Source organism: Carcharodon carcharias, chromosome 17, assembly GCF_017639515.1.
Source record: "Carcharodon carcharias isolate sCarCar2 chromosome 17, sCarCar2.pri, whole genome shotgun sequence".
In the NCBI taxonomy this organism is placed as follows: domain Eukaryota; kingdom Metazoa; phylum Chordata; class Chondrichthyes; order Lamniformes; family Lamnidae; genus Carcharodon; species Carcharodon carcharias.
In genome coordinates this window covers 60,488,368-60,629,619 of record NC_054483.1, presented here as the reverse complement: position 1 = coordinate 60,629,619, position 141,252 = coordinate 60,488,368, and the positions used below count along the sequence as shown (strand labels likewise).

The 141,252-nt window shown below is 46.9% G+C and overlaps 5 protein-coding genes and 1 pseudogene across 11 annotated transcripts; 2 read left to right on the top strand and 4 right to left on the bottom strand.

Annotated features, from left to right (window-relative positions):
- Positions 1-22,276: 22,276 nt before the first annotated feature.
- LOC121289645 lies at positions 22,277-26,273 on the bottom strand (annotated as a pseudogene).
- A 13,591-nt stretch (positions 26,274-39,864) lies between these two features.
- Positions 39,865-54,129, bottom strand: LOC121289797 (interferon-induced protein with tetratricopeptide repeats 5-like). 4 transcript variants are annotated; one of them, XM_041209619.1, is made up of 4 exons: positions 53,723-54,129; positions 46,669-46,920; positions 45,250-45,445; positions 39,865-42,702 (listed from the first exon to the last, which is right to left on the bottom strand). In XM_041209619.1, exons 3-4 carry the CDS (start codon positions 45,252-45,254, stop codon positions 41,211-41,213), a joined length of 1,497 nt encoding a protein of 498 aa, XP_041065553.1. In that variant the 5' UTR covers positions 45,255-45,445; positions 46,669-46,920; positions 53,723-54,129; the 3' UTR covers positions 39,865-41,210. The 4 variants fall into 4 exon arrangements, with proteins under 4 accessions (XP_041065553.1, XP_041065554.1, XP_041065555.1 ...); XM_041209620.1 differs by lacking the exon at positions 46,669-46,920; XM_041209621.1 differs by lacking the exon at positions 45,250-45,445 and having other exon boundaries at positions 53,723-54,128.
- LOC121289644 (late histone H2B.L4-like) lies at positions 53,900-54,666 on the top strand. The gene is made up of 2 exons (XM_041209271.1): positions 53,900-53,985; positions 54,357-54,666. Exons 1-2 carry the CDS (start codon positions 53,900-53,902, stop codon positions 54,664-54,666), a joined length of 396 nt encoding a protein of 131 aa, XP_041065205.1.
- Positions 54,667-79,781: 25,115 nt separating this feature from the next.
- On the bottom strand, positions 79,782-96,083 carry LOC121290127 (interferon-induced protein with tetratricopeptide repeats 5-like). 3 transcript variants are annotated; one of them, XM_041210328.1, is made up of 3 exons: positions 96,029-96,083; positions 86,797-86,923; positions 79,782-81,512 (listed from the first exon to the last, which is right to left on the bottom strand). In XM_041210328.1, exons 2-3 carry the CDS (start codon positions 86,799-86,801, stop codon positions 80,066-80,068), a joined length of 1,452 nt encoding a protein of 483 aa, XP_041066262.1. In that variant the 5' UTR covers positions 86,802-86,923; positions 96,029-96,083; the 3' UTR covers positions 79,782-80,065. The 3 variants fall into 3 exon arrangements, with proteins under 3 accessions (XP_041066262.1, XP_041066260.1, XP_041066261.1); XM_041210326.1 differs by lacking the exon at positions 96,029-96,083 and adding an exon at positions 95,411-95,503 and having other exon boundaries at positions 86,797-86,920; XM_041210327.1 differs by lacking the exon at positions 96,029-96,083 and adding an exon at positions 86,468-86,590 and having other exon boundaries at positions 86,797-86,932.
- Positions 96,084-101,949: 5,866 nt separating this feature from the next.
- LOC121289838 (interferon-induced protein with tetratricopeptide repeats 5-like) lies at positions 101,950-106,837 on the bottom strand. Of its 2 annotated transcripts, XM_041209728.1 has the most exons (3): positions 106,230-106,325; positions 105,898-106,021; positions 101,950-103,642 (listed from the first exon to the last, which is right to left on the bottom strand). In XM_041209728.1, exons 2-3 carry the CDS (start codon positions 105,990-105,992, stop codon positions 102,196-102,198), a joined length of 1,542 nt encoding a protein of 513 aa, XP_041065662.1. In that variant the 5' UTR covers positions 105,993-106,021; positions 106,230-106,325; the 3' UTR covers positions 101,950-102,195. The 2 variants fall into 2 exon arrangements, with proteins under 2 accessions (XP_041065662.1, XP_041065661.1); XM_041209727.1 differs by lacking the exon at positions 105,898-106,021 and having other exon boundaries at positions 106,230-106,837.
- On the top strand, positions 106,727-107,269 carry LOC121289643 (histone H2B type 1-A-like). Its single transcript, XM_041209269.1, has one exon. It carries the CDS (start codon positions 106,727-106,729, stop codon positions 107,147-107,149), a length of 423 nt encoding a protein of 140 aa, XP_041065203.1. The 3' UTR covers positions 107,150-107,269.
- The last annotated feature ends 33,983 nt before the right edge of the window (positions 107,270-141,252 follow it).

The following is a 141,252-nucleotide window of genomic DNA, read 5'->3' as shown; positions in this document are numbered from 1 at the left end:
CTACTATGATCTGTTCCTTTGCTAGCTACTGCTGTGGGCTGTTCCTGCTCATGCTGCGGCTGTGTGCTGTTCCAGTGCTAGCCACTGCTGTGAGCTGTTCCTGCTCTTGTTGCTGCAGGCTTTTCCGGCTCTACCTGCTAGTGTGGTTGCTGCTCTAGCTGCTGCTGCGGGCTGTTACTGTGCTAGCTGCTGCAGGCTGTTCCTGCGCATGCTGCTGCTGTGTGCTGTTCCTGCACTAGCTGCTGCTGTGGGCTGTTCCTGCTCTAGTTGCTGCAGGCTGTTCCTGCTCTAACTGCTGCTGTGGTCTGTTGCTTCTCTAGCTAATGGCGTGCGTTGTTCCTGCTCTTGCTGCAGCAGTGTGCTGTTCCTGCTCTAGGTGCTGCAGTGGGCTGTTCCTGTGCTATCTGCTGCTGTGGAGGGTCCTGCGCTATCTGCTGCTATGGGCTTCGCCTGCGTTAGCTACTGCTGTGAGTTGTTCCTGCTCTAGCTGCTGCTGTAGGCTGTTCCCTTTGTAGCTGCTGCTGTGTGTTGTTCCTGTGCTATCTTCTGCTGTGGGCCATTCTTGCGTTAGTTGCTGTGGGCTGTTCCTACTCTAGCTGCTGCTGTGGTCTGTTTCTGCTGTAGCTACTGCTGTGGGTTGTTCCTGCGCTGGCTGCAACTGTGGGGATTCCTGCCCTACTTGCTGCAACGGCTTTTCCTACCACAGCTGTTGCTGTGGTCTGTTCCTTTGCTAGCTGCTGTTGGATGTTCCTGCACTAGTGCTGTGGCCTGTTCCTGTACTAAGTGCTGCTGTGAGTTGTTCCTGCTTAAGCAGCTGCGTTGTTCTGTTCTTGCACAACTGCTGCTGCTGTTGGTTGCAGCTGCTGTGGTGGCTGCTGTGGTCTGTTCCTGCTCTAGTTGCTGCTGTGCGCTGTGCCTGCTCTAGGTGCTGCTATGGTGTGTTCCCGCTCGAGCTTCTGCTTTAGTCTGTTGCTGCTCCTGCTGCTGCTGTGGGCTGTTCCTGCACTAGCTGCTGCTGTGGAGGTTCCTGCGCTATGTGCTACTGTGCGCTTCTCCTGTGATAGCTGCAGCTGTGGGTTGTTCCTGCACTAGCTGCTGCTGTGGGTTGTTGCTGCTCTAGCTGCTGCTTTAGGCTATTCCTTTTGTAGCTGCTGCTGTGGGTTGCTCCTGCTGTGTCTCCTGCTGTGTTGTATTCCTGCGCTAGCTGCTGCTGTGGAGGTTCCTGCACTAGCTGCTGCTGTGGGCTGTTCCTGCTCAAGCTGTTGTTGTGGGTTCTTCCTGCACTAGCTGCTGCAGCGAGCTGTTCCTCTTCTTGGTGCTCCGGTGGGCTATTCCTGCACTAGCTGCTGCTGTGGAGGTTACTGTGCTAGCAGCTGCTGCAGTCTCTTCCTGCTCTAGCTGCTGCTGTGGGCTATTCCTGCTCTAGTTACTGCAGCCTGTTCCTGCTCTAACTGCTGTTGTGGTCTGTTCCTGCTCTAGCTGCTGCTGTGTTCTGTTCATGCTCTAGCCGCTGCTGTTGGTTGTGGCTGCTGTAGCAGCTGCGGTGGTCTGTTCCTATTCTAGTTGATGCTGTGCGCTGTGCCTCCTCTAGATGCTACTATGGTGTGTTCCCGCTAGAGTGTCTGCTTTAGTCTGTTCCTGCTCAAGCTGCTGCTGTGGAGTGTTCCTGCACTAGTTGCTGCAGACTGTACCTTCTCTAGCTGCTGGAGTAGTCTCTAACAGCTCTAGCTACTGCTGTGGGGTGTTCCTGCTCTAGCTGCGGCAGGGGGGTGTTCCTACTCTAGGTGCTACTGCGGGCTGTTCCTGCTCTAGCTGCTGCAGGCTGTTCCTGCACATGCTGCTTCTGTGTGCTGTTCCTGCACTAGCTGCTGCTGCGGGCTGTTACTGTGCTAGCTGCTGCAGGCTGTTCCTGCACATGCTGCTGATGTGTTCTGTTCCTGCACTAGATGCTGCTGTGGGCTGTTCCTGCTCCAGTTGCTGCAGGCTGTTCCTGCTCTAACTGCTGCTGTGGTCTGTTGCTGCTCTAGCTAATGGTGTGCGTTGTTACTGCTCTAGCTGCAGCAGTGGGCTGTTCCTGCTCTAGGTGCTGCAGTGGGCTGTTCCTGTGCTAGCTGCTGCTGTGGAGGGTCCTGCGCTATCTGCTGCTATGGGCTTCTCCTGCGTTAGCGACTGCTCTGAGTTGTTCCTGCTCTAGCTGCTGCTGTAGGCTGTTCCCTTTGTAGCTGCTGCTGTGTGCTGCTCCTGCGCTAGCTTCTGCTGTGGGCCATTCCTGCGTTAGTTGCTGTGGGCTGTTCCTATGCTAGCTGCTGCTGTGGTCTGTTTCTGCTGTAGCTACTGCTGTGGTCTGTTCCTTTGCTAGCTGCTGTTGGATGTTCCTGCCCTAGCTGCTGTGGCCTGTTCCTGTACTAAGTGCTGCTGTGAGTTGTTCCTGCTTTAGCAGCTGCGGTGTTCTGTTCCTGCTCCAGCTGCTGCTGTTGGTTGCGGCTGCTGTGGCGGCTGCTGTGGTCTGTTCCTGCTCTAGTTGCTGCTGTGCGCTGTGCCTACTCTAGGTGCTGTTATGGTGTGTTCCTGCTCAAGCTTCTGCTTTAGTCTGTTGCTGCTCCAGCTGCTGCTGTGGGCTGTTCCTGCACTAGCTGCTGCTGTGGAGGTTCCTGCGCTATGTGCTACTGTGCGCTTCTCCTGTGATAGCTGCAGCTGTGGGTTGTTCCTGCTCTAGCTTCTGCTGTGGGTTCTTCCTGCTTTAGCTGCTGCTTTAGATTCTTCCTTTTGTAGCTGCTGCTGTGGGTTGCTCCTGCTGTGTCTCCTGCTGTGTTGTATTCCTGCGCTAGCTGCTGCTGTGGAGGTTCCTGCGCAAGCTGCTGCTGTGGGCTGTTCCTGCTCAAGCTGTTGCTGTGGATTGTTCCTGCTCTAGCTGCTGCAGTGGGCTGTTCCTCTTCTAGGTGCTGCGGTGGGCTATTCCTGCACTAGCTGCTGCTGTGGAGGTTACTGTGCTAGCAGCTGCTGCGGTCTCTTCCTGCTCTAGCTGCTGCTGTGGGCTGATACTGCGCTAGATGCTGTGAGCTGTTACTGCTCATGCTGATGCTGAGTACTGTTCCTGTGCTAGCTGCTACTGTGGGCTGTTCCTGCTCTAGTTGCTGCAGCCTGTTCCTACTCTAGCTGCTGCTGTGGTCTTTTCCTGCTCTAGCTGCTGCTGTGGTCTGTTGCTGCTCTAGCTACTGCTGTAGTTTGTTCCTGCTATAGCTGCTGCAATGGGCTGTTCCTGCCCTAGGTTCTGCAGTGGGCTGTTCCTGCGCTTGCTGCTGCTGTATAAGTAACTACGGTATCGGCTGCTGTGGGCTTCTTCTGTGTTAACTGCTCCTGTGGGTTGTTCCTGCTCTAGCTGCTGCTGTAGGCTGTTCCTTTTGTAGCTGCTGCTGTGGGCTGCTCCTGCTTTGTCTGCCGCTGAGTTCTATTCTCGCGCTAGCTGCTGCTGTGGAGGTTCCTGCGCTAGCTGCTGCTGTGGGCTGTTCCTGCTCAATTGCTGTTGGGGGCTGTTCCTGCGCTAGCTGCTGCTGTGGGCTGTTCCTGCACTATCTGATGCTCTGGGCTGTTCCTGATCTAGCTGCTGCATGCTGTTCCTGCTCTAGCTGCTGCTTTGGCTGTGCCTGCTCTAGCTCCAGCTGTGGTCTGTTTCTGTGCCAGCTGCTGCTGTGGAGGCTCCTGCGCTATCTGCTTCTGTGGGCTTCTCCTGCGCTAGATGCTGCTGTTGGTTGTTCCTGTGCTAGCTGCGGCAGTGGGCTGTTCCTGCTCTTGGTTCTGCGGTGGGCCATTCCTTCCCTTGCTGATGCTGTAGAGAATCCTGCGCTAGCAGCTGCTGTGGTCTGTTCCTGCACTGGTTGCTGCTGTGGGCTTTTCCTGCTCTAGGTGCTACTATGACCTGTTCCTGCTCTAGCTACTGCTGTGGGCTGTTCCTGCTCATGCTGCTGCTGTGTGCTGTTCCAGTGCTAGCCGCTGCTGTGAGCTGTTCATGCTCTTGTTGCTGCAGACTTTTCCTGCTCTACCTGCTACTGTGGTCTGTTGCTGCTATAGCTACTGCTGTGGGTTGTTCCTGCTCTAGGTGCTGTGGTGGGCTGTTCTTGCACTAGCTGCTGCTGTGGAGATTCCTCCGCTATCTGCTGCTGTGGGCTTCTCTTGTGCTAGCTGCTGCTGTGGGTTGTTTCTGCTCTAGCTGCTGCTGTAGGCTGTTCCTTTTGTAGCTGCTGCTGTGGGCTGCTCCTGCTTTGTCTGCCGCTGAGTTCTATTCTCGCGCTAGCTGCTGCTGTGGAGGTTCCTGCGCTAGCTGCTGCTGTGGGCTGTTCCTGCTCAATTGCTGTTGTGGGCTGTTCCTGCGCTAGCTGCTGCTGTGGGCTGTTCCTGCACTAGCTGATGCTCTGGGCTGTTCCTGATCTAGCTGCTGCATGCTGTTCCTGCTCTAGCTGCTGCTTTGGCTGTGCCTGCTCTAGCTCCAGCTGTGGTCTGTTTCTGTGCCAGCTGCTGCTGTGGAGGCTCCTGCGCTATCTGCTTCTGTGGGCTTCTCCTGCGCTAGATGCTGCTGTTGGTTGTTCCTGTGCTAGCTGCGGCAGTGGGCTGTTCCTGCTCTTGGTTCTGCGGTGGGCCATTCCTTCCCTTGCTGATGCTGTAGAGAATCCTGCGCTAGCAGCTGCTGTGGTCTGTTCCTGCACTGGTTGCTGCTGTGGGCTTTTCCTGCTCTAGGTGCTACTATGACCTGTTCCTGCTCTAGCTACTGCTGTGGGCTGTTCCTGCTCATGCTGCTGCTGTGTGCTGTTCCAGTGCTAGCCGCTGCTGTGAGCTGTTCATGCTCTTGTTGCTGCAGGCTTTTCCTGCTCTACCTGCTACTGTGGTCTGTTGCTGCTATAGCTACTGCTGTGGGTTGTTCCTGCTCTAGGTGCTGTGGTGGGCTGTTCTTGCACTAGCTGCTGCTGTGGAGATTCCTCCGCTATCTGCTGCTGTGGGCTTCTCTTGTGCTAGCTGCTGCTGTGGGTTGTTTCTGCTCTAGCTGCTGCTGTAGGCTGTCCCTTTCATAGCTGCTGCTGTGGGCTGCTCCTGCTGTACCTGCTGCTGTGTTCTATTCCTGCACTAACTGCTGCTGTGGTGGTTCCTGCGCAAGCTGCTGCTGTGGGTTGTTCCTGCTCTAGTTGCTGTTCTGGGCTATTCCTGCACTAGCTGCTGCTGTGGAGGTTCCTGCGCAAGCTGCAACTGCAGATTGGTCCAGCTCTAGCTGCTGCTGTGGTCTGTTGGAGCTCTTGCTACTGCTGTGGGTTGTTCCTGCTCCAGCTGCGTCAATGGGGTTTTCCTGGTCTAGGTGCTGCAGTGGGTTATTCCTGCACTAGCTGCTGCTGTCGATGTTCCTGTGCTAGTGGCTGCCGTGGTCTGTTCTTACTCTAGCTGCTGCTGCGTGCTTTTACTGTGTTAGCTGCTGTGGTCTGTTCCTGCGCATGATGCCATCTGTGTGATGTTCCTGCACTAGCTGCTGCTGTGGGCTGTTCCTGCTCTAGTTGCTGCAGGCTGTTCCTGCTCTAGCTGCTGCTGTGGTATATTACTGCTCTAGCTAATGGTGTGCGTTGTTCCTGCTCTAGCTGCGGCAGTGGGCTGTTCCTGCTCTAGGTGCTGCGGTGGGCTGTTCCTGTGCTAACTGCTGCTGCGGATGTTCCTGCGCTTTCTGCTGCTGTAGGCTTCTTCTGCATTAGCTGCTGCTGTGAGTTGTTCCTGCTCTAGCTGCTGCTGTAGGCTGTTCCAATTGTAGCTGCTGCTGTGTGCTGTTCCTGCGCAAGCTTCTGCTGTGGGGTTTCCTGCTCTAGCTGCTGCAACGGCTGTTCCTACTATAGCTATTGCTGTGGTCTGTTCCTTTGCTAGCTGCTGTTGGATGTTCCTGCGCTAGCTGCTGTGGTCTGTTCCTGTACTAAGTGCTGCTGTGGGATGTTCCTGCTTTAGCAGCTGCAGTGTTCTGTTCCTGCTCTAGCTGCTGCTGTTTGTTGTGGCTGCTGTAGCGGCTGCTGTGGTGTGTTCGTGCTCTAGTTGCTGCCATGCGATGTGCCTGCTGTAGGTGTTGCTATGGTGTGTTACCGCTCGAGCTTCTGCTTTAGTCTGTTGCTGCTCCAGCTGCTGCTGTGGGCTGTTCCTGCACTAGCTGCTGCTGTGGAGGTTCCTGCGCTATGTGCTACTGTGCGCTTCTCCTGTGATAGCTGCTGCTATGCGTTGTTCCTGCATTAGTTGCTGCAGGCTGTTCCTGCTCTAGCTGCCGGTGTGGCCTCTTGCAGCTCTAGCTACTGCTGTGTGTTGTTCCTGCTCTAGCTGAGGCAGGGGGCTGTTCCTGCTCTAGGTGCTGCGGTGGGCTGTTCCTGTGCTAGCTGCTGCTGTGGAGGTTCCTGCAGTAGTTGCTGCAGGCTGTTGCTGCTACAGCTGCTGCTGTGGGCTTTTCCTGTTCTAGCTGCTGCTGTGGGCTGTTAATGCTCTGGCTGCTGTTTGTGGGCTGTTCCTGCTCTAGCTGCAGCTGGGTGCTGTTCCTGCTCTAGGTGCTCTAGTGGGCTCTTCCTGCGCTAGCTGCTGCTGTGTGCTGTTCCTTTTGTAGCTGCTGATATTGGCTGTTCCTACTGTAGCTGTTGCTGTGGTCTGTTTCTTTGCTAGCTGCTGTGGGATGTTCCTGTGCGAGCTGCTGTGGGCTGTTCCTGCACTTATTGCTGCTGTGGGCTGTTCCTGCTTTAGCTGCTGCAGTTCATTCCTGCTCTAGCTGCTGTTGTGTACTGTTCCTGCTCTAGCTGCTGCTGTTGGTTGTGGCTGTTGTAGCGGGTGCTGTGGTCTGTTCCTGCTCTAGTTGATGCTGTGCATTGTGCCTGCTCTAGGTGCTGCTATGGTGTGTTCCCGCTCAACCATCTGCTTTAGTCTGTTGCTGCTCCAGCTGCTGCTGTGGGCTGTTCCTGCACTAGCTCCTTCTGTGGCCTGTTCCTGCGCTAGCTATTGCTGTGGTCTGTTCCTGCGCCAGCTGCTGCTGTGGGCTGTTCAAGCTCTAACAGCTGCTGTGGGCTGTTCTGGCTCTAGCTGCTGCTATCAGCTGTCACTACTGTAGCTGTTGCTGTGGTCTGTTGCTTTGCTAGCTGCTGTGGGATGTTCCTGCACTAGCTGACGTGGGCTGTTCCTGCAATTACTGCTGCTGTGGGCTGTTCCTGCTTTTTCTGCTACTGTGTTTTGTTCCTGCTCTACCGCTGTTTTGTTCTGTTCCTGCTCTAGCTGCTGCTTTGGTCTGTTCCTGCGCTACCTCCTGCGGTGTGCTGTTCCTGCACTAGCTGATGCTCTGGGCTGTTCCTGATCTAGCTGCTGCTGTAGGCTGTTCGTTCTGTAGCTGCTGCTGTGGGCTGCTTCTGTTGTGTCTGCTGCTGTGTTCTATTCTCGTGCTAGCTGCTGCTGTGGAGGTTCCTGCACTAGCTGCTGCGGTGGCCTGTTCCTGCACTAGCTGATGCTCTGGGCTGTTCCTGATCTAGCTGCTGCTGTAGGTTGTTCGTTTTGTAACTGCTGCTGTGGGCTGCTTCTGCTGTGTCTGCTGCTGTGTTCTATTCTCGTGCTAGCTGCTGCTGTGGAGGTTCCTGTGCTAGCTGCTGCTGTGGGCTGTTTTTGCTCTAGCCGCTGCAGTGGACTGTTCCTGCTCTAGGTGCTGCAGTGGGCTGTTCCTGCGCTAGCTGCTGCTGTGTTCTGTTCCTGCTCTAGCCGCTGCTGTTGGTTGTGGCTGCTGTAGCAGCTGCTGTGGTCTGTTCCTACTCTAGTTGATGCTCTGTGGTGTGCCTCCTCTAGGTGCTACAATGGTGTGTTCCCACTAGAGTGTCTGCTTTAGTCTGTTCCTGCTCAAGCTGCTGTTGTGGAGTGTTCCTGCACTAGTTGCTGCAGGCTGTTCCTGCTCTAGATGCCGGTTTGGTCTCTGGCAGCTCTCGCTACTGCTGTGGGTTGTTCCTGCTCTAGCTGCAGCTGGGGGCTGTTCCTGCTCTAGGTGCTGCTGTGGGCTGTTAATGCTCTGGCTGCTGCTGCACAGTGTTCCTTCTCTAGCTGCAGCTGGGTGCTGTCCCTGTTCTAGCGGCTGCTGTGGGCTGTTAATGCTCTGGCTGCTGCTGTGGGCTGTTCTTGCTCTAGCTGCAGCTGGGTGCTGTTCCTGCTCTAGGTGCTGTAGTGGGCTGTTCCTGCGCTAGCTGCTGCTGTGGGCTGTTCCTTTTGTAGCTGCTGCTGTGGGTTGCTCCTGCTGTGTCTGCTGCTGTCTTGTATTCCTGCGTTAACTGCTGCTGTGGAGGTTCCTGCGCAAGCTGTGGCTGTGGGCTGTTCCTGCTCTAGCTGCTGCTGTGGGTTGTTCCTGCTCTAGGTGCTGCGGTGGGCTATTCCTGCACTAGCAGCTGCTGTGGAGGTGCCTGTGCTAGCAGCTGCTGTGCTCTGTTCCTGCTCTAGCTGCTGCTGTGTGCTGATACTGCGCTAGATGCTGTGGGCTGTTCCTGCTCATGCTGCTGCTGTGTGCTGTTCCTGCGCTAGCTGCTACTGTGGGCTGTTCCTGTTCTAGTTGCTGTAGCCTGTTCCAGCTCTAGCTGCTGCTGTGGTCTGTTGCTGCTCTAGCTGCTGCTGTGGCTTGTTCCTGCTCTAGCTGCTGCAATTAGCTGTTCCTGCTCTAGGTGCTGCGGTGGGCTGTTCCTGTGCTAGCTACTGCTGTGGAGGTACCTGCGGTATCGGCTGCTGTGGGCTTCTCCTGCGTTTACTTCTCCTGTGGATTGTTCCTGATCTAGCTGCTGCTGTACGCTGTTCGTTTTGTCGCTGCTGCTGTGGGCTGCTTCTGTTGTGTCTGCTGCTGTGTTCTATTCTCGTGCTAGCTGCTGCTGTGGAGGCTCCTGCGCTAGCTGCTGCAGTGGGCAGTTCCTGCGCATGCTGCTACTGTGGGCTGTTCCTTTTGTAGCTGCTGCTGTTGTCTGTTCCTACTCTAGTTGATGCTGTGCGTTGTGACTCCTGTAGGTGCTAATATGGTGTGTTCCCGCTAGAGTGTCCGCTTTAGTCTGTTCCTGCTCAAGCTGCTGCTGTGGCGTGTTCCTGCACTAGTTGCTGCAGGCTGTTCCTGCTCTAGCTGCCAGTATGGTCTCTTGCAGCTGTGGCTACTGCTGTTTGTTGTTCCTGCTCTAGGTGCTGCGGTGGGCTGTTCCTGCGCTAGCTGCTGCTGTGGAGGTTCCTGAAGTAGTTGCTGTAGCTGTTGCTGCTACAGCTGCTGCTGTGGGCTGTTCCTGTTCTAGCTGCTGCGGGCTGTTAATGATCTGGCTGCTGCTGGGGGCTGTTCTTGCTCTAGCTGCAGCTGGGTGCTGTTCCTGCTCTAGGTGCTCTAGTGGGCTCTTCCTGCGCTAGCTGCTGCTGTGGGCTCTTCCTTTTGTAGCTGCTGATATTGGCTGTTCCTACTGTAGCTGTTGCTGTGGTCTGTTCCTTTGCTAGCTTCTGTGGGATGTTCCTGTGCAAGCTGCTGTGGGCTGTTCCTGCACTTACTGCTGCTGTGGGCTGCTCCTGCTTTAGCTGCTGCGGTTCATTCCTGCTCTAGCTGCTGTTGTGTACTGTTCCTGCTCTAGCTGCTGCTGTTGGTTGTGGCTGCTTTAGCTGCTGCTGTGGTCTGTTCCTGCTCTAGTTGATGCTGTGTGCTATGCCTGCTCTAGGTGCTGCTATGGTGTGTTCCCACTCAAGCATCTGCTTTAGTCTGTTGCTGCTCCAGCTGCTGCTGTGGGCTGTTACTGCGCTAGCTGCTGTGGACTGTTACTGCTCAAGCTGCTGCTGTGGGCTGTTGGTGCTCAAACTACTACTGTGTGTTGTTACTGCCCTAGCTGCTGCTGTGGTCTGTTGCTGCTCTAGCTACTGCTGTGGGCTGTTCCTGCTCTAGGTGCTGCAGCGGGCTGTTCCTGTACTAGCTGCTGCTGTGGAGGTTCCTGCGCTATCTGCTGCTGTGGGCTTCTCCTGCGCTAGATGCTGCTGTTGGTTGTTCCTGCGCTAGCTGCGGCAGTGGGCTGTTCCTGCTCTTGGTGCTGCGGTGGTCTATCCTTTCCCTTGCTGCTTCTCTAGAGAATCCTGCAATAACGGCTGCTGTGGTCTGTTCCTGTACTAGTTGCTGCTGTGGGCTGATCCTGCACTAGTTGCTGCAGATTGTTCCGGCTCTGGCTGCTGCTGTGGTCTGTTGCAGCTCTTGCTATCGGTGTGGGTTGTTCCTGCACTAGCTGCGTCAGTGGGGTGTTCCTGGTCCAGGTGCTGTGGTGGGTTATTCCTGCACTAGCTGCTGCTGTGGATGTTCCTGTGCTAGTGGCTGCGGTGGTCTGTTCCTGCTCTAGCTGCTGCTGCAGGCTGTAACTGTGCTAGCTTCTGCAGGCTGTTCCTGCGCATGCTGCTGCTGTGTACTGTTCCTGCACTAGCTGCTGCTGTGAGCTGTTCTTGCTCTAGTTGCTGCAGGCTGTTCCTGCTCCAGCTGCTGCTGTGGTCTGTTGCTGCTCTAGCTAATGGTGTGCGTTGTTCCTGCTCTAGCTGCGGCAGTGAGCTATTCCTGCTCTAGGTGCTGCGGTGGGCTGTTCCTGTACTAGATGCTGCTTTGAGTTGTTCCTGCTGTAGCTGCTTCTGTAGGCTGTTCCTTTTGTAGCTGCTGCTGTGTGGTTTCCTTGTGCTAGCTTCTGCTGTGGGCCATTCCTGCATTAGTTGCTGCGGGCTGGTCCTACTCTAGCTGCTGCTGTGGTCTGTTTCTGCTGTAGCTAATGCTGTGGGTTGTTCCTGCGCTGACAGCTGCTGTGGGGTTTCCTGCTCTAGCTGCTGCAACGGCTGTTCCTAGTATAGCTGTTGCTTTGGTCTGTTCCTTTGCTAGCTGCTGTTTGATGTTCCTGCACTAGCTGCTGTGGTCTGTTCCTGTACTAAGTACTGCTGTGGGATATACTGGCTTTAGCAGCTGCAGTATTCTGTTCCAACTCTAGCTGCTGCTGTTGGTTGTGGCTGCTGTAACAGCTGCTGTGGACTGTTCTTCCTCTAGTTGCTGCTGTGCGCTGTGCATGCTCTAGGTGCTGCTATGGTGTGTTCCCGCTCGAAGTTCTGCTTTAGTCTGTTGCTGCTCCAACTGCTGCTGTGGGCTGTTCCTGCACTAGCTGCTGCTGTGGAGGTTCCTGCGCTATGTGCTACTGTGCGCTTCTCCTGTGATAGCTGCTGCTATGCGTTGTTCCTGCACTAGTTGCTGCAGGCTGTTCCTGCTCTAGCTGCCGGTGTGGCCTCTTGCAGCTCTAACTACTGCTGTGGTTTGTTCCTGCTCTAGCTGCGGCAGGGGGCTGTTCCTGCTCTAGGTGCTGCGGTGGGCTGTTCCTGTGCTAGCTGCTGCTGTGGAGGTTCCTGCAGTAGTTGCTGCAGGCTGTTGCTGCTACAGCTGCTGCTGTGGGCTTTTCCTGTTCCAGCTGCTGCTGTGGGCTGTTAATGCTCTGACTGCTGTTTGTGGGCTGTTCTTGCTCTAGCTGCAGCTGGGTGCTGTTCCTGCTCTAGGTGCTCTAGTGGGCTCTTCCTGCGCTAGCTGCTGCTGTGGGCTGTTCCTTTTGTAGCTGCTGATATTGGCTGTTCCTACTGTAGCTGTTGCTGTGGTCTGTTCCTGTGCTAGCTGCTGTGGGATGTTCCTGTGCGAGCTGCTGTGGGCTGTTCCTGCACTTACTGCAGCTGTGGGCTGTTCCTGCTTTAGCTGCTGCGGTTTGTTCCTGCTCTAGCTGTTGTTGTGTACTGTTCCTGCTCTAGCTGCTGCTGTTGGTTGTGGCTGTTGTAGCGGGTGCTGTGGTCTGTTCCTGCTCTAGTTGATGCTGCGCACTGTGCCTGCTCTAGGTGCTGCTATGGTGTGTTCCCGCTCAAGCATCTGCTTTAGTTTGTTGCTGCTCCAACTGCTGCTGTGGGCTGCTCCTGCACTAGCTCCTTCTGTGGCCTGCTCCTGCGCTAGCTGCTGCTGTGGTCTGTTCCTGCTGTATCTGCTGCTGTGGTCTGTTCCTGCTCCAGCTGCTGCTGTGGGCTGTTCAATCTCTAGCAGCTGCTGTGGGCTGTTCTGGCTCTAGCTGCTGCTATCAGCTGTTCCTACTGTAGCTGTTGCTGTGGTCTGTTGCTTTGCTAGCTGCTGTGTGATGTTCCTGCACTAGCTGACGTGGGCTGTTCCTGCAATTACTGCTGCTGTGGGCTGTTCCTGCTTTTTCTGCTACTGTGTTTTGTTCCTGCTCTACCGCTGTTTTGTTCTGTTCCTGCTCTAGCTGCTGCTTTGGTCTGTTCCTGCGCTACCTGCTGCGGTGTGCTGTTCCTGCACTAGCTGATGCTCTGGGCTGTTCCTGATCTAGCTGCTGCTGTAGGCTGTTCGTTCTGTAGCTGCTGCTGTGGGCTGCTTCTGTTGTGTCTGCTGCTGTGTTCTATTCTCGTGCTAGCTGCTGCTGTGGAGGTTCCTGCACTAGCTGCTGCGGTGGCCTGTTCCTGCACTAGCTGATGCTCTGGGCTGTTCCTGATCTAGCTGCTGCTGTAGGTTGTTCGTTTTGTAACTGCTGCTGTGGGCTGCTTCTGCTGTGTCTGCTGCTGTGTTCTATTCTCGTGCTAGCTGCTGCTGTGGAGGTTCCTGTGCTAGCTGCTGCTGTGGGCTGTTTTTGCTCTAGCCGCTGCAGTGGACTGTTCCTGCTCTAGGTGCTGCAGTGGGCTGTTCCTGCGCTAGCTGCTGCTGTGTTCTGTTCCTGCTCTAGCCGCTGCTGTTGGTTGTGGCTGCTGTAGCAGCTGCTGTGGTCTGTTCCTACTCTAGTTGATGCTCTGCGGTGTGCCTCCTCTAGGTGCTACAATGGTGTGTTCCCACTAGAGTGTCTGCTTTAGTCTGTTCCTGCTCAAGCTGCTGTTGTGGAGTGTTCCTGCACTAGTTGCTGCAGGCTGTTCCTGCTCTAGATGCCGGTTTGGTCTCTTGCAGCTCTCGCTACTGCTGTGGGTTGTTCCTGCTCTAGCTGCAGCTGGGGGCTGTTCCTGCTCTAGGTGCTGCTGTGGGCTGTTAATGCTCTGGCTGCTGCTGCATGCTGTTCCTGCTCTAGCTGCAGCTGGGTGCTGTCCCTGTTCTAGCGGCTGCTGTGAGCTGTTCTTGCTCTAGCTGCAGCTGGGTGCTGTTCCTGCTCTAGGTGCTCTAGTGGGCTCTTCCTGCGCTAGCTGCTGCTGTGGGCTGTTCCTTTTGTAGCTGCTGATATTGGCTGTTCCTACTGTAGCTGTTGCTGTGGTCTGTTCCTGTGCTAGCTGCTGTGGGATGTTCCTGTGCGAGCTGCTGTGGGCTGTTCCTGCACTTACTGCTGCTGTGGGCTGTTCCTGCTTTAGCTGCTGCAGTTCGTTCCTGCTCTAGCTGTTGTTGTGTACTGTTCCTGCTCTAGCTGCTGCTGTTGGTTGTGGCTGCTCTAACGGCTGCTGTGGTCTGTTCCTGCTCTAGTTGATGCTGTGCACTGTGCCTGCTCTAGGTGCTGCTATGGTGTGTTCCCGCTCGAGCATCTGCTTTAGTCTGTTGCTGCTCCAGCTGCTGCTGTGGGCTGTTACTGCTCAAGCTGCTGCTGTGGGCTGTTGGTGCTCAAACTACTACTGTGTGTTGTTCCTGCTCTAGCTGATGCTGTGGTCTGTTGCTGCTCTAGCTACTGCTGTGGGCTGTTCCTGCTCTAGGCGCTGCGGCATGCTTTTCCTGCACTAGCTGCTGCTGTGGAGGTTCCTGCGCTATCTGCTGCTGTGGGCTTCTCCTGCGCTAGATGCTGCTGTTAGTTGTTCCTGCGCTAGCTGCAGCAGTGGGCTGTTCCTGCATTTGGTGCTGAGGTGGACTATTCTGTCCCTTGCTGCTGCTGTAAAGAATCCTGCGCTAGTGGCTGCTGTGTTCTATTCCTGCACTAGATGCTGCTGTGGAGGTTCCTGCGCAAGCTGCTGCTGTGAGCTATTCCTGCTCTTGTTGCTGCAGGCTTTTCTTGCTTTACCTGATACTGTGGTTTTTTGCTGCTCTAGCTACTGCTGTGGGCTGTTCCTGCTCTAGGTGTTACGGCGGACTGTTCCTGCACTAGCTGCTGCTGTGGAGGTTCCTGCGCTATATGCTGCTGTGGGCTTCTCCTGCTCTAGCTGCTGCTGTAGGCTGTTCCTTTCATAGCTGCTGCTGAGGGCTGCTCCTGCTGTGTCTGCTGCTGTGTTCTATTCCTGCACTAGCTGCTGCTGTGGAGGTTCCTGCGCAAGCCGCTGCTGTGGGCTGTTCCTGCTCTAGTTGCTGTTCTGGGCTGTTCCTGCGCTAGCTGCTGCTGTGGTCTGTTCCTGCACTAGTTGCTGCAGATTGTTCCGGCTCTAGCTGCTGTTGTGGACTGTTGCAGCTCTTGCTACTGCTGTGGGTTTTTCCAGCTCTAGCTGCGTCAGTGGGGTGTTCCTGGTCTATGTGCTGCGGTGGGCTATTCCTGCGCTAGCTGCTGCTGTGGATGTTCCTGTGCTAGTGGCTGCTGTGGTCTGTTCCTGCTCTAGCTGCTGCTGCGGGCTTTTACTGTGCTAGCTGCTGTGTATTGTTCCTGCTCTAGCTGCTGCTGTGGTCTGTTGCTTCTCTAGTTACTGCTGTGGGCTGTTCCTGCAGTATCTGCAGCTGTGGTCTGTTCCTGCACCAGCTGCTGCTGTGGAGGCTCCTGCGCTAGCTGCTGCTGAAGGCTGGTCCAGCTCTAGCTGTTGCTGTGGGCTGTTGCTGCTCTAGCTGCTGCAACAGCTGTTCCTACTAAAGCTGTTGCTTTGGTCTGTTCCTGCGCTAGCTGCTGTGGCCTGTTCCTGTACTAAGTGCTACTGTGGGATGTTCCTGCTTTAGCAGCTGCGGTGTTCTGTTCCTGCTCTAGCTGCTGCTGTTGGTTGTGGCTGCTGTAGCGGCTGCTATGGTCTGTTCCTACTCTAGTTGCTGCTGTGTGCTGTGCCTGCTCTAGGTGCTTCTATGGTGTGTTCCCACTCGAGCTTCTTCTTTAGTCCATTGCTGCTCCAGCTGCTGCTGTGGGCTGTTCCTGCGCTATCTGCTGCTGCGGAGGTTCCTGTGCTATGTGCTACTGTGCGCTTCTCCTGTACTTGCTGCTGCTGTGGGTTGTTCCTGCTCTAGCTACTGCTGTAGGCTGTTCCTTTTGTAGCTGCTGCTTTGGGTTGCTCCTGCTGTGTCTGCTGCTGTGTTGTATTCCTGCTCTAGCTGCTGCTGTGGATGTTCCTGCGCAAGCTGCTGCTGTAGGCTGTTCCTGCTCTAGCTGCTGCAGTGGGCTGTTCCTGCTCTAGGTGCTGCGGTGGTCTATTCCTGCGCTAGCTGCTGCTGTGGAGGTTCCTGCACTAGCTGATGCTGTGGGTTGTTTCTGCTCTAGCTGCTGCTGTAGGCTGTTCCTGTCATAGCTGCTGCTGTGGGCTGCTCCTGCTGTTTCTGCTGCTGTGTTCTATTCCTGCACTAGCTGCTGCTGTGGAGGTTCCTGCGCAAGCTGCTGCTGTGGGCATTACCTGCTCTAGTTGCTGTTTTGGGCTGTTCCTGCACTAGTTGCTGCAGATTGTTCCGGCTCTCATTGCTGCTGTGGTCTGTTGCAGCTCTTGCTACTGCTGTGGGTTGTTCCTGCTCTAGCTGCATCAGTGGTGTGTTCCTGGTCCAAGTGCTACGGTGGGCTATTCCTGCGCTAGCCATTGCGGGCTGTTTCTGCTAAAGCTGCTGCTGTGGGCTGTTGGTGCTCAAGCTAATGCTGTGTATTGTTCCTGCTCTAGCTGCTGCTGTGGTCTGTTGCTTCTCTAGTTACTGCTGTGGGCTGTTCCTGCAGTATCTGCAGCTGTGGTCTGTTCCTGCACCAGCTGCTGCTGTGGAGGCTCCTGCGCTAGCTGCTGCTGAAGGCTGGTCCAGCTCTAGCTGTTGCTGTGGGCTGTTGCTGCTCTAGCTGCTGCAACAGCTGTTCCTACTAAAGCTGTTGCTTTGGTCTGTTCCTGCGCTAGCTGCTGTGGCCTGTTCCTGTACTAAGTGCTACTGTGGGATGTTCCTGCTTTAGCAGCTGCGGTGTTCTGTTCCTGCTCTAGCTGCTGCTGTTGGTTGTGGCTGCTGTAGCGGCTGCTGTGGTCTGTTCCTACTCTAGTTGCTGCTGTGTGCTGTGCCTGCTCTAGGTGCTTCTATGGTGTGGGTTGTTCCTGCTCTAGCTGTTTCAGTGGGGTGTTCCTGGTCCAAGTGCTACGGTGGGCTATTCCTGCGCTAGCTGCTGCTGCGGGCTGTTACTGTGCTAGCTGCTGTGGGCTGTTCCTGCGCATGCTGCTGCTGTGGGCTGTTCCTGCGCTAGCTGCTGCGGGCTGTTTCTGCTAAAGCTGCTGCTGTGGGCTGTTGGTGCTCAAGCTAATGCTGTGTATTGTTCCTGCTCTAGCTGCTGCTGTGGTCTGTTGCTTCTCTAGTTACTGCTGTGGGCTGTTCCTGCTCAATGCTGTGGCGGGCTGTTCCTGTGCTTGTTGCTGCTGTGGAGGTTCCTGCGCTATCGGCTGCTGTGGGCTTCTCCTGTGCTAGATGCTGCTGTTGGTTGTTCGTGCACTAGCTGCGGCAGTGGGCTGTTCCTGCTCTTGGTGCTGCGGTGGGCTATTCCTTCCCTTGCTGCTGCTGCTGTAGAGAATCCTGCGCTAGCGGCTGCTGTGGTCTGTTCCTGCACTGGCTGCTGATGTGTGCTGTTCCAGAACTAGCCGCTGCTGTGAGCTGTTCCTGCACTTATTGCTGCAGGCTTTTCCTGCTCTACCTGCTACTGTGGTCTGTTGCTGCTCTAGCTACTGCTGTGGGCCATTCCTGCATTAGTTGCTGTGGGCTGTTCCTACTCTAGCAGCTGCTGTGGTCTGTTTCTGCTCTATCTACTGCTGTGAGTTGTTCCTGCGCTGGCTACTGCTGTGGGATTTCCTGCTCTAGCAGCTGCATTTGGCTGTTCCTACTATAGCTGTTGCTTTGGTCTGTTCCTTTGCTAGCTGCTGTTGGATGTTCCTGCACTAGCTGCTGTGGCCTGTTCCTGTACTAAGTGCTACTGTGGGATGTTCCTGCTTTAGCAGCTGCGATGTTCTGTTCCTGCTCTAGCTGCTGCTGTTGGTTGTGGCTGCTGTAGCGGCTGCTGTGGTCTGTTCCTGCTCTAGTTGCTGCTGTGTGCTGTGCCTGCTGTAGGTGCTGCTATGGTGTGTTCCCACTCGAGCTTCTGCTTTAGTCTGTTGCTGCTCCAGCAGCTGCTGTGGGCTGTTCCTGCACTAGCTGCTGCTGTGGAGCTTCCTGTGCTATGTGCTACTGAGCGTTTCTCCTGCGCTAGCTGCTGCTGTAGGTTGTTTCTGCTCTAGCTGCTGCTGTAGGCTGTTCCTTTTGTAGCTGCTGCTGTGGTTCCTCCTGCTGTGTCTGCTGCTGTCTTGTATTCCTGCGCTAGCTGCTGCTGTGGAGGTTCCTGCACAAGCTGCTGCTGTGGGCTGTTCCTGCTCTAGCTGCTGCTGTGGGTTGTTCCTGCTCTAGGTGCTGTGGTGGGCTATTCCTGCACTAGCTGCTGCTGTGGAGGTTCCTGTGCTAGCTGCTGTGGTCTGTTCCTGCTCTAGCTGCTGCTGTGGGTTGATACTGCGCTAGATGCTGTGGGCTGTTCCTGCTCATGCTGCTGCTTTGTGCTGTTCCTGCGCTAGCTGCTACTGTGGCCTGTTCCTGATCTAGTTGCTGCAGCCTGTTCCTGCTCTAGCTGCTGCTGTGGTCTGTTGCTGCTCTAGCTACTGCTGTGGTTTGTTCCTGCTCTAGGTGCTGCGGTGGGCTGTTCCTGCGCTAGCTGCGGCCGTGGAGGTACCTGCGGTATCGGCTGCTGTGGGCTTCTCCTGCGTTGGCTGCTACTGTGGGTTGTTCCTGCTCTAGCTGCTGCTGTAGGCTGTTCATTTTGTAGCTGCTGCTGTGGGCTGTTCTGCTGTGTCTGCTGCTGTGTTCTATTCTTGCACTAGCTGCTGCTGTGGATGTTCCTGCGCTAGCTGCTGATGTGGGCTGTTCCTCCTCTAGCTGCTGCTGTTGGCTGTTCCTCAGCTAGCTGCTACTGTGGGTTGCTTATGCTGTAGCTGCTGCTGTGGGCAGTTCCTGTGCTAGCTTCTTCTGTGGGCTGTTCCTGCGCTAGATGCTGCAGGCTGTTCCTGCTCTAGCTGCTGCTGTGGTCTGTTGCTGCTCAAGCTACTGCCGTGGGTTGTTCCTGCTCTAGCTGTGGCAGTGGGCTTTTCCTGCTCTAGGTGCTGTGATGGGCTGTTCCTGCGCTAGCTGCTGCTGTGTAGGTTCTTGCGCTATCTGCTGCTGTGGGCTTCTCCTGCGTTAGCTGCTGCTGTGAGTTGTTCCTTCTCTAGTTGCTGCTGTGGGCTGTTCATTTTGTAGCTGCTGCTGTGGGCTGCTTCTGCTGTGCCTGCTACTGTTTTCCAATCCCGCTCCAGCTGCTGCTGTGGAGGTTCCTTTGCTAGCTGCTGCTGTGGGCTGTTCCTGCACAGCTGCTCCTGTGCGCTGTTCCTGCACTAGATGATGCTCTGGGCTGTTCCTGATCTAGCTGCTGCATGCTGTTCCTGCTCTAACTGCTGCTGTGGGCTGTTCCTGTACTAGCTGATGCTGTGGGCTGTTCCTGCTCTAGCTGCTGCTGTTGGCTGTTCCTGTGCTAACTGCTGCTGTGGGCTTTCCTGCTCTAGCTGCTGCTGTTGGCTGTTCTTGTGCTAGCTTCTTCTGTGGGCTGTTCCTGCACTTTTTGCTGCTGTGGGCTGTTCCTGCTCTAGCTGCTGCTGTGGGCTGTTCCTGTACTAGCTGATGCTGTGGGCTGTTCCTGCTCTAGCTGCTGCTGTTGGCTGTTCCTGTGCTAACTGCTGCTGTGGGCTTTCCTGCTCTAGCTGCTGCTGTTGGCTGTTCTTGTGCTAGCTTCTTCTGTGGGCTGTTCCTGCGCTTTTTGCTGCTGTGGACTGTTCCTGCTCTAGCTGCTGCTGTGGGCTGTTCCTGCAGTATCTGCAGCAGTGGTCTGTTCCTTCGCCAGCTGCTGCTGTGGAAGCTCCTGCACTAGCTGCTGCTGAGGGCTGGTCCGGCTCTAGCTGCTGCTGTGGGCTGTTCATGCGCTAGCTGCTGCTGTGGGCTGTTCCTACCCTAGTTGCTGCAGTGGGCTGTTCCCGCACTAGCTGCTGCGGGCTGTTCCTGCTCTAGCTGCTTCTGTGGACTTCTACTGTGCTAGCTGCTGTGGGCGGTTCCTGCTCAATCTCCTGTTGTGTGCTGTCCCTGTGCTTGCTTCTGCTGTAGGCCATTCCTGTGCTAGTTGATCCTGCTCTAGCTGCTGCTTTGGCTGTGCCTGCTCTAGCTGCTGCTGTGGGTTGCTGCTGCACTAGCTGCTGCTGTTGGCTGTTCCTGCTCTAGCTGCTGCTTTGGCTGTGCCTGCTCTAGCTGCTGCTGTGGGTTGCTGCTGCACTAGCTGCTGCTGTTGGCTGTTCCTGCGCTAGCTGCTGCTGTGGGCTGTTCCTGCTCTAGTTGCTGCTGTGGGATGTTCCTGCACTAGCTGATGCTCTGGGCTGTTCCTGATCTAGCTGCTGCTTTGGCTGTGCCTGCTTAGCTGCTGCTGTGGGATATTCCTGCGCTACCTGCTGCTGTGGGCTGTTCCTGCTCTAGCTGCTGCTGTGGGCTGTTCCTGCTCTAGTTGCTGCTGTTGGCTGTTCCTGCGCCAGCTTCTTCTGTGGGCTGTTCCTGCATTTTTTGCTGCTGTGGCTGTTCCTGCTCTAGCTGCTGCTGTGGGCTGTTCCTGCAGTATCTGCAGCTGTGGTCTGTTTCTGCGCCAGCTGCTGCTGTGGAGGCTCCTGCGCTAGCTGCTGCTGAGGGCTGTTCCTGCTCTAGCTGCTGCTGTGGGCTGTTCCTCCTCTAGCTGCTTCTGTGGACTTCTACTGTGCTAGCTGCTGTGGATCGTTCCTGCTCAATCTGCTATTGTGTGCTGTTCCTGTGCTAGCTTCTGCTGTGAGCCATTCCTGCACTAGTTGCTGCGGGCTGCTCCTGCTCTTGCTGCTGCTGTGGGCTGTTCCTGCTCTAGCTGCTGCTGTGGTCTGTTCCTGTGCCAAATGCTGCCGTGGAGGTTCCTGCGCTAGCTGCTGCTGCGGGATGTTCCTGCTTTAGGTGCTGTTGTTAGCTGTTCCTGCTCTAGCTGCTGTTGTAAGCTGTTGCTGCTGTAACTGTTAGTGTGCTCTGTTCCAGCACTAGCTGCTGCTATGGGATGTTCCTGTGCTAGCTGTTGTGGGCTGTTCATGCACTATCTGCTGTGGGCTGTTCCTGCTCTAGCTGCTGGTGTGGCATGTTCCTGCTCTAGCTGCTACTGTGGTTTGTTCCTGCTGTAGCTGCTGCTGTGGGCTCTGGCTGCTGAAGTGGCTGCTGTGGTCTTTTCCTACTCTAGTTGCTGCTGTGGTCCATTCCTGCTCTAGATGATGCTATCGTCTGTTCCTGCTCATGCTGCTGCTGTGTGCTGTTTCTGCGCTAGCTGCTGCTCTGGGCTGTTCCTGCGCTAGATGCTGCAGGCTGTTCCTGCTCTAGCTGCTGCTGTGGTCTTTTGCTGCTCTAGCTACTGCCATGGGTTGTTCCTGCCCTAGCTGCGGCCGTGGGCTGTTCCTGCTCTAGGTGCTGCGGTGGGCTGTTCCTGCGCTAGCTGCTGCTGTGGAGGTTCCTGCGCTATCTGCTGCTGTGGGTTGCTCCTGCGCTAGCTGCTGCTGTGGATTGTTCCTGCTCTAGCTGCTGCTGTGGGCTGTTCCTTTTGTAGCTGCTGCTGTGGGCTGCTCCTGCTGTGTCTGCTGCTGTGTTCTATTCCTGTACTGGCTGCTGCTTTGGAGGTTCCTGCGCTAGCTGCTGCTGTGGACTTTTCCTGATCTAGCTACTGCTGTGCGCTCTTCCTGCTCTAGCTGCTGCTTTGGCTGTTCCTGCTCTAGCTGCTGCTGTGGGCTGTTCCTGCACTAGCTGCTGCTGTTGGCTGTTACTGCTCTTGCTGCTGCTGTTGGCTGTTCCTGAGCTAGCTGCTCCTGTGGGCTGTTCCTGCGGTAGCTGCTGCTGTGGGCAGTTCCTGCGCTAGCTTCTTCTGTGGGCTGTTCCTGCACTAGCTGCTGCTGTGGGCTGTTCCGGGTGAATTGATTGAAGTATATAAGATCCTGAATGGCAGTGACAAGGTGGACTTGGAGAGGATGTTTCCTCTTGTCGGTAAATCCAGAATCCAGATCCTGAGGATGTTGACTTATTAGTGGTACAGTCCCATTGGGACCAGACATCCTCCAATATGTTTAAAGCAGTTTCCAATACTGCACATAATAGAAGCAAAACCTCCAGAGAAAGACTGACCTCTTCCAGGTGCTGCTTTTCCAGTACGACTCAAAAGGACATAATGCCTCTCTAAATGTTAGCTTATTCCAGCACCCAAATCCTCTGGTCCTTCCCAACCATTCCTCTCTCAATCTTCCCCTAATAGGACTATTACGATATCAAGCAGGCCGGGTGCCATGGTTCACCCCACAAACAACAGCTGTTAAATTTATTGCCTGTGTTAAAGGTTGGTCTGAACATTCCGTACACAGCTGATGCAGTTGACCAGACTGTGAAGATCATTGTCAGCAGTAGCACAGATCAATGACAGAAATAAAATTGCAACTGCATTTTCGTTTTTTTGCTTATTTAATATTCAGTCTCTGATATTACAGCAAATTAACATTTCCTGCTGAAAAATCTCTAACTGCAACTAGAAGCCTTTACTTTTTGACCATTTTAATCCATTTTTCTCTACTTTAACTGTAAGCCACGCAATGGAATTTAAGCGCTCATGTTGAAGAGGCTGAAAATCAGGGAGCGGCAGGCAGTTTGTTACTGAGAAAAAGACAGAAAATTATCTTTCATGCGTTATTTCGGCCAACGAGTATGGAGGGAAAAGTGCATTCATATAAATGGGGCTGTAATGTGCGTGGGAGCTGCACTCATGAATCTTCGTGCATTGACAAAATGATTGATTAGAATGAAAGCATTAACAGTTTATATTAAATAAGCCAGATGAGCAACTGCCAATCTTGTTCATGGATCATGTAGACTTTTTTCGTCATTTTCACTGATTTTAAAACAGATTTCTCACAGGTGAAGAACTTGACTCTATTGAAATGCTTAATTTTCCCGATAAACCCATTTTCGCTGTAGTAATGAAATGTATTAGGTTATCACTCTTCAATTATTTGTTATGCAAAAGAATAAAAGGCGATTCCATTTTATTACACCGACTCAATACATTGGTTACCGCAATACTTCATGTTTGCAATTATGCAACACAGTTTAGCAATAACTTGAACTGTAATCTAATCAGCAGAATTTCAAGCATCATTATACCAAAGTTCCTGATTGCACTGTGTTTAGCTGTAGCTGGGAACATCATTGTTGAGCTAGAAAGAAAGAAGTAATTCACAAAGACCACTTCGATATTCTTCATTGTCACAATCAATCTGTAAGGCTTTTTCTAAACATTCAATAGCTTCACACTTCTCCCCATCCAGCTGGTGTATGAATCCAAGAAGACCAAAGCCCTTGCTGTTTTCTGGATTCCTGTCAATTTGTTTCGTTGCAATCTTTCTCAAGTTTATGCGACATATATGCCATTCCCTTGAGCCATTTTTGATTTTAAGTCCTTCCCGAAAATGGGTGCTGACATTTGATTCCGATCTTTTGTGATGCAGTTCAAATAACCCAAACTGTGAATGTATTGCCTGTTTATTATCAGGATGAATACCCTCTAATTCCAGTTGTTTGATGTAAATATCCTCTGCTTTGCGATATTCTCCATTTATTGAGCAGATGGCTGCAAAATCTAGCTGTGCAATAACAAATGTTAATGGGCGAAGCTCAAATGCCTTTTCAAAATGGTACTTGCATTGATTAATCAATTCAGCTTTCTGTTGAAAAGCAGGATTGCGAGAGTTTCTGCTGCGTGGAATCTTGATCAGTGACATCAGCTTGATTTTGTAACACAAACCGACTTGGTGGTACAAGAAGGCAGAATTGGGGGGTAATTTCCAATGCTTTCTTCAACAGTTCCAAAGATTTTTCCACAGCTCCTTCCCTTCTCAACAATTTTGCTGCATAACGAATCACATATGGGAGATCGGGGACTTCTGCAATGCTTGTTCAACTAATGTTAAGGCTTCCTTCTTTTGCTTGAACTCTTGGAGTTTTAGAGCCAACAGCACCATGGCAACAGAGTCATTGGGGTCAAGCTCCAGCATACGTCTCAACAGCTTCATTGATTGACTGGAATCAGCATTCTTTGGAGCATCAGAAAACCCCTCCAGACGAAACAGGACAATTGCATAGCCAGCATTCCATTCAATGTCATCAGGGTCTTCCTCCAGAGCCTTTTCAAAACATTCCTTTGCCTCATCATAATACTTCCTGGTTGATATCAGCAGTGCGCAACCCTTCTCTCCATATACTTCAGGGATCATTGCTGCATAACGAGAGGCATTGTGAAATATTTTACAAATCCTCTCCAGCTTGTCGAGGTAGGACTGAGCCTCTGTCAGTTGTCTCATGTGATAATATACCCAGGCATCGTTTCCTAGATGATGATGCTTCTTTTTTCAAATTCATCTTCATGATTCTCCCTCAGAAATCTTTCAGCTTCATCTAAGTTTTGAATTGCTTCTTCATAGTTTCCTTGCAGTTTACAAAAGCGAGTTGATTATAGGACCTGGCTTGATACTTCACAGCAGTCTGTATTAAATCTTCTAATCTTTGCTTCATATCATCCAGGTCAATGTTTTCTTTCTGTGGAGTCCACGTGAACTGACATTGAAGCTGACTGAGTTTTGATTTCAAGGAATCCTTCTTGCTGCAAGAAAACACAAAACAAAATCTATTTTTTGCATATATCGCTCTGACATTGTTGGTGTTGCAATATCAGTGTTGCAATGGTGGCAAAGCCTGAACAGCTGAGTAGGTGTGCGGGTCAGAGCAGGTGGATATGGAACAATTCCATTGCAGTCTAACCTGCCCCACATCCCTCAGATAGAGGGAAAAACCATTGGATTGCAGTAATGCTCCAAGAGGCAAGCGAAAATTAACAACTGGCTGATGAGTGCTCGCTGAAATCTGAGATCACCCCTTAATAGGAACATAGACAAGAACATGTCCTACTATTTAATTAGATAACGGCTGATTCTTATCTCAACTCCACTACCCCTTGGTTCCATAACTCTTCATATCCCCGCCTAATAAATGTCTATCAATCTCACTTTTGAAATTTTCAATTGAACTTCCCTGGGTGCCAATGTTCTAGATTTCCATTACTCTTTTTGTAAAGAACATATGTATTACTTCGAGCTTTAAGCAACTGTAGCATAACTTGTACCCTTTTTGCACTAGCCCCACTGAGATAAAGGCCAATAATGCATTAACATCTCTGATTATTTATTCCATTTGTCCACCAAATTTAGCAACCGTGTACATATAACTATTCAGACAATATTCTGATGGTTCTTAGCTTCAAAACGCATAACCTCATATTTCCTCACACTGAACTCTATCTGCCACTTACTTAATCTATCATCGTCCCTTACCGTTTTCTAATCCTATCTGCACTATTTACTGTGCCACCTATCAAAGTGCCGTTAACAATCTTGGACACATAGCCTACTTCTACTCCTTGATCAAGTCATGGATATATAATTATAATGACAATCTGAGCCTCGGCACTGATCTCTGAGTGTACCGCTAATCATTTCCTGCCAATTAGAGTACACACCCATTACCCCAACTCTCTGTCTCCCACCTGCTAACCAATTAATTATCCTAGAAAGCTCCAAGATTTGCCTCAAGGCATTACCAGATCCTGGGATCCTACGTTCATTGCTTCCATACCCTATGAATTAACCCACGCCCCATTTCTCCCAGCGTTCTGAGCTGCCAGAAACTTAAGCTTCCTCTTCTCACATGAAATTAGATTGACATGACTATCATAAATCAGTTCTCCTTCACGCCCACACCCCCCAAAAATTATGCATATCATTGTAAGACAGCATTCACTTGAAGATTCATGAATGTGACTTTTATAAAAACATACACCCCATTTGGACAGTAATGACCTGTGCAACTAATAGCCCCACAATGCCACCCCCTGGAACTTAGCTGGGACTGCTGCATGCATTCTCACTGGGAGGGAGGGCTGTTCCCTGTTGGTGACAGAATGGGAAGAAAGGGCAGGATTTTCAATTGCCCATGGGGGAGAGAGAGGTGTTGTTTAGGTGTGCATTGAGAATCACCTTTGAGGGGTGTGACTGGAATCTGGCGCCTCTGGAATGCAAAATGATTTTCCAAGAGCGGCTGAGAGAGTGGGGGCTGGGGCAGGAGGAAAAGCCTCCAATGTGCCCGACTGAACCTGTTTATAGATCAGGGGCGTCAATGCAGTTTCAAAATGTGTTTGGTTTTATTTGGGAAAATCATTTTTGTCCTCGATGGAAAGGCGTAATTCACAAAGAGCACTTAGATATTCTTCATTGTCAGGATCAAACTCCAAGGACTTTACAAAGCATTTAATAGCTTCACATCTCTCACCATCCAGCTGGTGCAGGAACCCAAGAACACTAAGGGCCTTGCTGTCTCTTAGGTTCCAGCGAAGCCGTCTTGCTATCATCTCCAAGTTTTCTCGACACATTTGCTGATGTACTGAGTCATAATTGACTTTCATTCCTTCCAGAAAATGGGTGATGGCACTTGATTCGGATTCTTTGTGATTGAGTTCAAATAAACCCGCCTGTACACATATTTCCTGCTTACTTTCTGGACGAATACCTTCCAATTTCAGTAGATGGTTGTAGATCTCGTTTGCTTTGAGATATTCTTCATTTATTGAATAGATTTTTGCCAAATCCGGGTGGGGCTTTAATAGATGTTAGTGGTCGGTTCTCAATTGCCTTTTGAAAATTGTACCTGCATTGTTTGATCAATTCAACTTTCTGTTGAAAAGCAGGATTGTGAGGATCTTTACTGCCTCGATATTTCATCAGTGGATTTAGTTTGCTTCTGTAGCACAGACCCATTTGATGTTGCAAGAAGGTAGAGTGTGGGCTAATTTCTAATCCTTTCTTCAACAGCTCCACAGCTTTTTCCGTATCTCCTTCCCTTCTGTAAAATATTGCTGCATTACGAAGCACTTGGAGAAGATCAGGGACTTATACAATGCTTGTTCAACTAATTTGAGTGCTTCATCTTTTTGACGCAACTTTTGCAGTTTTAGTGCCAACTGCACCATGACGAATGTGTGATCAGGATCAAGCTCCAGCACACATCTCCACTGCTTCATAGATTCAAAAGACTCAAAACTCTGTGAGGTCCAATGAAACTCCTCCAGACGAGTCAGAACAATCGCATAACCGAAATTCCATTCAATGTTATCCGGACCTTGCTCCAAAGACTTTTAAAAACATTCCATTGCCTCTTCATAATATTGAGCAGCAGTTGTCAACAGTGCCCAACCCTTCTCCCCATATACTTCAGGAATCATTGCTGTATAACGAGAGGCATCAGGAAATTGTTTACAGATCTCCTCCAGCTTGTCGAGGTAGGACTGAGCCTCTGTCAGTTGTCCCATGTGATAATATATCCAGGCATAGTTTCCATGGGTGTTGATGCTTCTTTTCTCAAATTCATCTTCATGATTCTCCCTCAGAAATCTTTCAGCTTCCTGTAAGTTTTGAATGGCCTCTTCATAGATTCCTTGCAGACAGTTTACAAAAGCGAGTTGGCTATACACTATGGCTTAATATTTCACATCAGTCTGTATTAAGTCTTCTAATCTTTTCATAACATTGAGGTCAATATTTTCTTTCTGTGGAGCCCATGTGAAGTGACATTGAAGCTGATCGAGCTCCACTTTCAACAAATCTTTCTGTGCGTTACTGTGAGAAAAAAAATCATCAAAGTCCATCTCAGACTAATTGAAGCACTTCCTCTCCACTCCAGCAATTTTTTTCATATAACAGCTGCTCCTGACTCCTGAACTCAATGACCAGGAAACCTCTCGTGACAGAAAGATGATCTCTGCACACAGGCTTTCACAATGAAATGATACTTGCATTGTTTGTTCAATTTAGCTTTCAGTTAAAATTTCGAGGACCTTTGCTGCCTGGATAATTCATCTGTTGATTTGATTTGGTTCTGTAACACTAACCTATTGATGGTATATGAAGGTAGAATGTGGACAAATTTCTAATCCTTTCTCTGACAACTCCACAGCTTTTTCCACATCCCCTTTAGTTCTGTAAGGTTTGGCTCCACAATGAAGTACATATGGAAGATCAGGGGGCTTCTGCAAGTCTTGTTCAACTAATTCAAGTGTTTCTTCCTGTTGACTGCAAAAGGACTACAAAACCTTTGCTCAACTTATACTAGTGTCCTCAGTGCTGGTTTATTACTTGCTCCTGGCCAGTTAGTTTTCTCACCTGGTTCACAGTATACCTCAACCACTCCCACTCCCACTGATATTGAAGAGGAGCACTGGTTGAAGTACTCAATCTGCCTGTTGGATTTGTCCAGTATATCTCCTCTCATTCCTGCATTCCATTCTGAAATAGGAGTCTCCCCAATAAATTGTGAGTACTAATTCTGAAATGCTTCCTTCTCATATTGACAGCCCGAGTAACTCTCCACCAAACAGGATTACTATACTACTCCTTCACAGGGTCCATGTTGGCTTTGAGCCAGGTCATTCCCCACCCAACATATTCGTAAAGCAGAACAGAAGGACCGTCACTCAGATATCCTCAAACTTCTAAAGGGCCATGCATTGAATTTTTTACTCATGTGACTGACCAGGAGTTGTTGGGTGTTGGTGGTGTGTCCTGAATGCACAGGAAACCTGGAAGTCAGGATTTCCCCATATGCCGTGATCGTATATCTGAAAAGAGGGCGTGGAGTATCACTAATCGATTTCCTGATTGATGGTTTTGGCTTCCGGGTGGGGAAAACGGTTGACGAATCTAAGGGACTAGAATAGTCCATGTTAGAGTCGGAGAAAGAGAGTAATCGGGGTGAGGAGGTGGCCAATCACAGGGATTTGGGAGACTCAGGCAAAGCGTCTTGATTGTTGGAGAATGGATTCCCTAAAGGACAATTCTGGAAAACAATAATGGCATAGTGAACATAAACACAGTTGCATAGTACAAAGTCTAGATTGGTATATGGAATATAGAAGCTGTGCACTATTTTCATGCTCTGTCTGACAAAACAACCCTGCCTCTTGCATTATCAACATAGGTAATCATGGTGCAGACACCTTTAAATGTTCACAGAAATCTTGTGCCAACTTCATACACAAATCAGTTATAAGCTAATAGTCAATGTACTTGATTTTGCCCCAGTTCAGAATTTGTGAATATTTCACAATGTCAAGTGGAACTGCTGAAGTTGAATTGTCTCTTTCTCTAACTTTACTGGAAAATAAGACTGTGATATAAACTGTAAGAAACCTAATATTTTATTATAATAAATATTAATCTTTAATTATATTTAAGCATCTTTAAGCAAATTCAATTTCAGGACAAAATACATTTTTAAATGTAGAAGATGATTAAAATGAAAACAGTTTTAAATTTCTAACTTGTTATTTAAATTACAAGGTATACATTTGAACTCCAGTAACATCTTTTGATGGTTGTTGATCATTATTCATTAAACAAATCTGCTTCAGAAAACATGGGTCGTTACCAGAATGCCAATCCTTGCGCCCTGAAGAATTGAATTTTGATGGGGGTCGTTCTCCTCACTGAGGATTTGCAATTTGACTTGTGAGATCACTGCAGGAGTTCTTCAGGGCATTGTCCCAGGCTAAGTGTCCTACTTCATCACTGACCTTTCCTCCATCAAAAGGTCAGAAATGGGTATGTTCCCTGATTATTGCACAGTGTTCAGTTACATTTGCAACTCCTCAGATAATGAAGCAGATCCTTCCCACATTCAGCAAGACCTGGACAACATTCTTGCTTGGAACTAATAAATAGCAATTAATGTTTGCATCACCCAAGTGCCAGGCAATGATCTTTTCTGACAAAAGAGATTCTAACTATCTCTCCTTGACATTCAATGGTGTTATCATCACTGAATCTTCCACCAAGAGAATCTTGGTGGCTATCATTGACCAGAAACTGAACTTGACCAGCTACGTTAACACTGTGACTAACGAGGGCAGGTCAGAGGATGGGTTATCTTCAGTGAGTAATTTGGCTTTTGAGAATGAAGCTATGTGTCAGGAGAAAGGTATTGGAAGATCAAACAGGAGTGTGAGAAGCCTCCAGTATTTGTGCATTCAGCCAGCTGCCTATAGAAACTGAAGCTGGGAAAGCCGCTTTGAATTCTACTGTCCAAGCTATTGTGTTAACTTGCTGGATGTGTTTAAAATCTATTTTTTTAGCCATTGCCTTAATGGGGGTATAACTAGAAGCTAGATTAATTAGGGGTTTTAAGAGTTATTATAGCAGTAATTTGTAGACCTATGTATGTGCTTGAAATATTTTCTTCTGTTAATAAATGTTTAATTTAGTTGTTTAAAAATCTCTGAAGTCTTTGTGGATTTATTACTTCTAATTCAGGGCACACATCTTGAAATAAATACAAATTGCAAAACCATTGTGATAACATGACCAAGTTTCCCTCGTGATTTGATCCACCTGGCACACATCATCTGCCACATGTTAACAATAATATATTCCACGTTACATTCACTCTTGTCCATCTCAGTTGATGCTGTGTTCTCCCTTTGATGTATTGTTCTGATTGCTTTAGTTTATACATATTTAAGTGCTAAGAGACAACATTTTCCATTAGTAAATCCTTTCTAGATTACAATGGGCCAGAAAGTTTTTTTCTCTTCAGAAAGTACAAACGACCTGAGGGCATTGACAGAATACAAATATCAAATGCAAATTTAATTTTGTACATCCATGAAGTCCAATTGGAAACATTTTAATTTGAATTTGAATTGTTACATAATATAAAGAATGAACAGACCTGTTTCTGACCATTACCAATCTTAGTCAGCACCTCACCCTCTCTCTGTAAACAAATCATTCCAGCTTTGTGTAGGGCCCATAAGGGACCAAGGGGGCAATCTATGGGTGTCGCCAGAAGACATCGCTAGAGTGTTGAATGAATACTTCACGTCCGTCTTCACCCAAGAGAATGAGGATGAAGGTATCAAACTCAGGGAGAGAGACTGCGATGTTCTTAAGCAAATTGATATAGGGAGTGACAAGGTATTGGAGGTGTTGGCAGGCTTAAAAGTGGACAAATCTCCAGGTCCGGATGATTTGTGTCCCAGGCTGCTGAGGGAGGGAAGGGAGGAGATCGCAGGGGCTCTGACCCACATTTTTAATTCCTCTCTGGCCACAGGGGAGGTGCCAGAGGACTGGAGAACAGCTAATGTGGTTCCGACATTTAAGAAGGGTTGTAGAGATAAGCCAGGGAACTACAGGCCAGTGAGTCTCACATCAGTGGTAGGGAAACTATTGGAGCAAGTTCTGAAGGAGAGTATCTATCTCCACTTGGAGAGGCAAGGTTTGCTCAGGAATAGTCAGCATGGCTTTGTCAGAGGGAGGTTATGCCTAGTAAATTTTATTGAATTTTTTGAGGAGGTGACCAGGTGGGTAGATGAGGGTAGTGCAGTTGAAGTAGTTTATATGGATTTCAGCAAAGCCTTTGACAAGGTCCCACATGGGAGACTTATAAAGAAGGCAAATGCACAAGGGATACAGGGTAATTTGATAAGGTGGATTCAAAATTGGCTTAGTTGTAGGAGGCAGAGGGTGATGACAGAAGGATGCTTTAGTGACTGGAAGCCAGTGTCCAGTGGCGTACCACAGGGATCTGTGCTGGGTCCCCTATTATTTGTCATTTATATAAATGACATAGATACCTACGTGAGGGGTAGGATGAATAAGTTTGCGGATGACACAAAGATTGGCAGGGTGGTTAACAGTGAGGCTGAGTGTCTTGGGCTACAGGAAGATATAGATGGGTTGGTCACATGGGCAGATAAGTGGCAGATAGAATTTAACCCTGAGAAGTGTGAGGTAATACACTTTGGAAGGAGTAATTTGACAAGGAAGTATTCAATGAATGGCATAGCACTAGGAAGTTCTGAGGAACAAAGGGACTTTGGCGTGTGTGTCCATAGATCTCTGAAGGTGGAGGGGCATGTTAGTGGGGTGGTGAAAAAGGCATTTGGGACACTTGCCTTTATCAATCAAGGCTTGATTGATAAAGATTACAAAAGTAGGGAGGTCATGTTGGAGTTGTATAGAACCTTGGTGAGGCCACAGCTGGAGTACTGTGTGCATTCTGGTCGCCACATTATAGGAAGGATGTGATTGCACTGGAGGGGATGCAGAGGAGATTCACCAGGATGTTGCCTGGGATGAAACATTTAAGTTATGAAGAGAGGTTGGATAGACTTGGGTTGTTTTCATTGGAGCAGAAAAGACTGAGGGGTGACCTGATTGAGGTGTACGAGATTATGAGGGGCATGGATAGGGTGGATAGGGAACAGCTGTTCCTCTTAGTTGAAGGGTCAGTCACAAGGGGGCATAAGTTCAAGGTGAGGGGCAGGAGGTTTAGGGGGGATGTGAGGAAAACCTTTTTACCCAGAGGGTGGTGACGGTGTGGAATGCACTGCCTGGGAGGTTGGTGGAGGCGGGTTGCCTTACATCCTTTAAAAAGTACCTGGATGAGCACTTGGCACATCATAACATTCAAGGCTATGGGCCAAGTGCTGGTAAATGGGATTAGGTAGGTAGGTCAGGTGTTTCTCACGTGTCGGTGCAGACTCGACGGGCCGAAGGGCCTCTTCTGCATCGTGATTCTGTGATGAGTTTTAAATGCTTTGTAATTTATGCTAATTTCTTTCTGAAAACAACTCCTTGTTCAATCTTCCACAAGCAAATTTCATTACTAAAAAAATTCCAGTTATCTTTACGTTATAATGCTGATCAGATGGAAAATGTATCCTTTTCTCAGCTTCAAGTCTACTTGTAATGGTGAGCTGATCAAGAAGAATATTTGGTTTGTTGTTTTTCAGTTCATTTATTAGCCCCGTGATGTATCGTTTGAAGTCATTTCCTGAATGTGAATCGAAACTAAACTGAGGAGATGAAACTCAAAAATGAAAACCTATCCGGGAAAGCGTGATGTCCACACAGTGCCCATTGTGTTAACTCTATGGAGCCTTTCCTTAACCAAAAGGAAAACATCACTTGGTTCAACAGCCAAAATTTTTTGTTGATCACAGCTCTGCCTCCTCTGACAGTCACCTTGAGTTGTTTTTTGAACACACTAATACTATTTGCTTCAATGGAGAGCTCTCTGATGCTGCCCTGTGATATCATCCCACTCATGCTTGAGGCGGACTGCTCCATTGTGTCTACTGTATGTTCAGAAAGCCTGTTAGTGTATTATACATTCTCTGCTGTTCCTCAATATGTTGCTGTTACATTGATAGCTCCGAGGTTGCTTGGTGACTTGGATACAGCTTCCCAATGAGTCTTTAACTGCAACAGTTTTAACTTCCCATCCCCTTCCAAACCCTTGGGCTCCTCCTAGTTAAAATTCCTCTTTTGTGCCTGCAGCTATGAAGTTTTATTAAGTTTAACCAATTTTATGCCATTTAGCCTTCCTCCACCTTCCACATATTCCTTCACTGAGCGAATGGCGATCTTTAGAACACACCTGGGTATTGTTCAACCTGCCCTGTGTTGACCATCGAGGCACTCAGAGGAGCTGGTGAAGCGGCCTTCTAATCATATTATTTGCTTCCAATTAAACTACAAGATGCTGAAAATACTCAGCAGCTCAGGCAGCATCTGTGGGGAGAGAAACAGATCTAACATTGTAAGCCAGTGATATTTTTTTAGAGCTGGAAGAAGTTAGAGATATATCAGTGTTTGAGCAATGACAGCAAGAGAGAAAGGGAGAGTGAAAGTCAAAAAGGAAAGATCTGTGGAAGGCAGGAGAGATTAAATAACAAAAGTGATGCTGATGGAAGACAAAAAGAGGGTTATGGTAATCAAGACGTGAAAATGAGTATAGCGGAATCATGTGCTGGAAGCAGTTCAGAGGAGGTTTACCAGACTAATATTTGGAATGGGCGGGTTGTCTTATGAGGAAAGGTTGGACAGACTAGGCTTGTGTCCACTGGAGTTTAGAAGAGTAAGAGATAACTTTAATGAAACATATAAGATCCTGAGAGGACTTGAAAGGGTGTATGTGGGAGAATCTAGAACTTGGCGTCACCGTTTAAAAATAAGGGGTCACCCATTTAAAATGGAAATGAGGTGAAATTTTTTCCTTCAGAGGGTCATGAATCTTTGGAACTCTCTTCTTGAAAAGGTGGTGGAAGCAGAGTCTTTGAATATTTTTAAGGCAAAAGTGGATAGATTTTTGGTAAGCAAGGGGGTGATAGGTTATTGGGCGTAGGCAGGAAGCAGATTTGAGGTTACTATCAGATCAGCCATGATCTTATTAAATGGCAGAGCAGGCTTGAGGGGCTGAATGGCCTTATTTGTATGTTCATATGAATGTGGATGTTGGTAGGTGGTAGGGTGAGAGGTGAGGACAAGGGGGACACTATCGTGCTTCTGTCTGGGAGGGAAAGGGTGAGAGCAAACGTGAAGGAAAAAGAACAAATATGGTTGTCAAGCATGGAGGTGAGTTGAGAATAAAGCACCTCAGGAACATTGATATGGAAGGTCGGATCACCAGAATAGATGTAAAGGAGATGGAGAAACTGGGAGAATATGGAATAGAATTCTTATAGGAAGTGGTGTTGGAGGAAATGTAGTCAAGGAAGCTGAAGGAGTCAGCGGGCTTATAGTGAATATTGGTTGATAACTGGCTTAGATTTTAGATTTTATTCTAATAAAATATATGTAACCTGCAAAGTAGGAAAATGGTCAAGTCACCATTTTGTACTGATATTTGAACAGAAACAAAGCCGTTTTGATGTTGCCAACCTTTTAACAAACTAATCTAATATAGTACTGGGAGGTAGTCACTGAATAGCAGCAGATGATTTCATTAGGAGGAAATGTAGAGTAAAAGTTTAACTCTAACGTGACTCTATAATAGCCACTGTGCATGTATCCAAGGAGGTTTCAGGGTCCTTTGTTGTCACAGACTGATCATCTCCATTGGCCAGAGCCTAGCCTTCGAAATGTAAATGGTTTTTGTACAACTCCTTGGGATTTGATCTTTGCAGTCACAGGGGCATTAGCACCTCTTTTGAGGTTGCTGTTCTGAAGGCCAAAAATTCATTCCATTTTTAAACATACCCCAGGTCCCCCATTGGACCTGGCGCCCAATGTGTTCCCACCCCCGTGCATGTAAAACTCATTAAGCAGTTTCGTTTCATGCTGGGTGGGCCCTAATTAGGCACCCAGCGCAAGGTCGTGTCACAGCGCAAACTCGGCAGGGAGCGGGTATTACATCCGCTTCTGGCCACACGGACTTCAGGCCCACCCCGAGAGTAGAATTCAGGCCATGGTGTGGATTAGAGACCAGCAGTGAGTACGTACTGCAGAAGAAAAGTTATAACAACTGAGTTCATATCTGGTCCGGACAAAAGCAGTATTGTCTGAAGAAAAAGGAATAGTTTGATTTCAATGAAGAGGAAACCATTAACAGAATGAGTTGCATACCCAAAGCCCAGGAGAACCCCATGCCAACTGAACCACCAATGAGGGAAACAAGGAGTGACAACCCTTAGGGAATGACTTCAGAAAGCTAGATCCTCAGCAACCTCCAAAAGAACTCTGCACATGTTCAGGAAGTTTTTAAGGAGACTATCTCTTTAAAATCAAAGACTTTGGGGGAGGTGTAGAAGGATGTGTGTATAATAATATTGAAGTAAAGACTTGGGGGGAGATATAGAGCAAAGGATTAACTCTAACACTACTCTAATAACAGCTACTGGGCATGTATGGAAGGAGATATGAGATAAGTGTGAGAAGAGTTGAAGAGGGGGACTGTCACTCTGTCTTTATGTGCTGTAACTTTGTATATAGTTAATTATGTAAATAAATGTACTTCAAAGGAAAGGCCTTTGTCTCCTGCCAGATCTCCTCTTAGCATAAAACACTCAGGATAGAACTTCAACATGAGATTGTATAGCTTCTAGCTTGAAAATGAACAGCAGAGGGAGGACAGGTTGTGCTGCTAACTCCAACACCCGTGGATACTAGAGGAGGTTTCTCATACATGAGACATTAAACCAAGGGCCTGGTTGTTGTAAAGGGTCCCATAGCTCTATTTCAGTGAAGAGCAGGTCCAGGCCAAGAATAAAGGTTGGCACTAAAGATAAACAGTCTTCACTTGAAAATGGTTCCCATATGAAAGACATGGCTATCTTTCATCTTTAACCCGTTGCCCAGCATCCTTTCCCCAACAGGCCACTTGTGCCACACTTAAATGCCTTCTTCTGGAAGTGTATTCCCCACCCCCCACCCCACCAACCCCACCCAGCTGCCACATGAGCTCCAGTGCTAAAGTCCCGTTGAATTCTCATGAACCCTGGCACTTAAGCCAGTTTCCATAGTTTAAACTCAAGGAATCTTTTGTCTTAACAAATTCTTGATCAGCAGAACGCTACCCATCTCCTAGGCAGCATGTTTCTGATCTGTCATATCAAATTGAGTTCTAATACAAAACTGCTCAACCACAAATAAGGGAACTGATACATGATAGAATTGAACTCTTGCTCTGTAGAGTGCAGATAGTAGCAGTAACAGTGAACAGTACCATTCGCATACAATCTGTGATTTAATTGGCATTATTCTGATGATTTCACTGCAGGAAATCTATTACTGGAAGGAATCAAAAGTTTCAATGAATCTCACTTTGGCCAGAATTTTCCAATCCCATTGGCATTGGGTGTCGATATGATGAGAAGGCCGAAAAACCAGCTTGTAATCATCCGCTCCACCCGTTAATGGCAGGCTGTGTTTCCCACCACTGCACATTGGTAACCTAATTTCAATGCTTTAGCATCTCACTATAAGCCCTGCTCGCTAGGTACATCATCTGAGCAAACTGTACAGAAGTGGCGTGCACTTGTGAGCTGCACCTCGCTTGGGACTTTGAGCCCTCCTGGTAATATATTCCCTGCTGCTGATGAGAAAACATGTTATAAAATGTGAAATAATCATTACTTCCCAAATAGAGGAATTTGTAATAAAATTGGACAAATGTGCCTTCCGTTTTATTCAACATATTAAAAGAAAATCCAATCACTGCCCTCATTAAATAAACCCAAACCACTGGAAAATGTGTCAAGTTGTCAAAAATATTTCGGAGTTCTCAACTTTTGCATTAGGTTTTGAAAGTTTTAGTGAGTTTTTACTAGTTATCTCAGTTTGTCAAACATGGGGAGTTCATGTGGTTGGCTGTTGAAGGACAGGTCTGAACATTGTTTGACTTCATTGCTTCGGGCAGCGCTGGCAGTCATCAGTGCCAGGCTTCGCTGACAGCACCACATCACTTTTTGGGGTGGGGAGGGAGCGGGGGGTGGGGTTGCTCACAGGCAGGTCCCTACCTACCAGACCAATTGAAAGGTGGGGGTGGCTTTTCAATGGCTGCAGTGCTAGGGCTTGCTTAGGGAAGGGGGTGAAGTGGCCTCAGGCAAGGGAAGAGGCTACAGGACAAGGGTTGTACTGGGGAAGGTGGGGGGTGGGGGGGGTGGTGGTGGTAGCCTGGAATGTTAGGGCATATGTTGATCTGTGCAAGTGGCCTCAAGATGGTGAGGGCTGAGGAGGCAGTCTCCAGAGGAGATGAGGCCAGATGGAGATGTGAAGCTGTGTGAGAGAATGAGTGGTCCCTTGAGCTGGCAGTGAGTGAGATGCCAGTGAATGTGTGATGACCTTTTGAGTGTGTGAGCTTAAGAATGATGATATGGTTGCCTTACCTTGGCTGCACAGGTGAGATCATTCATCTTCTTTCCGCATTGGATGGCCAACCTCTTCTGGACAGTGTTGGCACTGACCACCAGTTCCATCACCTCCCAAGATGGAGTGGTGAGATTGCTGGACCTTCGCTGTCCAGAGCGGGGCCGGAGGACATCACGGCGGGCCTTCAAAAGGCATTCCAGTGACAGGTCACTGAACTCTTCTTGGCTTTCAGGGCCATGTCTTCACTGATGCAGTCCTGGGCTGCAAACATTGAGAAATGTGTGCACAGCTGCGGTTTAGATTTGGCAGCTGGAGTGATGTAACAGTGTGGCGGTGATTCAGAGGTCAGCAAGACAGTGTGTTTCCTGTTTCTGCCTAATTAATGAGTTGGGATGCAGATGATACAGCACAAAAAACCATCCATTGTGGCCGGTGGGTAAAAGGTCACTTTTCACGCCCACCACCACACTTAAGAGCATAAGAAATAGGACCAGGAGTAGGTCATTTAGCCCCTCAAGACTGCCCCGCCATTCACTAAGATCATGGCTGATCTGCCCCAGGCCTCAACTCCTCTTTCGTGCCAACTCACCAATATGTCAAAAATCTATCTACCTCCTCTTTAAACACTTTGTGATCTAGCCTCCACAACTCTCTGGGGAACAAAATTCCAGACATTCACTACCCTCTGAGAGAAGAAATTCCTTCGCATCTCAGTTTAAAATTAATGTCCCCTTATTCTGTAACTATGTCCCATAGTTCGAGATTCCCCCACCAATGGTAACATCTTCTCAACATCTACCGTCAAGCCCCCTCAGAATCTTGTACATTTCAATAAGATCACCCCTCATTCTTCCAAACTCTAATGAATAAAACCTAACCTGTTTAGCTGTTCTTGATAAGTCAACCGCTTCATCCCAGGAATCAGCTTAGTGAACAGTCTCCAATGCCAGTATATCCTTTCTTAAACTGTACACATTACTCCAGGCCTCACCAACACCCTATGCCATCCTATACAGTTGTAACAAGATTTCCCTATTTTTAAACTCCAACCCACTAGCAATACTGGCCAAAGTTCCATTTGCCTTCTTAATTACTTGCTGCACCTGCATGCCAACTTTCTGTGTTTCATGCATAAGAACACCCAGATCCCTCTGTGCTGCACTTTTTTGGAGTCTCTCTCCATCTAAATAATAGTCTGCCTTTTGATTCTTCCTACCAAAGTGCATGTCCTCATATTTTCCTACCTTAAACTCCATCTGCCAAGCTTTTGCTTGCCCATTCACTCAATGTTTCTATATCCCCTTGCAGATTCCTACATCCTCATCACAACATGGCTTCCCACCTATTTTTGCATCATCAGCAAATTTGGATACATTACACTCTGCCCCCTCCTCCAAGTCATTAATATAGATAGTAAATAATTGAGGCCCTAGGACTGATCCTTGTGGCACTCCATTAGTCATGTTTTTCCAACCTGAAAAAGACACATTAATCCCGACTCTCTGTCTTCGGTGTTAACCAATTCTTGCTTAATAATGGACTCTAGCATTTTGCCAATGACAGATGTTAGGCTGACTGGCCTATAGTTTCCTGTTTTTTGTCTCCCTCCCTTCTTGGACAGGGGCATCATATTAGCGGTTTTCCAATCCGCTGGGACCCTCCCGGAATCCAGTGAGTTCTGGAATATTTTGACTAATGCCTCCACTATCTCTGCAGCCACTTCGCTCAGTGAAATTCTGGAATGATTCTGCCAATTGCCTTTAAAAAATTATCAAAGAGACAAATGGAGATTGGAAACCATCCTCACTGGCAGAGAACCATTGCAGTCTGAGTTCCAGGAGGCAAGTATTATCGACATGTGTGACTTCTGTTGATAGAATCTGTGTTTGTATTGATAAAGTTTTAATTGCTTTTCACCTCGCTTTCATCTTAGCGTTCATCTCTTTACAGTGTCTAACTTTAGCCGAGAGGCTAAATCTCAATATCCAAATGCCAATCTCAAAATGGAATTTTGTAACTTGTGCCCAAGTTGCTATGTGTTGACCTGAATGAAATGTGTGAAATGTCGTTCATAAAAATCTTTTGTTTTTGTTCATTCATGGGATTTTGGTGTCGCTGGATAGGCCAGCATTTATTGCCCAACCCTAGTTGTCCTTGAGAAGGTGATGGTGAGCTGCCTTCTTGAACTGCTGCAGTCCATGTGGTGTAGGTACACCTACAGTGCTGTTAGGGTGGGAATTCCAGGATTTTGACCCAGCGACAGTGAGGAATGGTGATATATTTCTAAGTCAGGATGGTGTGTGGCTTGAGGGGGATCTGCCAAGTGGTGGTGCTTCCATTTATCTGCTCCATTCTGATGGTGCTTTATGGTGCTGATTTTAAACCTACCCACTTGCTGGAAACTGGGCTAAACTGCTCACCCAAAGTGGGCGGGGTCCTCGTTAACGTGTGCAGATTGGGGTCTGGTGACATCATTGCGCCCCGACTGCACTGCCAGCTCTGTCCTGGACCTGGACCCGGTATGTACAGAAACCAGTGAGTTTCCAGATCCCCTCACCACTTACCCAAAACTCATCTGGAGTTAAAATAATTCCTTATCCTTCTGGGTGGGAGAAGTTGTGGGTTTGGAAAGTGTTGTCAAAGCAGCCTTGGTGAATTCCTGCAGTGCATCTTGCAGATGGTACACACTGCTGCTACTGTGCATCGGTGGTGGAGGGAGTGAATGTTTGTGATTTGGGTACCAATCAAGTGGGCTGCTTTGTCCTGGACACTATCAAGCTTCATGAGTGTTGTGGGGCCTGCATTCATGTAGACCATAAACATTACTGTCAGAAATTAGCGTGCAGATCTTATCCCCATCATATTCTGTACCACACAAACCATTCTCATTCACTGAAATCAGCATCACAGAAAAAATCTTAGCCATGGCTTCATTTTATTGGTTATTTTCTATTCAATCTCTGATTATACAATTACAACTGAAACCTCTGTTTAGAGAATTGGTACCTGTAGCTATTGCATTTTATTCTTTTTCACTGAATTTAATCATTTTTTATATCCTTTATCCTTCCCTTGTTCACTGCTTTTTCCTTCACTGAGATGGTGACAGACTGTAGAAAATGGTCTTTTCTGGGTGTTGTCCAAGCTGCTCTGTATTGGCCAATGAGGGACTCGGATGGTTTGATGAAGAGTTGGTGAAGCTGACAAGTTACCGGACAGGGAGACTCCTAGTGACAGAGGCCGAGATCTGAATGAAAGCTCTGGGTGGGAATCCGTTCATTTCTCAACAAATCCTCCAAGCAACAGAATCAAGCTGTTGATTTATTTTAAGGGTCTGCAGTGATTGTTGGTCCTTTCCCAGCTGTCACATATGGAAAGCCTTTAACCCAATGGGAACTTTTCTGCGAAGAGGCAGCAAGTGAAAGATAGGGTAGCAGACTGGTTTTATTATACCGTCTACAGGCTGCATTGGATATTGTTATCACCATAAAAAGAGTATAAGTCATATGGTCAAAGTGCACTGAAGCTTATTGTAACTCCAGCTATAATGTTTTCCGACTAAAATCATTAACCAGGTGATGATCCAAACAAAACACATTTTTCATCTATATTTGGACACCAGTGTACATATTTCTACCCAGTTATCTAGGTTACATTAGAACTTGATGGTGCTGATTTTAAATCTACCCACTTGCTGGAAACTGGGCTAAACTGCTCACCCAAAGTGGGCGGGGTCCTCGTTAACGTGTGCAGACTGGGGTCTGGTGACATCATTGGGCCCCGACTGCACTGCCAGCTCTGTCCTGGACCTGGACCCGGTATGTACAGAAACCAGTGAGTTTCCAGATCCCCTCACCACTTACCCAAAATGCATCTGGAGTTAAAATCAGGCCCATGTTAAGTTTATTATTGTCTTACACAAGTTCATATAATTCATAAAGAATTATTGTGGCTCTGTCCACTTAGCTCAATTATCTCTAAATCCCCAAATCCTATCTCATTTTGTTTCTTTCCCGCTCAGCAAAAGCTCTTATGATACAGAAATAAATGCTATTTGGTGAGTTCACCCATATGGTTAATAATCCTGAATGAAGCACAAGGATTTAGAATAATTACAATAAGATTATGGTTTGAAAATTAAGCAAACATGAGTGAAATGCTCATTTGAATAAAGTTGCCAATAGAATATAAATGAAAATGTGTCCCACTGAACCTGTTTATAGATCAGTGTCGTTAATGCAGTTTTCAAAATGTGTTTAGTTTTAGTTGGGAAAGTCATTGTTGTCTTCGATGGAAAGGCTTAATTCACAAAGAGCATTTAGATATTCTTTATTGTCAGGATCAAACTCCAAGGCCTTTTCAAAGCATTTAATAGCTTCACATCTCTCACCATCCAGCTGGTGCAGGAACCCAAAAACACCAAAGGCCTTGCTTTCTCTTGGGTTCCTGCGAAGCCATCTTGCTGCTATCATCTCCAAGTTTTCTCGACACCTTTTCTGATGTATTGAGTCATAATTGACTTTCATTCCTTCCAGAAAATGGGTGATGGCATTTGATTCAGAATGTTTGTAATTTAGTTCAAATAAGCCCGCCTGTAAACATATTGCCTGCTTATTTTCTGGACGAATGCCTTCCAATTTCAGTAACTGGTTGTAGATCTCCTTTGCTTTGAGATATTCTTCATTTAATAAACATATTCCTGCAAAATCCAGTTGGGCTTTTATAGCTGTTAGTGGTCGGTTCTTAAAAGCCTTTTGAAAATGATACTTGCATTGGTTGATCAATTTGTCTTTCTGTTGAAAAGCAGGATTGTGAGGATCTTTACTGCCTCGATATTTCATCAGTGGATTCAGTTTGGTTCTGTAGCACTGACCTATTTGATGGTGTAAGAAGGTAGAATGTGGAGTAATTTCTAATGCTTTCTTCAGCATCTCCACAGCTTTTTCCACATCTCCTTTCGTTCTGTAAAATTTTGCTGCATAACGAAGCACATACGGAAGATCAGGGGACTTATGCAATGCTTGTTTGACTAATTGAAGTGCTTCCTCCATTTTATTGAACTGTTGTAGTTTTAGAGCCAACAGCACCATGGCTACAGTGTGATCTGGATCAAGCTCCAGCACACGCCTCAACTGTTTTATTGATTCACTGGGCCCTTGACTCTCTGGAGTACCAGGAAACCATTCCAGGCGAAACAGAACAGTCGCATAGCCAATATTCCATTCCGTGTTCTCCGGATCTTCCTCCAGGGCCTTTTTAAAACATTCCATTGCCTCTTCATAATATTGACTAGTACAACTCAACAGTGCCCAACCCTTCTCTCCATATACTTCAGGAATCATTGCTGTATACTGAGAGCCATCAGGAAATTGTTTACAGATCTCCTCCAGCTTGTCGAGGTAGTACTGAGCCTCTGTCAGTTGTCCCATGTAATAATATACCCAGGCATAGTTTCCATAGCTGATGATGTTTTTTTTTTCAAATTCATCTTCATGATTCTCCCTAAGAAATCTTTCAGCTTCCTTTAAGTTTTGAATGGCCTCTTCATAGTTTCCTTGCAGACAGTTTACAAAAGCAAGTTGGTTGTAAGACCTGGCTTGATATTGCATATCAAGCTGTATTGAATCTTCTAATCTTTGCTTCATATCATCCAAGTCAATGTTTTCTTTCTGTGGAACCCACGTGAAGTGACATTGAAGCCAATCGAGCTTCACTTTCAACAAATCCTTCTGTACGTTACTGCACACAGACATGCTAAACGAAAAGGTTATGATTACAAAACTTTTGCTCTGTTTATTCTTGGTTGTCATGCTAGCTATTGTATTAGATCCTGGCCAGTTAGTCACCACATAGTAATGCTACAACCACCTCCACTCTTAATGAACAGGAGCACTAATTGAATTACTTAATCTGTTTGGTGCATTTATACAATACATCTCAGTGTTATTCTTTCAATCCATTATGAAATAGGAGCCTCCTCACTCAATTGTGAGCACTAATTCTAAAGCACCCCCCCTCTCATTTCCAGTCAGATGAGCAATCTAAAGACCAGAAAGTCTCCTTTGTAGTCAGCAGGGGGCAAATCAGGTTTGTGGGCTGGGTGGTGGAAGGTGTGGAGGGTGGTTGATCCCAGAAAGGGGAGAAATTTAGGACAAGAGGCTTGATTATTTGGAAAAGTGTTACTGCAAAGCAAGATTAATTAGCGATGAAAGACAACTTATTAACACAATACAGAGACCCCTTGAATTTATGTACAAGCAGACAGTTCAAAGTGTAGATTGGTGTATGTATATAGTTTGTCCAGAAGCTGTGTGCCATTTATATGCTCTATCTGGTCAAAAAGATCATTGTTCGTCCTTCGTGGGTGGGGGTGTCCTGTGTGCATGAGAGGCATGCCCCCCAAGATGGTACCTCCCCGTTTGTCCCTCCCCTGACCCCCAAAAGCTGACCCCTTCCCACTCCTCCCTAGGGTGCCCCATTCCTCTACGCCCAAAAAGCCTGGAATCACCTCACTCCAGAATACAGATTGGCAGCAGCTCCCAGAAGAGTCAAAGACTCACTTCCATCTTGTTAAGTCCACCCGCTGTGTAATTGTGCTGAGGGCTACCTTTTTTAAAGTTGGTCATTTTGTGACTGACTTGTCTACTGGGTGGGTGGGGAAATGTGTGGGGGGAGGGCAAGAAACACTGTCCCCACAAAATCCAGCTCACAAGAGCAGGTGGCAAGTAACTTGCCTGTTAATTCTTTAAAGTCCATCTCCAAGGCACAGGTCAGGAGCATGATGGAATACTGTCGACTTGTCTAGATAAGTGCAGCACTAACAACACTAAAAAAACTCAAAACATCCAGGACAAAGCAGCCCACTTGATTGCAACCCAACTAGCCCCCACCCAACTCCTTCTGCATGCACCACTTTAAACATTCAGCCATACAGTGGCAGCAGTGTGTACCACCTACTAGATGCATCACAGCAACTCACCAAGGCTCCTTTGACAGCACCTTCTAAAACCTATACCTCTACCATTTAAAAGGACATGGGAACATAACACCTGCATGTGGCCTTCAAAGTCGCAAACCATCCTAACTTGGAACTATATCGTTTTCCTGAATTGTGGCTGGGTCAAAGTCCCAAAGTCTTTACCTTGCCTTAAGTCACAGCACTGGGGGTGGACGAGCAGCTCAAGAGGCAGGTCACCACTACTGATGTCCATATGCCAAAAGACACAAATGTGTTGTACAGCATTTCCCCTTAAGTTAACTGAGTAAAGTGGGAAAGGACTCTAGAGGGAGGGATAGAGGCAATAGTCGCTGAATGCTGCAGGACCAAGTAAGCCCACCACAAGCTGAGGCAGTGGGTGGGACCTCGGTGGGCTGTGGAGTATCAGTTTGGGGAGGGTTGATTGGAGTGGGGGAAGGGGGAGGGGCAGGGAACTGCCACATTACCTACAAACTACATTTCAAAATAATTCATTGATTGTGAGACACTTTGGGACATTCCTGTGAGGTGTGATAAGGTGTTACATTGACACAATTCTTTCTTGCTTCCTTCCTGTTCAATTCCCGTAGACTCACTTCATCCCCCAGCCATCCCAGTTCATTCTCTACTCCAACTGCCTCTTGTTCATTTAAACACTCTTCTCCCTTCCCCCCTCAACCCTCGCTGCCTTTCTTACCCCTTCACCCAGTTCATCGTGGCTTTCTGCTATTATTTCAAACTATCAGACCTATCTTTTCATCTTCCCCACACTCATTCTCAATTTCAGCAGGCACTTTCCCTTCTCCTACCCACTTTGAGCTGGAACTCTTCTGTATATTCCATACTACATTCGCCCCTGTCCATCCCAGTTCATGCTATACTCTCCTTTTGATTTATATTTCTAATTGCTTTCATTTATACCCCTGTAAATGCTGAATATCACCATTTTACATGAGTAAAACTCTTATAGATTGCCAATGGAACACAGCTTCACTTCTTGAAAGTCTACATATAACCTGAGGATGTTTACTGGATGCAATTATAAATATTAAAATTTAACTTTATATGCTTAATGAAGTCTGATTGGACAGTAAGTTTAATTTTAATTTGAATTATTAACCAATATAAATTTTAAAAAGATCTGCCCACTGCCTCATTTTCTGATGATCACCAGTCTTGGTTAGCACCACACCCTCCCCACTGTGACCAACTCTACACATTTTCACTGCTTTGAAATGTACGCTAGTTTCTTCCCGAAAAACAAACTCCTTGTTCAATATTCTGCACACAAATTTCAATACTAGAGAAATTCCAATGATCTTTACCTCATATTTCTGATCAGGTGGAAAATGCGTTGGATTCTCGTTTCAACTTCAACTCGACTTGTAATGGTAAGCTGATCGCGAAGAGTGTTTGGTGTGTTACATTTTACAGCTATTTATCAACTCCGTCATTAATTGCTTTAAGATGATTTCATGAATGTGAATCGGAACTAAAACTGTTGCAGTGAAACCAAGGTTTCTACCCAGAAGCGAAAAGGAAACTGAATATCAATGTTTTTATTTATAGACACCAACTTTGTTTTATCAAAGAACTCCATGGAGCCAATAAAGATCATGGGCAAATGGCCCAAACTTTTTTGTTGACTTCAACCCTGCCTCCTCAGTCAGCTACTTCCAGAATTGTCTTTTGAACACAATTATTCAATTTGCTTCAATGGAAAGTATTTGTTAGCCCTGGTTGATGCATCCTCTAACACTCTCAGAACCTTCACTCGCATCTTTCCCTTTCATATTCTCTCTCACAATCTGGGTCTGAGAAGAATACTCACTTCTGAAAAACAAAACCTTTAAAAAATCACCCATTACTTTCCTCAAAATCACTATTCTAACTGATATTGCTTGACACAAGAGCTGCAACAAGTCTACAAGGACATGTCACTTGAAGGAGCAATGTACCTCCATATCTTATCATGGGATGCATGCATTCATATTGGGGAAAGTATATGCACCATTCACAGGTCCTCAACACTATGAGATATACAGAGAGAAAGAAATGAGCTGTGGGAGAAGGGGAAGATCCTGAGCACACATGAAGAGGAGATCCCTTATACCCTGTGCAGGTGACTGAAGAATCTGTGCAAAAGGTTGAAATGGAACTACAAAGACAACAGAAGGCTAGTAAAAGATGGGAAATGTTAAGCATAGGTAACCTCAGCTTTATGTCCTTTCTCAAAGAATCACCACACACTTAGCAATTATTACTCTAAGGGGAATGTCACCAGGCATGAGGTTAAATAAAAGCAAAATATTGCGGATGCTGGAAATCGGAAACAGAAACAAAAATAGCTGGAAAAACTCAGCAGGTATCACCACCATCAACACCCCTTTGTCCTTTTGTCTATATAATCTTTGGCAATCTCTTCTTTGCGTCCACCTATCACTGGCCCTCTATCCAGCTCTACCTGTCCCACCCCCCTCAACCAGCTTATATTTCACCTCATTTCTATTTTTCTTTAGTTCTGATGAAGAGTTATACGGATTCGAAACATTAACTGTATTTCTCTCTGCAGATGCTGTCAAACCTGCTGAGTTTTTCCAGCTATTTTTGTTTTTGTATGAGGTTAAATAAGCTCTGCTTTGTTTAAAATCCCAGGGAATGTCTTCAGGCAAGAAGCTAATCATGATAATAATCAGCCGGGAAATTCTATTAGGGTACTTGTGGTAAAGTGCAGTGCTATATACCTTTAAGAGAATGTAGTTACTTGACCATGTGACTGTATTGACCAATCGCTACACAATGCAGGTACTTGGGTAAGTGTAAGTCTAGAGCTGGAAGTGATTGAAGAAACACACATGGTGTTCGTGCTCTGTTCTTAGTTCCAATAAACCACCAGTATTTGTTCAGTTAATCAGTCTGTCTGCCTGTGTTGTTTCAAGCACCAACTAATGTGTTAATATCAGGGGTGCAGCTAGTGTTCGCCGGACAAAATGAACCTGAAAAACCAAAAACAAGAACTGGTGACAAGGATAAACCAGATCAATTGACGGCAATCAAGAAAGCCGCGGTAAGCCAGCTACGTTACTTTGCCACTACATTGAAAGCGGTTTGAAATTGCAGTCTCCTTCGTCATCGAGCATGCTGCGGATTGGGCATCTTGAACCATTTGACCCCGTTTCTGATGACTGGTCTCATTATGTCGAATGCCCAGCATTCTTCTTTACCGCTAACAACATCGCAGGGGAGGACAAGAAGAGGGTGATTCTTTTGTCCACATGCAATGGCAAAACATATGGGCTGATCTGCAGCCTCACGTCACCTAACACCCCCAACTTGTAGACTTTCGACAAGTTAGTAAACATTGTAAAAAATCACCTGAAGCCAAAGCCCTCAGTCACTGTGCAGTGTTTTAAATTCAATTTGAGGAATGGGCTTCCAGGAGAGGCAATTGCTGGCTTTTTAGGGGCTTTAAAGTGATTAACGGAATATTGTGAGTTCAAAACTTCAATAATGACATGTTGAGAGACTGATTGATATGTGGAAATGAGAATGTTGCTATTCAAAAGTGATTGCTATCTGAAACTAATCTAGAATTCAGTAAAGTATGACTTTCTTTTATTCATTCACGGGATGTGGCTTCGCTGGCTGGGCCAGCATTCATTGCCCATCCCTAGTTGCCCGTGAGAAGGTGGTGGTGAGCTGCCTTCTTGCAGTCCATGTGGTGTAGGTACACCCACAATGCTGTTAGGGAGTTCCATGATTTTGACCTAGCAACACTGAAGGAACGGCGATATATTTCCAAGTCAGGATGGTGAGTGACTTGGAGGGGAACTTCCAGATGGTGGTGTTCCCATCTATCTGTTCCCCTTGTTCTTCTAGATGGTAGTGGTCATGGGTTTGGAAGGTGCTGTCGGAGGAGCCTTGGTGAATTCCTGCAGTGTATCTTGTAGATGGTACACACTGCTGCTACTGTGCGTCAGTGGTGGAGGGAGTGAATGTTTGTGGATGTGGTGCCAATCAAGTGGACTGCTTTGTCCTGGACGGTGTCCAGCTTCTGGAGCGTTGTGGAAGCTGCGCTCATCCAGGCAATTGGGGAGTATTCCATTACACTCCTGACTTGTGCCTTGTAGATGGTGGACAGGCTTTGGGGAGTCAGGAGGTGAGTTACTCGTTGCACGATTCCTAGCCTCTGATCTGCTCTTGTAGCCACAGTATTTATATGGCTAGTCCAGTTCAGTTTTTGGTCAATGGTAACCCCCAGGATGTTGATAGCGGGGGATTCAGTGATGGTAATGCCATTGAACATCAAGGCAATGGTTGGATTCCCTCTTGTTGGAGATGGTCATTGGCTGACACTTGTGTGGCACGAATCCACTTGTCAGCCCAAGCCTGAATATTGTCCAGGACTTTCTGCATTTGAACTTGGACTGCTTCAGTATCTGAGGAGTCGCGAATGGTGCTGAACATTGTGCAATAATCAGCGAACATCCCCACTTCTGACTTGATGATAGAAGGAAGTTCATTGATGAAGCAGCTGAAGATGATTGGGCCCAGGACACTACCCTGAGGAACTCCTGCAGTGATGTCCTGGAGCTGAGATGACTGACCTTCAATAACCACAACCATCTTCCTTTGAGCTAGGTATGACTCCAACCAGTGTAGAGTTTTCGCCCTGATTCCCATTTACTCCAGTTATGCTAGGGCTCCTTAATGCCACACTCGGTCCAATGCTACCTTGATATCAAATGCAGTCACTCTCACCTCACCTCGGGAGTTCTCTTTTGTCCATGTTTGAACCAAAGCTGTAATGAGGTCAGGAGCTGAGTGGCCCTGGCATACCCCAAATTGGGCACCAGTGAGCAGGTTATTGCTAAGCAAGTGCCGCTTGATAGCACTGTTGATGACCCCTTCCATTACTTTACTGATGATGGAGAGTAGACTGATGGGGCAGTAATTGCCCGGGTTGGATTTGTCCTACTTTTTGAGCACAGGACATACCTGGGCAATTTTCTACACAGCCGGGTAGATGCCAGTGTTGTCGCTGTACTGGAACAGCTTGGCTACGGGCATGGCAGGTTCTGGAACACAAGTCTTCAGTACTATTGCTGGAATATTGTCAGGGCCCATAGACTTTGCAGTATCCTGTGCCTTCAGCCGTTTCTTGATATCATGTGGAATGAATCAAATTGGCTGAAGGCTGGCATCTGTGATGCTGGGGACCACTGGAGGAGACCGAGATAGATCATCCACTCGGCACTTCTGGCTGAAGATTGTTGCGAATGCTTCAGCCATATCTTTTGCACTGCTGTGCTGGGCTCCTCCATCATTGAGGATGGGGATATTTTAGGTGCCTCTTCCTCCAGACAGTAGTTTGATTGTCTACTACAATTCACGACTGGATGTGGCAGGACTGCAGAGCTTAGATCTGATCCATTGGTTGTGGGATTGCTTAGTTCTGTCTGTCACTTGCTGCTTATGCTGTTTGGTACGTAAGTAGTCCTGTGTTATAACTTCACCAGGTTGACACCTCATTTTTAGGTATGCCTGGTGCTGCTCCTGGCATACCCTCTTGCACTCTTCATTGAACCAGGGTTGATCTCCTAGCTTGATGGTAATGGTAGAGTGGGGGATTTGCTGGGCCATGAGGTTACAAATTGTGTTTGAGTACAATTCTGCTCCTGCTAATGGCCCACAGTGCCTCATGGATGCCCAGTCTTGAGTTGCTAAACCTGTTCAAAATCTATCCCAATTAGTATGGTGGTTGTGCCACACAGCACGATGGAGGATACCCTCAGTGTGAAGATGGGACTTTGTCTCCACAATGAATGTGTGGTGGTCACTCCTACTGATACTGTCATGGACAGTTGCATCTGCGGCAGGCAGGTTGGTGAGGATGAGATCAAGTATGTTTTTCCCTCTTGTTGGTTCCACAGACCCAGTCTAACAGCTATCTTATTTAGGACTCAGCCAACTCAGTCAGTAGTGGTGCTACCGAGCCACTCTTGGTTTTGGACATTGAAGTCACCCACCCAGAGTACATTCTGCACCCTTGCCACTCTCAGTGCTTCCTATGAGTCTAAGTGATGTTTAACATGAAGGAGCACTGATTCATCAGCTGAGGGAGGGCGATGCATGGTAATCAGCAGGAATTTTCCTTGCCCATGTCTGACCTGATGTATGAGACTTTATGGGATCCGGAGTTGATGTTGAGGACGCCCTGGGCAACTCCCTTCCACCTCCCGACTGTATACTACTGTGCCGCTATCTCTGCTGGATCTGTCCTGCTGGTGGGATGGTGATGGTGGTGTCTGGGACATTATCTGTAAGGTATGATTCCATGAGGATGACTATGTCAGGCTGTTATGAAAGCAAAAAGCTGCAGATACTGGAAATCCAAAACAAAAATAAAAATACCTGGAAAAACTCAGCAGGTCTCACAGCATGTACAGAGAGGAACACAGTTAATGTTTTGAGTCCATATGACTCTTCAACGGAACTAAGAAAAATAGAAAAGATGTGAAATATAAGCTGGTTTAAGGTGGTGGGGGGTGGGGGGGGGAGGGACAGGTGGAGATCGATAGAGGGCCGGTGATAGGTGAAGTTAACCAAAAGATGTCATAGACAAAAGGACAAAGAGGTGTTGAAGGTGGTGATATTATCTAAGAAATGTGCTAATAGGTGATATTAAGGGTAGAAAGCAGGACGCGCAAGGTACAAATAGCCCTAAGCTTGGTCTAAATAGCCAAGTGGTTATGGTACTGGGTTTGTAACCCCAAGATCAAGAGTTCAAATCTCACAATGGGAAACAATGTAACTTCATCTGAAACAGATGAAAACGGGCTTGTACTCGAAAGAATTACAGATAGCCCTAGTGGGGCTGGGGTGGGGGGAAGGGATCAAAATAGGCTAAAAGGTAGAGTTAAAACAATGGATGGAAATACATTTAAAAATAATGGAAATAGGTGGGAAATGAAAAATCTGTATAAATTATTGGAAAAAAGGGGGGATCGGAAAGGGGGTGGGGATGAAGGAGAGAGTTCGTGATCTAAAATTGTTGAACACAATATTCAGTCCAGAAGGCTGTAAAGTGCCTAGTCGGAAGATGAGGTGCTGTTCCTCCACTTTGCGTTGAACTTCACTGGAACATTGCAGCAGGCCAAGGACAGACATGTGGGCATGAGAGCAGGGTGGAGTGTTGAAATGGCAAGCGACAGGGAGCTCTGGGTCATGCTTGCAGACAGACCGAAGTTGTTCCGCAAAAGCGGTCATCCAGTCCGCGTTTGGTCTCTCTAATGTAGAGGAAACCCCATTGGGAGCAGCGAATGCAGTAGACTAAATTGAGGGAAGTGCAAGTGAAATGCTGCTTCACTTGAAAAGAGTTTTGGGCCCTTGGATGGTGAGGAGAGGGGAAGTAAAGGGGCAGGTATTGCACCTTCTGCGGTTGCATGGGAAGGTGCCGTGGGAGGGGGTTGAGGTGTAGGGGGTGATGGAGGAGTAGACCAGGGTGTCCCGGAGGGAACGATCCTTGCAGAATGTCGCCAGGGGTGGGGGGAGGTGAAGGGAAAATGTGTTTGGTGGTGACATCATGCTGGAGTTGGCGGAAATGGTGGAGGATGATCCTTTGAATGCGGAGGCTGTGCTGTGATAAATGAGGACAAGGGGGATCCTATCATGGTTCTAGAAGAGATAGGAAGGTGTGAGGGCGGATGCGTGGGAGATGGGCCGGACACGGTTGAGGGCCCTATCAACCACAATGGGTGGAAAACCTCGGTTAAGGAAGAAGGAAGACATGTCAGAGAAACTGTTTTGGAAAGTAACATCATCAGAACAGATGCGACGGAGGTGAAGGAGCTGAGAGAATGGGATGGAGTCCTTACAGGAAGCGGGGTGTGAGGAGCTGTAGTCGAGGTAGCTGTGGGAGTCGGTAAGCTTGTAATGAATCTTGGTGGACAGTCTATCACCTATACAGCCGCTCTGTTCACGCTCCTTATACAGCCGCTCCACTCCCACTCCCACTCTTTATACAGTCATTCAACTCTCACTTTTTTTTGTTATTTCACATTTATTATTTATTTAATGTCCCCCTATCCTTAAGTTACTAATCTAATAATAATCAATAAATGATAATTACTCAGCTGCTAATTAAAACTAAAAGAAAGCTAAAAGCTGAAATACTCACCAGCCAATTACCTGCCTGCTCTCCTGTGATGTCACTTTTTTTTAGTGTTGGTTTGATTCACTGTTTGGGGGTCTCTGTCCCTCTCCCCCACTCTTAATTCACTCTCCACACTGTTATCACCCAGGGCAAGCATGACCCAGACATCCCTGTCGCTTGCCATTTCAACTCCACCCTGCACTCATGCCCAAATGTCCGTCCTTGGCCTGCTGCATTGTTCCAGTGAAGCTTCCTGAAGAGTGACTCTTATAAAAACGTACACCGAATTTGGACAGTAATGACCCGTGCAACTAATAGCTCCACACTACCACCTCTTGGAACCTAGCCGGGACTGCTGCATGCATTCTCACTGGGAGGGAGGACTGTTCCCTGTTGGAGATAGATTGGGGAGAAAGTGTTGGATGTTCCATTGCCCATGGGGGAGAGGTGGTGTGCAGGTGTACATTGAGAATCACGTTTGAGGGGTCTGACTGGAGTCTGGCGCCTCTGGAATTCAATGTGATCTTCCAAGGGAGGCTGGGGGAGTGGGGGCTGGGGGAGCAGCAAGAGCCTCCAATTAACTGGTTGTCGGAGCTCATTTTAGAGCTTATTTAGAGGTTTCTGACCAGCAGAATTTTTAACGGCGAGGAACATGCAGTGTCTGGGACATATCAGGGAGTCATGGGGGTTAATGGTCAACATATTTAAGAAAGAGGAAATATTGCTCAGCTGCTCAGACAGTAACACAGAGTTGGCATTGCTGGTGCTGACAGGGTTGCAATTGTGAACAGTGAGTGCCGACACTTGTGCGAGGGATGTAGGGAAGCTGGCATCACCTGGGGAGCTGACATTGGCAAAGGAAGCCGTAAGGAACCAGTGCAGGCATAGAGGGCATTGGGCTTGGTCACCAGTGATGGATTCCTTCAGGTCCAGGGGATCATCAGTTGGATCCACAGAGGCACCTGGGCACCAACAGACCAGCTAGCCAGATTCCTGTATAGAAAAGGCTTCCACTCGAGACTGAGTGTCCTGTTGGTCTGTGATCACAGGAAGCACATCTTGCCAGTTTGTGCTGGTTCCCAGGCAGCTACATTGTTGGTTTTAGCATTGGAGGAATGTCAAGTGCTGAATCTCTTCAGGACCCTGTGAGTGGTTACTGGGAGATAACGGTTATTCTCAACAAAGCACAGCCGCGAAGACAAGAGGGGCTGGAGTAACAAGCGCTGCTCGGAGGATTCCAAAGGCATCCAGAGGCGCCTCATTAGACCTGCCTGCAGGCTTTGTCTTCCTGCAGTCCATAATTTGGTGTGTACCTCTTCCAACGCAATGTAGCGAAGTGCAAACCTGCTCCCCTATTGCCCGTATGTGAACTGGCTCTTTAAATAGTCACGGTGAAACCCCGCCAATGAGTCCGCTTCACTCCCATCTAACAGGCGCTGAAAATATGAAACTCGGAAGTAAAATGACGAGGAATCCCTGTAGACATCAGTCATTCTCACATCCACTATAGTGTGTCATGACCCGCTGTCCCCCACCTTGCCCCCCAAGTCCTGTCTCCCCATTAATATTGGGACATTACTGTAACGATTATTTAACCAGCCAAGGCATGTAATCATGCTGTGTAAAGTGTTGCGATCACTAACCTCATGATGTTGATCTGGGTTGTACCGAGTTTGATTGCAGTGGAACACTGGATAAAACTTGGCTCCTCAGATATTTTTATAGCTTCGCGAATCACATGATTTCGAGGAATTGCTGCTTGAAAGTGAAAGTGGAAATTGAAACTGGAAAGTGAATCTTGACCACAGCCTTTTCGTCAAATGATTATAGAAGCCGCCCATTCCTCAAAACTGGGAGATAAAATGGTGACGGGGGAGTTTGGGCGCGGCAGGAGGGAATTGCAGCGGTTTGTGCCTGGTTGTCAGTGAAGAACATTCCTGCTTGTGCTCAGGGTTAAAATTAGAGCTTAGAATAGTTTCCCAAGCATCCTGGAATGACTGGGAACTGAGAGAATTGAGAGTTTCTGCCCTGGGAGCAAAGCCTCCAGCAGCCGGCAAATCATTTCAATTTCCCCTAGCGATGTATCCAGCGACACCGTAAACTCACCCCGAGCTGACTTGAGTTGGTCTAAGGCCAGTGGAATGCCTGTGGTGTGGGTTGCGCGTTAGGGCGGCGCGTTCCACAAGGCGTTAACACAGTCACTGACTAAAGTCACCAAGAAGCTGCCCAAGAAGGGAGGGACTCTCGCAAGCAGAGCTATTCCTCTTACGTGTACAGGCTGCTGATCCAGGACCACACTTCCACCAGGATCTCGTCCAAGGCCATAAGTGTCATGAATTCCTCCGTTGTTCACATTTTCGAGCGCATCACCTCCGAGCCCTTGCACCTCATTCACTACAACCAGCGCCACACCATCTCGGCCAGGGAGATCCAGATCACCGTCCACTTCATGCTGCCAGGGGAATTGGCCAAATTCGCCATCTCCGAGGGCACTAAAGCAGTCACCAATACACCAACTCCGCTTCGATCGATCATTCTAAAGAGTATAAACTCTCCGCCTGATGCTCAGTGGCTTCTCCAGTATTGACTATCGCCACAGACAGCAGCCACTGTGTGGAACTGTTGTTTATCAGGAGGCCAGAATTGTGGGAGCTCTGAAATCGAGGAATGGGGCGCTTCTCAAATGGGGGAGGGGGGCGTCTCTATGAAATCCGGTGGTCTCTGATATTGTGGTGATGCTGAGGTTAAGGGGGCATGACTGGGGAATCAGAACTCGAGGAGAATAGAGGCTTAGGAGGAGTGATAGGAATGAGGGCTTGGGTGAGAGGCAGACTGGAGACTCGGGAGAGATGGAGATTGGGGAATGGTGGAGAGAGGGTGATCCGTCTCTTCCCCTATGGAAACCTGCCCTCTTCTCTTAACCTCTTGGGCCATGGCCTCCAGAGAACCTTCCCAGAAGGAAAAAAATAGTTTGGACCAGAACTCTTATTTCACAGTTTTACTCGTGTTCTATGTTAAGGTAAACAAGAGTGGTTCAGAGCAGCATTCTTATTCCCCAGGTTTTGCTGTTTATTTCTTTCTGAGTTGGAGTGCTATCTCTCTCTCTCTGTGTCAGAGTGACACTCAGAATCACAGAATCACACAGCACAGAAGAGGCCCTTTGGCCCATCGAGTCTGCACCAATACATGAGAAACACCTGACCTACCTACCTAATCCCATTTACCAACATTTGGCCCATAGCCTTGAATGTTATGATGTGCCAAGTGATCATCTAGGTACTTTTTAAAGGATGTGAGGCAACCTGCCTCCACCACCCTCCCAGGCAGAGCATTCCAGACTGTCACCACCCTCTGGTTAAATAGGTTTTTCCTCACATTCCCCCTAAACCTCCTGCCCCTCATCTTGTATTTGTGTCACCTTGTGAGGAATTACAAATTTGGGTTAGTGCCCCTGTGATCTCTTCCCTTGCCTCCTCAGCAGTCTGGGACACAAATCATCCGGACCTGGAGATTTGACAACTTTTAAACCTGCCCACACATCCAATACCATGTCACTACCTATATCAATTTGCTCAAGAACCTCGCAGTCTCTCTCCTCGAGTTCCATACCTTCATCGTCATTTTCCTGGGTGATGATGGATATGAAATATTCATTCAACACTCTACCGAAGTCCTCTGGCTCCACCCATTGATTGTCCCCTTGGTCCCTAATGGGGCCTACTCTTTCCTTGGTTATACTCTTCCCATTTGTATACTTATAGAATATCTTGGGATTTCCCCTGCTTTCACAAGCCCAAGTTTTCTCATTTCCCCTCTTTGCTTTATTAAGCTGCACCCTACACTTTCTGTACTCCACTAATGCCTCTGCTGATTTGCTCCCCTTCTACCTGCTAAAGGCCTCTCTTTTCCTTCCTATCGTATCCTGAATATCTCTGGCAATCCATGGTTCTCTGGGCTTGTTACTCCTTTCTATCACCCAAGAGGGAACAGGTTGAGCCTGTACCCTCCACATTTCCTTTTTGAATGCCCCCCACTGCACTTCTGTAAATTTCCCCACAAGTAGCTGTTCCCAGTCTACCTTGGCCAGATCCGGCTTATTTTACTGAAATACGCTCTCCCCCATTCCAAAACATTTTTTTTGCAACCTGTCTATTTCTTTGTCCATGACAAGCTTAAATTGTGCCATGTTGTGGTCGCTATCACTAAAATGCTCCCCCACCATCACCTCAGCCACCGGTCCAGCTTCATTCCCCATAATTAGATCCAGCACTGCACCGTCCCTTCTTGGACCCTTTCATCTTGACCTAAAACGTTCACCTGTACACGTTTCAGTGAAATCCACACTATCCAAGCCCTTAACACTATGTCTATCCAAATAAAGGTTAGGAAAGTTGAAATCACCTCATATAATTATACTATTGTTAAAGTTTTTATGCATCTGCGCGGACTGTGCACATATTCGCTCCTCAATTTGCCACTGTCTACCTGGGGGTCTATAATAAACAGCTAACAATGTGCCCCTTTTTTATTCCTAAGGTCTACCCGCAAAGCTTCATTCAATGCCCCCTCCAAGATATCATCTCTTTTCCTGCAGTAACTGACTCCTTAACTAATAATGCAATGCCTCCTCCTCTTTTACCACCTCCCCTGTCATGCCTGAAGATTCTATATCCTGGAATGTTGAGCTGCCAACCCTCAACCACGTCTCTGTGATGGCTACTATATCACAATTCCACGTGTCAATCCTCAGCCTCAACTCACCCATTTTACCTGTAATACTCCTGGCAATAAAGTAGAGGCCATCCACCCTTGCCTTGCTCCCTTGAAACTTAATGCATCTGTATTCCCTCTGACTTGATTGTTTTACTGTATTATGATGTGTCCCAATTGATGGGTCTTCTTCTCTGTGGCAAAGAATTTCAGATTCTATCCCACCCGCAGCTGCAGTCTGAGGACACCTCCCCTGTTAAGCAGAGCATGGTAGCTGTACAGTGTTTTACCCAGGTGATCCTGGCTTTCAGCTTGTGCAGTTTCAGGGGATTTGTGTACTGTTTTCAGGTTGAATATCACCAGATTATAGGATTATTATTTGTTACAGGGTATTGGGGCATTATACCGACTATTAGCAGTTGTAAATGGACTATCATGGAGCTGTTGTATTATATTGGTAAATATGAGGGAAATCAGAGTGTTGTCAGTATTGCTATTGCCATTTTAGCGAGTTATGATTGTTTGAATCAAAGTTCCTTCGACATATGGGGCCATTTTTCCCAAGGATTCAGAGGTGGGGGATGGTGGCTGGAAAAATTGCAGAGAAGGATGCCATGCTGTCTCCCCACAGTTCTGCTTTGTCCTTGAAGGAGGCTTCTTGCTGGTGGAAAGCCAATAAAAGCTCATCAACAACCAATTAACAGGAAACTTCCAGAGTAAATCCCTCGGTTCCCAATTTTCCCTCACTTAGTTCCCCATCTCCCCTCCCTCAGTTCTCGCTATTCCCCTCCCTCAGTTCTCCTCTTTTCTGGTTCCACCTCTTCCCTCTCTTGGCTTTCCCTTCCTTGGTTTCCATTTTTTGCTAACCTCATTCCTCCTCTTCTCAGTTGTGTCCTGAGCTGAGGGAGGGCGGTGCGTGGTAATCAGCAGGAGGTCTCCCTGCCAATGTTTGACCTGATGCCATGAGACTTCATGGGGTCAGGAGTTGATGTTGAGGACTCCCTGGGCAATTCCCTCCCACCTCCCAACTGTATAAAAATGTGCCGCTATCTCTGCTGTGTCTGTCCTGCTGATGGGATGGTGATGGTGGTGCCTGGGACATTATCTGTAAGGTATGATTCCATGAGGATGACTATGTCAGGCTGATAAAAAAGCAAAAAACTGCAGATGCTGGAAATCCAAAACAAAAATAAAAATACCTGGAAAAACTCAGCAGGTCTGACAGCATCTGCGGAGAGGAACACAATTAATGTTTTGAGTCCATATGACTCTTCAACGGAACTAAGAAAAATAGAAAAGAGGTGAAATATAAGCGGGTTTAAGGGTGGGGGGGTGGGACAGGTGGAGCTGGATCGGTGGAGTTAACCAAAAGATGTCATAGACAAAAGGACAAAGAGGTGTTGTTGGTGGTGATATTACCTAAGGAATGTGCTAATATGTGACATTAAGGGTAGAAAGCAGGACGAGCAAGGCACAGATAAACCTAGTGGGGTAGGGTGGGGGGAAGGGATCGAAATAGGCTTAAAGGTGGAGTTAAAACAATGGATGGAAATATATTTAAAAATAATGGAAATAGGTGGAAAAAGAAAAATCTATATAAATTATTGGAAAAAAAGGTGATCGGAAAGGGGGTGGGAATGGAGGAGAGAGTTCATGATCTAAAATTGTTGAACTCAATATTCAGTCCAGAATGCTGTAAAGTGCCTAGTCGGAAGATGAGGTGCTGTTCCTCCAGTTTGTGTTGAGCTTCACTGGAACGTTGTAGCAGGCCAAGGACGGACATGTGGGCATGAGAGCAGGGTGGAGTGTTGAAATGGCAAGCAACAGGGATGTCTGGGTCATGCTTGCGGACAGACCGAAGGTGTTCTGCAAAGCGGTCATCCAGTCTGCGTTTGGTCTCTCCAATGTAGAGGAAACCACTTTGGGAGCAGCGAATGCAGTGGACTAAATTGAGGGAAGTGTTTGGGCCCTTGGATGGTGAGGAGAGGGGAAGTAAAGGGGCAGGTGTTGCACCTTCTGCGGTTGCATGGGAAGGTGCCGTGGGAGGGGGTTGAGGTGTAGGGGGTGACGGAGGAGTGGACCAGAGTGTCCCGGAGGGAATGATCCCTGCAGAATGCCGCCATGGGTGAGGGTGGTGAAGGGAAGATGTGTTTGGTGGTGACATCATGCTGAAGTTGGCGGAAATGGCGGAGGATGATCCTTTGAATGCGGAGGCTGGTGGTGTAATAAGTGAGGACAAAGGGGACCCTATCATGGTTCTGGAAGGGAGAGGAAGGTGTGAGGGCGGATGCGCGGGAGATGGGCCAGAGACGGTTGAGGGCCCTGTCAACCACCATGGGTGGAAAACCTCTTATAAGGAAGAAGGAAGACATGTCAGAGGAACTGTTTTGGAAAGTGACATCATCAGAACAGATGCGACGGAGGCGAAGGAACTGAGAGAAGGGGCTGGAGTCCTTACAGGAAGCGGGGTGTGAGGAGCTGTAGCCAAGGTAGCTGTGGGAGTCGGTTGGCTTGTAATGAATGTTGGTGGACAGTCTGTCACCTATACAGCCGCTCTGTTCACACTGTTTATACAGCCGCTCCACTCCTTTACAGATAAACTCCTGCTCCTTATACAGCTGCTCCACTCCCACTCTTTATACAGCCCCTCCACTCTCACTTTTTTTTGTTGTTTCACCTTCATTATTTATTTAATGTCCCCCTATCTTTAATTTACTAATTTAATAATAATCAACAAGTGATAATTACTTAGCTGCTAATTTAAATCTAAAACAGAGCTAAAAGCTGAAATACTCACCAGCCAATTACCTGCCTGCTCTACTGTGATGTCACTGTTTTTTTAGTGTTGGTTCTATTCACTGTTTGGGGGCCTCTGTCCCTCTCCGCCACTCTTAATTCACTCTCCGCACTGTTATCACCCAGGACAAGCATGACCCAGACTCCCTGTCGCTTTCCGTATCAACACTCTCATATCAACACCCTGCTCTCATGCCCACATGTCCATCCTTGGCCTGCTGCATTGTTCCAGTGAACCTCAACGCAAACTGGAGGAACAGCACCTCATTTTCCAACTAGGCAATTTACAGACTTCTGGACTGAATATTGAGTTCAACAATTTTATATCATGATCACTCTCCTCCATCCCCACCCCTTTCCAATCCCCCTTTTTCCCAATAATTTATATAGATTTTTCTTTTCCCACCTATTTTCATTATTTTTAAATGTATTTCCATCCATTGTTTTACCTCTACCTTTTAGCCTATTTTGATCCCTTTTCCCCCACCCCACCCCCACTAGAGCTATCTGTACCTTGCTTTCTACCTTTAATATCATGTACTAGCACATTCCTTAGATAATACCACCATCTTGACCACCTCTTTGTCCTTTTGTCTATCTCCATCTATCACTGACCCTCTATCCAACCCTACCTGTCCCACCACCTACCCCCCCCCCCACCCCTAAACCAGCTTATGTTTCACCTCTTCTCTGTTTTTCCTTAGTTCTGTTGAAGGGTCATACAGACTTGAAACGTTAACTGTGTTCCTGTCTGCCGATGCTGTCAGACCTGCTGAATTTTTCCAGGTATTTTTATTTTTATATCAGGCTGTTGCTTGACTAGTCTGTGAGATAGCCCTCCCAATGTTGGCACTTACCCCATGATGTTAGTAAGACGGACTTTGCAGGGTCGACAAGGCTTCGAATGCCATTGTCGTTCCCGATGCCTAGGTCGATGCTAGGTGGCCCACAGCAGGTCTGGTTTAATTCCTTTGTGGTGGTTTGTTACAACTCAGTGGCTTGCTAGGCCATTTCAGAGTGCTTTTAAGAGTCAACCACATTGCTGTGGATCTGGAGTCACATGTAGGCCAGACCAGATAAGGATAGCAGATTTCCTTCCTTAAAGGACATTAGTGAACCAGATGGGTTTTTACATCAATCGACAATGGTTTCATCATTAGACTTTTAATCAAATTCAATTTCCACTATCTGCCATGGTGGGATTTGAACCCAGGTCTCCAGAGCATTACTCCGGTTCTCTGGATTACTATTACAGCAATGATACCACTACTCCCCCTAGAATTGGCAACAGCCATGGAGAGCACTGTTAGAGACTCAAAGGCAATAAAAGATATACAAAATGGCATTGTCCATCTTTTAGGGCGACAAGGGCCGGTAACAACAGTACTGCAGTGAAAACCCATGATATTAATGAGAGAAATGCACCCAGACAGCCTGCAGGCAATCGACAGTTCATAAATATCGAATGCTTTTTCTGCCACCGCAAAGGTCACATAATACGGCATTGTCAGGATAGGCTGACAGCATTTTAAAAACAAAGGTAGAAATTGCGGAATCTGTCTCATCAAAGAACCAGAAGAAGCAGAATCCGACATCTATTCATTATACAATCTAAAAGTGGGTAGAACTGAGCCAATCCAGGTAGTCATTAGAGTCAATGAACAACCCATCAAGATGGAGGTCAATACTGGGGCATCAATGTCTGTCATATTAGAATATACGCTCAGACACTTGAATAAAGGAGTCTATCCTTTAAGTTTGGAAGAATCAGATACTAAATTAAAAATATATATAGGTGAACAAATAAGAGTGAAAGGGATATGTCAAGTCCTGGTGCAGTATGGGGATCAGTCTGCAAATTTACCCTTTATAGTAGAAGCTGGGGCAGGCCCCGTTTAACTGGTCGCCACTGGCTCAAAAAGATTAAATTGCAATGGGCTGAGATTTTTCAAATCAGAACAAGAAATTTACAGGAATTGTTACAAATGTACGCTTCAATTTTCAGTGACGAGCTAGGAAGGACCGGTGTAATTTTCTGATTGGGGGCACCCATAGCCCCCGTACCGAAGGTAGATCAAAGTGTTCATTTGTGTGGTGACGATGAGTTAACTGTAAACAGAGTGGCCAAACGGGATAGACACCTGATACCGAAGGTTAACAAGTTATACTTGAAATTGGCAGGAGACATCATATATTCAAAACTCAACATGAGCCAGGCCTACCAGCAGGTAAAGTTGGAAGAAGTTTCTAGGGACTTTGTTACCATCAATACACATCGAGGATTGTATCAATATACTCGACTACCCTTTGGGATCACATCGGCGTGTGCTATTTTCCAGCGTACCATGGAAAATCTGCTTCAGGGACTGCTCTGTGTCATTGTTTATCACTTAACCACTGGACGAACTGACGAAGAACACTTAGCTAATTTGGAGGGGGGGCTGAAATGCTTCTCACAAGTTGGAGTACACTTGAATCGAGTAAAATGTCTTTTCCAAGCCAAAGAGGTAGTTTCCTTGGGCCATAAGGTCGAACCCTTTAAAGAAAAGGTCAAGGCTATTCATGAGGCACCTGCAACGAGAAACACAACCAGATTGAAGGCCTCCTTAGGCATGATAAACTTCAATGGGCGATTTCTCCCCAATCTATCAATCGTACTGGCTCCGTCTTACGCATTGCTTAAGGGAAACCTTAAATGGATTTGGCAAGCTCCGCACCAGGAAGCATTTCTGAAAGTTAAACAATTGTTAAGATCACTGGCCCCACTAGTCTATTTGACCGAAACGAAGAATTGATTTTAATTTGCGACGCATCCCCTTATGGAGTAGGGATTGTACTTTCACATCAGATAGTGGATGGTTCCAAACAACCCATTGGTTACACATCTCGCACGCTCAGAACTGCAGAGTGATAATATTCTCAATTTGAGGAGGAGGGCTTGTCTGTTGTGTTTGGTGTTCGGAAATTCCATCAATACCTCCACGGTTGCCATTTTCACATTATATCTGACCACAAGCCTCTGCTGGAATTATTTGGAAAGGATAAGGTGATACCCAACCCCCATCACATCGGGATGGGAGCGGACATCAAAACCTTACTCAAAAGTTGCCTTCAATGCCAGCAGGTACAAAAGCTTTTAGCTCCATGGGCTCTGGGGCGGCCATGGGTGCCCCTCCATGTCGATTACATGGGACCCTTCTTGGACACAATGTTCCTTTTACTAATAGACACCATCTCCAGGTGAGTGGACATCTATGAAGGCTGGTCACACATATCTGCTGTCAGCATAGACCGTTTGCGACAGAGTATTGCAGTGCACGGGTGACCAGAGGAGCTTGTGTTATTAACGGGACTGCATTTACCAGCGGAGAGTTCCACACGTTTATAACTGTCAATGAAATAGCTCATATCTTATGCCCACTATCAGCATCATGAGCCAGAGCGGCACTGAGTGAAAATAGTGCAGAGAGAGAGTGAATAAAGAGTGGGGGAGAGAGGCAGAGGCACCACCAGCAGTGCCAGGAGCGAGAGTGGCCCTGGGTGATAACAGTGCGGAGAGTGAATTAAGAGCTGGGGAGAGGGACAGAGGCACCACTATGAGCGATTCAAACCAACACTGAAAAAACAAACAGTGATATCACAGGAGAGCCGGCAGGTAATTGGCTGGTGAGTATTTCAGCTTTTAGCTTTGTTAGATTTAAATTAGCAGCTCAGTAATTATCACTTGTTGATTATTATTAAATTAGTAACTTAAGGACATTAAATAAATAATAAAGGTGAAACAACAAAAACAAAGCGAGTGGAGCGGCTGTATAAAGAGTGGGAGTGGAGCAGCTTTATAAGGAGCAGGTGTTTACCTGTAAGGGAGTGGAGCGGCTGTATAAGGACCGTGAACAGAACGGCTGTATTGGTGATAGACTGTCCACCAATATCCATTATAAGCCTACCGACTCCCACAGCTACCTCGACTACAGCTACCTCACACCCCGCTTCCTGTAAGGACTCCATCCCATTCTCTCAGTTCCTTTGCCTCCGTCACATCTGTTCTGATGATGCCACTTTCAAAAACAGTTCCTCTGACATGTCTTCCTTCTTCCATAACCGAGGGTGTTTGACAGGGCCCTCAACAGTGTCCGGCCCATCTCCTGCGCGTCCGCCCTCACACCTTCCTCTCCATCCCAGAAACATGATAGGGTCCCCCTTGTCCTCACTTATCACACCACCAGCCTCCGCATTCAAAGGAACATCCTCTGCCATTTCCGCCAACTCTAGCATGATGCCACCATCAAACACATCTTCCCTTCACGCCCCTGGTGTCATTCCGCAGGGATCGTTCCCTCCGGGACACCCTGGTCCACTCCTCCATCACCCCGTACACCTCAACCCCCTCCCATGGCACCTTCCCATGCAACCGCGGAAGTTGCAACACCTGCCCCTTTACTTCACCTCTCCTCACTGTCCAAGGGCCCAAACACTCCTTTCACGTATAGAAGCATTTCACTTGCACTTCCCTCAACATAGTCTACTGCATTCGTTGCTCCCAATGCGGTTTCCTCTACATTGGAGAGACCAAACGCAGACTGGGTGACCGCTTTGCAGAACACCTTCGGTCTGTTCGCAAGCAAGACCCAAACCTCCCTGTCGCTTGCCATTTCAACGCACCACCCTGCTCTCATGCCCACATATCTTTCCTTGGCCTGCTGCAACGTTCCAGTGAAGCTCAACGCAAACTGGAGGAACAGCACCTCACCTTTCGCCTAGGCACTTTTTAGCCTTCCGGACTGAATATTGAGTTCAACAATTTTAGATCATGAAATCTCTCCTCCACGCCCACCCCCTTTCCCATCCCCCTTTATTCCAATAATTTATATAGATTTTACTTTTCCCACCTAATTCCATTATTTTTAAATGTATTTCCATCCATTGTTTTATCTCTACCTTTTAGCCTATTTTGATCCCTTCCCCCCACCCCACTCCCACCAGGGCTATCTGTACCTTGCTCGTCCTGCTTTCTACACTTAATGTCACCTATTGGCACATTGCTTGGCTAACATCACCACCTTCAGCACCTTTTTGTCCCTTTGTCTATGGCATCTTTCAGTTATCTCCACCTATCACTGGCCCTCTATCCAGCTCTACTTGTCCCAGCGCCCCTTAAACCAGCTTATATTTCACCTCTCTTCTATTTTTCCTTAGTTCTGATGAAGAGTCATACAGACTCGAAACGTTAACCGTGTTCCTCTCCACAGATGCTGTCAGACCTGCTGAGTTTTTCCAGGTGTTTTTATTGCTGTTTTTGTATAAGGAGTTTACCTGTGAGGGAGTGGAGCGGCTGTATAAAGAGTGGAGCGGAGTTTACCTGTGAGGGAATGGAGCGTCTGTATAAAGAGCGGAGCGGAGTTTACCTGTGAGGGAGTGGAGCGACTGTATAAAGAGCGGAGCGGAGTTTACCTATGAGGGAGTAGAGCGGCTGTATAAAGAGTGGAGCGGAGTTTACCTGTGAGGGAGTGGAGCGACTGTATAAAGAGCGGAGCGGAGTTTACCTGTGAGGGAGTGGAGCGACTGTATACAGCGTGGAGCAGAGTTTACCTGTGAGGGAGTGGAGCGGCTGTATAAAGAGCGGAATACAGTTTACCTGTGAGGCCGTGGAGTGGCTGTATAAAGAGTGGAGCGGAGTTTACCCGTGAGGGAGCGGAGAGGCTGTATAAAGAATGGAGCGGAGTTTACCTGTGAGGGAGTGGAGCAGCTGTATAAAGAGCGTAGCGGAGATTACCTGTGAGGGAGTGGAGCATCTATATAAAGAGCGGAGCGGAGTTTACCTGTGAGGGAGTAGAGCGGCTGTATAAAGAGCGGAGCGGAGTTTACCTGTGAGGGAGTAGAGCGGCTGTATAAAGAGTGGAGCGGAGTTTACCTGTGAGGGAGTGGAGCGACTGTATACAGCGTGGAGCAGAGTTTACCTGTGAGGGAGTGGAGCGGCTGTATAAAGAGCGGAGTGGAGTTTACCTGTGAGGGAGTGGATCGGCTGTATAAAGTACGGAGCGGAGTTTACCTGTGAGGGAGTGGAGCGGCTTTATAAAGAGCGGAGTGGAGTTTACCTGTGAGGGAGTGGATCGGCTGTATAAAGTACGGAGCGGAGTTTACCTGTGAGGGAGTGGAGTGCAGCCTCAGCAGTTGTTACCCCCTCACCAGCTGCATTATGCAGCCTGATGACAGCAGCACCAGAACAGACACACTGACTGGGCAGAAAATAGTTGATGAGTCAGGGAGGATGGCACTTGCTGAAGCTGTTGCATGGGGAGGAAGCATTTGGACAGAAGGAATTTCCATGGTGAGAGGAGGGAGGAGTAAACAGCACAGCAGGCCTGGATTCCTGATCCTTTGTGACTTTCTCAGTACAGCTGTGTTCAAAAATATAATAGGAAGAAAACATTCCAACATCACACAGCATGGAGTCTGGGCAGTAAGAGATCCCTGTGAAAACATGTGTAATCTCCTACCAGTGACGCTGAGGTGGCAATGGAACCTGGATTAAGAGTGGCTCCTCTACTGGGAGATAAAAGATCTAACCAGTCATCCACTGATGGTTCCATTCCCCACAGAATAATCAGATCACTCAAACAGGAATAATGGTATGAGTCACATGATCAATGGCCCAAAGAGATTGATAGAAGAGTAGCTGAGCTGTGGGTCAGGTAATTCTGATAGGCCAATCAGATCTCTGGAAGTTAACACTGAGAAGGACCCAAAGATGCACAATTTTAATGGAATAACAGGCAAAGGCTAGAAAAATGAGAGAAGTGCTCTGATTCTGACTGAACAAGTGGGTTACAGATATCAGTGGTTTTCAAACTGGGGTCCATGGACCCCTAGGGTCTGCAACCCAGTGACAGGTGGCAGATGTAGGCAACTGCCTAAGAAGCTATGGGCAAGAGAACATAAGCAAATGGTAGTCTCTTGTTGTTCTGCTCTTCCCTCTGCACTTACAGTGCTCTGGCTAGACTCCTGCTCTCTGTGCTTTGCTCCCATAGTGCTGCTACACTTCCTCTCCTAGATTTTGACATCATTTTCAATCAACAGCATTCAACAGGGATCATATGAACTCATTTGTGATCATCTGTGTTCAAAAGTGATCATTTAGCCATCGTTTGACATTATCTGCACTCAGAAGTGATCATTTAGCTATAATTTAACATCCCAGTAGAGATCAACTAACATCATTAGTCATCAATTGACATCAAATGGAATCACACAGCCCTCAAACAACAACATTTGTGATAACTTAGCATCATTTAATTGGCTTCAAAGTGCACAGAAGCATTGAATTGACATCAGAAGTAACCATAGAGCTTGTTCATGAAGGATAAAACCTAAGTTCCAGCAATCATGGCAAAATTTGATGAAATTTTAGACATCAGTTGATATCAACAATATCATGCCTTGGATGGAGAATGGGGAGGGGATGAGTGAGTGAGGTCTGAGTGAGGATGGGAGATGTAAGCTGGACTAGGTTTTAAAATTTATTTTAGTAGGCTTTAGTCAGCTTGCTCAACTTGGCTATTTTATACTAATATCACTTGAACAGGAAAAGAAGCCATGCTGAAGCTGTTATCCTTTTGCAACAAACTAACCCAAAACAGTAGTATGAAGCAGTCACTGACAAGCAACAGATGATTTCCTTGAAAGAAAGTACCTCAATTACTCTTTAATTGAATGATAAGTAATTAAAAATCAGCTTTTCATTAGAAGTTGTTTTATGTGGTTTCTGTATTTCTCCATTAGCATTTCTTATGAGAGAATTAAAGTGCTGTAGCAACTGGGAGAGAAATAGCATTAGCCTTGGACTCTCTATCAGTAACACATACTGCCCTTGACTGTTGATTCTACCTTAATGAATGGGACTCTTGCAAAGGTAGCAAGATAAGAGACATAGCTTAAAGGAAGGCATTCTAAGTTTAAGACAATGGGCAGAATCGCCCCGATTTGCACTAAGTGCGGTAGCGGGCAGGTAAAATGATGTTTTACCCATCGGCCGCAATGCCGGGTTTTCACGCTGTATCATCCCAAACCCGCCACATTACTTATGCATTCCTGGGAAACACCCCGTTTCCATGGTGAGTAGGGTCTCATTTGCCCACCACGCCATCACCTCGCTGCTTCATCACGCCAGGCATCACGTTTAAAAGACAGCCATGCTCAGTCCTTCCAGACCAGGACTGCAGCACAGAAGAAATGGCTCCTAAAGGCAAGAAAACTGCAGCCCTCAAGAACTTTTAGGACACCACGGAGGCCCATTGTGATGTCCTATATCCCTGCTTTGGCCACAGGAGGGGCAGCTACATTACCACTCAGTCTTGGTAGGTGATGGCAGTGGTGATCAGTGTCAATGATGCACAGAAGAGGTTGGCCATCCAATGCAGATAGAAGATGAATGGCCTCATCCATGCTGCCAGGGAATGGCAACCATCTCATCACTCTACACTCACACACTTAAACTCATCACACATTCACTGGCATGTCACTCACTGCCAGCTCAAGAGACATCACCACCCATTCTCACACACATACCCACAAGTCTCCACCTCATCACCTCTGGAGACTTTCTCCTCAGCCCCCAACATCTTGAGGCCACTAGCACAGATCAGCATATGCCCCCACACACCCTGGGATACCCTCCTTCCCCAGTACAGCCCTCATCCAGTAGCCTCTTCCTTTGCCTGAGGCCACTTCACCCCCTTCACAAAGTAACCCCAGCCCTGCAGCCACTGAAAAGCCACCCCCCGGCTAATTGCTAATCTGGTAGGTAGAGAGCTGCTGTGAGCAGCTTCCGCCTGACCACCCCCTCGACTAAAAGTGATGTGGTGCTGTCTGTGAAGCCTGGCGCTGATGACTGCGAGTACTGACTGAAGCAAGGTAGGCAAACAAACCTCGAAGTCCAGAGCGTAGTACAGCCCTCCAGGTGCACGTCGCTGATGTGCTGTTGTGAAACACGTTGGCGTGTTTTCCCATTGATGTGGGCAGACAATTCAGCGGTGGTGGGGGGGTGGGGAGCGATTCTGTGGCGGGCATGCTTATACTGAAATGCTGATTTATGACAATGAGGTTGCTGATGTCAGATTGCGGGAAACATGGCCCACCATTGACGGGCTGAGAGGATGATCAGTAGCAGATTCCCTGCCAGTAGAAATCCCAGGAAGGTGTCATGCTTCTCGGAGGCAGTGACAGTTCCTCAGCCGGTGTGAGGAGTTGAAGTTGTTGTCCGCTTCTCTTGGATTGACTACCCAATTGAAAGCGTGGAATTGGTAGAGTTTCATTGATAAGTAAACTTTTCCTATATTCTTCCTCTTTTAGTTAGTTGATGAGCTTCTAAAATTTGTTTATAATCAATTAACTTCGATAGCATTTACTAATTTGGTGTCTGAGTATTTGCCTGACGGTTATATCTCTGTCGAACTCAAACAGTATAAAAGGGCAATTTCAGTTCCAGAATTAGACCATACACAGCTAAATTAAAATAAGTTTGAAATATCAAAAGACCCCTTTTAAAACTTAGAGTAAGTGAGTGGGGCTGAGTGGGGAAGAAGGACATGACTAAGTGAGTTGAGATGGGAGGGCACGGGTGAGTAAGGGGGCGTGGGAGGTGGAATGATCGCTTTTGCTGCCTGATGATCATTTTTGATGCCTGATGATTGCTTTTGATTTCAGAGATATCTTTGAGCATGTTTCGATGGCTGATGTAAAACTTCTTCCAAATTACACCTTTTGAGTCAAATGAGTACTGTCACAAGGGTATATATTTTTTGAGGTAATCCCTGAATGCTGCCACATTTAAAATGAAGTGCTGATGAGGGAGTGGAGACCCCCTCACAATAGACCTGGAGGACAAGAGGAACAGTGAGGATGAATTGGAGTTAGAAGTATATGAGACCCACATTGAACCCCCTACTGCCCAGCTAGCAAACACAGAGCTTCTAGCAAAATTAAACACCATATTTACAAACCTAAATACAGAACAACAAGGATCCTGACAAGGCTGCTTACTGCATTTAAAAGCACCTGTAGGGACAAGTCAGGCTGCACTACTTTAGCTCCACATGATGTGGATGTGGGAGAGGCTTCTCCCATAAGGCAATATCCCTATTGTCTAGGACCAGAAAAGCTAGCCCAGGCTCAGGAGATTAACTGCATGCTGGAGCACAAACTAATAGAACCTAGCAGCAGTAGCTGGAGCTGCCCAGTTGTGCTCATGTCCAAGTCGCATGACTCCACAAGGCTTTGTATTGAATACCGAACGGTTAATGTACTGAGCAAAGCAAATTCCCACCCAATACTCCACCTAGAAGACCGCATAGATAGGGTAGGTAATGCAGCTTAAATTACAAATGTAGATTTACTCAAGAGACACTGGCAGGTTCCCTTGATCCCCGCGTGAAGCAAATCTCTGCCTTCATAAATCTGGATGGGTTATACCAGAGTTGAGTCATGCCATTTGGACTCAGAAATACCTCAGCCACATTCCAAAGGCTGATGAACCAGGTAGTGGGGGGCTTACCCAATTGTGTCATGTTCCTAGCTGACCTCCTAGTGTACAGTGACTCCTGGGAAACTCACTTAGAACAACTGGAAGCCCTCTTCCAGAAATTGCAGTCAGCTGATCTAGTGTTCAATCAGGCAAAGAGTACATTTGCTAAGGCCCAGGTGACATACCTAGGACACGTGGTGGATCAAGGACAAGTACTACCCAGAGCTACAAAGGCACAAGCAGCAGTACAGTTTCCCATTCCCTCAATGAAATGGGAAATCATGAGATTTTTAGGGGTGCATGGGTTCCACGGCAGGTTCATCCTAAACTTCAGCATGGTAGCTGCCCAATTGAAATACGTACCAGAGAAAAAAAGTAACAGTAGTATCGATCTAAAAATGCCAGGCAGCTTTCGAGGAGCTGAAAGCTATTTTAATTAATGAACCAGTGTGAGCAGCTCCAAATTTTAACCAAGCATTTAAAGCAACCATCAATGTTAGTGACCTCGGGGTCCAGGAGGACAGATGAGGAACAGAGAGACCAACTGGGTATTTCTCCAAAAATCTAAACAAACATTAAAACATATTCCACAGTAGAATTGGAAGCTCTGAGTTTATTACTGGTGTCAAACATTTTGAGATATGTGTTTGAAATGGATACAAATAGACCACAGTCTATACCGACCATTACCCTTTGACCTCTGCAGAGAAATTCAAATTCAGAATGCAAGGTTATTTTATTGAGATTTGTTTCTCCAACCATATCCCCTAAAAATCACTCACATTGAAGGGAAATTGACTGTGATTGTGGACTCTCCAGAACATGAGAGTCAGTTAGAACTGTTGGGATAATTCAAACCAAGGCTATGAGAGTGAATGGATGAGAGTGTGGTTTTTGTGTGTTTTGTGCTTTTATATCTTGTAATAAAATGAAAGTGAATCTCATTTCATTTTTTGTGATGGGGAGGTGTCACGAGACTGTGTCCTTTTATATTTTGAAAATCTGATTTTCAATTTTTGACTGATTAAACATTATGCAATCTGAACTGACACAGCAAACTACTTAAAAATGCAAGGCCACATTCCAAATTGAAGGTGAGAAACAAATACTTCAACCTCAGGGGATTGTGAAGGGAGAGACATGTCCTCTAATGCAAACAATCATTGAAACTCACAACGTCTAAGGAAGAGATATTAATAATGCAAATTACTGGATAATGAAAGTATAACCACAACAGACTGATACGACCAAAACCTCTTGGGAATACGCGATGGGTGAAGTATTTCAAGGCAAGGCTGTCCAGCCACTAGAGAGAGATTGCAAGTGATACAGGTGTTGTGAAGAAAGACTTCAGCAGAGGAAACAGGCTGAAGACTGCTTTCTCTCCCCTCCTCTCTTTTGGAATAAGAGTGTGACCTGGTTTGAGAAGCGAACTCTACTAAAAACCTACCAGTGAACTGAGATCTTGGAATAATTGCAACATCTTCTACATCTGACCCATCCATGAATCCAGCCAACCCTGGCCGCGGTGTTTAGAACCTATGCTTCAAGGACACTCAAATGACACTTAACCGTATAGTCTATTACCCTTTTTTTTATTGTACTCCAACTACCCTTATTTCTAGTAAGTGTGTGTCTGTGTGTGTGTGTCTGTTGGAATGCCTGCACGAGAGCTGTATGCTTGATGTCACATTTTTATTATTTTTCTATGTTTAATAAATTTGCTGTTCCTTTGACAGAAAAATATTGTTTGATTGGCTCCTTATTGCTCACAGCTTAAATAGTTAAATATGTTCTGATCTGTAAAAGGCATTTCCTTCTGAAAAGGAAATTTAAAAATTTGTTGAAACCAACTGAGGAGGTGGAATTGAGAGAAGAAAGTCCACACATTCTCACATTAGTGATTCCTTTTGAATGCATCTGAAAGCAAACCTTATTAAAATTTTCTGGTAAGACTGCTCACTTAATGCTATATCCATGCTCCTGCTTTCTTTAGGCTCCAGCACTCTACAAGCTCCTGCTCTATTTGTGCTCCTGCTCTCCCTCTGTACTCCTGCTCTCCCCATGCTCTTTCTCTCTCCGTGCTCCCACATTCTCCATGCTCCTGCTCTCTCGGGGCTCCTGCTCGCTCTATGCTCCTGCTCTTTCTGCATGCTCCAGCTCTCTCTCTGTGCTCCTGGTTGCCCCATGTGCCTGCTTTCCCCATGCTCCTACTCTCCTTGTGCTCCTGCTCTCTCCTACCTCCTGCTTTCTCTGTGCTCCAGTTCTCACCAGGCTCCTGCTCTCTCTCTGTGCTACTGATTTCTCAGTTCTTCAGCTCTCTCTCCATGCTCCAGCTCTCTCTCGCTGTGCAACTGCTCTCTTTGTGCTCCTGCTCTCACCGTGCTCCTGCTCTCTCGGTAACCTTGTTCTCTCCATGCTCCTTCTCTCTCACCGTGGTCCTGCTCTCCCTTTGCTTCTGCTGTCTCGGGGCTCCTGCTCTCCCAATATGCTTCTCTCCATGCTCCTGTTCTCCCCATGCTCCTACTCTCCCTGCACACCTTGTCTCCCTGTGATTTTGCTCTCTCCCAGCTCATGTTCTCTCCATTCTCCTGCCCTCTTTCTGTGCTCTGGCTCTCTCACTGTGCTCAATCTCTCTCTGTGCTCCTAATCTTTCCATGCTCCTGCTTTCTCCATGTCCCTGCTCTCTCTGTCCTCCTACTCTGTCTCTGTGCTCCTGCTCTGTCCCACCTCCTGCTCTTTCTCAATGCACCAGCTCTGTCTCTGTCCACCAGCTCTCTCCATGCTCATGCCCTCCCTCTGCTCCTGCTCTCGCCATGCTCCTGCTCTCTCCATGCTTGGGCTCTTTCCATGCTCCTGCTCTGCACTTGCTCCTGCTCTCCCTGTGCTCCTGCTCTCTCCCACCTCCAGATCTCCAAGCTCCTGCTCTCACCGTGCTCCTACTCTCTCTCTCTGTGCTACTGATCTCGCAGTTCACCTGCTCTCTCTCCATGCTCCAGCTTTCTCTCTGTGCACCTGCTTTTTCTGAGCTCCTGCTCTCTCTGTGTTCCTGCTCTCTCTCTCTGTGCTCATGCACTCCCCCGCTCCTGCTCTCTCCATGCTCCTGCTATATCTGTGCTCCTGGTGTTTCTCTGTACTCCTGCTTTCCCCGTGCTCTTGCTCTCTCTATGCTCCTGCTCTCTGTGCATTCACCAGTTGTCTCTCCATTCTCCTGCTCTCCCTGTCCTCCTGCTCTCTCCCACCTCCTGCTCTCTCAGTGCTCCTGCTCTCCACATACTCCTGCTCTCTCTGTACTGCTGCTGTCTCACTGCTTCTGCCCTCTCCATGTTCCTGCTCTTTCTCCATGTTTCTGCTCTCTCCTTGCTCCTGCTCTCTCCATGCTCCTGCTCTCCCCCACCAGCTGCTCTCTCTGTGCTCATGCTCTCACCATGCTCCTGCACTTTCTCTGTGCTATTGATCTCTCAGTTCTCCTGTTTTCTCTCCGTACTCCTGCTGTCCCCGTGCTCTTGCACTCTACGTGCTCCAGCTCTCTCCACGCTCCTGCTTTCTCTGTGCTCCTGGTCTCTCTCTGTGCTCCTGATCTCCCCATACTCCTCAACTCTCTGTGCTCCTGCCCTCTCTGAGTTCTGGCTCTCTCCATGCTCCTACTCACTCTGTGCTCCTTCTCATTCTGTGCTTGGCTGTCCCTGTTCTCCTGCTCTCTCCATGCACATGCTTTTTCACTGTGATCCTGCTCTCTCCATACTCCTGTTCTCTCTGTACCCCTGCTCTCTCCCTACTCCTGCTCTTTCTGTTCCCCTGCTCTCGCTGTGTTCCTGCTCTCTCTCTCTGTGTTTCTGCTGTCTCTGTGTTCCTGCTGTCTCTCTGTGTTTCTGCTCTCTCCATATTCCTGCTCTCTCCACACTCCTGCTCTCTCAGTGCTCTTGCTCTCTCTATACTCCTGTTCTCCCTGTGCTTCTGTTCTCTCTCTGTATTCCTGCTCTGTCTTTGTGCTCCTGCACTCCCTGTGCCCCTGCTCTCCCTGTTCTCCTGCTCTCTTCATTTTCTTGCCTTCCAACCTCCTGCTCTCTCTGTACTCTTGCTCTCTTAATGCTCCCCCTCTCTCTCCATGCTCCTGCTCTCTTTCTCTGCTCCTGCTCCCTCTCCGTGCTTTTGATCTCTCTGTGCTCCACCACCCTCAGTTTTCCTGCTCTCTCTAAGTTCCTGATCTCTCTATGTCCCTGCTCTTTCTCTGTGCTCATGCCCTCCCACTGCCCCTGCACTCTCCGTGCTCCTGCTTTCTCCCTGCTTCTGCTTTCTACTGTGCCCCTGCTCTCTTGTGCTTCTGCTCACTCTCTGTTCTGCTGCTCTTCCCGTGTCCCTGCACTCTCTGTGCTCCTGCTCTTCTCATTCTCCTGCTCTCTCCATGCTCTTGCCCTCCCCATGCTCCTGCTTTCGTCATTCATTTTCTATCTCTTTGCTGCTGCCTGCCCCATCCTCCTGCTCTCTCCATGCTTCTGCTCTCGCTGTTCTCTTGCTTACTCTGTGCCCCTGCTCTCTCTATGCTTCTGCTCACCCAGTGCTCCTGCTCTCTCTGTACTCCTGCTCTCTTAATGCTCCCCCTCTCTCTCCATGTTCCTGCTCTCTTTCTCTGCTCCTGCTCCCTCTCCGTGCTTTTGATCTCTCTGTGCTCCACCTCTCTCGGTTCTCCTGCTCTCTCTGTGTTCCTGCTCTCTCTATGTCCCTGCTCTTTCTCTGTGCTCATGTCCTCCCCCTGCCCCTGCACTCTCAGTGCTCCTGCTTTCTCCCTGCTTCTGCTTTCTACTGTGCCCCTGCTCTCTCGTGCTTCTGCTCACTCTATGTTCTACTGCTCTCCCCGTGTCCCTGCACTCTCTGTGCTCCTGCTCTTCTCATTTTCCTGCTCCCTCCATGTTCCTGCCCTCCCCATGCTCCAGCTTTCACCGTTCATTTTCTCTCTGCTGCTGCCTGCCCCATCCTCCTGCTCTCTCCATGCTTCTGCTCTCACTGTTCTCTTGCTCACTCTGTGCCCCTGCTCTCTCTATGCTTCTGCTCACCCAGTGCTCCTGCTCTCTCGGTGCTCCTGTTCTTGCTATGCACAGAGAAAGCAGAGATAGCTCCATGCTGCTCTCTCTGTTCTGCTGCTCTTCCAATGCTCCTGCTCTCTCCGTGCATCTGCTTTCCCCATGCTCCTGCTCCCTCTGTGCTCCTGCTCTCTCTCTGTGCTCCTGCTCTCTCCGTGCTCCTGCTGTCTCTGTGCTCCTGTTCACTCTGTTCCGCTGCTCTATCTGTGCTTCTGCTCTCCCTGTGCTCCTGCTTTCTCCATGCTTCTGGCTTTCTCTCTATGCTCCAGCTCTCTCCGTGCTCCTGCTCTCTTTCCATGCTCCTACTCTCCCATGCCCATGCTGTCTCCATTCTCCTGCTATCTCTCTATGCTCCTGCCCTCTCTCGTACTTCTGCTCTCTCTCCATGCTCCTGCTCTCTCTCCATGTGCCTGCTTTCTCTCCGTGCTCCAGCTCTTTCTCCCTACTCCTGCAGTCTCCATGCTTCTGCTCTCCCTCTGTGCTCCTGCTTTCTCAATGCTCCTGCGCTCTCTTTGCTCCTGCTCTCTCCTTACTGCTGCTCTCTCACTGTGCTCCTGCTCTCTCCCATAATCCTGCTCTTCCTCCATGCTCCTGCTCTCTTTCTGTGCTCCTGTTCTCTTTCAATACACCTGTTCTCTCTTTAACCTCATGCTCTTTCCATGCTCCTGCTCACTCTCTGTGCTCCTGCTCTCTCTGTGGTCCTGTTACCTCCATGCCCGTGATCTCTCCCTGTGATCCTGCTCTTGCCGTGCTCCTGCTCTCTCAATGCTCCTGCTCTCTCTATGCTCCTGCTGTCTCTGTATTCCTGCTCACTCCCTGCTCCTGCTCCCTCTTGCTCCGCTGCTGCTTTTGCTCTGTGACCCTGACCTATCTGTGCTCCTTTCCGCTCTGTTCCCCTGCTTTCTCTGCACTTCTGCTCTCTCTGTACTCCTGCTTGCTCTATGATTCTGGCTTTCTCTCTGTGCTCCTGGTCTCTCCATGCTCCTGCTTTCTTTCCATGCTCCTACTCTCCCATGCCCATGCTGCCTCCATTCTCCTCCTATCTCTCCATGCTGATTCTCTTGCCCGCACTTCTCTTCTCTCTCCATGCTCCTGCACTCTCTCTGTGTTCTTGGTCTCTCCCTGTGCTCCTGCTCTCTCTCTCTCCATGCTCCTGCTCTTTCTCCGTGCTCCTGCTCTTTCTCCCTACTCCTGCACTCTCAATATTCTGCTCTCCTTCTGTGCTCCTGCTATCTCCATGCTCCTACTCACTCTCTTTGGTCCTGCTCATTCTTTGCTGCTGCTCTCTCCCTGTGCTCCTGCTCTCTCTCCATGATCCTGCTCTCCTTCCATGCTCCCGATATCTTTCTGTGCTCCTGTTCTCTCCCCATGCACCTGTTCTCTCTCTATCCTCCTGCTCTCTCCATGCTCCTGCTCACTCTCTGTGCTCCCGCTCTGTCCATGGTCCTGTTATCTCCATGCTCCTGATCACTCCCTGTGGTCCTGCTCTTGCCATGCTCGTGCTCTCTCTTTCTCTGCTCCTGCACTTGCTCTGTGATCCTGACCTATCTGTGCGCCTGTTCCCTCTGTTCCCCTGCACTTCTGCTCTCCCTGTGCTCCTGCTTTCTCCATGCTTCTGGCTTTTTCACTGTGCTCCTGATCTCTCCATGCTCCTGCTCTCTTTCTGTGCTCCTACCCTGCCATGCCCATGCTGTTTCCATTCTCCTGCTATCGCTCCATGCTCATGCCCTCTCTCTGCACTTCTCTTCTCTCTCCATGCTGCTGCACTCTCTCTGTGTTCCTGCAAACTCCATGCTCCTGCTCTCTCCCCGTCCTCTTGCTGTCTCTCCATGCTCCTGCTCTTTCTCCCTATTCCTGCACTCTCCCTGCTCCTGCTCTCTCTTTGCTGCTGCTCTCTCCTTATGCTCCTTCTCTCTCCCCATGATCCTGTTCTCTCGCCATGCTCCTGTTATCTTTCTGTGCTCCCGTTCTCTCTCCATGCACCTGTTCTCTCTCTATCCTCCTGCTCTCTCCATGCTTCTGGTCTCTCTGTGCTCCTGGTCTCTCTGTGCTCCTGGTCTCTCCAGCTGCTGCTTGCTCCATGCTCCTGCTCTCTCCATGCTCCTGCTCCCTCTCTCTCTGCTCCTGCTTTTGCTCTGTGCTCCTGCTCTCTCTGTGCTCCTGCTCTCTCCATGCTCTTGCTCTCCATCCATGCTCCTAATCTCTCTCCTAGCTTCTGCTCTACCCATGCTCCTGCTCACTTCCTGTGGTCCTGCTCCCTCTCTGTGCTTCTGCTCTCTTTCCATGCACCCGTTCTCTTTCCATACTCTTGCTCTCTCCATGCACCAGCTCTGTCTCCATGCTTCTGCTCTTTCTCCCTGCTCCTGCTCTCACCATGCTTCTGCCCTCCCTCTCTGCTTCTGCTCTCTCTCTCTGTACCTCTGTTCTCTCCATGCTCGGGCTGTATCCTTGATCCAGTTCTCTCTGTATTCCTGACCTTCATGTGCTGCTGCTCTTTCAGAGCTGCTACATTCTCCCAGTGATCCTGCTCTCCCTCCATGATCCTGCTCACTCTCCATGATCCGGCAATCTCTCCATGCTCCTAGCCTCTCTCCATGCTCCTGCTCTCTCTCCATGCTATTGCTCTCTCTTTGCTCCTGTGCTGTCTCTACCCTTGCTCGCTCTCCAGGATCCTGGTCTCTCTTTGCTCCTGCTCTCTCCATGTTTCCAGCAGATAAACAGGAACATCATGACCTGAAGGTCTCCTCGAAGCCACTAACCATCCTGACTTGGAAATATATTACGATTCCTTGATTATTGCTGGGACAAAATCCTGACACTCTCTCCCTAACAGCACTGTAAGTGTACCTGCACCACATGGACTGCAGCGGTTCATCAATGTGGCTCACCACCACCTCCTCAAGCGCATTTAGGGATGGGCATTAAAAATGCTGGCCTACCTGGTGATGCCCATGTCCTGTGAAAGAATAAAATAAAATTGGGCATTGTGATGATAGCAGCATTCTACCCTAATATTCTGGCCCTTCCGAGTTGCCAGCTGACACCAATATATCCTGGCAATTCAGACCTTTGTATCTGCAACTTAATGTTTTAGTATTTTGAATCTATTTCAATTATTTTTATATCCTTTATCCTTCCATGCTCTGTTACTTTTCCCTTCACTGAGGTGGTGACATTCTCCTTAAAACATTCTTTCCTGGGTGTTGTCCAAGCTGCTCTGTATTGGCCAATGAGGGACTCAGATGGTTTGATGAAGAGTTGGTGAAGCTGACAAGTGCGGGGACAGGGAGACTCCCAGTGACAGAGGCTGAGATCTGGATGAAAGCTCTGGATGGGAGTGCAATCATCGCTCAGCAAATCCTCAGAGCAACAGAATCAAGCTGTTGATCCATTTGAATGTTTTGCAGGGTTTACAGGCCAGTGGGGAGACCACATCTTGAACATTGTGAGCAGTTTTGCTCTCCTTATTTAAGGAAGGTTATAAATGCATTGGAGGCAGTTCAGAGGAGGTTTATTAGATTAATACCTGGAATGAGCAGGTTGTCTTATGAGGAAAGGTTAGACAGACTGAACTTGTTCCCACTGGAGTTTAGAAAAGTGAGGGCTGAATTGATTGAAGTATATCAGATCCTGAATGGTAGTGACAAGCTGGACTTGGAGAGGATGTTTCCTCTTGTCGGTGAATCCAGAATCCAGATGCTGAAGATGTTGACTTATTAGTGGTACAGTCCCATAGGGACCAGACATCCTCCAATATGTTTAAAGCAGCTTCCAACACTGCACATGAAAGAAGCAAAACCTCCAGAGAAACACTGACCTCTTCCAGTAGGACTAAATAGGACATAATGCATCTCCCAATGTTAGCTTCTTCCAGCACCCATAACCTCTGGTCCTTCCCAACCATTCCTCTCTCAATCTTCCCTTAATAAGACTATGCTGATGTCTAGCAGGCCGAGTGCCATGGTTCACCCCACAAACAACAGCTGTTCAATTTATTGCCAGTGTTAAAGGTTGGTCTGAACATCCTGTACAGTTCTGATGCAGTTGACCAGACTGTGAAGATCATTGTCAGCAGTACCACAGATCAATGACAGAAATAAAATTGTAACGGCATTTTCATTTTTTTGGTTATTTAATATTCAGTCTCTGATATTACAGCAAATTAACATTTCCAGCTGAAAAATCTCTAACTGCAACTAGATGCCTTTAATTTTTGACCATTTTAATCTATTTTTCTATACTTTAACTGTAAGCCACGCAGTGGAATTTAAGCGCTCACATTGAAGAGGCTGAAAATCAGGGAGCGGCAGGCAGTTTGTTACTGAGAAGAAGAGAGAAAATTATCTTTCATGCGTTATTTCGGCCAACGAATATGGAGGGAAAATTGCATTCATATAAATGGGGCTGTAATGTGCATGGGAGCTGCACTCATGAATCTTCGTGCATTGACAAAATGATTGATTAGAATGAAAGGATTAACAGTTTATATTAAATAAGCCAGATGAGCAACTGCCAAACTTGTTCATAGATCGTGTAGATTTTTTTCATAGTTTTCACTAATTTTAAAACAGATTTCTCACAGGTGAAGAACCTGACTCTATGGATATGTTTATTTTTCATGATAAACCCATTTTTGCTGGAGTAATAAAATGTTATCACTCTTCAATGTATCACTGATTATTTGTTATGCAAAAGAACAAAACACAATTCTATTTATTACACTGACTCAATATATTGGTTACTGGAATACTTTGTGTTTACAATTATGCAACACAGCTTAGCAATAACTTGAACTGTAATCTAATCAGCAGAATTTCAAGCATCATTATGCAAAGTTCCTAACTGGGACTTTTGCTTCAGCTGGGAACATCATTGTTGAGCTAGATAGAAAGACGTAATTCACAAAGAGCGCTTAGATATTCTTCATTGTCACAATCAATCTGTAAGGCTTTTTCAAAACATTCAATAGCTTCACACTTCTCCCCATCCAACTGGTGCATGAATCCAAGAAGACCAAAGGCCTTGCTGTTTTCTGGATTCCTGTCAATTTGTTTCGTTGCAATCTTTCTCAAGTTTATGCAACATATATGCCATGCCCTTGACCCATTTTTGATCTTAAGTCCTTCCCAGAAATGTGTGATGGCATTTGATTCCGATCTTTTGTGATGCAGTTCAAATAACCCAAACTGTGAATGTATTGCCTGTTTATTATCAGGATGAATACCCTCTATTTCCAGTAGTTTGCTGTAAATTTCCTCTGCTTCATGATATTCTTCATTTAGTGAGCAGATGGTTGCAAAATCTAGCCGTGCAATAACAAATGTTAATGGGCGAAGCTCAAATGCCTTTTCAAAATGGTACTTGCATTGATTAATCAATTCAGCTTTCTGTTGAAAAGCAGGATTGTGAGAGTTTCTGCTGCGTGGATTTTTGATCAGTGACATCAGCTTGATTTTGTAACACAAACCGACTTGGTGGTACAAGAAGGCAGAGTTGGGGGTAATTTCCAATGCTTTCTTCAACAGCTCCAAAGATCTTTCCACAGATCCTTCCCTTCTCAAAAATTTTGCTGCATAACGAATCACATATGGGAGATCGGGGGACTTCTGCAATGCTTGTTCAACTAATGTGAAGGCTTCCTCCTTTTGCTTGAACTCTTGGAGTTTTAGAGCCAACAGCACCATGGCAACAGAGTCATTGGGATCAAGCTCCAGCACACGTCTCAACTGCTTCATTGATTGACTGGAATCAGCATTCTTTGGAGCACCAGAAAACACCTCCAGACGAAACAGGACAATTGCATAGCCAGCATTCCATTCAGTGTCATCAGGGTCTTCCTCCAGAGCCTTTTCAAAACATTCCTTTGCCTCGTCATAATACTTCCTGGTTGATATCAACAGTGCCCAGCCCTTCTCTCCATATACTTCAGGGATCATTGCTGTATAATGAGAGGCATTATGAAATATTTTACAAATCTTCTCCAGCTTGTCGAGGTAGGACTGAGCCTCTGTCAGTTGTCCCATGTGATAATATACCCAGGCATAGTTTCCATAGGTGATGATGCTTCTTTTTTCAAATTCATCTTCATGATTTTCCCTCAGAACTCTTTCAGCTTCCTGTAAGTTTTGAACGGCCTCTTCATAGTTTCCTTGCAGACAGTTTACAAAAGCAAGTTGATTATAGGACCTGGCTTGATACTTCACAGTGGTCTGTATTAAATCTTCTAATCTTTGCTTCATATCATCCAAGTCAATGTTTTCTTTCTGTGGAGCCCACGTGAAGTGACATTGAAGCTGACTGAGTTTTGCTTTCAAGGAGTCCTTCTTGCTGAAAGAAAACACAAAACAAGACCTATTTTATGCATATATCGCTCTGACATTGTTAGTGTTGCAATATCAGTGTTGCAATGGTGGCAAAGCCTGAACAGCTGAGTAGGTGTGCGGGTCAGAGCAGGTGGATATGGAACAATTCCATTGCAGTTTAACCTGCCCCACATCCCTCAGATAGAGGAAAAACCTTTGGAATGCAGTAATGCTACAAAAGGCAAGCGGAAATTAACAACTGGCTCATGAGTGCTCGCTGAAATCTGAGATCAGCTCTTAATAGGAACATAGACAATAACTATCCCACTATTCAATGAAATTACGGCTGATCCTTATCTCAACTCCACTACCCCTTGGTTCCATAACTTTTCATATTCCTGCCTAACAAATGTCTATCAATCTCACTTTTGAAATTTTCATTGGGAGAGAATGTTCTAGATTTCCATTCATCTTTGCCTAAAGAACATATGTATTACCTCGAGCTTTAAGCAACTGTAGCATAACTTGTATCCTTTGTATACTAGCCCCACTGAGATAAAGGCCAATAATGCATTAACATCTCTGATTATTTATTCTATTTGTCCACCAAATTTAGCAACTGTATACATATAACCATTCAGACAATATTCTGATGGTTCTTAGCTTCAAAACGCATAACCTCATATTTCCTCACACTGAACTCTATCTGCCACTCACTTAATCCAGCATAGAACCATAGAAAAATTACAGCACAGAAGGAGGCCATTTGGCCCATTTTGTCCATACCAGACCGAGGACACCCAGGTACCCTTTCTAATCCCACCTTCCTGCACCCAGCCCTTAGCCCTGCAGCTTACAGCACTTCAGGTGCAGATCCAGGTACTTTTTAAAAGAGTTTAAAGTTTCTGCCTCTACCACCAACTTGGGCAGTGCATTCCTGACACCCACTACCCTCTGCGAAAAAAAGTTCTTCCTCATGTTCCCCCTACACCTTCTGCCACTTATCTTGAATCTATGTCCCCTGGTTCTAGAATTCTCCATCAAGGGAAACAATTTCATCCTGCCCAATCTATCTATTCCCCTCATAATTTTGTGCAACTCAATACCATCACCTCTCAGCCTCCTTTATTCTAAGGAAAATAACCCCAACCTATTCAATTTCTTCTCATAGCTACTCTTTTCTAACCCTGCAAAAATTCTTGTAAACCTCCTCTGCACTCTCTTCAGAGCTATTACGTCCTTCCTGTAATGTGGTCACCAGAACTGCACACAATACTCCAGTTGTGGCTTCACCAATGTTTTATACAATTCCAATATTATATCCTTACTTTTATATTCTATACCTCTGCCAATGAGGGAGAGCATTCCATATACCTTCTTTACAACCTTGTCTACTTGAACTGCTGCCTTCAGGGACCTGTGAACTTGTATGCCAAGATCTCTCACTTCATCTAACCCTCTTAGTAAATTCCCATTTATTTTGTAATCACTGTAATTGTTTGACCTCCCTAAATGTATGACATCACACTTCTCTATGTTAAAATCCATCTGCCACTTTACCGCCCACTCCACCAACCCCATCTATATCATTTTGGAGATAATGGTTATCCTCTACACTATCACTACTTGGCCAATCTTTGTGTCATCTGCAAATTTCCCAATCGTGCCCCCCACGTTCACGTCCAAATCGGTAACATATAACACAAACAGCAAGGGTCCCAACACCGAGACCTGTGGAACACCACTTGAGACAACTTTCCATACGCAAGGGCATCCATCGACCATTATCTTTTGTGTCCTGTTACAAAGCCAACCTTTTATCCAGTTTGCCACGTTACCCTGAATCCCATGGGCTTTTACTTTCCTGACCAATTTGCCATGAGGGACCTTGTCAAATGCCTTGCTAAAATCCATGTACACAACATCTACTGCACTACCTTCATCAACCCTTCTTGTCACTTCCTCAAAGAATTCAATCAAATTTGTGAGGCAAGATCTTCCTTTAACAAATCCATGCTGACCATCCCTGACTAGTCCATGCCTTTCCACATGACAGTTAATGCTATCTCTCAGGGTTGATTCTACTAATTTGCTCACCACCAATGTAAGACTAACTGGCCTATAATTGTTTGGCATTTCCTTTGATCCCTTTTTAAATAATGGAACTACAATTGCATTTCTCCAGTCCCCCGGTACCTTCCCTGTATCTAGTGAAAATTGGAAAATCATCCTCAGAGCATCTGCTAACTCCTCCCTGACTTCCTTCAGCAGCCTCAGAAACAATCCATCTGACCCTGGTGACTTATCAACTTTCAAGGGTTTCAACCCTTCGAGTAGTTCCTCTCTCTTTATGACTATCCCATCCAATATCTCACAGTGTTCCTCCTGGACCACTATATCTACATCCTCCCTTTCCGTTGTAAACACGGAGACAAAATATTCATTCAAAACCCTTCCCACAGCCTCTGCACCTACACACAATTTTCCATCTTCGTCTTGGATAGGTTCCATTTTTTCCTTAACTAACCTTTTAGCATTAATGTATTGGTAAAACATCTTTGGGTTATCTTTAACTTTACTTGCTAATCTTTTTTCATGCCCGCTCTTTGAACTCCTTATTTCCTTTTTTACTTTGTCCCTGCACTTCCTATATTTGTCTAGGCTGTCTGCAGTGCTTAGTTCTTTGTGCCTATCATACGCTTTCTTCTTCTGTTTGGTCTTCCCCTGTATTCTTCTAGACAACCAGGGAGGTCTTGATTTGGCAGCACCACTCTTATTTTTGTAGGTGATGTGTCTACTTTGTACAATTAGGATCTCGCTTTTTAGTGCTTCCCACTGGTTTTCCACTGTTTTATCTTCCAGCAGTTCTGTCCAGTGCACCTCAGCCAAGTCCCTTCTCATTTCTGCAAAATTTGCCTTCCCCCAGTTCAAGGCTTTTACTCCTGCCTTATCTCTGTCCTTTTCTATGGTAATGCTAAATCCAACTGAACTGTTATCACTGTCCCCGATATGGTCGCCAACTGTCACTTCACCCACTTGCCCTTCTTCATTCCCCAAGACTTGGTCTAGAATTGTATCTCCTCTCGTTGGGTTTGTCACTAATTGGTTGAAATATTTTCCTGGACACACTACATGAATTTTTCTCCTTCAGTGCCCCTTATATTGTTTGAATCCCAGTTGATATAGGACAGTTGAAGTCTCCTACTAATTTTGCCCTCTTGTTCTTACAAGCAGAAATTTGCCGACATATTTATTCTTCTACCTCCCTTTCACTATTTGGGAGTCTGTAATATACTCCCAGTTGTGTGACTGCCCCTTATTTATTTCTAAGCTCAATCCATAAAGCCTCGTCCATTGACGCATTTAGTATATCATCCCTTCTCACAACTGGAATTGATTTTTTAACCATTAGTGCTACCATCCCTCTTTTTTCATCTCCTACTATCAATGTCCCTTGCAGTTTTCTAATCCTATCTGCACTATTTACTGTGCCACCTATCAAAGTGCCGTTAACAAGCTTGGACACATTGCCTTCTACTCCTTGATCAAAGGCATGGATATATAATTATAATGACAAGCTGAGCCTCAGCACTGATCACTGAGGATACCACTAATCACTTGCTGCCAATTAGAGTACACACCCATTACCCCAACTCTCTGTCTCCCACCTGCTAACCAATTAATTATCCTAGAAAGCTCCAAGACTTGCCTCTAGGTATTTCCAGATCCTGGGATCCTACGTTCATTGCTTCCATACCCTATGAATTACCCCACTCCCCATTTCTCCCAGCGTTCTGAGCTCCCAGAAACTTTTGCTTCCTCCTCTCACATGAAATTTGATTGGGTTGGTTATGATAAATCAGTTCCCCTTCACGCCCACATCCCCCAAAAGTTATGCATATCATTGAAAAACAGCATTCACTTGAAGATTCCTGAATGTGACTTTTATAAAAACGTACACCCCATTTGGACAGTAATGACCTGTGCAACTAATAGCTCCACACTGCCACCCCCTGGAACTTAGCTGGGACTGCTGCATGCATTCTCACTGGGAGGGAGGGCTGTTCCCTGTTGGAGATAGATTGGGGAGAAAGGGTTGGATTTTCAATTGCCCATGGGGGAGAGGTGGTGTGCAGGTGTGCATTGAGAATCACTTTTGAGGGGTGTGACTGGAGTCTGACACCCGTGGAATACGTGTGATTTTCCAAGGGAGGCTAGGGGAGTGCGGGCTGGGGGAGCAGGAAGAGCCTCCAATTAACTGGTTGTCGAGCTCATTTTTGAGTTTATTTAGAGGCTTCTGACCAGCAGAATTTTTAACGGCGAGGAACATGCAGTGTCTGGGACACATCAGGGAGTCATGGGGGTTAATGGTCAACATATTTAAGAAAGAGTGAATATTGCTCAGCTGCTCAGACAGTTACACAGAGTTGGCATTGCTGGTGCTGACAGGGTTACAATTGTTAACAGTGAGTGCTGACACTCTTGCGAGCGATGTAGGAAAACTGGCAAAACCTGGGGAGCTGACGTTGGCAAAGGAAGCCCTAAGGAACCAGTGTAGGCATAGAGGGCATTGGGCTTTGTCACCAGTGATGGATTCCTTCAGGTCCAGGGGATCATCAGTTGGATCCACAGAGGCACCTGGGCACCAACAGACCAGCTAGCCAGATTCCTGTATAGAAAAGGCTTCCACTCGAGACTGTGTGTCCTGTTGGTCTGTAAACACAGGAAGCACATCTTGCCAGTTTGTGCTGGATCCCAGGCAGCTACGCTGATGCCTTTATCCTTGGAGGTGCTGCATCTCTTCAGGACCCTGTGCGTGGTTACTAGGAGATAACGGTTATTCTCAACAAAGCATAGCAACGAAAACAAGATGGGCTGGAGTAACAAGCGCTGCTCGGAGGATTCCAAAGGCATCCAGGGGCGGCTCATTCGATCTGGCTGCAGCCTTTGTCCTCCTTCAGTCCATAATTCGGTGTGTACCTCTTCCAACGCAATGTAGCGAAGTGCAAACCTGCTCCCCCATTGCCCGCACGTGAACTGGCTTTTTAAATAGTCACGGTGAAACCCCGCCAATGAGTCCGCTTCACTCCCATCTAACAGGCGCTGAAAATATGAAATACGGAGGTAAAATGATGAGGAATCCCTGTAGACATCAGTCATTCTCACATCCACTATAGTGTGTCATGACCCGCTGTCCCCCAACCTGCCCCCAAGTCCTGTCTCCCCATTAATATTGGGACATCACTGTCACGATTATTTAACAAGCCAAGGCATGTAATCATGCTGTGTAAAGTGTTGCGATCACTAACCTCATGATGCTGATCTGGGTTGTACTGAGTTTGATTGCAGGTAGTCGCTCAGTGAAACGCTGGATAAAACTTGGCTCCTCAGATATTTTTATAGCTTCGGGAATCTCATGATTTCGCGGAATTGCTGCTTGAAAGTGAAAGTGGAAATTGAAACTGGAAAGTGAATCTTGACCTCAGCCTTTTCCTCCCATGATTATAGAAGCCGCCCATTCCTCAAAACCTGGGAGATAAAATCGCGACGGGAATGGGGCGCTTCTCAAATGCGGGAGGGGGCGTCTCTATGAAATCCGGTGGTCTCTGATATTGTGGTGATGCTGAGGTTAAGGGGGCATGACTGGGGAATCAGAACTCGAGGAGAATGGAGGCTTAGGAGGAGTGATAGGAATGAGGGCTTGGGGTGAGAGGGAGACTGGAGACTCGGGATAGATGGAGATTGGGGAATGATGGAGAGAGGGTGATCCGTCTCTTCCCCATGGAAACCTGCCCCCTCCTCTCAACCTCTTGGGTCATGGCCTCCAGAGATCCTTCCCAGAAGGAAAAAACAGTTTGGACCAGAACTCTTATTACCCAGTTTTACTCCTGTTCCATTTTAAGGTAAACAAGAGTAGTTCGGAGCATTAATCTTCTTGCCCAGATTTTACTGTTTTTTTTTCCTTCTAGATTGGAGTGCGCTCTCTCTCGCACTCTCTGTGTCAGAGTGACACTCAGAATCACAGAATCACACAGCGCAGAAGAGGCCCTTCGGCCTATCGAGTCTGCACTGATTCATGAGAAACACCTGACCTACCTACCTAATCCCATTTATCAACATTTGGCCCATAGCCTTGAATGTTATGATTGCCAAGTGCTCATCCAGGTAGATTTTAAAGGATGTGAGGCAACCTGCCTCCACCACCCTGCCAGGCAGAGCATTCCAGACTGTCACCACCCTCTGGTTAAAAAGGTTTTTCCTCACATTCCCCCTAAACCTTCTGCCCCTCATCTTGTACTTGTGTCCCCTTGTGAGGAATTACAAATTTGGGTTAGTGCCCCTGCGATCTCTTCCCTTGCCTCCTCAGCAGTCTGGGACACAAATCATCCGGACCTGGAGATTTGTCCACTTTTAAACCTGCCAACACCTCCAATACCATGTCACTACCTATATCAATTTGCTCAAGAACCCCGCAGTTTCTCTCCTCGAGTTCCATACCTTCATCCTCATTTTCTTGGGTGAAGATGGATGTGAAGTATTTATTCAACACTCTAGCGATGTCCTCTGGCTCCACCCATTGATTGTCCCCTTGGTCCCGAATGGGCACCACTCATTCCCTGGTTATCCTCTTCCCATTAGTATACTTATAGAATATCTTGGGATTTCCCCTACTTTTACAGCTCGAGCTTTCTCATATCCCCTCTTTGCTTTCTTAATTGCTTTCTTAAGCTCCACCCTGCACTTTCTGTACTCCACTAATGCCTCTGCTGATTTGTTCCCCTTAAACCTGCTAAAGGCCTCTCTTTTCCTTCTCACCGTATCCTGAATATCTCTGGCTTTCCATGGTTCTCTGGGCTTGTTATTTCTTTCTATCACCCTAGAGGGAACATGTTGAGCCAGTACCCTCCCCATTTCCTTTTTGAATGCCCCCCACTGCTCTTCTGTAGATTTCCCCACAAGTAACTGTTCCCAGTCTACCTTGACTACATCCTGCCTTATTTTACTGAAATACACTCACCCAATCCAACACATTTTTTTGCAACCTGTCTATTTCTTTGTCCATAACAAGCTTAACTTGTACCATGTTGTGGTCGCTATCAATAAAATGCTCCCCCACCATTAACTCAGCTACCTTTCTGGCTTCATTCCCCAGAATTAGATCCAGCACTGCGCCATCCCTTGTTGAACCCTCTACATATTGACCTACAAAGTTCTGCTGTACACATTTCAAGAATTCCACTCCATCCAAGCACTTAACACTATGTCTATCCCAATTAATGTTGGGAAAGTTGAAATCACCTCATATAATTATACTATTGTTAATGCTTTACGCACCTCTGCGGACTGTGCACATATTTGCTCCTCAATTTCCCACTGTCTACCTGGGTCTCTATAATAAACACCTAACAATGTGTCCCTTTTAAATTCCTAAGAGCTACCCACAAAGCTTCATTTGATGCCCCCTCCAAGATATCATCTCTTCTTACTGCAGTAACTGATTCCTTAACTAATAATGCAATGCCTCCTCCTCTTTTACCACCTCCCCTGTTGTGCCTCAAGATTCTATATCCTAGAATGTTGAGCTGCCAACTCTGCCCTTCCCTCAACCACATCCCTGTGATGGCTACTATATCACAATTCCACGTGTCAATCCTCACTCTTAACTCACCCGGCATTAAAGTAGGGGCCATCCAGCCTTGCCTTGCTCCCTTGAAACTTAATGCATCTGTATTCCCTCTGACTTGATTGTTTTACTGTATTATGATGTGTCTCGATTGATGGGTCTTCTTTTCTGCAGCAAACAATTTCAGATTCTATCCCACCCGCTCCTGCAGCCTGAGGACACCTCCCCTGTTAAACAGAGCAGGGTAGCTGTATAGTGTTTTACCCAGGTGATCCTCGCTCTCAGCTTGTGCAGTTTCGGGGCATTTGTGTTCTGTTTTCATGTTGAATATCACCAGGTTATAGGATTATTATTTGTTACAGGGTATCAGGGCATTATACCGACTATTAGCAGTTGTAAATGGACTATCAGGGAGCTGTTGTATTATACTGATAAATATGAGGGGAATCAGACTGTTGTCAGTATTGCTATTGACATTTTAGTGAGTTACGATTGTTTGAATCAAAGTTCCTTCGACATATGGGGCGATTTTTCCCAAGGATTCAGAGGTGGGAGATGGTGGCTGGAAAAATTGCAGAGAAGGATGCCATGCTGTCTCCCCGCTCTGTCCTTGGAGGAGGTTTCTTGCTGGCAGAAAGCCAATAAAAGTTTATCAGCAACCAGTTAACAGGAAACTTCCAGAGTAAATCCCTCAGTTCCCAATTTTCCCTCACTTAGTTCCCCCTCTCCCATCCCTCAGTTCTCCTTTTCCTTGGTTCCACCTCTTCCCTCCCTTGGTTTTCTCTTCCTTGGTTTCCATTTTCCGTTGTCCTCATCCCTCCTCTTCTCAGTTGCATCCTCTTTGCCCCTTCCTTAGCACTTCCCCTCCCTCAGATTCCCCCCTCCTCCTTCCTCTGATTCCCTGCTCCTCCCTCGGATTCACCCCTCCTCCTCTCTCAAGTCCCCCTCCTGCTTCCTCTGATTCCCTTTCTTCCTCCCTCGGTTTCCACCTGCTCCTCACGGTTTCCCTCCTCCCTCCCCTCCCCCTCCCTTGAATTCCACCTCTTACCTCAGATAACCCTGTCCTCTGCCCTCGAACTCACCTCTCCTCTTCCCTCAGATTCCCCCCTTCTCCCTTGAATTCTCACCCTCCTCTCTCAAACCTCCCCCTCCTCCTCCCTCGGGTTTTCCCCCATCCTCCCTCGGATTTCCCGCTCCTCTTCCAACCAGGTCAATTACCATCCCAGCAGTTTACTCTCGACCATGTTCGGAAATCGGGATAGTTTAAGTAAGTTATATGTGTATCTGGGTGTGTGAAGAATAATGTTTAATGTTTAAGTTTGATTTGTATTTCTGTATTTGTCTGTTAAGAAAGGGAGTTGAGTTTTAGTTTAACTTTAAAAGATGCCTGCATTTCTAATGAGGTTTTTTACGAGACTTGAAGGAATGTTAAAGCAAATAAGAGTAGACAAACTGTGCTGTTGCCCAGTAACTGGGGTGCTGAGAGGGAGACCCACCCACACACACACACAGACAGAGAAACCGAAAGCAGTTTGAGTCAGTTGGTCATTATGCTGTAAGCGGAAGGGAGCAGTTTAAGACTCTCTCTCTAACTGACTTACCAGCAGACTTTGGAGGGAAGTAAGTTTCAGAATGTTTGATGAGTTGCTCTGAAGTTAAACTAACAGTGAATGTCAAGTAAGCTCTGAACCTCAAGGGAAATGCCAAGTTGTCAGCGGTCTACTGGGAGAGGGATTTGCAGAGAGAGTAGATTTCCCAAAAGAACCAAACGGTCCCAAGGACAAGGAGTGAGATAGAAAGGAGGGGCCCCAAGAACACGTTATAGTCAAAGAAAGGAGAGGAATCTGTGGAACTGAAAGAATGGAGCAGAGGAGAAGGCTCCATGCTTCAGGCTTAAGGAGAAGAAAGCTGCAGGAAGCAGATTTAAAGCAAGAAGCCTAAAGGTCCAAAGAGACAACTGAAGGTCTGTAACTCTTTGCTGTGGGCATGTGCAACAGTAGGGTGCTGTTGGCACAGCAGAGCATTTGAGAGAGAGAGCATGGAAGGAAGTTTGAATGCACATGGTGATCCAAGGGAAGAACATTGGAAGGAGAGTTCAAAACCCTGGAGGTCAAACTTTGCAGAGGATGTCTGATAGAAAGCGTTCTTTGGGAGAAGATTCCGAAATGAGTTCTTAGAGAATGGAGATTGAAAACCCTTGTGTGAAAGATGGATTTTGGTGTGACTGCTTGGCTTGCGGTGTGACAAGCATCTGTTGGGGGTGAGGTGGGGGTGCATGGGAGGGTGTTAAGGAGAGATCTGTTTTGGGTGGTATCTGTCACTTGGTTTCAGAGAATGCTATGTCTGACCGCAGGTTGCCTTTTGGATTACATGGGCTGTGTACTTACAGTGAACATTAGAGTATAAGATAGCTTTGGTAACTTGTGTTATCCTTTCAAACCTGTATATAGGTTATATGAAGTTATAGGTTGTGGGTGAAGGAGTGTTGTACTATAGTTCCTCATTTCTTTTTTACTAATGGTTTGTTCTTTTGTTAAATGTTCATCAGCTGACTCCTGTGACACTTTTCAGTAGCCATGCTCCACATATCTAAACAAAAAATAAAAGTTAGGATCTATCATGCTGGGTTCCATCCTGGGATTAGGCTTATCCAATAGTAACATCAGCTGGGATCATAACAATCATCAGTAGAGAGACAGAGGGGAGGGTTATCAACATTGCTATCAAGCAGCACTTGCTCAGCAGTAACCTGCTCACTGATGCTCAGTTTAGGTTCCGCCAGGGCCACTCAGCTCATGACCTCTTTACAGCCTTGGTTCAAACATGAACAACAGAACTGAACTCCCAAGGTGAGGTAAGAATGACTGCCCTTGACATTAAGGCTGCATTTGATAGAACATGGCATCAAGGAGTGCTAGCAAATCTGGAGCCAGTGGGAATCGGGGGAAAACTCTCTGCCGGTTGGAGTTATACCAAGCACAAAGGAAGGTGGTTGTGCTTGTTCAAGGTCAGTCATCTCAGTTCCTGGACATTGCTGAGGAGTTCCTGAAGGTAGTGTCCATGGTCCAACCATTTTCAGCTGCTTTATCAATAACTTTCCTTCCACCATAAGGTCAGAAGTGGGGATGTTTGCTGATGATTTGCACAATTTTAAGCACCATTTGCGACTCCTCACATACTGAAGAAACCCATGTCCAAATCAGCAACACCTATGACAAGTAACATTTGCTCCACTTAAGTGCCAGGTAATGGCCATCTCCAACAAGAGAGAATCTAATTGTCGTCCCTTGACATTCAATGGCATTACTAACACTGAATCCCCCATTATCAACATCCTGGGGGGTTACCATTGACCAGAAACTGAACTGGACTTGCCATATAAAAACTGTGGCTACAAAAGCAGGTCAGAGACTAGGAATCCTACAGTGAGTAATTAACCTCCTGGCTCCCAAAGCCTGTCTACCTTCTACAAGGCACAAGTCAGGAGTGTGATGAAACACTCCCCACTTGCCTGGATGAGTGCAGCTCTCGCAACATTCAAGAGGCTTGACACCGTCCAGGACAAAACAGCCCACTCAATTGACACCTCTTCCACAAACATTCACTCCCTTCAACATTGTTGAAAAATGGTAGCAGTGTGTACCATCTACAAGATGCACTGTAGAAACTCACCAAGGCTCCTTGGACAGCATCGTTCAAACCCACGATCAATACCACCTAGAAGGACAAGGGCAGCAGATAGATGGGAACACCACCACCTGCAAGTTCCCCTCCAAGTCACTCACCATCCTGACTTGGAAATATATCACGGTTCCTTGATTATCACTGGGTCAAAATTCTGTCACTCCCTCCCTAACAGCACTGTTGGTGTACCTACACCACAGGGACTGCAGTGAATCAAGAAGACAGCTCACGACCACCTTCTCAAGGGCAATTAGGAATGGACAATAAATGCTAGCTGAGCCAGCGATGCCCACATCCCATAAATGTCAATTAAAAAATCTGCTCAAATCTCTGCACTTCAGAAGGAGATGTCGTCCTTCAACATCAGTTTGTCTCTATCTTGCAATCTTCAAAAACACTTCAAACCAATGCTATTAGCAATCCCTTCATGTTTTCGGACATGATGGGGGGAATTTTATGGAGGTGATGGGGGCCTTGACCGCTGGCTGGAGAGTTCGCAAGGGACCCACACTGCCTCCTTGTCGGAAGGGCTGCCAGATTACCAGCCAGTCAGGTAATTAACAGGCCACCTGTGGGTCTTTTACGGGATCAGGACCTCGCGGAACAGAAAGCAGAAAGCATCGGGAACAGACCCAATGAGAGCTGCTGGCTAATCAGAGTTCGGCAGCTCTCATGGCTAGTGTGGGAAAAACATCCACAAGGAGACCTGGAATCACTGAGCATCCCAGGCAAAGCTGAGAAATGGCAAATGGGATTTTTGGGGGAGGCTGGATGTAGGGGGTCAGCAGAAGGGCAGAGGCATGGCTCTCAGCGGGCCCACCCCTTCACACCTTCTGATGCTGGCTCCCTTGATCAGGCACTGAGTGCCTTTGAACAGGGGACTCTCCCCAAGAGACCACATGCAACCTGCACTGCTCCCAGTGTGGTGACAGACCCACCGCCTTTGCTGAATACAAACACCATGGGAAGAGGCCGTTAATTGGACATTAATTGGCAGTGGGATGGGAAGGCCGCCACCGATGGGCCTTCTCGCCACAGACTTAATCAGGGTGGAGGTGGGAAGGTGGCAGAGCCACTACCCTTCACCCTTTGTTGGCATCTGGTTACAAACAATGTCCGATATATATGCAGAATGGGTCATTAACTTTAAGAGCAGCAATGACATAATGCAGTGTTAGTCTGAGTGTGCCCTATAGGTGACCCCACCGCAAATATTAAACAAAGCAGAGAATACAAATATGACATTTAACAGCATTGTGCAATATTGTTAATTTAATAGGAAAATATCCTTTAGCTATATATAACACTGTGCAGATGATAACAGCATTTCAGTGATTTTGTCAGCCCCCATTAACCTGTTCTGCACATTGCACTGTATGAACACAATAACAGTAAAATTCATACTTGGAGGAAAGATTCAATACTTGTAACCCAGATAAACTGCAAAAGATCTTTTCCATTTTGTAAAAGGATTAGAAGACTTTCTCCTGTCTATGTGCATAATATTATTCAATATAATTATTTCATAGAAGGGATACAACTGGATTCTATTTTGTCAGTAATCTGACAGGGTAGAAGATCAAATGACCCTTGAGCAACAAAGTGGAATGATTGAACAACATAGGCCTTTACTGTCAGTGAGAAGCAGTGGAATCCTCAGGTGTCTCTCTACGACACAACTTTTAAGAGGCTAGAGGACAAACACTCAATGGCTCACAATTGTTTCTGTGTTTTCTTGATTGTTTAGTCTTAAGACTGTGCTGATTGCTTCTTCACACCACAATATTTTCTCAATATCTATGATACAACCAAACTTATCATTGCATCTCATTCCTCAAAAAATTCTAAAAAGCACCAAGATAGAGTGGGATAATAGGTAAGTAGACTAAAAGACAAGATTAAAGTCAATGGAAAAGACTCTTAAGAATCTTATGCTGTGCAAAAGAGGTTACTGATTCACTTTGAGCCTGATATGTACCCCTGTCCTGGAAATTTCATCCCACAAAGCCTGCTCACAGTAAAGTTCCGTTAGCAATAAAATAAACAGAACTCCAAACATGATAATACCACCCTGTGTTTGTAAAAGAATTATGGCTGACAAAGGCCATCCAGTCCAGCTCATCTCATCCATCCAGAATGATATGGGAACATTCGTATTAGGAGAAGGAGTAGGCTATCCAGCCTCTTGAGCCTACTCTGCCATTTGATAACATAGCTTACGTTACACTAATAACTATAATTCAAAAGTATTTGGCTGTAAAGTGATTTGAGATATCTGTGAAAGGTGCTGTATAAATGTAGGTTTTATCTTTCTTTCATTACACGTACATGCAGTAGACAGGGTGACTATAGCAATGGCAAAATTGGAGGCCCAATGCTGATTCCTTTAGGATAATTAATCACTGAGCAATCAACTGATGTTCGAAAAGTGGCTACAAAGAAATCATTGCTTCTATAATTCAACTCTGTGGCTAACACGATCGTATCATTCTGGATTTTCTGGCAACAACCCACAATATACCATAAATAGCATTTGTCCCTTTTATGCTAAAGGCACTATCCCCAGATTTGTCAATCAGATGTCTACAGGGAAAAATGTAGGGTGAATTGCTAACCTGAATTTTTCAGAGAAGAATGATACATAGTACATAAATTCAGTGCAGTCTTAACTCAAGAGCTGGATTGTTTCCCTTTCCCCCGGAAGCTGTCATACAAATTATGTTGTACAATGTGAATTTGCAGTCTAAAATAGAAAAGTGTAAGTATTAGGTAAGAAACTCCAACAGCAAAATTGACCACCCCAACCTTTGCCCATGACACAGCTGCCACCCCACTTCCCAAACCCAAATCCCCCCACAACAACCTCCAAACTCACAATACCTCTCCAATGCCCCCAGCCACCCCCACCCCAAACATCTCCAACCTACCCCCACCTCCTCCACCAAAACCACCAACCCCCACCCCCAAACACTGCAAACATCCACCATGGCCCAGCGCCCTAATCCTTCCATCCTCATAACCCCTAATGTCACCAACATCCCCAAACTCCCACCACCCAGAACCATCCTCACCCCTCAAACACCCCAACAAACTCCACACTTCAAGCCACCCAACCTCCCCACATCCAATATACCTTCAACACCGCCCCAATCTCCCCGCAACCTCCTATGACCATCCCTCTCTGCCACTGCCCACCAAGCATCGAATTGGCTCAAAGCAAAGAATTCACTTACCATTTTTCAAGCAAGAAAACTTCCACTTACTGCTGTTGCTGACCCTCAAGTTCTGTTTCCTGGCAGGCTTTTCAAAGAGAAAAGGAAATCATGATCTCTGCCCGAAGGTCGAAGCAGCAATAGCAGCAGACAGTGAAATTGACCTGAAAAACTGGATTTTTAAACAATTAACACTCCTGGGAAGAAGGTTCTGATTTTTTTTATGTCAGTTTTTCAGGTCTGCAGCTCTGCCTCTGGCTGCCCAGGCTGGGGGACAACAAGAAATTGCATTTACAGCAATGAGCTGGGGCCCCCCAGACCCTGGGACCTAGTGTTTGGCATCATCTGCAACCCCTTCTACTAGGCCCTGGGGACAATTACAGCGTGGGACAAATGGCAACAGAACTTGAAGAAAGGCTAGAGTGAAGAAAGCCATGGTGAAAATCTTACTTCTACTTGAGTATTTTGACCAGGTGGAAGGCTTGGATAAAGATGAGAAGAGGTAGAACTGGCACCGTAGGTTTACGAGGTATGGAACAGCTTCAGGATTAACAGTGAAGACTAATAGAGAACAGGTCAGTACTCTTCTATATGTCATACGCAGTAGTGCAGACAATGTGATGGTCATAAAGGGCATAAATGAAGCAATAGTGACATATAAAGAGGCTATAAAATCCTTTGACACTTTTCTTCAGTCTTAGAAGGAACAATGTTGTAGAAAGGATGAAACTCAATAAACAATGAGAGTGCAAGAGCGTAGATTCTTTCATTAATGATTTATGTTGATTTGCTGAGAATTGCGAGTATGGAGATGTAAAAGATGAATTAATTTGGGGTCCCATTGTTGTAGGAGTCTTAGAGGGCCTTGATCAGATTTTCTGCAGTCAAGGGAGGATTTGACACTATCAAAGCCTGTGCAGTTAACTAGGCAGTCAGAAGTTCAAAAACAATATCATCTACTTATTTGAGGTGATAAGGAGATCTCATGGAGACAATCGATGGACACAATGCAGTTTTTTGGATGCAGAAGTAACTGCTAACTATTCAAAAATACCGAAAGAGTGAAGAGTAGCCTCTGTCACTCAGTGTTCCCGCTGTGGTGGAAAAAGTTTGCACTGACATGAAGAATGTCCTGCCAGAAATGCAGAGTGCCATTCTTGTAAGGGGAGAGGAAATTTTAAATCTGCATACTGCAGCAACAAGTTCCTAATGCAGGAAATCATGTAGAAACCAATTAAACATGTAGTATTCAGGGAATTGCAGATGAAAAATATAATGAAATGTCATTCTTGGGAGAAATTACAGGATCTAATGGGAACTATTGGAGTGTAGACATTATGGTCAATGGGTATAAAGCAAATCTCAAATTAGATACTGAACAGGAGATTCAGTACTTTCAGACACAGAACAGTGGAGAAGAAGGTATGGAAAGAATCCCTGCAGCCATATGAACCCGAGGTCCAGGAGGCATTCACTTAAGGGTCAAGGGACAGCTGACTGCGAAACTTCAGTACAAAGGAAGAGAAATCTCTAAAGCTTTGTACATTCTCCAAAGCAAATGTTATTCGCTGTTAAGCCGAAAAGGTTGTACAGATCTACAACTCATCTATGAAGTTGATGAACTCAGAAACCCAGAAAGACAGACACAATTGTGAACAGAGATCCTACAATTATTTGGAGGTCTGGGGAAGCTGAAAATTTCCCATCACATCACATTGAGACCAGATGCAAAACCAGTGTGTTTATTCACCCCAAAGGATGATCCACACCCACTTTTAATAAAAGTGACACAAGAAATTGAGTCAATGCTGCATCATGGAGTCATCTCATCTTAACCAAACCCATAAATTGGTACAGCTCTCTCAGTGCTCCTGCTCTCGTTGTGCTCCTTCTCTCTCTGTGCTTTTTCTCTACTCATGCCTCTCTCTCTGTGCTTCTACTCTACTCATGCCCCTGCTCTCTCTGTGCTCCTGCTCTCTCCGAGTGACTGCTCTCTCCATGCTCCTGCTCTCCTGGTATTCCTGCTCCCTACATGGCCCTGCAAACACTCCATGCCCCTGCTCTTTCTCTCTCCCTGCTCCTGCTCTCTCTCTGTACTCCCGGTCTTTCCATGCTCTTGGTCTACATGCTCCTGCCCTCTGTCCTTGCTCCTGTTATCTCTGTGCTTGTCTCTCTGTGCTCCTGCTCTCTCCGTGCTCCTGGTCTCTCCGTGCTGATGCTTGCTCTGTGCTCCTGCTCTCTCCCAGCTCCTGCTCCCTCTCTGTGCTCCTGCTCTATCTCTGTGATCCTGATCTCTTTGTGCTCTTGCTATCTCCATTCTCCTGCTCTCTCCATGTTCCTGATCTCTGTCCATGCTCCTGCTGTTCCTCCCTGCTCCTGCTCTCCCCATGCTTCTGTTGACTCCCCATGCTGTTGCTCTCTCTCCCTGCTCCTGCTCTACCTCCATGCTCCTGCTCTTTCACCATGCTCCTGCTCTCCCTCTCTGATCCCGCTGTCTCTGTGCTCCTCCTTTCTCCATGCTCCTGCTCTCTCGGTGCTTCTGGTCTCTCCGTGGTCCTGTTCTCTTCATGCTCCTACTCTCTCTGTCTCTGTGCTCCAGCTCATTCTGTGCTCCTGCTGTCTCCATGCACCTGCTCTCTCCTTTCTCCTGCTCTCTCCATGCTCCTGCTGTCTCTCTGTGGTACTGCTCCCTCCATGCCCCTGCTCTCTCCTTACTTCTGCTCTCTCTGTACCCCTGATCTCTCCATGCTTCTGCTCTCTTCCTGCTCCTACACTCTCTGTGCACCTGCTCTCCTGTTTTCTTACTCCCTCCAAGCTCCTGCTTTCTCTGTGCTCTGAAGCACACCCCCCCCCCCCATGCTTCTGCCCTATCGTGTTCCTGCTTTCTGCATGTTACTGCCCTTTCTCTTTGCTCCATTTTCCTGCAGTCTCACCGTATTCTTGCTCTCTCCATGTTACTGCTCTCTTTCCGTGCTCTTGCTCTCTCCACATTATAGGTCTCCCTCTGTACACCTGCTCTGCTTGTGCTTCTGCTCTCTCTGTGCTCCTGTTTTTTCTGTGCCCCTGCTCTCTCCGTGCTCCTGCTCTGTCTGTGCTCCTGCTATCTCTGTGCTCTCACTCTCTCTGTGCTCCTGATCTCTTTGTTCTCTTGCTCTCTCTCTGCTCCTGCTCTTTCTGTGCTCTTGCTCTCTCTGTGCTCCTGCTCTCTCTACGCTCCTGCTATATCTGTGCTCTCACTTTCTCTGTGCTCCTGCTCTCTCTGTGTTGCTGATCTGACAGTTCTGCTGCTCTCTCCCTGCTTCTGCTGCTTCTATGCTCCTGCTTTCCCCATTCTCCAGCTTCCTGTGCTCCTGCTCTCTTCCTGCTCCTCTTCTTCCCATGCTCCTGGTCTCTCCATGCACCTGCTTTCTATGTCTCTGCCTCTGCTCTCTTCATACTCCTGCTCCCACCATGCTTCTGCACCCCTTGTTCCCCTGCTCTCTCCAATCTTCTGCTCTCTCTGTGTTCCTGTGCTCTCCATGCTCCAGCTCTCTCTCTGCTGCTGCTCTCTTCATGTTCCTGCTCTTCCTGTCTTCCTGCTCTCTCCATGCTCCTGATCTCACTCTCCTCCTGCTCTCTCCATGTTCCTGCACTCTCTGCATGCTCCTGATGCCTCTCCATGGCCTGCTATCTCTCCATGTTCCAGCTTGCCCCATGCTCATGCTCTCTCCATGCTCCTGGTCTCTCCGTGCTCCTGGTCTCTCCATGCAGCTGCCAGCCCCATTCTCCTGCTCTCTCCTTGGTCCTGCTTCCGCTCTGTGCTCCTGCTCTTACTCTGTGATCCTGATCTATCCGTCCCCCTACTCTGTCTGTGTTCCTGCTCTCTCCATGCTCCTGCTCACTCCCTGTGCTATTTCTCTCTCTGTGCTCCTGCTCGCTCTCTGCTCTTGCTCTCCCTCTGCTCCTGCTCTCTCTTTCCTCCTGCTCTTTCCATACTTCCAGCAGATAAACAGGAACACCACTACCTGAAGGTCCCCTCCAAGCCACTTACCATCCTGACTTGGAAATGTATTATTCCTTGACAATTGCTGGGCCAAATATTAGAACTCTCTCCCTAACAGCACTGTGAGTCTACTTGCACCCCATGGACTGCAGCAGTTTAAGAAGGTGGCTCACCACCACCTCCTCAAGCGCATTTAGGGATGGGCATTAAAAATGCTGGCCTATCTGGTGACGCCCATGTCCTGTGAAAGAATAAAATAAAATTGGGCACTGTGATGATAGCAGAATTCCACCCTAATATTCTGGCCCTTCCGAGTTGCCAGCTGATCCCAATAGATCCTGGCAATTCAGACCTTTGTATCTGCAGCTTAATGTTTTAGTATTTTGAATCTATTTTAATTATTTTTATATCCTTTATCCTTCCATGCTCTATTACTTTTCCCTTCACTGAGGTGGTGACATTATCCTTCAAACGTTCTTTCCTGGGTGTTGTCCAAGCTGCTCTGTATTGGCCAATGAGGGACTCAGATGGTTTGATGAAGGGTTGGTGAAGCTGACAGTTCGGGGACCCCGAGACTCCCAGTGACAGAGGCTGAGATCTGAATGAAAGCTCTGGATGGGAGAGCCTATCATCTCTCAGCAGATCCTCAGATCAATAGAATCAAGCTGTTGATTCATTTGAAGGGTTTGTAGAGTGTACAGGCCAGTGGGGAGACCACATCTTGAACATTGTGAGCACTTTTGGTCTCCTTATTTAAGGAAGGTTATAAATGCACTAGAGGCAGTTCAGAGGAGGTTTACTAGATTAATACCTGGAATGAGCAGGTTGTCTTATGAGGAAAGGTTAGACAGACTGGACATGTTCCCACTGGAGTTTAGAAAAGTGAGGGCTGAATTGATTGAAGTATATAAGATCCTGAATGGTAGTGACAAGGTAGACTTGGAGAGGATGCTTCCTCTTGTCGGTAAATCCAGAATCCAGATCCTGAAGATGTTGATTTATTAGTAGTACAGTGCCATAGGGACCAGACATCCTCCAATATGTTTAAAGTAAATTCCAACACTGCACATAACAGAAACAAAACCTCCAGAGAAAGACTGACCTTTTCCATGTGCTGCTTTTCCAGTAGGTCTAAATAAGGACATAAGGCCTCTCCCAATGTTAACTTCTTCCAGCACCCAAATCCTCTGGTCCTTCCCAACCATTCCTCTCTCAATCTTCCCCTAATAGGACTATGACAATGTCAAGCAGGCCAGGTACCATGGTTCACCCCACAAACAACAGCTGTTAAATTTATTGCCAGTGTTAAAGGTTGGTCTGAACATTCTGTACAGATCTGATGCAGTTGACCAGACTATGAAGATCATTGTCAGCAGTACCACAGATCAATGACAGAAATAAAATTGTAACTGCATTTTCGTTTTTTTGGTTATTTAATATTCAGTCTCTGATATTACAGCAAATTAACATTTCCAGCTGAAAAATCTCTAACTGCTACTAGAAGCCTTTAATTTTTGACCATTTTAATCCATTTTTCTCTACTTTAACTGTAAGCCACACAATGGAATTTAAGCGCTCACATTGAAGAGGCTGAAAATCAGGGAGTGGCAGGCAGTTTGTTACTGAGAAAAAAAGAGAAAATTATCTTTCATGCGTTATTTCGAATATGGAGGGAAAATCGCATTCATATAAATGGGGTTGTAATGTGCGTGGGAGCTGCACTCATGGATCTTCGTGCATTGAGAAAATGATTGATTAGAATGAAAACATTAACAGTTTATATTAAATAAGCCAGATGAGCAACTGCCAAACTTGTTCATAGATCATGTAGACTTTTTTCGTCATTTTCACTGATTTTAAAACAGATTTCTCACAGGTGAAGAACTTGACTCTTGAAATGCTTATTATTCATGATAAATCCATTTTCGCTGTCGTAAAGAAATGTATTAGGTTATCACTCTTCAATGTATCACTGATTATTTATTATGCAAAAGAATAAAAGGCAATTCCATTTTATTACACTGACTCAATACATTGGTTACCGCAATACTTCATGTTTGCAATTATGCAACACAGTTCAGCAGTAACTTGAACTGTAATCTTAATCAGCAGAATTTCAAGCATCATTATACCAAAGTTCCTAACTGGGACCAAAGTGGAAATGACTGCACTGTATTTAGCTTTAGCTGGGAACATCATTGTTGAGCTAGATAGAAAGACGTAATTCATAAAGTGCACTTAGATATTCTTCATTGTCACAATCAATCTGTAATGCTTTTTCAAAACATTCAATAGCTTCACACTTCTCCCCATCCAACTGGTGCATGAATCCAAGAAGACCAAAGGCCTTGCTGTTTTCTGGATTCCTGTCAATTTGTTTCGTTGCAATCTTTCTCAAGTTTGTGCAACATATACGCCATCCCTTTGAGCCACTTTTGATTTTAAGTCCATCCCGAAAATGTGTGATGGCATTTGATTCCGATCTTTTTTGATGCAGTTCAAATAACCCAATGTGTGTATGTATTGCCTGTTTATTATCAGGATGAATACCCTCTATTTCCAGTAGTTTGCTGTAAATTTCCTCTGTTTTGATATATTCTCCATTTATTGAGCAGATGGTTGCAAAATCTAGCTGTGCAATAACAAATGTTAATGGGCGAAGCTCAAATGCCTTTTCAAAATGGTACTTGCATTGATTAATCAATTCAGCTTTCTGTTGAAAAGCAGCATTTCTAGAGATTCTGCTGTGTGGATTTTTGATCAGTGATATCAGCTTGATTTTGTAACACAAACCGATTTGGTGGTATAAGAAGGCAGAGTTGGGGGTAATTTCCAATGCTTTCTTCAACAGCTCCAAAGATTTTTCCACAGATCCTTCCCTTCTCAAAAATTTTGCTGCATAACGAATCACATATGGGAGATCGGGGGACTTCTGCAATGCTTGTTCAACTAATGTGAAGGCTTCCTCCTTTTGCTTGAACTCTTGGAGATTTAGAGCCAACAGCACCATGGCAACAGAGTCATTGGGATCAAGCTCCAGCACACGTCTCAACTGCTTCATTGATTGACTGGAATCAGCATTCTTTGGAGCATCAGAAAACCCCTCCAGACGAAACAGGACAATTGCATAGCCAGCATTCCATTCAATGTCATCAGAGTCTTCCTCCAGAGCCTTTTCAAAACATTCCTTTGCCTCATCATAATACTTCCTGGTCGATATCAACAGTGCCCAACCCTTCTCTCCATATACTTCAGGGATCATTGCTGTATAACGAGAGGCATTATGAAATATTTTACAAATCCTCTCCAGCTTGTCGATGTAGGACTGAGCCTCTGTCAGTTGTCCCATGTGGTAATATACCCAGGCATAGTTTCCATAGGTGATGATGCTTCTTTTTTCAAATTCATCTTCATGATTCTCCCTCAGAAATCTTTCAGCTTCCTGCAGGTTTTGAATTGCCTTTTCATAGTTTCCTTGCAGACAGTTTACAAAAGCGAGTTGATTATAGGACCTGGCTTGATACTTCACAGCAGTCTCTATTGTATCTTCCAATCTTTGCTTCATATCATCCAAGTCAATGTTTTCTTTCTGTGGAGCCCACGTGAAGTGACATTGAAGCAGACTGAGTTTTGCTTTCAAGGAATCCTTCTTGCTGCAAGAAAACACAAAACAAAACCTATTTTCTGCATATATCGCTCTGACATTGTTAGTTTTGCAATATCAGTGTTGCAATGGTGGCAAAGCCTGAACAGCTGAGTAGGTGTGCGGGTCAGAGCAGGTGGATATGGAACAATTCCATTGCAGTTTAACCTGCCCCACATCCCTCAGGTAGAGGAAAAACCATTGGATTGCAGTAATGCTCCAAGAGGCAAGCGAAAATTAACAACTGGCTGATGAGTGCTCGCTGAAATCTGAGATCACCCCTTAATAGGAATATAGACAAGAACATGTCCCACTATTCAATGAAATTACGGCTGATCCTTATCTCAACTCCACTACCCCTTGGTTCCATAACTCCTCATATCCCCACCTGACAAATGTCTATCAATCTCACTTTTGAAATTTTCAATTGGCTTTCCTGGGGTACAGTGTTCTAGATTTCCATTAATCTTTGTGTAAAGAACATTTGTATTACCTCAAGCTTTAAGCAATCGCAGCATAACTTGTATCCTTTGTGCACTAGCCCCACTGAGATAAAGGCCAATAATGCATTAACATCTCTGATTATTTATTCTATTTGTCCATCAGATTTAGCAACTGTATACATATAACCATTCAGACAATATTCTGATGGTTCTTAGTTTCAAAACGCATAATCTCATATTTCCTCACACTGAACTCTATCTGCCACTCACTAATCATTCAATGTCCCTTGCTGTTCTCTAATCCAATCTGCACTATTTACTGTGCCACCCATCAAAGTGCCGTTAACAATCTTGGACACATAGCCTTCTATTCCTTGATCCCAGTCATGGATATATAATTATAATGACAAGCTGAGCCTCAGCACTGATCACTGAGGATACCGCTAATCACTTGCTGCCAATTAGAGTACACACCCATTACCCCAACTCTCTGTCTCCCACCTGCTAACCAATTAATTATCCTAGAAAGCTCCAAGACTTGCCTCTAGGTATTTCCAGATCCTGGGGTCCTACATTCATTGCGTCCATACCTTAAAATTGACCCCACTCCCCATTTCTCCCAGCATTCTGAGCTCCCAGAAAATTATGCTACCTCTTCTCACATGAAATTTGATTGAGTTGGTTATCATAAATCAGTTCCCCTTCATGCCCACACCCCCTAAAAATTATGCATATCATTGTAAGACAGCATTCACTTGAAGATTCCTGCATATGACTTTTAGAAAAACGTACACCCCATTTGGACAGTAATGACCTGTGCAACTAATAGCTCCACACTGCCACCCCCTGAAACTTAGCTCGGATTACAGCATGCATTCTCACTGGGAGGGAGGGCTGTTCCCCGTTGGAGATAGAATGGGGAGAAAGGGTTGGATTTTCAATTGCCCATGGGGGAGAGGTGGTGTGCAGGTGTGCATTGAGAATCACTTTTGAGGGGTGTGACTGGAGTCTGGCACCTCTGGAATTCAATGTGATTTTCCAAGGGAGGCTGGGGGAGTGGGGGCTGGGGGAGACAGAAAAGCCTCAAATTAACTGGTTGTCGAACTCATTTTTAAGCTTGTTTAGTGGCTTCTGAACAGCAGAATTTTTAACTGGGAGGAACATGCAGTGTCTGGGAAACATCAGGGAGTCATGGGGGTTAATGGTCAACATATTTAAGAAAGAGGGAATATTGCTCAGCTGCTCAGACAGTTACACAGCGTTGGCATTGCTGGTGCTGACAGGGTTGCAATTGTGAACAGTGAGTGCTGACACTCTTGCGAGGGATGTGGGGAAGCTGGCATCACCTGGGGAGCTGAGGTTGGCAAAGGAAGGCCTAAGGAACCAATGTAGGCATAGAGGGCATTGGGCTTTGTCACCAGTGATGGATTCCTTCAGGTCCAGGGGATCATCAGTTGGATCCACAGAGGCACCTGGGCACCAACAGACCAGCTAGCCAGATTCCTGTATAGAAAGGGCTTCCACTCGAGACTGAGTGTCCTGTTGGTCTGTGATCACAGGAAGCACATTTTGCCAGTTTGTGCTGGTTCCCAGGCAGCTACATGATGTCTTTATCCCTGGAGGAATGTCAGGTGCTGCATCTCTTCAGGACCCTGTGAGTGGTTACTGGGAGATAAAGGTTATTCTCAACAAAGCACAGCAGCGAAGACAAGAGGGGCTGGAGTAACAAGCGCTGCTCGGAGGATTCCAAAGGCATCCAGAGGCGCCTCATTAGACCTGGCTGCAGCCTTTGTCCTCCTTCAGTCCATAATTTGGTGTGTACCTCTTCCAACGCAATGTAGCGAAGTGCAAACCTGCTCCCCCATTGCCCGCGTGTGAACTGGCTCTTTCAATATTCACGGTAAAACCACGCCACATGAGTCCGCTTCACTCCCATCTAACAGGCGCTGAAAATATGAAATACGCAAGTAAAATGATGAGGAATCCGGGTAGACATCAGTCATTCTCACATCCACTATAGTGTGTGTCATGACCCGCTGTCCCCCAACCTGCCCCCAAGTCCTATCTCCCCACTAATATTGGGACATCACTGTCACCATTATTTAACCAGCCAAGGCATGTAATCATGCTGTGTAAAGTGTTGCGATCACTAACCTCATGATGCTGATCTGGGTTGTACCGAGTTTGATTGCAGTGGAACACTGGATAAAACTTGGCTCCTCAGATATTTTTATAGCTTCTGGAATCACGTGATTTTGAGGAATTGCTGCTTGAAAGTGAAACTGGAAATTGAAACTGGGAAGTGAATTTGAGCACAGCCTTTTTCTCAAATGATTATAGACGCCGCCCATTCCTCAAAACTGGGAGATAAAATGGTGACGGGGGAGTTTGGGCGCGGCAGGAGGGAATTGCAGCGGTTTGTGCCTGGTTGTCAGTGAAGAACATTCCTGCTTGTGCTCAGGGTTAAAATTAGAGCTTAGAATAGTTTCCCAAGCATCCTGGAATGACTGGGAACTGAGAGAATTGAGAGTTTCTGCCCTGGGAGCAAAGCCTCCAGCAGCCGGCAGATCATTTCAATTTCCCCTAGCGATGTATCCAGCGACACCGTAAACTCACCCCGAGCTGACTTGAGTTGGTCTAAGGCCAGTGGAATGCCTGAGGTGTGGGTTGCGCGTAAGGGCGGCACGTTCCACAAGGCGTTAACACAGTCACTGACTAAAGTCACCAAGAAGCTGCCCAAGAAGCGGACGGACTCTCGCAAGCAGAGCTATTCCTTTTATGTGTACAGGCTGCTGATCCAGGACCACACTTCCACCAGGATCTCGTCCAAGGCCATGAGTGTCATGAACTCCTTCGTTGTTCACATTTTCGAAGGCATCACCTCCGAGCCCTTGCACCTCATTCACTACAACCAGCGCCACACCATCTCGGCCAGGGAGATCCAGATCACCATCCACTTCATGCTGCCAGGGGAACTGGCCAAACTCGCCATCTCCGAGGGCACTAAAGCAGTCACCAAATACACCAACTCCGCTTCGACCGATCATTCTAAAGAGTATAAACTCTCCGCCTGATGCTCAGTGGCATCTCCAGTATTGACTATCGCCACAGACAGCAGCCACTGTGTGGAACTGTTGTTTATCAGGAGGCCAGAATTGTGGGAGCTCTGAAATCGGGGAATGGGGCGCTTCTCAAATGGGGGAGGGGGGGCGTCTCTATGAAATCCGGTGGTCTCTGATATTGTGGTGATGCTGAGGTTAAGCGGGCATGACTGGGGAATCAGAACTCGAGGAGAATAGAGGCTTAGGAGGAGCGATAGGACTGAGGGCTTGGGGTGAGAGGCAGACTGGAGACTCGGGAGAGATGGAGATTGGGGAATGGTGGAGAGAGGGTGATCTGTCTCTTCCCCTATGGAAACCTGCCCTCTTCTCTTAACCTCTTGGGCCATGGCCTCCAGAGAACCTTCCCAGAAGGAAAAAAACAGTTTGGACCAGAACTCTTATTACCCAGTTTTACTCGTGTTCCATTTTAAGGTAAACAAGAGTAGTTCAGAGCAGCATTCTTATTTCCAGGTTTTGCTGTTTATTTCTTTCTGAGTTGGAGTGCTATCTCTCTCTCTCTGTGTCAGAGTGACACTCAGAATCACAAAATCACACAGCACAGAAGAGGCCCTTTGGCCCATCGAGTCTGCACCAATACATGAGAAACACCTGAAATACCTACTTAATCTAATTTACCAACATTTGGCCCATAGCCTTGAATGTTATGACGTGCCAAGTGATCATCTAGGTACTTTTTAAAGGATGTGAGGCAACCTGCCTCCACCACCCTCCCAGGCAGAGCATTCCAGATTGTCATCACCCTCTGGTTAAATAGGTTTTTCCTCACATTCCCCCTAAACCTCCTGCCCCTCATCTTGTATTTGTGTCCCCTTGTGAGGAATTACAAATTTGGGTTAGTGCCCCTGCGATCTCTTCCCTTGCCTCCTCAGCAGTCTGGGACACAAATCATCTGGACCTGGAGATTTGTCCACTTTTAAACCTGCCCACACATCCAATACCATGACACTCCCTATATCAATTTGCGCAAGAACCTGGCAGTCTCTCTCCTCGAGTTCCATGCCTTCATCCTCATTTTCTTGGGTGAAGATGCATATGAAGTATTCATTCAACACTCTACCTAAGTCCTCTGGCTCCACCCATTGATTGTCCCCTTGGTCCCTAATGGACCCTACTCTTTCCTTGGTTATACTCTTACCATTAGTATACTAAAAGAATATCTTGAGATTTCCCCTACTTTCACAAGCCCAAGTTTTCTCATATCCCCTCTTTGCTTTCTTAATCGCTTTCTTAAGCTCCACCCTACACTTTCTGTACTCCACTAATGCCTCTGCTGAGTCGCTCCCCTTCTACCGGCTAGTTCCTTCTCATCGTATCCTGAATATCTCTGGCCATCCATGGTTCTCTGGGCTTGTTACTCCTTTCTATCACCCTAGAGGGAACATGTTGAGCCTGTACCCTCCCCATTTCCTTTTTGAATGCCCCCCACTGCTCTTCTGTATATTTCCCCACAAGTAGCTGTTCCCAGTCTACCTTGGCCAGATCCTGCCTTATTTTACTGAAATACGCTCTTCCCCAATCCAAAACATTTTTTTTGCAACTTGTCTATTTCTTTGTCCATAACAAGCTTAAATTGTACATGTTGTGGTCGCTATCACTAAAATGCTCCCCCACCATCACCTCAGCCACCGGTCTGGCTTCATTCCCCATGATTAGATCCAGTACTGTACCGTCCCTTGTTGGACCCTCTACATCTTGACCTAAAATATTCACCTGTACACGTTTCAGTGAAAACCACACTATCCAAGCACTTAACTCTATGTCTATCCGAATTAAGGTTGGGAAAGTTGAAATCACCTCATATAATTATACTATTGTTAATATTTTTATGCACCTGCGCGGACTGTGCACATATTTGCTCCTCAATTTCCCACTGTCTACCTGGGGGTCTACAATAAACAGCTAACAAACTGCCCCTTTTTTATTCTTAAGGTCTACCCGCAAAGCTTCATTCAATGCCCCTCCAAGATATCATCTCTTTTCCTGCATTAATTGACTCCTTAACTAATAATGCAATGCCTCCTCCTCTTTTACCACCTCCCCTGTTGTGCCTCAAGATTCTATATCCTGGAATGTTGAGCTGCCAACCCTGCCCTTCCCTCAACCACATCTCTGTGATGGCTACTATATCACAATTCCACGTGTCAATCCTCACTCTTAACTCACCCGGCATTAAAGTAGAGGCCATCCAGCCTTGCCTTGCTTCCTTGAAACTTAATGCATCTGTATTTCCTCTGACTTGATTATTTTACTGTATTATGATGTGTCCCGATTGATGGGTCTTCTTTTCTGCAGCAAACAATTTCAGATTCTATCCCACCCGCTCCTGCAGCCTGAGGACACCTCCCCTGTTAAGCAGAGCAGGGTAGCTGTACAGTGTTTTTCCCAGGTGATCCTGGCTCTCAGCTTGTGCAGTTTCGGGGCATTTGTGTTCTGTTTTCAAGTTGAATATCACCAGGTTATAGGATTATTATTTGTTACGGGGTATCGGGGCATTATACCGACTATTAGCAGTTGTAAATGGACTATCAGGGAGCTGTTGTATTATACTGATAAATATGAGGGGAATCAGAGTGTTGTCAGTATTACTATTGCTAGTTTAGTGAGTTACGATTGTTTGAATCAAAGTTCCTTTGACATATGGGGCGGTTTTTCCCAAGGATTCAGAGGTGGGGGATGGTGGCTGGAAAAATTGCAGAGAAGGATGCCATGCTGTCTCCCCACAGTTCTGCTTTGTCCTTGAAGGAGGCTTATTGCTGGCAGAAAGCCAATAAAAGCTCATCAACAACCAATTAATAGGAAACTTCCAGAGTAAATCCCTTGGTTCCCAATTTTCCCTCACTTAGTTCCCCAACTCCCCTCCCTCAATTCTCGCTATCCCCTCCCTCAGTTCTCCTCTGTCCTTGGTTCCACCTCTTCCATCTCATGGCTTTCCCTTCCTTGGTATTCATTTTTTGCTACCCTCATTCCTCCTCTTCTCAGTTGTGTCCTGAGCTGAGGGAGGGCGGTGCGTGGTAATCAGCAGGAGGTCTCCTTGCCAATGTTTGACCTGATGCCATGAGACTTCACGGGGTCGGGAGTTGATGTTGAGGACTCCCTGGGCAACTCCCTCCGACCTCCCAACTGTATAAAACTATGCCGCTATCTCTGCCGGATCTGTCCTGCTGGTGGGATGGTGATGGTGGTGCCTGGGACATTATCTGTAAGGTATATCCGTGAGGATGACAATGTCAGGCTGATAAAAAAGCAAAAAACTGCGGATGCTGCAAATCCAAAACAAAAATAAAACTACCTGAAAAAACTCAGCAGGTCTGACAGCATCTGCGGAGAGGAACACAATTAATGTTTTGAGTCCATATGACTCTTCAACGGAACTAAGAAAAATAGAAAAGAGGTGAAATATAAGCGGGTTTAAGGGTGGGGGGGGGTGGGACAGGTGGAGCTGGATAGGTGGAGTTAACCAAAAGATGTCATAGACAAAAGGACAAGGAGGTGTTGAAGGTGGTGGTATTACTTAAGGAATGTGCTAATAGGTGACATTAAGGGTAGAAAGCAGGACGAGCAAGGCACAGATAGCCCTAGTGGAGTAGGGTGGGGGGAAGGGATCGAAATTGTCTTAAAGGTGGAGTTAAAACGATGGATGGAAATACATTTAAAAATAATGGAAATAGGTGGAAAAAGAAAAATCTATATAAATTATTGGAAAAAAAGGTGATCGGAAAGGGGGTGGGAATGGAGGAGAGAGTTCATGATCTAAAATTGTTGAACTCAATATTCAGTCCAGAATGCTGTAAAGTGCGTAGACGGAAGATGAGGTGCTGTTCCTCCAGTTTGTGTTGAGCTTCGCTGGAACATTGCAGCAGGCCAAGGACGGACATGTGGGCATGAGAGCAGGGTGGAGTGTTGAAATGGCAAGCGACAGGGATGTCTGGGTCATGCTTGCAGACAGACCGAAGTTGTTCCTCAAAAGCGGTCATCCAGTCTGCGTTTGGTCTCGCTAATGTAGATGAAACCACATTGGGAGCAGCGAATGCAGTAGACTAAATTGAGGGAAGTGCAAGTGAAATGCTGCTTCACTTGAAAAGATCTTTGGGCCCTTGGATGGTGAGGAGAGGGGAAGTAAAGGGGCAGGTGTTGCACCTTCTGCGGTTGCATGGGAAGTTGCCATGGGAGGGGGTTGAGGTGTAGGGGGTGATGGAGGAGTGGACCAGAGTGTCCCGGAGGGAATGATCCCTGCAGAATGCCGCCGTGGGTGGGAGTGGTGAAGGGAAGATGTGTTTGGGGGTGACATCATGCTGAAGTTGGCGGTAATGGCGGAGGATGATCCTTTGAATGCGGAGGCTGGTGGTGTAATAAGTGAGGACAAGGGGGACCCTATCATGGTTCTGGAAGGGAGAGGAAGGTGTGAGGGCGGATGCGCGGGAGATGGGCCGGAGACGGTTGAGGGCCCTGTCAACCGCCATGGGTGGAGAACCTCGGTTAAGGAAGAAGAATTACATGTCAGGGGAACTGATTTGAAAAGTGACATCATCAGAACAGATGTGACGGAGGCGAAGGGACTGAGAGAATGGGATGGAGTCCTTACAGGAAGCAGGGTGTGAGGAGCTGTAGCCAAGGTATCTGTGGGAGTCGATAGGCTTGTAATGAATGTTGGTGGACAGTCTGTCACCTATACAGCCGCTCTGTTCACACTCTTTATACAGTCGCTGCACTCCCTTACAGGTAAACTCCTGCTCCTTATTAAGTTGCTCCACTCCCACTCTTTATACAGCCCCTCCATTCTCACTTTTTTTTTGTTGTTTCACCTTCATTATTTATTTAATGTCCCCTATCTTTAATTTACTAATTTAATAATAATCAACAAGTGATAATTACTTAGCTGCTAATTTAAATCTAAGACAAAGCTAAAAGCTGAAATACTCACCAGCCAATTACCTGCCTGCTCTCCTGTGATGTCAGTTTGTTTTTTTAGTGTTGGTTTGATTCACTGTTTGAGGGGCCTCTGTCCCTCTCCGCCACTCTTAATTCACTCTCTGCACTGTTATCACCCAGGGAAAGCATGACCCAGACCTCCCTGTCGCTTGCCATTTCAACACACCACCCCGTTCTCATGCCCACATGTCCGTCCTTGGCCTGCTGCATTGTTCCAGTAAAGCTCAACGCAAACTGGAGGAACAGCACCTCATCTTCCAACTAGGCAATTTACAGACCTCTGGACTGAATACTGAGTTCAACAATTTTATATCATGAACACTCTCCTCCATCCCCACCCCCTTTCCAATCCCCCTTTTCCCCAATAATTTATATAGATTTTTCTTTTCCCACCTATTTTCATTATTTTTAAATGTATTTCCATACATTGTTTTACCTCTACCTTTTAGCCTATTTTGATCCCTTTTCCCCCACTCCACCTCCACTAGAGCTATCTGTACCTTGCTCGTCCTGCTTTCTACCTTTAATGTCACGTACTAGCACATTCCTTAGATAATACCACATCTTGAACACCTCTTTGTCCTTTTGTCTATCTCCACCTATCACTGATCCTCTATCCAACCCTACCTGCCCCACCCCCCCTTAAACCAGCTTATATTTCACCTCTTTTCTATTCTTCCTTAGTTCTGTTGAAGGGTCATACAGACTTGAAACGTTAACTGTGTTCCTGTCTGCCGATGCTGTCAGACCTGCTGAGTTTTTCCAGGTATTTTTATTTTTATATCAGGCTGTTGCTTGACTAATCTGTGAGACAGCCCTCCCAATGTTGGCACTTACCCCATGATGTTAGTAAGACGGACTTTGCAGGGTCGAAAAGGCTGCGATTGCCATTGTCATTCCCGATGCCTAGGTTGATGCCAGGTGGCCCACAGCAGGTCTGGTTTCATACCTTTGTGGTGGTTTGTTACAACTCAGTGGCTTGCTAGGCCATTTCAGAGTGCATTTAAGAGTCAACCACATTGCTGTGGATCTGGAGTCACATGTAGGCCAGACCAGGTAAGGATAGCAGATTTCCTTCCTTAAAGGACATTAGTGAACCAGATGGGTTTTTACATCAATCGACAATGGTTTCATCATTAGACTTTTAATCAAATTCAATTTCCACTATCTGCCATCGTGGGATTTGAACCCAGATCCCCAGAGCATTACTCCGGTTCCCTGGATTACTATTCCAGCGACAATACCACTACTCCCCCTAGAATTGGCAACAGCCATGGAGAGCACTGTTAGAGACTCAAAGGCAATAAAAGATATACAAAATGGCATTGTCCATCTTTTAGGGTGGGGAGGGCCGGTAACAACAGTACTGCAGTGAAAACCCATGATATTAATGAGAGAAATGCACCCAGACAGCCTGCAGGCGATCGACAGTTCATAAATATCAAATGCTTTTTCTGCCACCGCAAAGGTCACATAATACGGCATTGTCAGGATAGGCTGACAGCATTTTAAAAACAAAGGTAGAAATTGCGGAATCTGTCTCATCAAAGAACCAGAAGAAGCAGAATCCGACATCTATTCATTATACAATCTAAAAGTGGGTAGAACTGAGCCAATCCAGGTAGTCATTAGAGTCAATGAACAACCCATCAAGATAGAGGTCGATACTGGGGCATCAATGTCTGTCATATTAGAATATACGCTCAGAGACTTGAATAAAGGAGTCTATCCTTTAAGTTTGGAAGAATCAGATACTAAATTAAAAATATGTACAGGTGAACAAATAAGAGTGAAAGGGATATGTCAAGTCCTGGTGCAGTATGGGGATCAGTCTGCAAATTTACCCTTTATAGTAGAAGCTGGGGCAGGACCCAGTTTAACTGGTCGCCACTGGCTCAAAAAGATTAAATTGCAATGGGCTGAGATTTTTCAAATCAGAACAAGAAATTTACAGGAATTATTACAAATGTACGCTTCAATTTTCAGTGACGAGCTAGGAAGGACCGGTGTAATTTTCTGAGTGGGGAGCACCCATAGCCCCCGTACCGAAGTAGACCAAAGTGTTCGTTTGTGTGGTGACGATGTGTTAACTGTAAACAGAGTGGCCAAACGGGATAGACACCTGATACCGAAGGTTAACAAGTTATACTTGAAATTGGCAGGAGACATCATATATTCAAAACTCAACATGAGCCAGGCCTACCAGCAGGTAAAGTTGGAAGAAGTTTCTAGGGAATTTGTGACCATCAATACACATCGAGGATTGTCTCAATATACTCGACTCCCTTTGGGATCACATCGGCGTGTGCTATTTTCCAGCGTACCATGGAAAATCTGCTTCAGGGACTGCTCCGTGTCATTGTTTATCACTTAACCACTGGACGAACTGACGAAGAACACTTAGCTAATTTGGAGGGAGGGCTGAAATGCTTCTCACAAGTTGGAGGACACTTAAAACGAGTAAAATGTCTTTTCCAAGCCAAAGAGGTAGTTTCCTTGGGCCATAAGGTCGAACCCTTTAAAGAAAAGGTCAGGGCTATTCGTGAGGCACCTGCAACGAGAAACACAACCAGATTGAAGGCCTCCTTAGGCATGATAAACTTCAATGGGCGATTTCTCCCAAATCTATCAATCGTACTGGCTCGGTCTTACGCATTGCTTAAGGGAAACCTTAAATGGATTTGGCAAGCTCCGCACCCGGAAGCATTTCTGAAAGTTAAACAATTGTTAAGATCATTGGCCCTACTAGTCTATTTGACCAAAACAAAGAATTGATTTTAATTTGCGACGCATCCCCGTATGGAGTAGGGATTGTACTTTCACATCAGATAGTGGATGGTTCCAAACAACCCATTGGTTACACATCTCGCACGCTCAGAACTGCAGAGTGATAATATTCTCAATTTGAGGAGGAGGGCTTGTCTGTTGTGTTTGGTGTTCAGAAATTCCATCAATACCTCCACGGTTGCCATTTTCACATTATATCTGACCACAAGCCTCTGCTGGGATTATTTGGAAAGGATAAGGCGATACCCACCCGCTCGAATCTAGAGGTGATATTGGCTGCTTACGAATACAATTATATTCAACGATCGGGAAGCCAGACCACACATGCTGACGCGCTGAGCCACCTCACCCTGCCAGAAAACAACATAAAAGTTCCAATTCCCCAGGAACTTGTCTTAGCAGTAAATTTTTTGGATTCCTCCCCTGTCCACGCCAAACAAATCCACGAGCGGACAAGCCGAGATCCGCTTTTATCTCATGTCCAGGAACGGGTCTTGAATGGATGGTCAGGCAAGCCAAAGTCTGATGACATGAAGCCCCATTTCAATCGCTGAGATCAGCTCACCTGCCAGGATGGTATATTGCTCTGGGGAGCAAGTGTTATCGTGCCCACGAGAGGGCGACTGCCATTACTGGCCGAATTACATAGTGCTCACCCTGGCATAAATAGGATGAAGATGCTCACGCGCAGCTACTCATGGTGGCCAGGGATGTGAGCGGACATCAAAACCTTACTCAAAAGTTGCCTTCAATGCCAGCAGGTACAAAAGCTTTTAGCTCCATGGGCTCTGGGGCAGCCATGGGTGCCCCTCCATGTCGACCACATGGGACCCTTCTTGGACACAATGTTCCTTTTACTAATAGACGCCATCTCCAGGTGAGTGGACATCTATGAAGTCCGGTCACGCTTATCTGCTGTCAGCATAGACCGTTTGCGACAGAGTATTGCAGTGCACGGGTGACCAGAGGAGCTTGTGTTATTAACGGGACTGCATTTACCAGCGGAGAGTTCCACAGGTTTACAACTGTCAATGAAATAGCTCATATCATATGCCCACTATCAGCACCATGAGCCAGAGCAGCCCTGAGTGAAAACAGTGCAGAGAGAGAGTGAATAAAGAGTGGGGGAGAGAGGCAGAGGCACCACCAGCAGTGCCAGGAGCGAGAGTGGCCCTGGGTGATAACAATGCGGAGAGTGAATTAAGAGCTGGGGAGAGGGACAGAGGCACCATTATGAGCGATTCAAACCAACACTGAAAAAACAAACAGTGATATCACAGGAGAGCCGGCAGGTAATTGGCTGGTGAGTATTTCAACTTTTAGCATTGTTTTAGATTTGAATTAGCAGCTGAGTAATTATCACTTGTTGATGATTATTAATTTAGTAACTTAAGGAGAGGGGGACATTAAATAAATAATAAAGGTGAAACAACAAAAACAAAGCGAGTGGAGCGGCTGTATAAAGACTGGGAGTGAAGCAGCTTTATAAGGAGCAGGGGTTTACCTGTAAGGGAGTGGAGCGGCTGTATAAGGACCGTGAACAGAGCGGCTGTAGAGGTGATAGACTGTCCACCAATATCCATTATAAGCCTACCGACTCCCATAGCTACCTTGACTACAGCTACCTCACACACCGCTTCCTGTAAGGACTCCATCACATTCTCTCAGTTCCTTTGCCTCCGTCGCATCTGTTCTGATGATGCCACTTTCAAAAACAGTTCCTGTAACATATCTTCCTTCTTCCTTAACCGAGGTTTTCCACCCATGGTGGTTGACAGAGCCCTCAACAGTGTCCGGCCCATCTCCTGCGCATCCACCTTCACCCCTTCCTCTCCATCCCAGAAACATGATAGGGTCCCCCTTGTCCTCACTTATCACACCACCAGCCTCTGCATTCAAAAGATCATCCTCCGCCATTTCCGCCAACTCCAGCATGATGCCACCACGAAACACATCTTCCCTTCACGCCCCCGGTGGCATTCCATAGGGATTGTTCCCTACGGGACACCCTGGTCCACTCCTCCATCACCCCCTACACCTCAACCCCCTCCCACGGCACCTTCCCATGCAACCGCAGAAGGTGCAATACCTGCCCCTTTACTTCCCCTCTCCTCACCATCCAAGGGCCCAAAACTCTTTTCAAGTGAAGCAGCATTTCACTTGCACTTCCCTCAATTTAGTCTACTGCATTCGCTGCTCCCAATGGGGTTTCCTCTACATTAGAGAGACCAAACGCAGACTGGATGACCGCTTTTGCGGAACAACTTCAGTCTGTCTGCAAGCATGAGCCAGCACTTGCACTTCCCTCAATTTAGTCTACTGCATTCGCTGCTCCCAATGCGGTCTTCTCTACATTACAAACACAGACTGGGTGACTGCTCTGCGGATCATCTTCAGTCTGTTCGCAAGCAAGACCCAAACCTCCCTGTCGCTTGCCATTTCAATGCACCACCCTGCTCTCATGCCCACATGTCCATCCTTGGCCTGCTGCAATGTTCCAGTGAAGTTCAACGCAAACTGGAGGAACAGCACCTCACCTTTCGCCTAGGTACTTTACAGATTTCTGGACGGAATATTTTGTTCAACAATTTCAGATCATGAAATCTCTCCTCCAATCCCACCCCCTTTCTGATCCCCCTTTATTCCAATAATTTATATAGATTTTGCTTTTCCCACCTATTTCCATTATTTTTAAATGTATTTCCATCCATTGTTTTATCTCTACCTTTTAGCCTATTTTGATCCCTTCCCCCCACCCCACCCCCACCAGGGCTATCTGTACCTTGCTCATCCTGCTTTCTACACTTAATGTCACCTATTGGCACTTTCCTTGGCTAACATCACCACCTTCAGCACCTTTTTGTCCCTTTGTCTATGGCATCTTTCAGTTATCTCCACCTATCACTGGCCCTCTATCCAGCTCTACTTCTCCCAACCCCCTTAAACCAGCTTATATTTCACTTCTCTTCTATTTTTCCTTAGTTCTGATGTAGAGTCATACAGACTCGAAACCTTAACTGTGTTCCTCTCCGCAGATGCTGTTAGACCTGCTGAATTTTTCCAGGTGTTTTTATTGTTGTTTTTGTATAAGGAGTGTATAAGTATCACTCCCTGTGAGTGAGTGGAGCGGCTGTATAAAGAGCGGAGCAGAGTTCACCTGTGGGGGATTGGAGTGGTTGTTTACAATGCCAAGCGGAGTTTACCTGTGAGAGAGTGGAGCGACTGTATAAAGAGCGGAGCGGAGTTTACCTGTGAGGGAGTGGAGCGGCTGTATAAGGAGTGGAACAGAGTTTACCTGTGAGGGAGTGGAGCAGCTGAAAAAGAGTGGAGCGAGGTTTACCTGTGAGGGAGTGGAGTAACTGCAAATTTGAACGGAGTGATTTCAAAGTCTGTAATTTGAAAGGAGTGATGTCAGGACAAGAGAGTGAGCTGACTAGTAGGTAATGGGTAAGTTGTTTTATTTTCCACTTTAAAGCAACATTACGGAAGGTAAGAATCTCAGCATTTGTTTTTTTTAAGAAAAACTAAATAGTTTTCCACCTGACTTAAATTTAAGGAAATAGTCTTTAATTAAAAACAAACAAAACGTATGGCAAGGGAGCTCAGTCCCGTGTGTTGTATGGCCTGCAGCCTGTGGGAATTCTTAGACACTCCGTGCAGTATGGATGACCACACCAGCTAGACAAGCTTCAGCAACAGGTTTCGCTGGAGACACAGCGGTGCATCTGCAAGGTTGAGGGTTAGATATGGTCTCTCCGCAGCTTAAGGAAGTGCAGTCAGCGAGGGAATGGGTGACCACCAGTCAGAAGAAGGGAGGTAGTCAGGAAGCCCCAGAGTGCATCTCACTCAAGAACTGTTTTTCTGCATTGGAAAATGGTGAGGGTGAAGTTTCCTCTTGAGAGTTCAGCCAGAGTCAACTTCATGGCAGTGTGGGCGGCTCAACTGCACAAGGCAGGGTGGTGTAAGAATGCAGGAGCAATAATAGTAGGAGACTCAATAGTGAGGGGTGCAGATAGGTGCTTCTGCAGCCGTAGACATGACTCCAGGATGGTGTGTTGCCTCTCTGGTGCCAGGGTCAACGATGTCACTGAGCGGCTGCAGGGCATTCTGAGGGGGCAGGCAAACAGTCAGAGGCCGTGGTTCACATTGCTACCAACAATATAGGTAGAAAGAGGGATCAGATCTTGCAACAAGAATTTAGGGAGCCAAGTAGCAGAATAAAAAGCAGGACCTCAAAGGTTGTAATCTCTGGATTACTCCCTGTGCCACATGCTAGTGAGTATAGGAAAAGAAGAATAGAGAGGATGAATACGCAGATGGTGGAGGAGCAAGGGCTTAAGTTTCCTGAATCACTGGGTCCGTTTCTGGTGAAATTGGGGCTTATACAGGTCGGATGGGTTGCACCTGAACATCCTTGCGAGGAGGTTTGCTTGTGCTAATGGGGGTGGGGTTTAAACTAATTTGGCAGGAGGATGGGATACAGAGTGGAGGTACAGTAGGGGAAGATGCACAGCCAAATATAGAAGAGAAACTAAGTCAGTCTGGACGGCAGAGCAAATATAGACCTGTTAAGGCACAAGGGAATAATTCAAGGCTGGATTGCATCTATTTTAACAAAAGGAATCTTACAAGTAAGGCCGATGAATTGAGGGTGTTGATAACACATGGGAATGTGGTATTGTTGCTATCATAGAGAAATGGTTGATGGAAGGGCAGGACTGGCAGCTCAATATTCCAGGATATAGAATCTTCAGGCGTGATAGGGCAGGTGGTGGGGTGGGGGTGTAAAAGAGGAGATGGCATTGCACTATTGATCAAGGAGTCAATTACTGCAGTAAGGAGGGATGTATCTTAGAAGGTTCCTCAAATGAAGCCATATGGGTAGAACTTAAAAACAAAAAGGGGGCAAACACTTTGCTGGGGTGTGATACAGGCCTCCAAACAGTCAGGGAGAGATAGCGGAGAAGATATGTAGGCAAAACTCAGATAATATATAAAAGTAATAGGGTAATAATAGTAGGGGATTTCAACTTCCCCAATATTAACTGGGATAGTCTTATTGTGAAAGGCTTTGAGGGGGCAGAATTCTTAAAGTGCATCCAGGAGAGCTTTTTGAGCCAGCATGTAGAAAGTCCTACAAGAGAAGGGGCGGTACTGGACCTAATTTTATGGAATGAAGCCAGGAAAGAGGTTGAAGTGTCAGTGGGGGAGCATTTCAGGGGTAGTGATCATAATTCTGTAAGATTATGGTAATTATAGAAGAGGACAAAGCTGGATCAGAAATAAAGGTCCTGAATTGGGGGAAGGCCAATTTCAATATGATAAGACAGGACCTGGCCAAAGTGGACTAGGAACAGCTCCTTGTTGGAAATTCTACATAGTGGGAGTCATTCAGAAAGTAAACAGTGAGAATTAAGGGCCAAGATTTCCCATAAAGGTGAAGGATAGTACCAATAAATCCAGGGAACCCTGGATGTCAAGGGATATAGAGGATTAGATAAGGAGGCTTAAGGCAGATACAGAGGGCTGAAACCAGCGGAAGCCCTAGAGGAGTATAGAAAGTGTCAGGCAGATAATTAGGAGAGTGAAGAGGAGGCATGAAAATCCCAAGGCATTTTATAAATATATTTAGGGCAAGAGGATAACCAGGGAAAGAGCAGTGCCCATTAGGGACCAAAGTGGCAAACTGTGCATGAAGTCAGAGGACATAGGTGAGGTTTTAAATGATTTCTTGCCCTCTGTGTTCACTGTGGAGAAGGGCGATGTAGGTGTAGAAATCAGGGAGGGGGACTTTGATATACTTGAACAAATTAGCATTGCAAAGGAAGAGATATTAATGATTTTAGTGGGCTGGAATGTGGATAAATCGCCAGGCCCAGATGAAATGTATCCCAGCCTGCTATGTGAGGCAAGGGAGGAGATTGCAGGGGCTCTGACGCGAATTTTCAAATCCTCTCTGGCCACAGGAGAGGTGCCAGAGGACTGGAGGACAGCGAACGTGGTGCCATTATTCAAGAAGGGTAGTAGGGATAAACCAAGTAATTACAGGGCAGTGAGTCTAACATCCGTGGTAGGGAAACTATTAGAAAAAAACCTGAGGGACTGTGTTAAACTCCTCTTGAGAGGCAGAGATTAATCAGGGATAGTCAGCATGGCTTTGTCAGGAGGAGATCATGTCTAACAAATGTGATTGAATGTTTCGAGGAGGTGACTAGTTGTGTAGATGAGGTTAATGTCATTGTTGTAGCCTGTATGGAGTTCAGGAAGACTTTTGACAATATCCCACATGGCCCAATGGTCAAGAAGGTAAGAGCTCATGGGATCCAGGACAATTTGGTAAATTGGATCTAAAATTGGCTTAGTAGCAGGAGGCAGAGAGTGGTGGTCGAAGGTTGTTTTTGCGATTGGAAGTCTGAGATGAGTTGTGTACCCCAGGGATCAGTACTGGGACCCCTGCTGTTTGTAGTGTACATTAGTGATTTGGAGGTGAATATAGGAGGTACAATCAGTAAGTTTGCAGGTGACACAAAAAAAATAGTGAGGAGGAAAGCTTTAGATTACAGGATGATATAGATGGGCTGATAAGATCAGCAGAGCACTGTCAAATGGAATTTAATCTTGAGAAGTGAGTGGTGTTGCATTTTGGGAGGACGAACATGGCAAGGGAATACACAATGAATGGTAGGACCCTAGGAAGTACAGAGGTTCAGAGGGACCTTGGTGTACACCTTCATAGATCCCTGAAGGCAGCAGCACAGGTAGGTAAGGTGGATTAGAAGACAAATGGGAACATGCCTTTATTAGCCGAGGCATAGAATATAAGAGCTGGAATGTTATGTTTGAGCTGTATAAAATGCTAGTCAGGCCACAGCTGGAGTGCTGTGTGCTGTTCTAGTTGCCACACTATAGGAAGGATGTGAATGCACGGACAGGGTGCAGAGGAGATGCACCGAGACGTTGCCTGGCCTGGAGCGTTTCAGCAATGAAGAGAGACTGGATAGGCTGGGGTTGCTTTTCTTTGAGCAGAGAAGGCTGAGTGGGGACCTGACAGAGGTATACAAAATTATGAGGGGCATAGATAGGGTAGATAGGAAGAAACTTTTCCCCTTAGCAGAGGTGTCAATAACTAGGGGCCATAGATTGAAGTTAATGGGCAGGAGGTTTAGAGAGGATTTGATGAAAATATTTTTTACCCAGAGGGTGGTTGGAATCTGGAATACACTGCCAGAGGCTAGAACTCTCACAACATTTAAGAAATATTTAGATGAGCACTTGAAATGCATAGCATACAGGGCTATGGGCCAAGTGCTGGAAAAAGGATTAGAACAGATAGGTGCTTGATGGCCAGCATAGACACAATGGGACAAAGGGCCTGTTTATGTGCTGTATAACTCTATGACTCCATGCCTTACCACCCCGCCTGTAATGGTTTGGCTGAGCTGGCCGCCCAAACATTTAAGTCCAGGATGAAAAAGCTGAACGAGGATTCCTTCAGCACCAGATTCCTGTTCCTGGAACAGTTCCTGTTCGCATACCGGACGACACCACACACAACCACCGATATTGCCCTCACTGAATGAAGAGACTTCTCCGCACCCGTCTAACACTTATCAGGCCAAATTTAGGGGGGAAGAAGAAGAGAAGCCAAGAGGCCTCAAAGGCTAGACATGATGGCCATAATCATGAAAGAACTTTCACGCTGGGAGGCACAGTTCTAACGAAGAACTTTGAAGATGTGCCCAATTGGCTATTAGGCATAACAGGACCTCTCTCTACAATTTGTTGGTAAATGTCCAAATAATTAGACAACATGTGGATCATCTACTGAGAAGTGAGACAGCCCCATAAGAAGGAATGCCGTTATCATTTGTGTTTGAGTCTGCACCACATGTAAAAGTAATGTGACATGATTTGGAAGTACCAGTGTGGCATGTTGTACCCAAGAAGGTCAAAGACACAAGCTTGCCCACTTCCACTGAAGAGCCTGGTGGACAGTTGACCCCTGAGAGGGGGGTCTTGGAGAAACCAGCCGAGGCCATTGAGCATCGATGCTCGATGCGTTCAAGAAGCCTCCTGAGAGACTTGACTTGTAAATAGTGATTCATGTAAATGGTTGAGATCTTGTGATGCTTGTCAACTGTACTTTCAAGTAAAGGGGGAGGAGTGTGGTAAAGTGGAGTGCTATGTACCTTTAAGGGAATGTAGTTAATTGACCATGTGACCAATCACTGCACAGCGCAGGCTTCTTGGGTTACAATAATTCTAGTGCTGGAGGTGATTGAAGAAGCATGCATGGTGTTAGCGCTCTGTTCTTAGTTCCAATAAAGTACCAGTGTTTGTTCAGTTAATTGGTCTCTCTGCCTGTATTGTTTCAAGCACCAATTAATGTGTTACTATCAAGGACGCAGCTAGCGTTTGCCAGACAAAGCGAACCTGATAACCAAAAACATATAAGTATTCCTACTGGAACCGCAGCCTCAGCAGTTGTTACCCCCTCACCAACTGCATTATGCAGCCTGATGACAGCAGCACCAGAACAGACACACTGACTGGGCAGGAAATAGTTGATGAGTCAGGGAGGATGGCACTTGCTGAAGCTGTTGCATGGGGAGGAAGCATTTGGACAGAAGGAATTTCCATGGTGAGAGGAGGGAGGAGTAAACAGCACAGCAGGCCTGGATTCCTGATCCTTTGTGACTTTCTCAGTACAGCTGTGTTTAAAAATATAATAGGAAGAAAACATTCCAACATCACACAGCATGGAGTTTGGGCAGTAAGAGATCCCTGTGAAAACATGTGTAATCTCCAACCAGTGACGCTGAGGTGGCAATGGAACCTGGATTAAGAGTGGCTCCTCTACTGGGAGATAAAAGATCTAACCAGTCATCCACTGATGGTTCCATTCCCCACAGAATAATCAGATCACTCAAACAGGAATAATGGTATGAGTCACATGATCAATGGCCCAAAGAGATTGACAGAAGAGTAGCTGAGCTGTGGGTCAGGTAATTCTGATAGGACAATCAGATCTCTGGAAGTTAACACTGAGAAGGACCCAAAAATGCACAATTTTAATGGAATAACAGGCAAAGGCTAGAAAAATGAGAGAAGTGCTCTGATTCTGACTGAACAAGTGGGTTACAGATATCAGTGGTTTTCAAACTGGGGTCCATGGACCCCTAGGGTCTGCAACCCAGTGACAGGTGGCAGATGTAGGCAACTGCCTAAGAAGCTATGGGCAAGAGAACATAAGCAAATGGTAGTCTCTTGTTGTTCTGCTCTTCCCTCTGCACTTACAGTGCTCTGGCTAGACTCTTGCTCTCTGTGCTTTGCTCCCATAGTGCTGCTACACTTCCTCTCCTAGATTTTGATATCATTTTCAATCAACAGCATTCAACAGGGATCATATGAACTCATTTGTAATCATCTGTGTTCAAAAGTGATCATTTAGCCATCGTTTGACATTATCTGCACTCAGAAGTGATCATTTAGCTATAATTTAACATCCCAGTAGAGATCAACTAACATCATTAGTCATCAATTGACATCAAATGGAATCACACAGCCCTCAAACAACAACATTTGTGATAACTTAGCATCATTTAATTGGCTTCAAAGTGCACAGAAGCATTGAATTGACATCAGAAGTAACCATAGAGCTTGTTCATGAAGGATAAAACCTAAGTTCCAGCAATCATGGCAAAATTTGATGAAATTTTAGACATCAGTTGATATCAACAATATCATGCCTTGGATGGAGAATGGGGAGGGGATGAGTGAGTGAGGTCTGAGTGAGGATGGGAGATGTAAGCTGGACTAGGTTTTAAAATTTATTTTAGTAGGCTTTAGTCAGCTTGCTCAACTTGGCTATTTTATACCAATATCACTTGAACAGGAAAAGAAGCCATGCTGAAGCTGTTATCCTTTTGTAACAAACTAACCCAAAACAGTAGTATGAAGCAGTCACTGACAAGCAACAGATGATTTCCTTGAAAGAAAGTACCTCAATTACTCTTGTAATTGAATGATAAGTAATTAATAATCAGCAGTTCATTAGAAGTTGTTTTATGTGGTTTCTGTATTTCTCCATTAGCATTTCTTATGAGAGAATTAAAGTGCTGTAGCAACTGGGAGAGAAATAGCATTAGCCTTGGACTCTCTATCAGTAACACATACTGCCCTTGACTGTTGATTCTACCTTAATGAATGGGACTCTTGCAAAGGTAGCAAGATAAGAGACATAGCTTAAAGGAAGGCATTGTTCTAAGTTTAAGACAATGGGCAGAATCGCCCCTGATTTGCACTAAGTGCGGTAGCGGGCAGGTAAAATGATGTTTTACCCATCGGCCGCGATGCCGGGTTTTCATGCTGTATCATCCCAAACCCGCCACATTACTTATGCATTCCTGGGAAACACCCCATTTCCATGGCGAATAGGGTCTCATTTGCCCACCACGCCGTCACCTCGCTGCTTCATCACACCAGGCATCACGTTTAAAAGACAGCCATGCTCAGTCCTTCCAGACCAGGACTGCAGCAGAGAAGAAATGGCTCCTAACGGCAAGAAAACTGCAGCACTCAAGAACTTTTTGAACACCACGGAGGCCCATTGTGATGTCCTATATCCCTGCTTTGGCCACAGGAGGGGCAGCTACATTACCATTCCGTCTTGGTTGGTGATGGCAGTGGTGATCAGTGCCAATGATGCACAGAAGAGGTTGGCCATCCAATGCAGATAGAAGATGAATGGCCTCATCCATGCTGCCAGGGAATGGCAACCATCTCATCACTCTACACTCACACACTCAAACTCATCACACATTCACTGGCATGTCACTCACTGCCAGCTCAAGAGACATCACCACCCATTCTCACACACATATCCACAAGTCTCCAAATCATCACCTCTGGAGACTTTCTCCTCAGCCCCCAACACCTTGAGGCCACTAGCACAGATCAGCATATGCCCCCACGCACCCTGGGATACCCTCCTTCCCCAGTACAGCCCTCATCCAGTAGCCTCTTCCTTTGCCTGAGGTCACTTCACCCCCTTCACAAAGTAACCCCAGCCCTGCAGCCACTGAAAAGCCACCCCCCGGCTAATGGCTAATCTGGTAGGTAGAGAGCTGCTGTGAGCAGCCTCCGCCTCACCACCCCCTCGAGTAAAAGTGATGTGGTGCTGTCTGTGAAGCCTGGCGCTGATGACTGCGAGTACTGACTGAAGCAAGGTAGGCAAACAAACCTCGAAGTCCAGAGCGTAGTACAGCCCTCCAGGTGCACGTCACTGATGTGCTGTTGTGAAACACGTTGGCGTGTTTTCCCATTGATGTGGGCAGACAATTCAGCGGTGGTGGGGTGGGGGGAGCGATTCTGTGGCGGGCATGCTTATACTGAAATGCTGATTTATGACAATGAGGTTCCTGATGTCAGATTGCGGGAAACGTGGCCCACCATTGACGGGCTGAGAGGATGATCAGTAGCAGATTCCCTGCCAGTAGAAATCCCAGGTAGGTGTCATGCTTCTCGGAGGCAGTGACAGTTCCTCAGCCGGTGTGAGGAGTTGAAGTTTTTGTCCACTTCTCTTGGATTGACTACCCATTTGAAAGCGTGGAATTGGTAGAGTTTCATTGATAAGTAAACTTTTCCTATATTCTTCCTCTATTAGTTAGTTGATGAGCTTCTAAAATTTGTTTATAATCAATTAACTTCGATAGCATTTACTAATTTGGTGTCTGAGTATTTGCCTGACGGTTATATCTCTGTCGAACTCAAACAGTATAAAAGGGCAATTTCAGTTCCAGAATTAGACCATACACAGCTAAATTAAAATAAGTTTGAAATATCAAAAGACCCCTTTTAAAACTTAGAGTAAGTGAGTGGGGCTGAGTGGGGAAGAAGGACATGACTAAGTGAGTTGAGATGGGAGGGCACGGGTGAGTAAGGGGGCATGGGAGGTTGAATGATCGCTTTTGCTGCCTGATGATCATTTTTGATGCCTGATGATTGCTTTTGATTTCAGAGATATCTTTGAGCATGTTTCGATGGCTGATGTAAAACTTCTTCCAAATTACGCCTTTTGAGTCAAATGAGTACTGTCACAAGGGTATATATTTTTGAGGTAATCCATGAATGCTGCCACATTTAAAATGAAGTGCTGATGAGGGAGTGGAGACCCCCTCACAATAGACCTGGAGGACAAGAGGAACAGTGAGGATGAATTGGAGTTAGAAGTATATGAGACCCACATTGAACCCCCTACTGCCCAGCTAGCAAACACAGAGCTTCTAGCAAAATTAAACACCATATTTACAAACCTAAATACAGAACAACAAGGATCCTGACAAGGCTGCTTACTGCATTTAAAAGCACCTGTAGGGAAAAGTCAGGCTGCACTACTTTAGCTCCACATGATGTGGATGTGGGAGAGGCTTCTCCCATAAGGCAACATTCCTATTGTCTAGGTCCAGAAAAGCTAGCCCAGGCTCAGGAGATTAACTGCATGCTGGAGCACAAACTAATAGAACCTAGCAGCAGTAGCTGGAGCTGCCCAGTTGTGCTCATGTCCAAGTCGCATGACTCCACAAGGCTTTGTATTGAATACCGAACGGTTAATGTACTGAGCAAAGCAAATTCCCACCCAATACTCCACCTAGAAGACCGCATAGATAGGGTAGGTAATGCAGCTTAAATTACAAAGGTAGATTTACTCAAGAGACACTGGCAGGTTCCCTTGATCCCCGCGTGAAGCAAATCTCTGCCTTCATAAATCTGGATGGGTTATACCAGTGTTGAGTCATGCCATTTGGACTCAGAAATACCTCAGCCACATTCCAAAGGCTGATGAACCAGGTAGTGGGGGGCTTACCCAATTGTGTCATGTTCCTAGCTGACCTCCTAGTGTACAGCGACTCCTGGGAAACTCACTTAGAACAACTGGAAGCCCTCTTCCAGAAATTGCAGTCAGCTGATCTAGTGTTCAATCAGGCAAAGAGTGCATTTGCTAAGGCCCAGGTGACATACCTAGGACACGTGGTGGATCAAGGACAAGTACTACCCAGAGCTACAAAGGCACAAGCAGCAGTACAGTTTCCCATTCCCTCAATGAAATGGGAAATCATGAGATTTTTAGGGGTGCATGGGTTCCACGGCAGGTTCATCCCAAACTTCAGCATGGTAGCTGCCCAATTGAAATACGTACCAGAGAAAAAAAGTAACAGTAGTATCGATCTAAAAATGCCAGGCAGCTTTCGAGGAGCTGAAAGCTATTTTAATTAATGAACCAGTGTGAGCAGCTCCAAATTTTAACCAAGCATTTAAAGCAACCATCAATGTTAGTGACCTCGGGGTCCAGGAGGACAGATGAGGAACAGAGAGACCAACTGGGTATTTCTCCAAAAATCTAAACAAACATTAAAACATATTCCACAGTAGAAATGGAAGCTCTGAGTTTATTACTGGTGTCAAACATTTTGAGATATGTGTTTGAAATGGATACAAATAGACCACAGTCTATACCGACCATTACCCTTTGACCTCTGCAGAGAAATGCAAATTCAGAATGCAAGGTTATTTTATTGAGATTTGTTTCTCCAACCATATCCCCTAAAAATCACTCACATTGAAGGGAAATTAACTGTGATTGTGGACTCTCCAGAACATAAGACAGTCAGTTAGAACTGTTGGGATAATTCAAACCAAGGCTATGAGAGTGAATGGATGAGAGTGTGGTTTTTGTGTGTTTTGTGCTTTAATATCTTGTAATAAAATGAAAGTGAATCTCATTTCATTTTTTGTGATGGGGAGGTGTCACGAGACTGTGTCCTTTTATATTTTGAAAATCTGATTTTCAATTTTTGACTGATTAAACATTATGCAATCTGAACTGACACAGCAAACTACTTAAAAATGCAAAGCCACATTCCAAATTGAAGGTGAGAAACAAATACATCAACCTCAGGGGATTGTGAAGGGAGAGACATGTCCTCTAATACAAACAATCATTGAAACTCACAACGTCTAAGGAAGAGATATTAATAATGCAAATTACTGGATAATGAAAGTATAACCACAACAGACAGATACGCCCAAAACCTCTTGGGAATACACAATGGGTGAAGTATTTCAAGGCAAGGCTGCCCAGCCACTAGAGAGAGATTGCAAGTGATACAGGTGTTGTGAAGAAAGACTTCAGCAGAGGAAACAGGCTGAAGACTGCTTTCTCTCCCCTCCTCTCTTTTGGAATAAGAGTGTGACCTGGTTTGAGAAGCGAACTCTACTAAAAACCTACCAGTGAACTGAGATCTTGGAATAATTGCAACATCTTTTACATCTGACCCATCCATGAATCCAGCCAACCCTGGCCGCGGTGTTTAGAATCTATGCTTCAAGGACACTCAAATGACAGTTAACCGTATAGTCTATTACCCTTTTTTTTATTGTACTCCATCTACCCTTATTTCTAGTAAGTGTGTGTCTGTGTGTGTGTGTCTGTTGGAATGCCTGCACGAGAGCTGTATGCTTGATGTCACATTTTTATTATTTTTCTGTGTTTAATAAATTTGCTGTTCCTTTGACCGAAAAATGTTGTTTGATTGGCTCCTTATTGCTCACAGCTTAAATAGTTAAATATGTTCCGATCTGTAAAAGGCATTTCCTTCTGAAAAGGAAACTTAAAAATTTGTTGAAACCAACTGAGGAGGTGGAATTGAGAGAAGAAAGTCCACACATTCTCACATTAGTGTTTCCTTTTGAATGCATCTGAAAGCAAATCTTATTAAAATTTTCTGGTAAGACTGCTCACTTAATGCTATATCCATGCTCCTGCTTTCTTTAGGCTCCAGCACTCTACAAGCTCCTGCTCTATTTGTGCTCCTGCTCTCCCTCTGTACTCCTGCTCTCCCCATGCTCTTTCTCTCTCCGTGCTCCCACATTCTCCATGCTCCTGCTCTCTCGGGGCTCCTGCTCGCTCTATGCTCCTGCTCTTTCTGCATGCTCCAGCTCTCTCTCTGTGCTCCTGGTTGCCCCATGTGCCTGCTTTCCCCATGCTCCTGCTCTCCTTGTGCTCCTGCTCTCTCCTACCTCCTGCTTTCTCTGTGCTCCAGTTCTCACCAGGCTTCTGCTCTCTCTCTGTGCTACTGATTTCTCAGTTCTTCTGCTCTCTCTCCATGCTCCAGCTCTCTCTCGCTGTGCAACTTCTCTCTTTGTGCTCCTGCTCTCACCGTGCTCCTGCTCTCTCGGTAACCTTGTTCTCTCCATGCTCCTTCTCTCTCACCGTGGTCCTGCTCTCCCTATGCTTCTGCTGTCTCGGGGCTCCTGCTCTCCCAATATGCTTCTCTCCATGCTCCTGTTCTCCCCATGCTCCTACTCTCCCTGCACACCTTGTCTCCCTGTGATTTTGCTCTCTCCCAGCTCATGTTCTCTCCATTCTCCTGCCCTCTTTCTGTGCTCTGGCTCTCTCACTGTGCTCAATCTCTCTCTGTGCTCCTAATCTCTCCATGCTCCTGCTTTCTCCATGTCCCTGCTCTCTCTGTCCTCCTACTCTGTCTCTGTGCTCCTGCTCTGTCCCACCTCCTGCCCTTTCTCAATGCACCAGCTCTGTCTCTGTCCACCAGCTCTCTCCATGCTCATGCCCTCCCTCTGCTCCTGCTTTCGCCATGCTCCTGCTCTCTCCATGCTTGGGCTCTTTCCATGCTCCTGCCCTCCACTTGCTCCTGCTCTCCCTGTGCTCCTGCTCTCTCCCACCTCCAGATCTCCAAGCTCCTGCTCTCACCGTGCTCCTACTCTCTCTCTCTGTGCTACTGATCTCGCAGTTCACCTGCTCTCTCTCCATGCTCCAGCTTTCTCTCTGTGCACCTGCTTTTTCTGAGCTCCTGCTCTCTCTGTATTCCTGCTCTCTCTCTCTGTGCTCATGCACTCCCCCGCTCCTGCTCTCTCCATGCTCCTGCTATATCTGTGCTCCTGGTGTTTCTCTGTACTCCTGCTTTCCCCGTGCTCTTGCTCTCTCTATGCTCCTGCTCTCTGTGCATTCACCTTTTGAGTCAAATAAGTACTGTCACAAGGGTATATATTTTTGAAGTAATCCCTGAATGCTGCCACATTTAAAATGAAGTGCTGATGAGGGAGTGGAGACCCCCTCACAATAGACCTGGAGGACAAGAGGAACAGTGAGGATGAATTGGAGGAAGAAGTATATGAGACCCACATTGAACACCCTACTACCCAGCTAGCAAACACAGAGCTTCTAGCAAAATTAAACACCATATTTACAAACCTAAATACAGAACAACAAGGATCCTGACAAGGCTGCTTACTGCATTTAAAAGCACCTGTAGGGACAAGTCAGGCTGCACTACTTTAGCTCCACATGATGTGGATGTGGGAGAGGCTTCTCCCATAAGGCAACATTCCTATTGTCTAGGTCCAGAAAAGCTAGCCCAGGCTCAGGAGATTAACTGCATGCTGGAGCACAAACTAATAGAACCTAGCAGCAGTAGCTGGAGCTGCCCAGTTGTGCTCATGTCCAAGTCGCATGACTCCACAAGGCTTTGTATTGAATACCGAACGGTTAATGTACTGAGCAAAGCAAATTCCCACCCAATACTCCACCTAGAAGACCGCATAGATAGGGTAGGTAATGCAGCTTAAATTACAAAGGTAGATTTACTCAAGAGACACTGGCAGGTTCCCTTGATCCCCGCGTGAAGCAAATCTCTGCCTTCATAAATCTGGATGGGTTATACCAGTGTTGAGTCATGCCATTTGGACTCAGAAATACCTCAGCCACATTCCAAAGGCTGATGAACCAGGTAGTGGGGGGCTTACCCAATTGTGTCATGTTCCTAGCTGACCTCCTAGTGTACAGTGACTCCTGGGAAACTCACTTAGAACAACTGGAAGCCCTCTTCCAGAAATTGCAGTCAGCTGATCTAGTGTTCAATCAGGCAAAGAGTACATTTGCTAAGGCCCAGGTGACATACCTAGAACACGTGGTGGATCAAGGACAAGTACTACCCAGAGCTACAAAGGCACAAGCAGCAGTACAGTTTCCCATTCCCTCAATGAAATGGGAAATCATGAGATTTTTAGGGGTGCATGGGTTCCAAGGCAGGTTCATCCCAAACTTCAGCATGGTAGCTGCCCAATTGAAATACGTACCAGAGAAACAAAGTAACAGTAGTATCGATCTAAAAATGCCAGGCAGCTTTCGAGGAGCTGAAAGCTATTTTAATTAATGAACCAGTGTGAGCAGCTCCAAATTTTAACCAAGCATTTAAAGCAACCATCAATGTTAGTGACCTCGGGGTCCAGGAGGACAGATGAGGAACAGAGAGACCAACTGGGTATTTCTCCAAAAATCTAAACAAACATTAAAACATATTCCACAGTAGAATTGGAAGCTCTGAGTTTATTACTGGTGTCAAACATTTTGAGATATGTGTTTGAAATGGATACAAATAGACCACAGTCTATACCGACCATTACCCTTTGACCTCTGCAGAGAAATTCAAATTCAGAATGCAAGGTTATTCTATTGGAATTTGTTTCTCCAACCATATCCCCTAAAAATCACTCACATTGAAGGGAAATTGAATGTGATTGTGGAATCTCCAGAACTTAAGGGATAATTCAAACCAATGCTATGAGAGTGAATGGAAGAGAGTGTGGTTTTTGGTTGTTTTATGCTTTTATATCTTGTAATAAAATGAAAGTAAATCTTATTTCTTTTTTTGTGATGGGGAGGTGTCACGAGACTGTGTCCTTTTATATTTTGAAAATCTGATTTTCAATTTTTGACTGATTAAACATTATGCAATCTGAACTGACACAGCAAACTACTTAAAAATGCAAGGCCACATTCCAAATTGAAGGTGAGAAACAAATACATCAACCTCAGGGGATTGTGAAGGGAGAGACATGTCCTCTAATGCAAACAATCATTGAAACTCACAACTGTCTAAGGAAGAGCTATTAATAATGCAAATTACTGGATAATGAAAGTATAACAACCAAAGACTAATACACCCAAAACCTCTTGGGAATACACAATGGGTGAAGTATTTCAAGGCAAGGCTGCCCAGCCACCAGAGAAAGATTGCAAGTGATACAGGTGTTGTGAAGAAAGACTTCAGCAGAGGAAACAGGCTGAAGACTGCTTTCTCTCCCCTCCTCTCTTTTGGAATAAGAGTGTGACCTGGTTTGAGAAGCGAACTCTACTAAAAACCTACCAGTGAACTGAGATCTTGGAATAATTGCAACATCTTCTACATCTGACCCATCCATGAATCCAGCCAACCCTGGCTGCAGTGGTTAGAATCTATGCTTCAAGGACACTCAAATGACACTTAAACGTATATTCTATTACCCTTTCTTTTATTGTACTCCAACTACCCTTATTTCTAGTAAGTGTGTGTCTGTGTGTGTGTGTCTGTTGGAATGCCTGCACGAGAGCTGTATGCTTGATGTCACATTTTTATTATTTTTCTGTGTTTAATAAATTTGCTGTTCCTTTGACCGAAAAATGTTGTTTGATTGGCTCCTTATTGCTCACAGCTTAAATAGTTAAATATGTTCCGATCTGTAAAAGGCATTTCCTTCTGAAAAGGAAACTTAAAAATTTGTTGAAACCAACTGAGGAGGTGGAATAGAGAGAAGAAAGTCCACACATTCTCACATTAGTGTTTCCTTTTGAATGCATCTGAAAGCAAATCTTATTAAAATTTTCTGGTAAGACTGCTCACTTAATGCTATATCCATGCTCCTGCTTTCTTTAGGCTCCAGCTCTCTACAAGCTCCTGCTCTATTTGTGCTCCTGCTCTCCCTCTGTACTCCTGCTCTCCCCATGCTCTTGCTTCCTCCGTGTTCCGACACTCTCCGTGCTCCTGCTCTCTCGGGGCTCCTGCTCGCTCTATGCTCCAGCTCTTTCTGCATGCTCCAGCTCTCTCTTTGTGCTCCTGCTTGCCCCATGTGCCTGCTTTCCCCATGCTCCTGCTCTCCTTGTGCTCCTGCTTTCTCCTACATCCTGCCTTCTCTGTGCTCCAGTTCTCACAAGGCTCCTGCTCTCTCTCTGTGCTACTGATTTCTCAGTTCTCCTGCTCTCTCTCCATGCTCCAGCTCTCTCTCTCTCTGTGCAACTTCTCTCTTTGTGCTCCTGCTCTCACCGTGCTCCTGCTCTCTCGGTAACCTTGTTCTCTCCATGCTCCTTCTATCTCACCGTGCTCCTGCTCTCCCCATGCTTCTGCTGTCTCGGGGCTCCTGCTCTCCCCATACATCTCTCTCCATGCTCCTGTTCTCCCCATGCTCCTACTCTCTCTGCACTCCTTGCCTCCCTGTGCTTTTGCTTTCACCCAGCTCATGTTCTCTCCATTCTCCTGCCCTCTTTCTGTGCTCTGGCTCTCTCACTGTACTCATTCTCTCTCTGTGCTCCTAATCCCTCCATGCTCCTGCTTTCTCCATGCTCCTGCTCTCTCTGTGCTCCTGCTCTCTCTCTGTGCTCCTGCTCTGTCCCACCTCCTGCTCTCTCAATGCACCAGCCACGTCTCTGTCCACCTGCTCTCTCCATGTTCATGCCCTCCCTCTGCGCCTGCTCTCACCATGCTTGGGTTCTTTCCATGCTCCTGCTCTCCACTTGCTCCTGCTCTCCCTGTGCTCCTGCTTGCTCCCACTTCCTGCTCTCTCCAAGCTCCTGCTCTCACCCTGCTCCTACTCTCTCTCTCTGTGCTACTGATCTCTCAGTTCACCTGCTCTCTCTCCAAGCTCCAGCTTTCTCTCTGTGCACCTGCTTTTTCTGTGCTCCTGCTCTCTCTGTGTTCCTGCTCTCTCTCTCTCTGTGCTCATGCACTCCCCCTGCACCTGCTCTCTCCATGCTCCTGTTTTTTCCATGCTCCTGCTATTTCTGTGCTCCTACTCTCCCATGCTCCTGGTGTTTCTCTGTATTCCTGCTTTCCCATGCTCCTGCTCCCTCTATGCTCCTGCTCTCTGTGCATTCACCAGTTGTCTCTCCATTCTCCTGCTCTCCCCATGTTCCTGCTCTCCTGTGCTCCTGCTCTCCCTGTCCTCCTGCTCTCTCCCACCTCCTGCTCTTTCAGTGATCATGCGCCCACAGTGCTCCTGCACTCTCCCTGTGCTCCTGCTCTCTCAGTGCTCCTGATCTCTACATACTCCTGCTCTCTCTGTACTGCTGCTCTCTCACTGCTCCTGACCTCTCCATGTTCCTGCTCTTTCTCCATGTTTCTGCTCTCTCCTTGCTCCTGCTCTCTCCATGCTCCTGTTCTCCCCCACCAGCTGCTCTCTCTGTGCTCGTGCTCTCACCGTGCTCCTGCACTCTCTCTGTGCTATTGATCTCTCAGTTCTCCTGTTTTCTCTCCGTACTCCTGCTGTCCCCGTGCTCTTGCACTCTACGTGCTCCAGCTCTCTCCACGCTCCTGCTTTCTCTGTGCTCCTGGTCTCTCTCCGTGCTCCTGATCTCGCCATACTCCTCATCTCTCCGTGCTCCTGCCCTCTCTGAGTTCTGGCTCTCTCCATGCTCCTACTCACTCTGTGCTCCTTCTCATTCTATGCTTGGCTGTCCCTGTTCTCCTGCTCTCTCCATGCACATGCTTTTTCGCTGTGCTCCTGCTCTCTCCATACTCCTGTTCTCTCTGTACCCCTGCTCTCTCCCTACTCCTGCTCTTTCTGTTCCCCTGCTCTCACTGTGTTCCTGCTCTCTCTCTGTGTTTCTGCTCTCTCCATATTCCTGCTCTCTCCACACTCCTGCTCTCTCAGTGCGCTTGCTCTCTCTATACTCCTGTTCTCCCTGTGCTTCTGTTCTCTCTCTGTATTCCTGCTCTGTCTTTGTGCTCCTGCACTCCCTGTGCCCCTGCTCTCCCTGTTCTCCTGCTCTCTTCATTTTCTTGCCTTCCAACCTCCTGCTCTCTCTGTACTCCTGCTCTCTTAATGCTCCCCATCTCTCTCCATGCTCCTGCTCTCTTTCTCTGCTCCTGCTCCCTCTCCGTGCTTTTGATCTCTCTGTGCTCCACCTCTCTCAGTTCTCCTGCTCTCTCTGTGTTCCTGCTCCCTCTATGTCCCTGCTCTTTCTCTGTGCTCATGTCCTCCCCCTGCCCCTGCACTCTCCGTGCTCCTGCTTTCTCCCTGCTTCTGCTTTCTACTGTGCCCCTCCTCTCTCGTGCTTCTGCTCACTCTCTGCTCTGCTGCTCTTCCCGTGTCCCTGCACTCTCTGTGCTCCTGCTCTTCTCATTCTCCTGCTCTCTCCATGCTCTTGCCCTCCCCATGCTCCTGCTTTCGCCATTCATTTTCTATCTCTTTGCTGCTGCCTGCCCCATCCTCCTGCTCTCTCCATGCTTCTGCTCTCGCTGTTCTCTTGCTCACTCTGTGCCCCTGCTCTCTCTATGCTTCTGCTCACCCAGTGCTCCTGCTCTCTCTCTGCTCCTGTTCTTGCCATGCACAGAGAAAGCAGAGAGAGCTCCATGCTGCTGCTGCTCTATCTGTTCTGCTGCACTTCCCATGCTCCTGCTCTCTCCGTTCATCTGCTTTCCCCATGCTCCTGCTCCCTCTGTTCTCCTGGTCTCTCTCTGTGCTCCTGCTCTCTCCGTGCTCCTGCTCTCTCTGTGCTCCTGTTCACTCTGTTCTGCTGCTCTATCTGTGCTTCTGCTCTCTCCGTGCTCCTGCTCTCTTTCCATGCTCCTACTCTCCCATGCCCATGCTGTCTCCATTCTCCTGCTATCTCTCCATGCTCATGCCCTCTCTCGCACTTCTGCTCTCTCTCCATGCTCCTGCTCTCTCTCCATGTGCCTGCTTTCTCTCCGTGCTCCATCTCTTTCTCCCTACTCCTGCAATCTCCATGCTTCTGCTCTCCCTCTGTGCTCCTGATATCTCAATGCTCCTGCACTCTCTCTGCTCCTGCTCTCTCCTTGCTGCTGCTCTCTCCCTGTTTTCCTGCTCTCTCCCATAATCCTGCTCTTCCTCCATGTTCCTGCTCACTCTCTGTTCTCCTGCTCTCTTCGTGGTCCTGTTATCTCCATGCGCCTGATCTCTCCCTGTGATTCTGCTCTTGCCGTGCTCCTTCTCTCTCAATGCTCCTGCTGTCTCTGTGTTCCTGCTCACTCCCTGCTCCTGCTCCCTCTCTCTCTGCTCTTGCTCTTGCTCTGTGACGCTGAGCTATCTGTGCTCCTTTCCTCTCTGTTCCCCTGCTTTCTCTGCATTTCTGCTCTCTCTGTGCTTCTGCTCTCTCTATGATTCTGGCTTTCTCTCTGTGCTCCTGGTGTCTCCGTGCTCCTGCTCTCTTTCCATTTTCCCACTCTCCCTCCATCTCGTCCTATCTCTCCATGCTCATGTTCTCTCCCGCACTTCTGTTCTCTCCATGCTCCTGCACACTCTCTGTGTTCTTGCTCTCTCCCTGTGCTCCTGCTCTCTCCATGCTCCTGCTCTTTCTCTGTGCTCCTGCTCTTCCTCGCTACTCCTGCACTCTCCGTGCTTCTGCTCTCCCTCTGTGCTCCTGCTATCTCCATGCTCCTACTCACTCTCTTTTGTCCTGCTCGCTCTTTGCTGCTGCTCTCTCCCTGTGCTCCTGCTCTCTCTCCATGATCCTGCTCTCCTTCCATGCTCCTGATATCTTTCTGTGCTCCTGTTCTCTCTCCATGCACCTGTTCTCTCTCTATCCTCCTGCTCTCTCCATGCTCCTGCTCACTCTCTTTGCTCCTGCTCTGTTCATGGTCCTGTTATCTCCATGCTCCTGATCACTCCCTGTGGTCCTGCTCTTGCCATGCTCCTGCTCTCTCTTTCTCTGCTGCTGCACTTGCTCTGTGATCCTGACCTATCTGTGCGCCTGTTTCCTCTGTTCCCCTGTAATTCTGTTCTCCCCGTGCTCCTGCTTTCTCCATGCTTCTGGCTTTCTCTCTGTGCATCTGCTCTCTCCATGCTCCTGCTCTCTTTCTGTGCTCCTACCCTGCCATGCCCATGCTGTTTCCATTCTCCTGGTATCTCTCCATGCTCATGCCCTCTCTCCACGCTTCTGTTCTCTCTCCATGCTCCTGCACTTTCTCCATGCTCCTGCTCTTTCTCCATGCTCCTGCACTCTCTGTGCTTCTGCTCTCCCTCTGCGCTCCTGCTATCTCCATTCTCCGACTCTCCTTCCATGATCCTGCTATCTTTCTGTGCTTCTCTTCTCTCTATATGCACCTGTTCTCTCTCTATCTGCCTGCTTTCTCCATGCTCCTGCTCACTCTCTGTGCTGCCCCTCTCTCCGTGGACCTGTCATCTCCATGCTCCTGATCGCTCCCTGTGATCCTGCTCTTGCCTTGCTCCTGCTCTCTCATTGCTCCTGCTCCCTCTTTCTCTGCTCCTGCACTTGCTCTGTGATCCTGACCTATCTGTGCGCCTGTTCCCTCTGTTCCCCTGCACTTCTGCTCTCCCTGTGCTCCTGCTTTCTCCATGCTTCTGGCTTTTTCTCTGTGCTCCTGCTCTCTTTCTGTGCTCCTACACTTTCAAGCCCATGCTGTCTCCATTCTCCTGCTATCTCTCCATGCTCATGCCCTCTCTCTGCACTTCTCTTCTCTCTCCATGCTGCTGCACTCTCTCTGTGTTCCTGCACTCTCCATGCTCCTGCTCTCTCCCCATGCTCTTGCTCTCTCTCCATGCTCCTGCTCTCTCTCTATGCTCCTGCACTTTCTCCCTATTCCTGCACTCTCCCTGCTTCTGCTTTCCCTCTGTGATCCTGCTCTCTCCATGCTCCAACTCACTCTCTTTGCTTCTGCTCTCTATGTGCTCCTGCTCTCCCTTTGCTGCTGCTCTCTCCTTATGCTCCTGCTCTCTCCCCATGATCCTGTTCTCTCTCCATGCTCCTGTTATCTTTCTGTGCTCCTGTTCTCTCTCCATGCACCTGTTCTCTCTCTATGCTCGCTCTCTCCATGCTCCTGCCTCTCTCCATTCTCCTGGTCTCTCTGTGCTCCTGGTCCCTCCAGCTGCTGCTTGCTCCATGCTCCTGCTCTCTCCATGCTCCTGCTCCCTCTCTCTCTCGGCTCCTGCTTTTGCTCTGTGATCCTGACCTATCTGTGCTCCTGCCCCCTTTCTCTGCTCCTACACTTTCTCGAGGATCCTGGTCTATCTGTGCTCCTGCTCTCTCTGTCCTCCTGCTCTCTCCATGCTCTCTGCTCTCCATCCATGCTCCTACGCTCTCTCCTAGCTGCTGCTCTCCCTATGCTCCTGCTCACTTCCTGTGGTCCTGCTCCCTCTCTGTGCTCCTGCTCTCTTTCCATCCACCTGTTCTCTCTCCATACTCTTGCTCTCTCCATGCTCCTGCTCTGTCTCCATGCTTCTGCTCATCCACCCTGCTCCTGCTCTCACCATGCTCCTGCCCTCCCTCTCTGCTCCGGCTTGCTCTCTCTGTACCCCCGTTCTCTCCATTCTCAGGCTCTCTCCATGATCCCATTCTCTCTGTATTCCTGACCTCCATGTGTTGCTGCTCTTTCAGAGCTGCTACATTCTCCCCGTGCTCCTGCTCTCCCTCCATGTTCCTGCTCACTGTCCATGCTCCGACAATCTCTCCGTGCTCCTAGTCTCTCTCCATGCTCCTGCTCTCTCTCCATGCTATTGCTCTCTCTGTGCTCCTGTGCTGTCTCTACCCTTGCTTGCTCTCCAGGATCCTGGTCTCTCTTTGCTCCTGCTCTCTCCATACTTCCAGCAGATAAACAGGAACATCACGACCTGAATATCTCCTCGAAGCCACTAACCATCCTGACTTGGAAATATATTACGATTCCTTGATTATTGTTCGGATAAAAATCCTTACACTCGCTCCCTAACAGCACTGTAAGTGTACCTGCACCACATGGACTGCAGCGGTTCATCAATGTGGCTCACCACCACCTCCTCAAGCGCATTTAGGCTTGGGCATTAAAAATGCTGGCCTACCTGGTGACGCCCATGTCCTGTGAAAGAATAAAATAAAATTGGGTGTTGGGATGATAGCAGCATTCTAGCCTAATATTCTGGCCCTTCTGAGTTGCCAGCTGACCCCAATAGATCCTGGCAATTCAGACCTTTGTATCTGCAACTTAATATTTTAGTATTTTGAATCTATTTTAATTATTTTTATATCCTTTATCCTTCCATGCTCTATTACTTTTCCCTTCACTGAGGTGGTGACATTCTCCTTAAAACATTCTTTCCTGGGCGTTGTCCAAGCTGCTCTGTGTTGGCCAATGAGGGACTCAGATGGTTTGATGAAGAGTTGGTGAAGCTGACAAGTGCGGGGACAGGGAGACTCCCAGTGACAGAGGCTGAGATCTGGATGAAAGCTCTGGATGGGAGTGCAATCATCGCTCAGCAAATCCTCAGAGCAACAGAATCAAGCTGTTGATTCATTTGAATGTTTTGCAGGGTTTACAGGCCAGTGGGGAGACCACATCTTGAACATTGTGAGCAGTTTTGCTCTCCTTATTTAAGGAAGGTTATAAATGCATTGGAGGCAGTTCAGAGGAGGTTTATTAGATTAATACCTGGAATGAGCAGGTTGTCTTATGAGGAAAGGTTAGACAGACTGAACTTGTTCCCACTGGAGTTTAGAAAAGTAAGGGCTGAATTGATTGAAGTATATAAGATCCTGAATGGTAGTGACAAGCTGGACTTGGAGAGGATGTTTCCTCTTGTCGGTAAATCCAGAATCCAGATCCTGAATATGTTGACTTATTAGTGGTACAGTCCCATAGGGACCAGACATCCTCCAATATGTTTAAAGCAGCTTCCAACACTGCACATAAAAGAAGCAAAACCTCCACAGAAACACTGACCTCTTACAGTAGGACTAAATAGGACATAATGCGTCTCCCAATGTTAGCTTCTTCCAGCACCCATAACCTCTGGTCCTTCCCAACCATTCCTCTCTCAATCCTCCCCTCATTGGACTATGACAATGTCAAGCAGGCCAGGTGCCATGGTTCACTCCACAAACAACAGCTGTTAAATTTATTGCCAGTGTTAAAGGTTGGTCTGAACATTCCATACAGATCTGATGCAGTTGACCAGACTATGAAGATCATTGTTAGCAGTAGCACAGATCAATGACAGAAATAAAATTGTAACTGCATTTTCGTTTTTTTGGTTATTTAATATTCAGTCTCTGATATTACAGCAAATTAACTTTTCCTGCTGAAAAATCTCTAACTGCAACTAGAAGCCTTTACTTTTTGACCATTTTAATCTATTTTTCTATACTTTAACTGTAAGCCACGCAGTGGAATTTAAGCGCTCACATTGAAGAGGCTGAAAATCAGGGAGCGGCAGGCAGTTTGTTGCTGAGAAAAAGAGAGAAAATTATCTTTATGCATTATTTCAGCCAACGAGTATGG

Coding starts and splice junctions, on each gene's coding strand:
- LOC121289644 (XM_041209271.1), top strand. CDS start 53,900: ATGATTATAGAAGCCGCCCATTCCTCAAAACTGGGAGATAAAATGGTG. Junction 53,986..54,356: donor GGCAGGAGGGAATTGCAGCG/GTTTGTGCCTGG, acceptor TTACGTGTACAG/GCTGCTGATCCAGGACCACA.
- LOC121290127 (XM_041210326.1), bottom strand. CDS start 95,438: ATGTATCATTCTTCTCTGAAAAATTCAG. Junction 86,921..95,410: donor TTCTTCTCTGAAAAATTCAG/GTTAGCAATTCA, acceptor ACTTTCAAGCAG/CAATTCCGCGAAATCATGAG. Junction 81,513..86,796: donor ACCCAGATCAGCATCATGAG/GTTAGTGATCGC, acceptor GTTTTCTTTCAG/CAAGAAGGACTCCTTGAAAG.
- LOC121289838 (XM_041209727.1), bottom strand. CDS start 106,426: ATGGGCGGCGTCTATAATCATTTGAGAAAAAGGCTGTGCTCAAATTCA. Junction 103,643..106,229: donor ACCCAGATCAGCATCATGAG/GTTAGTGATCGC, acceptor GTTTTCTTGCAG/CAAGAAGGATTCCTTGAAAG.
- LOC121289643 (XM_041209269.1), top strand. CDS start 106,727: ATGCCTGAGGTGTGGGTTGCGCGTAAGGGCGGCACGTTCCACAAGGCG.